Genomic DNA, 144,179 nt, shown 5'->3' with positions numbered 1-144,179 from the left:
TCCACTCCAAGCTGGAGCCGCTTCTTTTCTGTTTGTTTTTTCAAAGAAATGTGTGTTTATTGAGTGCCTACTATGTGCCAGGGACTGCTCTAAGTGCTTATTGCACATCAGTGAGAGGAATAGATGAAACAAATATCCCTTGCTTCATGGAGCTTAAGTTCTAGGGTTCCTATTTTACAAAAAGGTTTGATTTATTTTAAAAATTTGAAACACTGAAAGAAATTGAAAAAATAGTACATTGAGCACTTAACTGTATATTGTTCACCTAGATTCAATTGTTAATATTTTACACGGGTGCTCTCTCTCCCCCCACCTCCATACACACATATGAATATATATACATATATATATATACACATACATACATACATACATATGATGTATTTTTCCATAGTATAGTCTTTGTAAGGCAGAGCCTTTAACAGTCAAAATCCTGTGACTGTGATAAGAATGGCTTAACTGTTTACTACAACTTTAAGAAAATATATGTGTGTGTTTACATACATATTTGTGTAAATCTAAACTCTAGGGTAGAATTTTTGGTTCTGGATGGAAATTAGAATCCGCTGGAAAAGTTTAAGAAATACTGATACCTGGGCCCTAGCACTTCTCTTGATAATAAGTTTGGTCACTTGTGAAGGCAGCGCCTGCTGAGCCTCGCCATTGTAAAGGTGCCTTTGGCCCCCTTTTTATTTAATAAGTAGTCTCTGTGTGATACTTTAGCACAAGGAGAATATCCTGACACCCTGTGATGCTTCATGACACGGTTTTGGTGTTCATAGATGAACTTTGCTTGAATCAGGTATTGCACTAGGGATTGTAAAGTACTGAACTTTCTAATGTTACCCTTTTCTCTACGTTAATGAGCTGGCACTCTTCTGTAAAGAAAAGTGTTTCCTTTTCCCTTTCTTTCTCTATTCACTTATTTATACATTTGTGTTATTCATTTATTATCACTATGGACTCAACAGATTATGTTTCATTCATAAAGTACCCATTATTCTTTCGGACACTCAACGCATCCCAAATTACTCAGCATGAGCCCCATGCCGTTGCTCCTTTCCGCAAGGCCCTGTTAGTCAGCCCATGAGTGCCTGCCTGTTTTCCAGCAGGGGTTGATTCCCAGCTCATCTCATCCTTTCCCTGTCCCAGACCTGGAGTCAGCTATCACTCCAAGGAATGGGAACCTATACATATTTTTTTAAAGTAAAGGAGCTATAAATCTCTGCACAGGAGGAGGGAGACAGGAAACATTTAAAAAATACACAGATAGTGCCCTGGCTAGGTGTAGCTCAGTGGATTGAGCGTGGGCCTGCGAACCAGAGGATTGCAGTTCGATTCCTACTCAGGGCACATGCCTGGGTTGCAGGCCAGTTCCCAGCAGGGGACACATGAGAGGCAACCATACATTGATATTTCTCCCCCTCTCTCCTTTCCTTCCCCTCTAAAGATAAATAAATTAATTAATTAAAAAAATACAGATATAGGGGTGTTTACTTGGAAGGGAATTGAGCAGTAGCTATCAGCTATCATATCTTTGTGAGGAAAAGTACTGAGGTCCTTTTCATCTGGGCCGGATGTGGGAGACCTAGATTTGCAGCCTGACTGCGTGTGACTCGGGACAAGCCACTTAACGTCTTCAGGCGTTGCTTGTTCCAGTGTGTTGAGTTGGAAGATGAACAAGACATATGGAAGCCCGATCCAAATTTGAGGTTCTGAAGAGCTTAATAATACTCGGTTATAAGAATGGTTTTGAGCTGATGGGAGCAGGTAGTTCTTGTAAGACTTCAATGACAGAAACTTCATCTTTTTGGCTTTTCTCCCTTGATCTGGCAAGACTCATTGTAAAAAGGGGTCTCCATGAAAACCTTGATGGGGATGGTCTTTTCTGAAGCTAGGATGAGACAAACATGGTAAGCTGCCAAGCTTACCCATAAGAAACTATGAGACAGCGAGATTTTAAGCTTTGGGAATGTTTACAAAAGAAGGTTTCAGTCTTTAGAGTAAGAGGGTCCTGCCTGCCTGAGCCGGGCCCTTCCTGCTGACTCAATAGCCAGTGGTGTTTTTGCTGGCCCGAAATTTCTCTGCTTCCCAAAATACCCATATTTAAGGTTTCTTGCAGTGTTTTCTTTTATTAGGAAACTCCAAACTACATGAAGACATTTTTTCCCACTATTCCTTACTTGAAGTCAGAAATTGCATTTTAAAAATAATTCTCTTCTGCTTTCAACACTGGCTAAAAAGGGTAAATGGATTTTCTATCTATTTTTGAGGTAACGAGCACTTGTCTCGCACCCCGAGTAGATGTCCTGTGTAAATGGATGTGGAGTAATTCCAAAGTTATGTCAAAACCTTTTTAGAGCGTTACTATGACAATCAGATTACCTTTAAAAAAAACTGCTTCAGTGCAAACACTCCATCATCCTGCTCTCCTCCATTCAGTGAAATTTCATCTCACGAAGCAAGTGCAGCTTTTCTGAAAGTTTAGGGGCAGAAGCGGGGGTCGTTCCACAGTCACGTGAGCTGATTCTCCCCCACACCCATTCTTCTCCAAGGTGTACCAGACAGTGCGCCCATCCTCCTCCCGGTCTCGGAAAGTTGGCCGGGAAAGGCTCTGACTTTATAAGACTAAGAATTAGTGTAGGGGCCTCAAAAAGAACCCATTGTTTGGAGATATAAGAATTTTAATATAAAGTTGCTGACAGCCCTTCCCGACCCTTTATTGCTACCTTTTTGGTACAGACTCCAGCCAAGTTTGGAAACTCGTATTCAAAATTACCGTTACTTTCATTTGGCTTGGGCCCCAAGTTGACCTTGACATTTCTGTTCACGGTAACAGAAGGTGTGAGGTTTTCACTTTTGTCAGATGGGTGCATGTTTTGAAATTGGTTGAAATACACCGGGCTGGTGAAGGCTTTATGGACCATTCACTCCCTAGCAGAGCCTTCGGAGAATCACCTTTGTGCCAGCATGAGGTGCCCCCGTCATGAGTGCTTGTTTCTACCTTTTGACTCCGCAGTTTCGAGACCTCAATACACCTTCGGGGCCCTAGGCATCATTTTGTTCAAAGCTGTCCTATGGTAGCCCAAGGACTTGAGGGGACTAAGAGGTGAGGGGACTTGCTCGTCTGGACACAGGGCAGAGCCAGGGTTAAAAGCCAGGTTCTCCAATACCTCGTCTCATGCCCTTCATCCCCCACAACCTCACATGCGCAACTGCTGCCTCCCCTGGCCCTCCTCGGCTTCGAGGCAGAAGTGTGTTCTCCTGGGCGCAGTTTTCCTTTAGTACTTCAGGTGAAAACTCCGCGGGGACAGGGGGCTTGGTCTCCTGGTGTATCTCAGGTCTAGAAAAGTGCCTGGCACATAAGAGAGCCAAATACACATCAAAGGAGTAAATTGTGTCCGTGTGCCCGTGTGTGCGTGTGTGTGTGTTTCCCATAGTCTTGGTAAAGGCAAAGTCTTTAACAATCAAAATTCTGAGATAGGGATCAAGATGGCCTGACTGCCTGCTCCAACTTCAAGAATATACGTATTTACATTTACACACATACTCATTTAAATGTATCCCCTGTGGTGGCATTCTCAATGCTAGGCAGAAATGGGAAGTAACGGGAGGGTTTTTCTAAATGCTAATATCTGGACCTTAGAGCAAAGGGTTCATTTATTCCCCTGAGGCGAGGCCTGGGCGCCAGCGCTTTGTGAAAGCTTCCCAGCTGGTTCTAAGGCACACCCGCCTTGAGAGCGCCGCCCTAGGCCGAGCTAGTGCACCTGTGAGGCGCCCTAAGAGGGGGATTACAGCAGTTGTCCTTGGCCTTTGGAAGATGCTAATGAGCTGCACATGCTCCAGAGGCCAGTTTAAGCCCTTTATCTTGACTTTTAATTAGTAACAGTGGATTGTTGTTACTTAGCATTAGAAACGTTACAAATTATGTCATCGGAAGAAGGGTTTGAGATATGTGGGTGGTTAGAAAAGAATATAAAACTCCTGCTCATCACCAGCTAAATCCTTAGCCCCACTATGTGTCAGGCGCTGTTCTGTGCCCTTTGGGACCCCAGGCCTCTAGCAAGTGCCAGGATTCTGTCAGCTCTGGGGCTGGGCCACGTATGAAGGTCCTGTCGCCTGGAGTCTAGAAAATTAGCTGAAAGCTGCTGCTCGATGGTGGTTTCCTCTGTCTTGAAGTAAACCTTTTATGCTGGACACCATCCGAGGGCCTACGTGAGTTTACAGAGCAGCCGTGTGGTTGTGTGTGCCTGTGGGCTGACAGGGGTTCCTGTGCGTGGCGGGGTTTGAATCAGCGCTCACCAGTTATTGTATCGAGGCCCCTGCTGTAAGGTCTGGGGGCAAGACCTATAGGGCCTTTGCCTACTTCTAATGTGGGAGGCCACGGATGGCCTCAGAAAGAAGCTGTGATTGTGTGGCCCATAGTGTGTGCATGCCTCTCCTTTCCACAGCCCTGGGAAGAAGAGGACTTGGATCTTCACGCCATACTTCAAGAACGGATGAAAGAAGGTGCCACAATCCTGCTCAGAATGGCTCAGTGTTTTTGGCTTTTTAACTATAGGTGATGCCATTCCTGGTTGATGGGGGCAGGGAGATGAACTTGAACCTTGTTAGACTCACTTTTATGACCTCCCTTTGGCATTCTCCAGCGTGTAATTGGATCGGGGCTTGGCTGTAAGAATACTTGCATTCCTTGTCAGGCAAAGTCAGCCGCTTCTCTGAGCCAGGGAAGGTGAGTAGCAGCTGGACCTGGGACGGCTATTAAGAGGGATGGCAAATGAGCCATCAGAAGTACAACGGCGGAACAACGTGTCTCCGAGTTGCTCCCAATCTGGCTCCAGGCCTTGGAGTCCTTCCTTTGAGTATCGAGGTTGGTTTCCGAGGACAGGGAGTATTCATAACAATAAAATTTTATGTGCCATAAAGTGCCTTTGATTTTAGCACATAAAAGTCACCATTTTGAAATAGAGCCTATATGCCCATAAATACAAAAGTGGTTAAATAGGCAGTGGTATATCCATACATGGAAATAAATCCATGAAGTTGTTTAAAATAATGAGACAGATTTGTTTGTGCTGGTAGAAAACAATCTCTAAGACCTACTGTTGAGTGAAAAGCAAAGTACCAAGTCAACATTCAGTACAATTGCAATTAAACAACCTTCGGATATTTTAATTTTTAACAAAACAAATTTATATATTACCTATATAGTTAAGAAATATGATAAAAAATAAAATGTTTGAGAAGAGGTATCTTGAACTTTGGAAAGATGGAACTGTCCTTGGAGCTGAGCCATTGCACTTGAGTGTGGGGGGCATTGGGGCACGTCCTTTAAACCCCGGTGACGGCAGCAGGGCCTCAGGCCCTGCCTCTCTGCCTCTCAGTTTCTCCAGCTGTAAATAAGGTTATAATTCTGGTTGCTGAAATGCATAAATCCTGCAGGGAGGGGGGAAATTTTATGAGGTAACTCTGGCAAAGTGCAGGGACCAGTCCCCTGCTCATCTGGTCATGGGTTGTTGGCACTGGTTGCTAAATCACTGTAGAACTAATCTGGAGTGCTGTTGTCTTAATTCATCTTTTTTTTAAAGATTTTATTTATTTATTTTTAGAGAGGAAGGGAGGGAGAGAGAGAGAGAGAGAGAGAGAGAGAGACATCAATGTGTGGTTGCCTCTCACATGTTCCCTACTGGGGACCTGGCCCACAACCCAGGCATGTGCCTTGACTGGGAATCGAACTGGTGACCCTTTGGTTTGCGGGCCGTCACTCAATCCAGTGAGCTACACTAGTCGGGGCTTAATTCATCTTGATAAGAAAACATTTTGCCTAGTCTGAGGCTATGATAAAGCCCAATGCACAAGCCTCAGGATTTATGTCACTGGGTGAACTGTTATGGGGAAGAGACTCCTTAAAAACGAGTGGCGGAGAACTCTCTTCTAGTCGAGTTTTGTTTTCAACTTTGAGGAATAAGGATTTGAAAATACAATTTTGTCCTCTGTTGTTAGGGAGCGAAATGTATGTAGACTCTTGTTCTGAAAAGCCAATCCCCTTGTGTTTTATGACAGACTGTATCCACGTGGGAAAAGGAAAAGGCCAGCAGTGATCTCCCTGGCCCTGAGGGTGTCTGAGGGTGTGCACAGCCCGCTCCTTTCTTTAACTTCAGCCCCTTCCATCAACCTTTCCTCAAGAGTCATCCTCTGCAAAGTTTCCAAGACTTCCTTGAGCCTTCTGTACAGAACCAGCCAGGTCTGAGGGGATAATTAAGTGACTAGAGGAAGGAATAGGCATGGTGAGCCACCCCACAAATTTGGCTTGCAGTCTTTCAGCTGATTTGAACGTTGAAGAGATTTTTAACCGGTTTGGGTTGGGCCCTGAGTGGATCTAGGTGTGAACTGCCCAGAAAATCTGCTCGGAGCTCAGTGAGTCTCTGCTTCTGTGGAATGGAATCAAAACTCTTAGACCCGGCATCCCCCCCCCCCCCCCCCCCCTTAGCTGTGTACCTGCAGCAAGTTACTTAATGTCTCTGCACCTTGGCATCCTTTCTGTAAAATGAAAGCATTGGTCATGGTTGAACTTTAAGGGCACTCATAGTTCTAGGATTCCATATTCAAAACTCACAAACAACCCATGACCCTTCCCCCAAGATATCTCTTCACACTCCCCTCAGTTTATGTCTTCCCTGGAACAAAAAGACATGTGAAATGATAGGAAACACTTAAATGGCCTCTTCTTACTTAAAGAGACCAATGAACGTGATCAAAGCGATCCCCACCTTAAAGAAAATACCAGGGAATTTCCTTTAAATAAAATCCATTTCGGGAGAGAACATTAGGAGACCAGAATGGACACAGGAGTTCCTGGGAGGTTCCCTCTTGGCCAGTGTTTGGTTTAGGGAGTCAACCTGTCAGTCGGAAAATCCCAGAGGAACCATCCATGGGTTAATTAGTATAAGGGGGCAAGAGGGAATGGCAGCCATGTTCGTTGAGTGGATGAGTTTGAAGGAGTTAAACACTCCCCTCATTTATACTCCCTTCCCCTATTCTTTCCTTTTACTGAAAAAAAAAAGGTTTTAAATCTCTTTGAAGATAGTAACTCATTTCTCCTTGAACTATGAAGAGACCTAAATATTTTTTACATACTGTAACACCTCAGAGATGAAAAACCTGAAACAGAGGTCTTTTTCATTCTTGCCCAACAGAAAGCTCCTTGCTTCCCTGGCGATGCATTTCAAACCCTGACGCATCAGAATGATCTGAACGCTCTGACAGATGCAGACTTCTAAGACTCAGCACAAGTGCCCCAAAGAGGGACCCAGGGATCTGCATTTCTGACAAGTTCCCGTAGATGTCTTCTAACCACAGCACCTGAGAACTTGGGCTCTATGACCTAATGGAGGTCATACCATTGCTAATAATTGGTCTCATATAATCTGTCTCAGGGACCATTTGGGCCCTTTTTGGATAAAAATTGCTCCAGTAAGTATGCTGTTCTAGAAGACAGTGAGCACATCATATGCTAATTATGGCCAATGATGCCATAAAACAAAAGTGCATTACTGAGTGCTTTCAATTTTTTGTAGTGATGGTGAGATGGCATGTCATGGGGCCCTTTTAGGCCCAGACATCACTCCAGAGAATTCCAAGCAGATATAGACGAGGGCCATGCGGACTGGACTGGGACCCTTTCCTCTCAGGCTATTTGCCCATGGGAATAGGGTGTCCTGAAGCCGCACTTCCCCCAAGTGAAGTGCTGATAAGCCTGGTTATCAGAAAGATATTATTGGGAGTGTGATATGCGGGGTATTTACATTTTCTTGATAGAGTTAGTCATATGAAAGCTGACAAAGAAGGAAAAAGAGCAGCGCTGTGGTGCAATATCAACCGGCAGCTGTCCCCTGGCTTCCCGATAACTAGGATGACTTGCATTGCTGAGCGGTGCGGTCACTGCCAAAGGAATGGCCCTCTCACATTTCTTCTTGATTCACATATTCAGGGGTGTTGCTTGTCATCCCCTCCCTCTTCTGCTTCCCAGACACTGAGTCTGGAATGAAAATTCACCTGCCTCTGAGTTGGCCTCTGGTGGGGGCTGGGGTGTTACTTGGCTTCCCAGGTTGGAAGATTATCTCACCCAGTCCTGGCTATATAAACCGAGCGGTGTGGAGTTCAGCAGGGCCAGCCTCAGGGATTCATCCCGCAGGAAAAAAACCGTCTTCAGGCGAACTGCAGGCCAACATGATGATGCTGAAAGTAGAAGAGCTGGTACGTAAGACACAGTATTTTTACGCTGAAAACTGGCTCGGCCTTGGTTTTAATTTGAAAAATGGAATGTCCTTTTCTTTCAGACATAATGCACAGGTACTCTGAAAATGTCGTCTACGGAAAATGGTTGGTTTATATGATAGAATAAGTGAATTAGAAAAGTGGAGCCGGCAGCAATAAATTCTCTACGTACTTCCTATTTATTACCTTTTCCTTTGTTTTCATTACTGAAGTGTAGCCTCACATGTCATTATAAAAATGCCTTAAAGAAGAAGTTCTCTTGCAAGAACTTATGTCTGGAAACTTTACAACTCAGGTCAAGAGTTATCAAAAGTACCTAAAATGAAAGAATTATAAATAATCAGAGGGGGGTTGTGATTTTCCTGGGAGACCTGTGATTAAGCCAATTAAATGTTTACATGGATTTAAACATATCAGTCTAACCTGAACCTCGATTTAACTAAGACAGCAGGGTCAGCACCTGAAGGTGGTCCTGGGACATTGCAGCAGCGTGTCACAGCCCGAGATCAGGATGGACCAGGGGTGCCCCGCGGCATCCTCTGCAGAGAACAACTCCGGACAGGCCCTGCTGCTTCTGACCCTCCCATCTTCTCTCCTTGTAGGTCACAGGGAAGAAGAGTGGCAGTGGGGACACTGGGGAGTTCCTTCCTGAGGATTTCACAGATGGAGAGTATGAAGCTGCTGTTACTTTGGAGAAGCAAGAAGACCTGAAAACCCTTCCGGCCCACTCCCTCAGCCGCGGGGAGCAACAATGGCAGGTTGAGAAACAACGAGAGGCAGAGGTAAGGATCTTCAGTGGAATCCACTTGCGGGGGGTTGGGGATGGAGTAGGGAAAGAAGGTGCCGGGCAGGAAGAAGCAGAGAGAGACACGAAATAAATGTCACCATTCTGAAGATGTTTCTTCATCAAATTTAAACCCATAAAGAGGCAACCTCTATGGGACAGGTTGTGGGAAAGAATTTTTTGGCAAGACTATGACCTCTAGATTCTGAATCAATGATTGGATGTTCTTTGACCATGTTTTGATTGAAAGACTTGGAAAGAGAAATGTGTCCAGTGAATTTCTGATGTCATATGGCATCTAGTTCATTCTGAGTGAGGCAGACCTCTTTTTCTCAATACTGTGGTTTGTGGTCCACAGATAATTAATTGTGTCCATTATCTGTATTGATAAGATCTATGCTGCTGGGTGAATTTTCATTCCTTACTAACTGCAGATAAAACATGTATTAGTTAGTTGTCGTCCCAGGAGAGTCTGTTTCATGGGCCCTGCTTAGTAGAATGCCTGAAAGAGACTGCATTGCTATTCCAAAGTTTAACACTTAATATTGGATTCTTTTGGGTTAAAAAATAGTATTGAATATGACCAAAAAAAGAATTCTACAGAAATCTTGGGTTTGTTTATGGCAGTCATTTCAAAACTCATCACTAAATCCTATCTCCAATTAGTCCAAAGCTGATGATAACATGTAAGAGAAATGAAGATGAAGGCAATTAGTTGAAAATTAGGCCCCCAAATACTTGAATAAAAAATCACTGAATTGAAATCAAATATTTTTTTATGTTTTGCTCAAACTGTTCACATCCTCATCTCAGACCTTGCAGATTTTGTTTAGCTATAGCCAGAATGCTTGTCAGTAGAACTCAACATATTTTGAAATACAGATTTTTTTTTTAGCTCAAGAAGAAAAAACTAGAACAACGGTCAAAGCTTGAAAATTTAGAAGACCTTGAAGTTATCATTCAACTGAAGAAAAAGAAAAAATACAAGAAAACAAAAGTTCCAGTTGTAAAGGAACCTGAACCGGAAATCATCGTAAGGGCCACTTGGTTTTGTAGTATTGCACTTCCGGTGTGGACGCTACAGGGGAATACATGCCTGTGGAGGGAGTGATTAAACGTTGGGACCCTCAGGGTAACGCTCCCCCTATTTTGGCTTTAGACAGAACCTGTGGATGTGCCTCAGTTTCTGAAAGCGGCCCTGGAGAATAAACTGCCAGTAGTAGAAAAATTCTTGTCAGACAAGAGCAACCCAGATGTCTGTGATGAGGTAAGGCTTAGTACACAAAGCACTGAAAATCCAGCTCATCAGTCTCGTGATTCTTGTGCTTTATTTGCAGCCTTGCTAATATGGTGCCAAAAATCAATCCACCTGAAACAGTTTCTCCAGCTGTTGCCACATATGCCAGCAGCATAGTGGGAGAGTACAGTGGTCAAACAAACAAACACCAATAAGTAAATAAATAAAATCAACCCGACGCAAAACAAAAATAAGGAAAAAAATAAAAAGGCTAGATCAGTGCTATGAATTGAATATTTTTTTGCATTGAATACTTCTGGCTGGTGTTTCACTTCATCTTTAACTTTGCAGATCCTTGGGATAGACCTTTAATAACGAAGCAAGGCCAACAAATCCCCTTTGCAGAAATGTGCAACTAGCGTAACCTCTGATTAGACCTGAACCCATCAGCTCTAGACACGGAATCTAGAGACTGGGCTTCAGCTCGCTCACTACTTTGCTACTTGATTTTCAGCTGCTAATTTGCATTTTCTGGACCTCAGTTTCCTTATCTGTAAATAAAGGGCACTGGAGTGAAATGATGCCTACGGTTGTTCCAGCTTTAATAGGTCTATTCATCTACTTGTATGAAGCCAATTGACCAGAAATCTCTAATCCTTTTTATGTTCTTTCCCCCATGAATCAAAATGGGGAATCATTTCTGAAGTTGAGCTAAAAATGAATCTCTCATTTTCTTAAAATGAATTGAAGACTTTTAGATATTTAACTTAGCAACAGTCCCAGATGGAAGAAAACTGTCTGAGCTGCATGACAAATATGACCCAAACAATGAAGGAGCAACATACGGGAGGGAAAACGAGCGTCCTGGTAATTTTGAGCCTTCAAGTTCATACCATTCGTGTAGACCTCTAGGCACTTAGTAATGTCTGTTGCAGGAAGGTCAAATCCCAGTCACAGGATAATTGTTCTACTTCTGCAATTTTAGTGAATTTGACATTTCTGATTCATAAATAAAAGCACTCAAGTTTCTATCTAGATCACCAGAGTCGCCAGATGCACACCTCCTAGAAAGGATTTATGCACAGTTTTATATATGCATTTCTCTCTCCCTCCCCCCCCCTTTCTTCTGATCTCTATTCTGACAGTATAAACGGACGGCTCTTCATAGAGCATGCCTGGAAGGACATTTGCCAATTGTGGAAAAGCTATTGGAAGCTGGAGCCCAGATTGAATTCCGTGATATGGTAAATATATTTCTTTGCTTCGAAATAAGTCAAAATGAGTGGACTGTATGAAGCTGAAGAATACCTACAACAAAACAATGGGAAACTGGTCTGAGAGAACGAGGCAGAATCTTATTTCTCCATACAAAGGGAAAGTCGGGAGATGAGCTGAGGTCATGTGGAAAGTATTTTCAATACACATTTAAAAGGAGAGGAGTGTTCCAGGGAAAAGAAAAAAGTAAAGGCTGTTGAGCAGAATTCAATCTCCTCATCAGAGAGATGGGTCGTTATCAAGTCAGTAGCATTACTGAGAGGTAATGCAGTCGACACGTGCCTTTCAACATCCCTGTCCTTCCATTATGCACGGCTGCCTGCTCTGACCCCTTGGCTGCCAGCAACAAATCCAAATTCTCTAGCTGCACACCTTATATGATAGATGCCCACTGCCACAGATGCAATTTGGGGCTGGGCCGCACACGAAATGAATCCGATCTATGGAGAGCAGCTGCTATTCAGACCTCAGTAATTCAACCACTGTGATGTCTACAGAGATCAGTACACAGCATATTTTATGAACTGAAATTGAGCTGGGAAATGCTTTATTATTTAAATGTAGCCCAATTGGACTTTATAGCAAAGTGGAAAAGGTATATCAAGAGTTCAAAGGATCTGGGCAAAATTGAACCCAAAAGACACGAAGAAAAACACTTGAAGAAACAAAAAATAAAGTTTGCGTAGAAAGACACTAAAATTCATGAGGGTGGGATTTGACAGGCCAGGGTGCACCGGCGCAGTGAAGAGGGAACCATCTGCGAGTGAGTGCAGTGTGCAGGCCCACGAGTGAGGACAGTCGCGGCACAGCGGCGGCGGCGGCGCTAGCGCAAATGACAGCAGACAGCCGGCAGGGGATGAGGAAAGAACAACAGGGAAACTGGAAGGGGTGTCAGATCCAGATTACAGTCTTCCAGAAGGGACTACTTTTATTCTGCCAGAATTTTTAAGTACTTTGTCTGGAACTTGTGAGGATACCTACTGAGCAAAAGTGGTTCGAAGTTCCAGCAGGTGTGGGTTTGGATGTCTATCCTACCATTGGCTGGCTGTATTTCCTTGGGTAAGAAACTTACGTACTTTGGAGACTTGTTTTTCTCATCTGCAAAATGAACACAGTAACACCTACCTCCTAATGTTGCCAGGAGGATCAGCCCGTTGAGTGGGTGGCACCATGTTGCCATGAGGAGATTCTTAACAAATCGTAGTTTTCTTCTTAGTATGTATTAGGTTAAGAGCCTCCTAACGATGCCCACAACGGGTGCACGTGTGAGTGCATATACTCACATTCACACACATAATGTTCAGCTAAAACATTCAGCCAAGAGTTGGAATTGGGAATCTAGACCCTAGCAAAGCTGGTGTTTCTGGGCCTTGGAAACTAAGTACTAACTCCTCTGACCGGATTCTGCTTTATTTTTAAGTCATGTCCTTTTACCTTCCGGTGTAGCTGGAATCCACAGCCATCCACTGGGCAAGCCGTGGAGGAAACTTGGATGTCTTAAAATTGCTGCTGAACAAAGGAGCAAAAATCAGTGCCCGGGATAAGGTATTCCTCCTCCTGCAGCCACGGGGCCCCTTTCCTCATCTTCCTCCTGTCTTCGCTTCCTCTTCTCCTCTGTTTTACCTGTTCCCCTTCTCCTTTCCATCCTCCTTCCTCTCCCCCCGGGGATCCCTTTCCCGTCTGTCCTTTCCTTCCTCCTGTACCCCGTTTCCCTCCTTCTGCACCCCACTTGCCACGGAGAGCTCATGCCTAGTGGCCACTTTCCGCCCCCACCCCCTACTTTCCTTGGGGCCTGGGACAGCCCGGTTCCTCACGTCAACAGCCTTCTTGTTCTTCAATCTCGCAGCTGCTCAGCACCGCGCTGCACGTGGCAGTGAGGACCGGCCACTACGAGTGCGCAGAGCATCTCATCGCCTGTGAGGCGGACCTCAACGCCAAAGACCGAGTGAGTAGAGTAGCCGGGCAGAATCCCGCCTCCTAAACTTCACTCCCACTGACTCGGAGTCAGTCCTCAAGCCGGGCACCCTCTTGGCACCCACTTCCTGTCTGCAAGGCCCACCTTTAGCCGGTTCCCTCTGCCTCTTTAGGAAGGAGACACCCCCCTGCACGACGCCGTGAGACTGAATCGTTACAAGATGATCAGACTGCTGATTACCTACGGCGCTGATCTCAATGTCAAGAACTGTGTAAGTGCTCCACACAAGGGACCCTGCTTGCAAGATTTTTTGATTTACAAAAGCATATCTGACAACCTTGAAAACAGTCCCGCGATGGCAGTATTCCAGGGGTCTTCTCTAACGGGTTAAGTGCCCGTGTCCATTCCGTCCCTGCTAACCTTGGCAAGGACTCCGGTCACTGGTCAGAGGTGGGGGAAGCTACAGTGAGTAATATGACTTCACTGACAAATGCAGTGTCTAGTAATTCTCTTAAAATTTGGTCTTGAAAGTAAAAGATGGGCAAATTGCTCACCTTCACAGACACAAAGGCAGTTTGCCTTGGCATCCTGGCAGAGCAAGGCCTGGGGTGGACAGGTCACCCACGGCTCCTGCAGCGGTCTAAAATCCCACAGGGGCCAATGCAGCCAAGGGCCAATGAGCTCAAATAATCGGCATCCACGCGCAGTCATTCTGGACAGCCCTCCCCGCGCGCAGCAGCAGGAGGTGCCGCCACTTTCTTCCAGTGGCAGCTGTACTTGTGCCTACATTTTTTGAGATAATTTCCATCTTTTCTCCACTTTGGTTTATCTGCACATCCCTCAGAATAATTTCCTATATTTAGGTCCTGAAAATGCTGTACAAGTCCCTTCTGCAACTATGTATTAATTTAGCTTCATCTGTAAGCAGGGAACGTAACCAACTTCTCATAGTCCCGATTCTCAGACAAACATCATCGAATATAAGCTTTAAAAATATCACCTAGAGGAATGGGTATAAATTACTGAAAAAATAACTTGAAAGCTTTTGGAGAATCACTTTAAAAAAAAAGAAGGAAAAGAAAATCCCAGTGATCATATAAATATGAATAATTTCTTTTCCTTATTGTGTTACTATGAGACTGAGAGGAATATTTTATCATTAAAAAAACTAGCTTGGTGACAGGAACAAAGAATAAATGCATGAAATAGAGCCTGCTGCTTGGGGTGGAAGTGTGTTAGCATCCCTGATACTGGGATTGGTCTTATCTAATAATTTAAATACAGTTTCTGAAAAAGAATAGATTCAATAAAATCTCAAAAGCTGAAGAAAATAAGACTTTTTTTCCAGGCAGTGAGACATTACCAGCAGAGATAAATGGCATACAGATTTGGGGAGACTGTGTAAGCAGGCGGAAAATCAGGAGACAGATTTCAGTAGGGAGGCATGCAAGGAATTTGTAGAGTAGCCAAAAATATACACACAGGGCTCAAAGTTCTGTATACCAGTTAGACCCAGGCCTAAGGATTCTGATCTATGTTCCCCAAAGAGCCCAAAAAGCTATTGGACACTCTCTGGAAAGGGATCAGGAACAACACACAAGGTCATTGTATTGTTGTCCAAAACTCTGTCTTTGTGTCAACTGATGAGTGTTTCTTAAGAAAGATGCTGTAGAGGTGAGAAGTCCCAAAGTGAAGGTCATAGGGCCACTAAGGAAGGTGAAGGGGGCCAGGCAGATCATCTAAATACCCCGTGTGGGTGGCTGCGGGAATCTGCACAGGGAACTTGCAATGGTGCAGGCTCTTCCCCACCCAGCCCTCTGTGCTGCCAGCCCATCTACTTGCTTTTCAGAAACCACACATTCAGTTGGGAAATCGCTTACTTTCCAACTGTTGACAATTAATTCCAGCCTAAAAACAAACAAACAACAACAACAAACCCCTGAGCACTGTTTGGGCCCAAACAAGGCAGGTTTCTACCCTGATCTGCATCTCCAAACTGCCTGTGTGCCCTCTCTGGGTGAAAGAGAGACTTCTGAATGGCTAGAGATGGAAAAGATTGAGGACTTCTCATATTTAAAGACAAAAATTGAGAAATGACAGGGTTTTCATTTCTGTTAATATCTTGAGATATATTCAAAAGAGGAAAAAGTTGAAGTAAAAAATTATTTATTCACACATGTCACTGATGTCACCTCTGAGAAATAAATGTCCCGGGAGAAAGCTCAGGGTGACCGGTGTGAAGAATCTACCCGCTGGTGCGGTCCTAGTCCTGAGCAGCACCCGAGTGTGTAAGTCAGGGTGTTGGAGCAGCTTGGTTGCCACTGGTTTTATCAATCAGGGAATCATTTTCCAAATTGACAGAAACTGGTTTTTCACGAAAAGGTCATCAGGACTACAGAACTGTGCCCATGCTGCAGAATGATGGAGGGGCAGGGGGGCATTTTTTAAAATCTGAAGGTGACTTGTCGTAGTCTTGCCATTTAGTGCCTTGGGACTGGGGATGTCTAGTAATGCTTGAAATAGTCCTATGGTTGCTACAGGTCGGTGGGGAGGTGGGGGGGACATTGCTAATCTAAAATGCCAAACGCATTCCCGTGAGAAGCACTGAGGGACTGCTTTGAATATACGCTGTGAATTACTCATAAAGGAAAGCATAAGACGCTTCAACAACATACACGCATCCATTACCGCCTCAAACTCCCACACAGAGGATGTGAATTTACAGGTGCCTCCCCTCTGGAAGTCAAAATTTCCCCATCTGTTTTGCTTAGGCTGGGAAGACCCCGGTGGAGCTGGTGTTACACTGGCAGAGTGGAACCAAAGCCGTATTTGACAGCCTCAAAGAGAACTCCTACAAAAGCTCTCGCATCGCTGCGTTCTGAGAGAAACGTCAGGCTCTCATCAGCCGCTTTTCACCTGCGTTTGGAAGGCGCCGACCCAACCAAGAGCAACTAGTTCTAAAATCCAACTTCCTCTTATCAACCTGGGGTCAAACTGCACCTTAGAAAAGTTTTGAGAAAGCACAGGGGATATAGGCAGTGAAATTTCCCGTAGTGAGACTCACTCTATTTATTTGTACATATCCCCGTTTGTTTATTTATTTATTTATTTGTTTGTTTTGAAAGGCATTTCACCACCACCGGTGCTCGGATCCTTTCCGGTGGTCTGTTTGGTGAGCAAAGCGGAATTAATACGCAACAAACACCCCAGGGCCTTCCCGTAGATAGTTCTTAGACCACGTTCATGAGCAGTGCTCTCAGTGACTACTGATGTGTCACTTCCCTCACGTAGGACGTTTCAAGGAGTTTTAAAAGACAAAGGTGATTAATGCCACCCTCTTTCCTCCTGAATTTTTATTCCTGAAGTCTGAGGCAGTGGAAGGCACAGAGTGATGGAAGCAGTAGAATGAAGGAGACTCTGTGAGAAGGACAGGAAAGCCAGCCGTTGTACAGCTGGGCCTGGCGCTTCTTAGCGGGCCCCGCGGGTACCGAGGTGCAGCGAATGTCGCGAGTGTGAGCGGAGACGGTGGAGGCAGTGGGCAGCTGGGCCCTGCAGAGCGGGAGCTGATCAAACAAGATGAAAGCGATGGCGAATTGTAAATGTGTAAATGTGTATTATGTCGTACGTATATTTTATATTCATAATAAAAGCACACAAATGCTACACCTCTTTCTAAGTACTTCAGTCCGTGGAAAAGGCCGTTGAGAGGGCGTTGTTTTAGTCCTCCAGGTTTTTCAGATGAGGAATGTCCTGTGGAACAGCACTTCTCGGTATTTAACGTGTACAGTAAGTATACAGATCACCTGAGGATCCTGTCAGAATGCAGACTCTGATTCTGCCAGTCGCAGGAGAGGCCTGAGATTCTCCAGTTCTGACGGGCTCCCAGGATGCAGAGGTGGAGGTGGCCACAACCACACCCTGAGCAGCAAGGCGGTGAAAACATAAAGATACAAAGGACTTGAAGTTCTTTGGGTCCCAATGATGGGGGCAAGAGACCCCTAGTGGGCAGAATGTTTACTGCAGGTTCAACGTGCTCCTTGAGAAGTTCCATCAGGGATTGCTAATTGAGGTGGAACAATTACTGTGGACAGTGGTGGGCAGAGTCAGAGGCCCCCCACAAGAAAACACACCTGGTGAATGACCTCTGGTCCGCAAGGGTTTGGAGGCCAGGTGCAGGAGCAGGTGCTAAGACCTGTGATGAGAAAACCAGATGGTCCCTTCCCTGCCTTCCTGGAATGGATAAATGCTAAAGAAATAATCACAGAAATAAACACAGAGTAAATATCTGTAGTAAGTACAAGTGAAAAGTCCAGAGTGCTGTGAGTCTAAGATATGGAGCCACGTCATTTGATGGGGTGAGAGGATTTTTACAAGGACCGCTTTGAGGTGGTAGCTTTCAGGGGAGTCTGAAGAGTAACCTGGAGTCATTCAAGCACAGAACATTCCAGGCACCAGAGAGAACACAGGGCAGGGCAAGGTCTTGCCCTTTAGGGAATCTGTGAGGCCACTGTGAAACACCAGCACTGGTACCCCTTCCAAAAAACTCACTCCAGGTAGGACCAAGCACACGTCTTGGCTATGCCTCTGATACTTTGAGAGGACTCACAGACATAGTCCATAACGGGGTCTGCACCGGTCATGGACACATACAGAGTTCTGAGGCTGGTTTGAAATATTTTTGAATCTTTTCTATCTAGTCTTCTAACAATCCAGTGTCTACCTCCCTGGGCCACCCTCCCCAGGCCACCGGGAGCTTCCTTCTCTCTCCTTTCCTCCCTCCCAATCCCCTTGACCACCCTCTGCCTTCCCTCTAAGGTTTTGGCTCTAAACCCTTAGATCCTTAAAGCTCAGGGACCTTCCATTGCTTCCAAGTAAAGCACCTACAACACAGGCAACATTCCTCTCGCTGTTACCAATGTCTCCCACAGCAGAACTTTGGTGCGTCATCGTGTGATGGAGTTCTCTCTTTATGATGTCTTCCTCAAGTCTCCTTCCCCACAGGAGGGTGGCGGGTAAAGGGGAGAAGAGAACAAAAGGTTCAAACACTTTCGTGTTGGCACATATAAAGACTTGCACTACTACAGAGGAGGTGACATGGAATATGTCCCACAGAACAACACAACTCAGTTCTGCCAAAGCTAAACAGTTCAGGCCAAAGCCAAAGCTCAGTTCTGCCAAAGCTAAACAGTTCAGGCAAAAATGTCAAGTTTCTGGAAGTCAAGCACAGGAAGTCTACTTTTTAAAAAAAGATTTTATTTATTTTTTTAGAGAGAGGGGAAGGGAGGGAAAGGAACATCAATGTGTAGTTGCTCTTCTTGTGCCCCCACACTGGGGACCTGACCCACATCCCAGGCATGCGCCCTTACTGGGGATAGAACCAACGACCCCCATGGTTCGCAGGCTGGCACTCAATCCACTGAGCCACAACAGCTGGGGCAGGGAGTCAACTTTTATAAGCGCCTTCCTTGTCTTCCCACCTGAGCCAATTCTTTGTCCACAGCCTGTCTGTTGGCTTGTGTTTTCTCAGTGAAGGGAACATCCCTGTGGCCAAGAGACTCCTGAAAGTTCTCAACACTCTTGTCCTCTCATCCTGCTCTTTCAGCCCCACAAAATCTTCTCATCAAGCACACCGCTCTGTAATCTGTCCACTTCCTCTCATCCCAGGGGCCATTCCCTTAGTTCAGATTGCCATAGGTTACCCCCCTGGATAACTCAAATGCTGGGGGTTACCCCCCCTTGCTGGGGCCCCCACGCCCCTGGTTTACTTCTCTCCAGTCTGTTCTTCAAGCTGCAGCCAGAGTGATTTTCTAAAATGCAATTCCGGTCAAGTCATTCTCTTTTTAAAAATTCTTCAATGGGTTCCCAGTCCTCCTGAATAATTTTAGTTTTCTAAAATCCTTAAAATCTGACAGCTGTTAACTCTATTCTTATCTGTTTCTCATTACTTTCCTAGCTAAACTCTAAATTTCAACTCTACTTGGATTTTCAGTGACTTAAAAAAAAAAAACCCCACAAACCGGCACTTGCTTTTCCGTTTTTCCATGCTGTGCCAGGTCCCCGGCAGGGCCTTCCTCGCACCCCGCTTCATCCATGGCGTGATTTCTCCTCACTTTTCGGGTGAGCTGCATTTTGCCCAGAAGCTGCCTTGACCCTTCCCTAGACATCCCTCCTGACAGTGCTCTTACAGTCCTTTTCCCCTAGGCCATACTGTCGATCATACTGCCTTCAGCCCCCAAGGGAAAAAACTTCCTCTCTCCCCTTGAACCCCTAATACATACCCATTAAGTATTAAGCCAGTTATAGAAATGGACAATGGAAAAAGCAAACAGCACCAATAATTCCAACTTCAAGGCACTCTGTGATTTTTCTGTGAACATTACTCATAGGCACTGTACATTTAGTTTTATAAGTTTTCAGTTAAAACAACTTATTCTGCACATCTTTATAAGTGGTATTCTTATGTTTCAATAGACAATGGGTCATTTAATCCTATTATTATTGGGCATTTAGGTTGTTCCATTTTCCCATTATTTTAGACATTGTTGTAATGAATATCCTTTTTCATGCACCCTTTATCCATAACCAGTCGTTGCTGAAAAGACACATGAAAGGGTCTGTAAGATTGGTATCAAATTATACCTTCCACATTATTGCCTTTCCAATCATGAAAAAACTTCTGTTCAATCTGATTAGCAAAATATTTATCTATCTACCTACCTATAAATTTGACAACTTTTGCCTGATTACTGTAAAGTTCAGCATCTTCATGTTTACTAAGCATTTTTCTGGGTCAGCCTTCTTTGTCTAATCTCCTGTTGCCAGGTTCCCCGGAAGCAGCACTGGAAATGAGGGTTCTTGTGGTTTATTGAGAATAAATGAGCATAATAGGATGAGGCGGGAGAAGAGGCAAAGATGTGGTCCCAGAGGAAGTCTCTCTGCAGTCCAGTCCCAGGGAGCTCGGGAGCATGAACTGCACAGCACAGGCCAGAAGGCTGGGCTGTGATGCCCTGCATCAGGCATTGTCTGCGGAGGAACCCCAGGGGTGGAAAGGAAACCTCCCAGGCATCCCTGGGTGAGGTGGTACCCATCATCCGGGATAATCCTTCGGAGGAGGATGGAGATAGACCATTAGTTCCCACCATCTGGAGCAGCTGAGGGCTGGGTACACCAGCCTGGTGAGAGGGGTCTGGGTGAACACAGACAGCATTTGGCATGTTGGGTGAGTTCTAAAAAGTTTAAAAGATAGGGATGCCAACCCTCTCTGGAATGTGCATCATAAATGACTTTCCTAGTCATGCTTTTCTAACATTTTTATAGGGTCAAATCAATCAAGCTTTTTGTTTTCTGGCTCTAGTGACCACTTTGTCTTTTCCAATCCAAACGGTTTCTTTTCTTTAAATTTACCTATTTCTCTAGTTTTTTACAAGTTAAAAAATTGTATCTTTCACTCATCCATATTTACTTTGGGTGTGTGTACTCGGAATGAGATAGGAATTGGATTTCCCCCCCTAAATGATGGAATGATAGCTAATAGTAGGTACATTGTCCACAACTGATCCTGTTCTGAGCCTTCTGCAGATACTAACCTATCTAACCCTTGCAATGCCACAGGGAGAATAGATGAAGTGAGGCAAGAGTGGTTACATAATTTTCCAAGGTCACGGGTGGTAAGTACTAGCAGGCTGGGGTTTGAGCACAGGCAGTCTCTTCAGGCTTTGCACTTACCTGGTGCGTGGTGCTGCCTCCCCCGCACAGCGACCCCTTCTTCCAGCACTGACCTACCGACCTACTGACTGACCCCTAGCTTCCTCTTCTAACTGCCGTGTTTCTGGACTCCCAACTCTTTCGTTAACCTAAAACAACTTCTGTACCAATTACACAGTTTTTGTTTTTAATATAGTTTTAATCACTAGTGTTCTGCTGTGCTCTGAATAATTGTCCAGTACAGGTCCGTCCTATTATTCTTCTACAAAATTTCCTATTCTTACATTTATTCTTTCAAAATGCCAAGTCTACAAACTAAGCATATACACAAACAAAAATATAAACACTTTGTTTGGATTTTGTTAAATTCATTATTTAGGGGAGAATTTGATGTATAACATCTCCTCATCCAAGAAAATAGAATGTCTCCATGTATTCCAGTCTTAATTCCTCTTATGATTTTAATTTGAGTTTTCTGGAAATAAAGAACAAACTGACATGGACCAGAGGGGAGAGGGGGACCATGGGGGAAAGAAGGGGGAGGGTCAAGCCAAGGAACATGTATGAAGGACTCATGGACAAGGACAACTGGGTGGGGTGGGGGGAAGAACTGAAAGTGGGGGTGGGTGGGCAGGCAGGATGGGGAGAGCAATGGGGGGAAAACTATTAATTGAATAAAAAATTTTGTTTCCTTCACAGATATCCTATGTATTTCTTGGTAATTTATGTCTTTATAAATAGGGTCTTTTAAAATGATATTTTATAAAATATTATTAAAACTATTAGCTTTTGTGTACTTTATCACTGTTTTTGCAGAACTTATTTTTTATCTTAATTTTTTCAGAGAAAAAGGGAGGGAAGAGGAAAGAAACACAGATGTGTGAGGGCAAGATCGACTGGCTGCCTCCCACACACCCGCAACAGGGGGCCGGGCCCGCAACTCAGGCATGTACCCCGACCTGGAATCGAACCAGGAACCTTTTGGCTTGGAGGCCAGCACTGGACCCACCGAGCCACACCAGCCAGGGCACGTTTTGCTGAAATTGTATTATAGGTATGGTCCTCTTGTTGCAACTAAATTGGTAGTGGCTCACACTCTAACAAAAGACAGAAGTACACATACAGGGGTGTCCAACTTCTGGTGTCGCTGAGCCACACTGGAAGAAGAGTTGTCCTGGGCCACCCATTATATACACGGTGACACAAAATCACGAAAAAAATGTCATATTTTAAGTAAATTTACGATTTTGTGTTGGGCCACAGGCTGGACACCCCGCACGATTAGAAAGAAACCGCTGACTGCTATTCAGCGGTGACAAGGCGTCAGGCCCTAGCACCTGAAAGAGAGAAGCACACATTCAAAGACAGAAAGCAGGCCTAAGTGCCAATGTGGAACACGTCCGTACACCAAAAGGCACCTGCAGGTCTAATGTTTTCCCAGTTACTTCTTATTTTTCAAAAAGATAGTCACACCTGCAATAACTTTACCTCGTTTCTAACACAACATTAAAGTCCTCAATATTATCTGGTGCAGTTGGGGTTTGTTAATATACATACACACACAACAGCCAAGTTGGCTAAAAAGCAGATTAGGGTGTGGCATCAAAAAGAGCTAAGCCCTGGCTGGTGAGGCTCAGTGGATTAAGCAGCAGCCTGTGAACCAAAAGGTTTGCCAGTTCGATTCCCCGATTCCCAGATGACGTGCCTGGGTTGCACGCCGGGTCCCCAGTAGGGAGCGTGCGGGAGCAATTGCACATGGATGCTTCCTTCTCTCATTTTCCCTGTCTAAAATAAGTTACGTAAAATCTTAAAAAGAATAGTTAAAACATACATCTACTTAAACATCTTATTTTAGTTTAAATTACATGCATACAAATATACTCATGGACCAGTCTTTTAAAGGTCAAAGCCTGTTCTTGGGTGTATGGAAGCATGGGTGGGAGTTCCAGTTGTCTTTCTTCAGTTACAGTCTCTTTAAAGAAAGAACTTAGGACTCTTGGGAAGCAATCCAAGTGCAGAATTTTACTGCATCTCCCCCAAATCTTAGTTATCCTGCTCACAATTTTTTAACACTTTTTTTTTTAGTAACTACTCTTTTTCACAAAACTTTCAAATGCATCAAATCTAGTTTTCCTGGGATTTCTTTTTTTACTTCTCATAGTTCATCAGTGTTCATAATTTTTAACCAACTTATACAACTTTACAATGCTAAATACAATGACACAGACTTATGAATAAACACACACCTAACTTTTGGTGAATCCAAGTTGGGTGAAGGCAGAAGCCAGCTGTCACTCACATGGTGAACTGTCGTCCTGTGGGCTTAGTAGCAGTGGCCATCAGCTTGATGGGGTAGACTAATCCATCAAGCTACACAAGTCGGTCAAAAATGCTTTATTTTTAGAACCATCATGGTTAATATATACAATATATAAATATATATGGAACATCTGTGTGCGTGTGTTTGTGTGAGAAAGTCTTCTACTTGTGTTTTGCCAAAGGTTTTTATTGTTGCTTAATTTTTAAATCTGAAGTAGATTTTAAATTTTATCAAATGTCTTGTTAGCATCTACTACGATGATTCTGACTGTTCTCAATAAAGTATAGAACATTAAAGAGAACTGAAATATTTTTAATTACTAGAGTAAATCTCACCTTGTCACGGTATACTGTTTTAATCGTTTCCCTTTACCAATATCTTATTTAAGCAACTATATTCACAAGTGAGACTTGTATAAAGACTTCCTTTTGAAATGATCTTTTCTCTGACTCTGTCCTTTTACTCAGTTAAAGAATTACTGCTATCAATAGCAAAAAGGCAGGTATTTGCAAAAAGGCTACTTCTACCTAATATAATAATCCCCCTCTTAAAAATTATTTCCAAAGTTGGTTAAATCTAATGCTTTCATATTCTTGATATAACTATTAGCAAAAATCAGTATTAGGTTTTCAGGGGCTTCGCAGTCAAAGGAGAGAGTCCTGTTTTAAGGACATCAGGGAGGTAAGAAGCGCAAAGGAGAGGCTGACTGTGACTTCCTTATCCTTCTACAAATTTCACAGCAAGTCCTTTTAGAAAGAACCTTGACCTATGAGCATAATAAAAGAGGCTCAAACGAACAGATCAGCTAAAAGCCAATCCCTTAATAGAAGTTTTAATAGTCCTGAAAAACAAGCCCATATTGAGTAGTAGTAAGGTTGAAAAAACAGTGTGTATCAAGGAAAGCAGAGAAACATGAGTTTTTAAATGAAAAACACATTTTTTAAAAGTCTTGAAATATCAAAACATCTAATTTATACCTGCTGTTTTATCACTTACACAAAGAATATTAACTATAGACTGCTTTTCTCTCATAATATAGTATCTGAATTCATTATGCTGTGTCTTTTATTTTAATGCTTCACCAGGTTCTGTTTGTGAGTTTAATGGTGTGAACACAAGATCGCTTTGAGAGACCACCGATTTCTAGCTCCATGTGAAAACAGCAACTCATCCAAAGGTTCCATTCCTGTTCTGGCCGAGGACTATGAAAGGGAAGCAAGGAGTGTTTACGGCGACCGGGAGGTTCTTTTCAGTCCTCACACCTGGCTTTTTTGCAAGCTGGAAGAGAATCATCATCTCCTTCTGATGGCCGAGGTTTCTTCACTGTGGAGATGATTCCAAAAGCAGTTTTCCTAGTTTCTATAAAACAAAGGAGGAAACCACAGAGCCTGAGGTTAAGACACGATTTAAAGAGGCAGTTCAACCAGCATCACCACGCCGCTCTGACGGACAGCACTAGCAAATGACACGAGCATCGTGCAATGCGGGTGACATTTTCTGTTGTAGCCTTCCCTTGCCCCAAACACGCAAACGTCTGTATATTAACATCGAACTCACTCCTAAGGACTACTTCGAGAATAAAACTGCAGGGCAGGTTATCTCAAATGCTTCGTCGGCGGTCGCTTCAACAGTCACAGCCCAAGTCTCGGGCCTTGGCACAGTAGCGCTTTGCGTGAGGGAAACACACGGATGGTCACAACAGCAAGGCCGCCGCCGACTGTCTCTCTCCCGTGGCGGTGTGTGCGCCCACTTCGTTCGATAGCACGCACGTGCCGGTCTCCTCGCTAGATCATCAACACACCTCTGAAGAGTCAACCGCATTTACTGTGCTGCCAATGTGCAGCAACGCCTGGTTATGTAACAGGTGTTCGATAAGTACTCGGGTGAATGAAGCTCACATATTCACTTACCTCATATACTGGTGATGATGGAGAAAGAATAGGATTATCAGGTGTTTATTAGGTCAGCATGGTTCAACTGAAACTCAGCCAACTTCTGCAAACGTCTACGCGCAGGCCAGGCACTGTGTCATCCGCAGAGGGTATGCAAGATGCCTAACACAGGCTTCTTCCCTCAACACTGAGCTGAGCACAATAGGGACAAACATGGGAGGAATGGGCGTACCCTCAAGAATGAACTCTGCCTGGATAAATCAAGAAAGGTACCAAAAAAGACGTACTCTAGGAACAGGAAAGGGGAAAAATGGAGAAAAAAGTATTCCTTTGCAAAGGCCGGGGGAGAGAGGTAAGAAGTACCTACGGTTGGTATGGCTGGTATGAAGGAGGAATGAGAAAAACTTAGGAGGAAATGAGGATGGCAGAGTAGCTTCTTGAAAGTGTCAGGCCAGTTCCCAGCCCGCCAGACTGCTCATGACCCAGTGGGGCCAGTTTTCCAACCCGCTGGCTGGCTCCTGACTCAGTTCTCCCAACTCAGATGAGAGCCTGCGGTTTACTCAAAACTGTCTCCTACCTCCCAGACAGGTATCTGGCGCCAGCCACAAAGACCAGTGGTCAGACTGACGCTCCTGGACCTGGGAATAGCCTGCCCTTTATCTAACCCACTGTTCCAGTTCACATCCCGAAACCCTCCACCCCCAGGCAACTGCCCAGAAGAACCACCCCTCCCCCACCCTGCCACAGACCCTGCTTTTTTTCTTTCAAAAACCCCTCTCCTGCCTTCCCCCAGTGCTGGAGCCAACCCCCACTCAGTCTGCCTCTCAGTGCAGCATCAAATAAAGGCACTTGTGTAATGGGGTGCAGCCCCAGATATGGACTTGTAATGGGGTCCAGGAAATAATATAGGATGTCCTCACCCCCACCAGTCTGAACTGGGGATGGGACACATAGTGCAGGGCCATTGAGAGCTGTTTCCCATAGCAACAGTTTTGCAGATAACCCCTGACATGGTCATTTAACATAACTTTTAACTGGTTTCATGGATATGTTAAGCAGCTGCAGCCTTGCTTTGAGCCAGAGAGACCGAAGTGACTTCCACACAGGATGTAACTGGGAGGCAGCTCCCCCTGGTTGCAGGACCTGTGTGAGAGCTTGGACTAAGAGGGGACCCACAGAGCTTTGGCAAGAGAGGGGGAACTATGTAGCTTTGGGGCTCCCTTTGCCATGCAGCTTAGGAAGCTGGAAAGCAAGATGCAGCAGTGATGCGGGGCCCTCTCTTAGTGGTTTGGAACAATGCAGGAGAGATGCTGCCGGAAGGAAAGGGGTGGAAAGACTCTTGCTGGTGGGCCAGGGGAAAGGGCCCTGTGGTTTTGGAATGAGATCTGGAGATCCTGTCCACACAGTTGATGGTGCTGGGAACCAAGGGAGGCCTGCCAGCTGGGCAAAGAACACTCGGAAGAACTGGGGACTACCTGAACCACGGACTAATATTTCTTTTCCTGAGATACGGTACCCCGGACTGGGCAAAGGGGAGAACGAAGGATTGTGTGTGTTTGTGGGTGTTTGAAGGGACTTTGGGATTTCAATGAAGACATTAAGTCATTACTCTAAGTCTGTACAACCTTTGAGTAAATCCTTTCCTTTTCACCGATCTCTGACATTGAGAACCTAGTGCAGGAGCACCACAGGAGAAGGGGGGAGAGTCCACTTGGTAATAGTATCATCCTCCCCGCAACTCCGGGTCTGTTCTGTAACACTTGGATCAGATCACCTGCTTCTTCCCACCTCCATTTCTCGAGCATCTCTAACACGTCTGAAGAGCCACAAAGCCACGAAAAGAGATCTCAACTTAGTCCTCCAAACTGGGAGGGAGAGATTCATTGGCTGTGAGGAAGTAGAATTAAAAGAACTGAACAAACATAAATTTAGTTAAGAATTATTTCTTATTTCAAATAATAAAAGTAAAGTCAATTTTACAGAGTTAAGCATTACCTTTTCATTTGTCAGGATTAACTTAACAAATGTACTATGTCTTTGCCAATTGTTTAAAAGCATTTTAATATATAAAAAGCACAAAACTGCTCTCAAGGGTCATTAAAATGTCAGCACAATCAGAGCGCCTCAAAATAAATAGAAATCGCTCATTATTCCCATTTCTCCAAAAGAAATATGTTGCATTAGAGATGCTTATTTGTGTCACTATGATTCTGAGTAAAAATCTAAAAATCAGATGAATAAAAAGTATAATAATTAAATTGTGAAAACCAACAGTTTGTAACAAAACAAAATGCATTTGTTTCAAAATTCTTTTAGCTCCATCTCAGAAATGTTCTATTTTTCTTATCCCATGAATATTTACTTCTTAAGTTAAGCTGGGAACTACAAGGAATACCTTTATAGTTTTCAGATAAAGATGCTCTTTCAGCATAAGTCTTTTGGAAATAACATTTGTATAGGGCTTTAGTTTAGCACATGTTTTCACATGTAGTATTTCCTTCACTCATCCCTGTCAAGGAAAATCTACAACTACCCCTAGAGTACTTACTGATGAGTGCACTGTTGCATTCACGAGGAATTAGGGCAGGTCTGCCCACAAGGTCCATCTTGGTCCAATGGTCCAAGGACACCAACCTTGTCAACCACCAGCTGAGGCCTCAGGCCCTGCACCACTTTCTCTGTTCCTTCCCCACAGTTGCTATTCCCTGGTCTCTGGAAGCCCCTAGGATGCAGCTAATTCTGATTCCCTGTTGCAAAACTTACAATGTTGAAAGGCAGCTACTATGTGTCCCATGTTTTGTGTCCCTGGTCTCTGTTCTTGCACTGCTTTCAACAATTCCTCTCATGAGTGGGTTTCCAGACCCTCTAAGAACCTGTGAACTGTCTTCTGGTGGTGCTCTGATGCTTCGCTCTCCTTCTCAAATGTGGCCCCAAGGGTGATACAGATGCCAGCTGGGACTTCATCAGTGCAGAGGACGAGAATGAGACTGTAAATCCCCTTGTGTCAGAATTCTTTCTTTCTTCTAATTTAACCTAAGGCAAATCAGCAACCTTAGGAATACACTGCACTAACTATTTCCTATTGATCTCCACGTCAACTAAACAGGGCAGCTATAATTTATCCTCTAGATGTGTGGTTAATTCTTCAGGGACAGCAAGCATAAACTAGGACGTCCTGGGCACACTAGGGTGAATGGTAATGCCACCTAAAGTCCACAAGTCTTTTAGTTTAACTTCTATAAAAGCCCAGCTTTACACATATTCTATGTTAAATAAATGCTTTTCTAAAGTCAAATGCAGAACTTTGTATTTTTCCCTGTTACATTTTTAAAAAACATTTTATTTATTTATTTTTTGAGAGGCAGGGAGGGAGAAAGGGAGAGAAACATTAATGTGTGGTTGCCTCTCGCACACCCCCTACTGGGGACTTGGCTCTGCAACCCAGTCATGTGCCCTAGACTGGGAATTGAACTGACGACCTTTTGATTCCCAGCCCAGCACTCAACCACTGAGCCACACCAGGCAGGGCCCTCTTACATTTTTTTCAGAGTATCCCTTTATTGAAGGGCAAAGACCATTGTCCCATTTCTGAACTCACCCCACATAGAGCCACAGATCTGGCAGATGGGTGACATTTCTGTGGCGCCATCAACCTGGCTAACACTGTCCCTCCCAGGAGATCCCGAGATTCCCTCCCACCCAGCGTTTGGGGACACCCAACTGTAAACTGTAACTTTCCTATATGAATGGCTGGTCTTGGCTCCTGGTTCAAAACTTCCTAAATCCTCTCAAATAAGCAACAGCCAGCCTCAGTGAGTCCCCAGCCTGCATAACTCTTGCTAAGTGGCCCAGCCCATATTCATAGCTTGGCTTCATCTGGGAATGTCCAAACCCAGAATAAGTAGCAGCCATCTCAGAGTGCTTTACAGCTCAGGCAGGGTGGTCCAAAGTAGAAGACAGGTAGGGCTAACCTTGGCCTGCACCACCCAGCAAACCCCAGGGCCAGCACACCCAGTAGACAGCTACAGACCACGTCAGAGCACCACCACTCTGCCCCCAGACAGCTGATTCTCCAAAGAGGGAAGAGTTGGTGATCAGTGGCCACAGCCAGTCCTTGCAGCTCACTGGCCTGGGTAAATCCCTCCCACTGACCTGCCAACAGCAATCAAGCCTCAACTACAAGTGGAGGGTGTACGCAGCCCACACAAAGGGTGCAGCACCTTGGGCACCCAGCTTGGGTGACAGGGGAGGCTGTGCCACTGGTCCTACAGGACACCTAATGCATCAGGCCACACTATCAATACAGGGAGTCACAACAGCTCTAAATAATACACAGAAACAAACACAGGGAGGCTGTCAAAATGAGGAGATAAATAAATATGGCCCAAATGAAAGAACAGATCAAAATACCAGAAAAAGAACTAAATGAAACGGAGATAAGCAATCTATCAGATGCAGAGTTCAGAATGCTGGTTATAAGAATGCTCAAGGAACTTAGTGAGGACCTCAACAGAATGAAAAAGACCCAGTCAGAAATGACAGATAAACTAATTGAAATAAAGAAAAATTTACAGGGAAACAACAGTAGAATAAATGAAGCTGAGAATCAAATCAATGACCTGGAACATAAGGAAGCAAAAAACAACCAATCAGAACAACAACAAGAAAAAAAGAATCCAAAAAGTGAGGACAGTGTAAGCAGTCTCTGAGACAACAGCAAGTGCTTCAACATTTTCATCGTTGGCGTACTAAAGGAGAAGAAAAAGCGCAAGAAATTGGAAATCTATTTGAAAAAATAATGAAAGAAAACTTCCCTAATTTGGTAAAGGAAATAGACATGCAAGTTCAGGAAGCACAAAGAATCCCAAATAAGATGGATGCAAAGAGGCCCACTCCAAAGACACATCCTAATTAAAATGCCAAAGATTAAAGATAAAGAGGGGATCTTAAAAGCAGCAAGAGAAAAGCAGTTTGTTACCTACAGCAGAGTTCCCATAAGACCATCAGCTGATTTCTCAGAAGAAACCTTGCAAGCTAGAAGGGATTGGCAATAAATATTCAGTCATGAAAAGCAGGGACCTACAGCCAAGATTGCTCTACCCAGAAAAGATATCATTTAGGATTGAAGTGCAGACAAAGAGCTTCCCAGATAAGAAATAAACTAAGGAGTTCATCATCACCAAACTGTTATTACATAAAATGTTAAAGGGAACTATACAAAAAAAGATGATAAAAACTATGAACAATAAAATGGCAATCAATAGATATCGATAACTGAATCTAAAAACAAACCAAGCAGACAAGAACAGAGACAGAATCATGGAAACAAAGAGTGTTTTAATGGTTGCCAGATGGCGAGGGTTGTGTGGAAATGGGTGAAGAGGTGAGAAGATTAAGATCTACAAATAGGTGGTTACAGAATAGCCACGGGGTGTTAAGTACAATAAAGGAAATGGAGCAGCCAAAGAACTTACACACATGACCCGAGGACATGAGCAATGGTGTGGGGATGGCCTGAGGGAGTGGGGGGTGCTGGGTACAGGGGAGGCAAAGGGGATAAATCAGGACACCTGTAATAGCATAATCCATTAAATATAACAAAAAGTTTCTTGTTCTTATTTTAGTCTACATGGAACATGACTTGTTATCCAGACTCTTGATGATTCCTTACGTTCATTTAAAAAAGACAAAATAATGGCAACACTACCAAAGTGTGACCAAATTATTTTCTAACTTCAGGAAAATTTCTATAAAATCCTATTGATTTGGTCATTCTCAGAGCTTACATGATGGGGTCTAGGCTATGTGCTACAACAATCTCTAACAAAATCTTTTGAAACCAAAAGCAAAATCATTTACTTCACAGCAAGTCAATGCAGTAAACAGTTCTCACTGGTGGCAATCAGATCGCTGAGACCCAGGCACAGCACACAGGGCTGCAGTGACTCTGCTAGGATTTGTGTGCAAGGTAATTCCGTCCACTCATCGTTAACTCTGCTAGGATTTGTGTGCCAAGTAATTTCATCCACTTGTAGCGACCTATTCGGAAGCTTGAAATTTCTCTGATGTCAAGTAAATTGCTTCTTGACCAACTACCACTAGAGGTAAAAATTTCAAAGAGAATGAAGATAAAACAGAAAAGTGTAAATTAAAAAATATAAACCTCGTTTTCATCCTCCATAGTACGGGCATACCCTACACTTCAATTCAAGTTTTATCATTGGGGAAATAAGACATTCAAAGGCCTCAGGTGGTGGAATTAATGTGAAGAGGAAGATATATTTAAATAAAATGTGAGTAAAAAATGCATAGCCTGCACAAACTTGAACATGTGAACAAAAAATGTGAAAAGAATCATAAGTTGTAATAATTGCAAGAAGTTACAATTTGAGTTTGTTAGTTGGGTTTTTACAATACATTTGCCGTTTTTGTGTTCTTAATAAATGGCACAACATATACTGTTAACATTTCAATTCTGTAAACAGTGATTTTTAGAAGAGCAAGCATGGTGCTATGAAGAGGAGGAAGGAGACAGGCACAGTGGAAGCACATCAAAACACAGGCAGGGACACGCAGGCAGAGCTTGAAAGAATGTACTCAGCACTCACTTCTGTAACACAATCTATATCCATTCCACAGACTACAGAAAGTAAAGCCTGAAGTGAAGGGTGAGAAAGCACCGATGGATACGGCTAAAACAGGGTGCGGCAAGATGACCCTAAAGGAACTCTACAGGGAAGGATAATAAGAGTCGATATGGCTCAACTGTCTGATAAAAACGACTGGCCCCTACCACGACCGTCTGGTGTTTTTATTGGAAGAACTCGCTCACCTCCATGGAGAAGCGCAGCCCGGCAGTTGGTGGACACCGCAGCCTTGGCCTCCCTCTCCGAGAGTCCAAACAGCAACCCTCTGCGGGGCCGTTAAGGATTTCAACCTAGAGTCAGCCAAGGACACGAGACTAACACAAATACAATTGACAATGCCAGCTCACCGGTCAGACTCAGAGACGTATTCTAACCCCACAGCAGTCCCTGGCCCAAACGCAACATGCACTGGAGAAGAGGCTCAGTCAGCTCGGAGCCTTTGAAATAGAGTCCCCCATCCTTGTCCTCCTTTTCTACCTGTGAAGCTCTCTGTGACCTGCTGTAATTTCTTTTTGAAATTATTAATCGGTGAACTTACAGTAAAATATTAAGAAAACTATCTTGTTAAGGTGTATCATTTCAAACCCCAAATTTCCCAAAAGAAAATTTCAATAATATCTCACTCTGAGAAGGATACAAGTTTGCAATGTCATATGGTCCTCTTATTTCTAAAGGCTAAAGTAAAAGGAACAAAAAATAGGCATGAGAGAAGTTATTGATAACATTTCAAGACTTCACCTGCAGTAAATTAATAGGATGATTAGGTCTCCAAATATAAAAAAAATCAATGGCGTAAATTTCATTCCTTGTAATTTTGATTGTTTTCTTTAGTTTTTGAAAATACAAAAGAAGCTTAAAAAGCTTCTCTAACAATATAAAAAAACCCTTAAAGCCTCAAAGAAATGGGGTAAATATTACTCTTCAATAATTATAATGAGCAAATACAGTTAAAAATGAAAATATGCAATAAATGTTCATTATATCACTATTTTAATTTCTCCCTTAGAAACTTTACTACAAATGTGCAATAAATGTTCATTATATCACTATTTTAACTTCTCCCCTCGAAACTCAAAGTTTTATAGCTTGAAAACAACGACAAAGTACTCAGCGGCAGACTTACCCTTTCGGCAGCACTAGATATAATCACATTCTACAAGACAGAAAGTGATCAATATTAATCATAGGTAAATGTTTAAAAAAATGAGTCTATAATACAAATAACCCGTAATCACATTTTAACATTTAAGGCTCTATGAATACTGACTTCTCTTTAAGACCAGGTAAATAATTAAAGTGAAAGAATGAAAAGCCCTCATGTCAAACAAAAGGCAGCTTGTAAGAAGCAGAACAGGTCTTCCCCACAAATCTTAGCAAAGATGGATTAGTTTTAAAAACTAGTTGAGATCTGGCTGCTGTGGTTCAGCGGACTGTGTGCAGGCCTGTGAACTGAAAGGTTGCTTGTTCAATTCCCAGTCAGGGCACAGGCCTGGGTTGCAGGCCAGGTCCCCAGCTGTGGGTGTGCAAGAGGCAACCGATGGATGTATCTCTCGCTCATTGATGTTTCTCTCCCTCTCTTTCTCCCTGCCTTCCCCTCTAAAAATAAGTAAGTACAATCTTAAAAAACACACACACACACACACAAAAAAACCCTAGTTGAACAGGTCATGCAATCTAAATGCAACTCACTGATGACAATTATTATCTAGACCAGTCTTCCCATAGTGGATAAATCGCAAATTCCTTATTAGAAGAAAGGCTTTCACACATCTTGCCCCCCTCACATTACTCTTTTCTCAATATTTTTCTTCCCTTTAAAACTTGCAGAGCTCACTGAAATGGGAGAATTTGTTCCAGTGCCTTGAGAACTTCCTGCTCTGAGGAAAAGAAATCATTCGGAGAATCTAGTGGATTAATAATAACAAACTGCTAGATTTCAAGAGCACCCTGAAATTATGAAAGCGTACCTTTCCTTTGCAGACCTGCATCAAACTGAGGGCGTTGGAAATTGTGTACCTTCTCATTGTGGAGTCTTTGATGGCAGGACTATAGACCAGTTCAAAGCATACGCCTCGGTCAATTGCCTTCACAGGAAATAAAGAACACAAACTGTCAAGAACACGCACACACTGTGCTACCCTATTTTCGTTAAAGTCCCATCTCACCCCCCTCTTCACCCCCCACTGCCCACCTCCTGCACGTCGAAGCCCAGCCCTAAACAAAGGTGGACTCAGCCCAAATAGCACCATCCACAGGAGGAAACAGATCTGTGGCTCTATCTGATTAGCAGAGTTTATCTTAGCGATGGGGAGGCTGACAGGAATCATGAAGAGGCTATGGAGAGCACAGTCCAGGCCGCAGGGTGGCGGAACAGCCAAAGGGCTGTTATTACATGAACTATCAAAAGAAAAACAGAGATGTGCTCCCTATACTTAGGGTAAACTGTCTGCAAACACAGTAAACTAAGTAATTTGACCCAAAAATGAAGAAAAAAAGAAGGAAGAGCTGAACAATTTCCAAAAAACAGGGTGGGAAGGCCCCTTGGACGCATCATTTGTTGCATGCATGCTGGGTGGCGGAACACAAAGAGCCATGGTTGAGTGTTACTGTGCTAAGAGTCTTATATATGTATTTAACCCTTACAATACCTTTATAAGGCATTATGGCAGAGATTGCTAATTGCCTCTGGGACTGTTCTCCCCCTTTTTCTTTACTAATAGAGCCTAATTGTAAACTGGGCTCATGGATAGCCAGCAAAAAAGAGAGAAGAAAGCTGGGCCCTGACAATTTTGCCTAGCTCACCATATGCTTGGCCTTCTACATAAGAAAAAAAGGAACTTCTTTCTTATTTACGGCACTGTGAATAGGTAGGCATCCACAGGTACAAAAGTATCCTGGAGGTGGTGAAAATACGACTGAAATCCCCCACTACCCACTCCGGCTTTCCCCTTCATCCATTCACAACACACGTGTTTCCAGCCAACTGTGCACGGGGACGCTGAGGAAAAGCTGACATGGTTCCTCTCTTCTAAGACACAAAACACAAACTTCAACTGTGATAAGTGCTACCACGGAGAAGTCTGGGCAAGGGTGAGGAAGGAATTAAGCAGTTAAATAGTAAAGGGAGGAGCATTTGCAGAGGGAGGGAGGAGTACGAGGAAAGGGTCTAGGGCTGAAGAGAGTCTGGTAACACGTAGAGGTCATAGGCCGGGGAAGAGAGAATGTGGGGGAGCCTTGTGGCGAAAGTGGAGTCTCAAGGGAGAATAAGCGGGGGTGGCTTGCGGTGGAGGTGGAGACTAGAGATGGAAAGGGTCAACTGTGCAGGTCTCTAGAACTGGTGGCAGGATTATTCTAGAAGCAATGGGAAGGAGAAGGACTTCAGCATGAAGGTGATAATCAGACTTGCCATGGCAGTAACTTGATTACAGCGGGTGAGCTTTTGAATGAACCAAGGAAGGAAACAGGCGCAGACCAGGTAGTATGGTCCAAGTCTGCCAGGCAAATGACTTTCTATTACCCGGAGGACAGGCCGGCACTGGTCCACCTGGAAGCCCTGGAGGTCTGTCCCTGAGTGTGTACAGGAAACGGAAAATCCTGTCTTCTTCCTGAGCTGGCAGCCCACTTTGATCCGACACAGGTGTAGCTGGCAGTCTCCTACTCACTCTTCCTGAACGCTGGTTTTCTTTTTTCCACTCCACAACCTGCCTTTTCCTTATTTTTTCCTACTATCTTGAGGCTCCCAGATGTTATTTTGGATTTTCCTACATATCTGGTATTAGTTTAATTAGAATTTACATGCTGTTTTAGACGCTGTAGCCTTCCCCTCTCCTCTTTTCTGAGAACTTTTCCCCAAGTCTAATTCTTTAGCTTGTGTTGATTATTTCTGGGAATGATACAGGTTTTAATACTCTTTGTCCCACTGTTAAATGTATACTTCATTCTTCCTAGCTTTACACTTCTTGAGAGCTGGTATAATACTTCTTGGCAACACACAACTCATTTATACAAATGCTTAATATATTTACTTATATTCTAAGCAAATAGGTCGTAGCTTATGGGAAAAGGGTCATGTGATAATGCTGTTCACTATGGATCATAAAAGAAATCAGGGTAAACTTAACAAACTGAAATTCACTGACAAACCAAAATACCTCCTTTAGCCATATTCTCAATGATCTCCCCAGCTATTTTTCTTACCAAAAGTACTAATTAGCCAAAGAGGCTGCCACCTTCCTTTTCCTCATCCTTCCAGTCGCTGAACTAAAACCCAAGGCGGTGGGTTGGAGACGAGGGCGAACACAAGTGTAGGGACGCACCACACAGGATGACGGGGCCCTAAGTTCTTAACTGATTGAAAGCTTTAGCCCCTCCCACAGCCCACGGAGACCAGATACAATAAAACTCCTTTTCTTTGGAGGGAGAGGAGGAGAGAGAAAGGAAATTAATTATCAGCTTAATTATTTTTTAAGGAAAAGAGTTCTGATTTTGATCACACAGCACATTCATCAAGTCTGCCTTGAAACTGCTAACGGATGGAGAGAGATGAGAGACCGGGCACGACCGAAGGCTGTGAGCAATCCTTTATCACACCTTTGTCTACGTTTTTAGGTAAAACACAGACTCATTACCTGTGCTCCTGCTTCTCAGACCATTTTAATGAAAATTGCCCTAACTCATCCAATGATTGTTCCTAGCAGCCTTTTCGTGAAGAATGACAGTGCCTGCCTGATTGGCTTTTGTTCGCTTCTCTGACCAAAGGTTGTGAAATAGGGAGATTTCTTTACTAATGAAAAATAACAGCCATAACGATGCTACAAACCGGGGGCAGGTGTGTGATACTTGAATCAAGGGATATTGGTGGTAAAATTCCAAGAACTAACCAAAGCTCAACAGAATGAAAAGAGAAAGAAAATAGGGGGTTGATTACTGGGGTGATACATGAATTCCCTGTTAATTTCATAAAAACTAGTTCTTTATTGAATCCAAGGAATGACACCCTTGGTGCATAATCCTTTAGATAGGTAATTTGTTACATGATTCACAAATCGAGTAACATAAGAAAGCAATTAAAAGTCTTACTTGTATCTCTGCTCCTACGGCCCTATCACCACTTCCTATAATCACTTTTGTTCATTTCTTGGGTCTTCTTCCAGTTTCTTCAAATATAACCAAATATGAATATATATTTTATCTTTTTTTTACCCAAAAGGTAGCCTGCTACATCCCTGCTCCGATCTGAAGGCTTTTCTGGGTCAGATCATAACTTACGCACAGCGTTCCACTGGCCAGCTACAGCACCCATTCAACCAAGCCTCAACCAACAGACTTTGGGTTGTTACACATATTGGTAGAATAAACATTAAAGTGGGATTTCTGGGCATTACGTGTTGAATTGTGTCTCCCCATAAAAGGTATGCTGAAGTGCTGGCCCTCAGTACCTCTGTATGTGACTCTACTTGGAATAGGGTCGTGGTAGACCGTAATTAGTTAAGATGGGGTTATATGGGCTAGGTTAGGCCCCTCCTCCAATATGACTGAGTTCTCAAAAGATGGAGGTGATGTGAAGACACAGAGGGAGGGAGACCACACTGTGAAGACAAAGGCAGAGATCCAATTAGGCAGCTGCAAGCCAGGGACCACCAAAAAGATTGCCAGCAAACCAACAAGAGCGAGGCAGAGAGCTCCTCTACAGGTTTCAGAGAGAGAAGGGCCCTGCTAACATCTTTTTAAAAATTGTTTTCTGGTTTCCAAAATTTATTAAAAATCAAAGCATGGAAAAACTTTACCATATGTCAGTATGATTAGAATATGTCAATCTTAGCTTCCACACTGTTGTCCACACACACAAATTAAAATATGGTGGGTTTTTTTTTGAGATTTGGTATTTTGTTTCTTAAAAAAATTGTTATTTATTTTAGAGAGAGGGGAAGGGAAGGAGAAAGGGAGGGAAACACTGATGTGTGATGTGTGAGAAAAATTGAACAGCTGCCTCTCGCATCCCCCAACCCCCAACTGAGGGCCTGGCCTGCAACTCAGGCATGTGCCCCGAGAGGGAATCAAACCAGTGACCTTTTGGTTTGCGGGACAACGCCCAACCCACGGAGCTACACCATTTGGGGCAAAACATGCTATCTTTTTTTGAACTTGTGGTGCGTGTGGCAGAAGCCAGGCCAATTCATTCAATTTACCCTGCTAACATCCTGATTTCAGACTTCCAGCTTCAGAACTGTGAGGTGGTAAATTTCTGTTTAATGAAGCCACTCAGTCTGTGATGCTTTACTATTTACACACTAGGCCAGAGGGTCAAGCATCTGCAACTGTGAGAGCCGTTACCACGTTATGCACTCCCCGCGAGGACAGTCCCAACTCGCACGTGCGCCAAGTGTGCGAGAAAGCCTGCTTTCCACAGGCTCACCGTCCTGTCTGGGCTCACACCACTCAGGCAGGTGATTTTAATGTGAAATTTTCTATTATAATGCATTTTAAGCATCTTTTTGTGTTCAAGGGCCATTTGTATTTCCTGTGAAATGTCTTTTTCATATACTTAATCCATTTTTTCTTTTTCATCTTTTTAAAAATAATTTAACTTCTTAATTTCTAGGAGCTCTTTATCTGTTAAAAAGATTAGCCTTTTTGTCTATGATAGATGTAAAAACATTTCCACCAGTCTGTCATTAATCTTTTAACTTTGTTTCTGGAGATTTCCTCTCTCCCTTCCTTCCTTCACAAATGTTTAATGCTGGCAAGCTTGCTGGCATTGGTCCAAGCACTTGATCAATACCTAACACATTTTGGTTCACAACGTGTGTGATAACAAATGAAGTTTATAGAGCATGAAAGCCCAATCAAGTACATGTGGCATGATTCCTGGAACAACCGCTCTGCTTCAGACACTATTTACTGGACATCACTTGGTGAGGAACTAGACCATGAAGACAGAAATGGATCAGGACTGAAGAAGAGCTGGGGAAACCACCCAGAAGAGAGCAGAAAACATACAATCAGTGAGAGTAACTCAGCATACTTGAAGTCATTGTTGAGTGGCAATAACACTGAAAAAAATCAAAGGACAAGTAAAGGTATGTACTACTTAAAAATTCTCAAAACCTGAATTCATAAAGATTGTATTTTAAAATGTGAAATTACTGTGTGCTTAATAAAGAGCTCTGCTGTAACTTTAAATGGAATTGCCCTGTGGCAGGGAGTGTACCTGTGGGCTCACAAACTCCCGAGCCTCAGTTCCGTGACCTGCTCAGAGGAGACCGTCCACATCTACTCTGTCCCGAACTGCTGGGCTGCCGAGGGTGTCAAAGGGCTTAAACTATATGAGCTAAATAAGTAGAAGTCGCTTGATTATCCAAGAAGAGGAGTTAAATTCAATTTTTTAGAAATCTAACTATCACATGATAAAGTTGTGATTCCCATACTCTATTCCAGGAGACGTTTGGAGGAAACTTCAGAAGGAGTTGCATCATTGAAAGGAGGGTGCCCCAAGCATGTGAAGATTACAGAAGGAACAAGAGCTCTAAACTACACAGATGGAATGCTTTAGCATGACCTAGCCCTCCTTCATGGTCCCGGCCTTCAGAGCTGACAGTTCTCACATAGCTTCTAACCTCCAGGTAAAAGACGAATGAATTCCTTATCTTAACTCTCCTGCTTTTTAACACCAGAGAAGAAAAGAGCACACGTGCCAGTCAGATTAAGATCTGTGCTGTTGTCTCACGTGTCCAATAAAGGGATCCTTATAAAGCCAACCTATCAACTTTTCATGGCCAAAGACAGTTTATCCTTCAGGTAAAAGGAACAGACAAGGACCAAGACTGAATCGTTAACCACATTCACTCTATGTTCTGTGCTGTCCTGGTGAACAGACGCCCATGCATTAATTCGGCTCTGTAAACAGACCAGACGACAAATAATACATACTTAGCTCTACAGGGTAAACTATTTATTCACCCTGAACAAGCAGCTGGACACCTTTATTGAATGTTTCCAGCTTCCTCTTTCTTAGACAAGAACTAGGTGAATAAATTATAAGGACCCTTCTTTCTGACTAACTCACACAGCAGCCTCCTTCTACATTAGACGAAGACTAAAAATAACCCCGTGCAGCCTTTCCCCCCACTCCATCATCTAGTTTTTATTAAACAACATATGCAAAATGTTCACACCAGATTTTTAAAAAAGAGGACACTGTGTTAAATACTTCGTACCCCTCTCACTTGTCAAATTTTTACTTTTCAGAATTCTTAAATTGAAAAATGTGGAAATGAAGCCAAAAATACCAGCAAACAGCAGCAGCCTTCCTGAGCTTACAGATGGAATCGGGTGGTGGGATGTCTTAGGTGCTGCTGTCTCCTTATGCCACCTCAGTGCCCTGCTTCCCTTGCCGGCCCAGCACTGACAACCAGCCAGCGACTCAGGACCAGAGGATTTGCCAGGCTCCCCAAGCTGTACATGCGTACTCGAGGCTAGACATATACTCACGCAACAAAAGGAGATATTTTGGGGAGGACCCAATATAAGTAAGATAGCGGGATAATTAAAAGAGGACCATGACATCGTTGGCACTCTCTAGCAGCTCACCATCTGGGTTGAACAGGAGGGCACGTTCATAAGAAAGCAATTGGAAGCCTTCGTGAGAACAGCTACTGGGAGGCTTACCGTTGCTGTGGGACATAGGAATTATGTTTGCTGCTGTCCATTCTATGGACGTGGCCTTAGCGTCACAGGCTACTACATCCTCCTAACCAAGGGCACAGTAATGTAGGTGGGCTGACTCAGGCAAAGCCATCTAGAAAATACCCTTCTTTCTTCATTAAACTGAAGAGAAAGGTAAAAAAGTTTTCAGTTTAACAGCCATTGACAGAGCTGCTGCACCCGCCACCTCCAGAGGTGCCACTTAGAAATGGGATTGACAGTGTGGGGCTGGTAAGGCCTTGGCAAACTATGGCGTCAGAGACTGCTACTTCTGGAGAGACACTGTGAGGCCAACGAGACTGTCACGACCTTGGGTACTGTGTTAAGCTTGTGCCTTTTATTACGGGTAGCTGGGCACAGCAGAGAGCCCGGAATCAGCAGCACTGTCCCGACTCTGTGACTGAAGAGCTCGGTGACTTCCCCTCGCTAGTCTCCGTTTTACCACATTTGATTGGGGCTGTTAAACAACACAGAGTCCCAATTCTAAAATGGGATGACTCAGATTTTTTTCCTCTTTAGTGTTTACTTATTTGTTTATAAGTTCTGGCAAGAATGTGGGGAAATGATGAGCTGAGCTTAAGCGATATTGTTATATGTTGCTTATTTATCGGAAAAGAGCTATTTTATAGTATTCACTTTAAATACATGACTTTAATATTTTGGAGACTTTTCAAGTACAGTCTTGGTAGCATATTTTTAGAGGTAGAACATAAGCCAACTAAAAATTTTCCACACTGAATTCAATTTTTCCACACCATATAGATCAATTTTCTCCTCATTGTCTCCCCCTATCCTTGGCAAGGAGCCCATCCCTCAGCCGCAGACGGGGAAGCAACTGGAGGAGGCTGGGTTCTACAGAGACAAGAACAGGGGGTTCTGTATCTCGAAAAAAAAAAGTATTTTTTAATTTCCCAGTTCCAACAGGATGAGGTATATAATCTGGACTGTTTATGAGTCTCTGTCTCCTTCTGTAATAGTTTCTGAGAATGGGAGACCGAGCCCTGGAAAGCAGCCTTCTGAAACAGCACCCTGCCCCTTCCAAGGGTCTGGCTGCTCATGCAAACAGTTGGCAGCTGGGCTGACCTTACTGCTGGTGAAGTGAAACATCACCTTTATGACAGAGTATGGCTTACAAGGCATGACAGATGAAGGAGGAAGGGTAGAGAAAACAAGAGACAGTAGGTAGAAAGGCAACGAGAAAATGCTACGGCAGAAGGAGGAACAAAAAGTCCCCTGAATGCGTGGCTTCCCTCTCAGACTGCTGTGGAAGTAGCCGGGGCGCCTGTACACAGCAGCTTCAGCGCAGATTTTTGCTCTGCACGGACCCTGCCTGCTCTGCTCCCCACGCCCCGCCCTCTGGTGCCTCAAGATACGTTGTTTTCCTTCCCCTTCTCTCTTAACTGGTCTGTCCCCTTAATATTAGCTCAACACTCAGCCTGTAAGGGTCCAACAATGTTAGCTTTCCTTCCAAGAAATAGTCTTCATAAATTTTGATTTGTAAGGTCTTTCAAAAACATCTCCATAATTTACTGATTTTTTTGAAATTTTAAGCTCTCCTTCCCCTTTTAGTCAGTTTACCAAAATAAAATCCTCTTTTTAAAAATGCTTATTTACTACCTAGCCTTTGTTTTTGTTTGTCTGTCTGTTTTGGTCTAAGAATGCTGGTTTCTTCTGTGTCTCGTCCAGTTTGTTAATCTGAGTTTCTACAGATTCAAGCATCGAAAGGAAAGAGTAACAGTAACACTTACCACATTAATAGGTGGTCTTCTGAAGTAAAATGGCAGTTTTTCTGTTACAGTTATACAGACTAAATCCACATCTAAGTGTGTACAAGCAACCTGTGAAAAAGGAAAAAAAAGTAAGCTTTTCCACGGCAGCTCGGAGGTGGCTGGCTGCCTCAGGACGCAGCTGGACATCTCCTCCCAGACACTGGCCGCCAGAGACTCATCGAGGTGGACCATGAATGCAAATTTCCAGCTTTCGTGAGAAGTGTACGGCCACAGAAGCTGCTGCTGATGCTCTGGGTGAAAAATGGGAGGGGCATGTGGTTTGAGGCAGTGGAGGAAACGACCAAGAAGGTTTCCCCATGAAGCAGGTGTCCTGACCCGCGGCTGTGTCCACCTGCTCCTGAGTAAGGGACCTTCCTGCTACAGACTAAAAAGTGCAAATCTGGTCGGGGTGCAGTGTGGGTGCCACGCTTAGCATTCCCAACTTGGTTATTGTAAGAAACGGGGAGAAAGACATCCCTGGTCTCACTGATACTACTGTGCCTTGCCACCAGGGCCCAAAAGAGCTGGCAGAATCCGCAAACGTTTCAATCTCCCAAAAGAATACGATGCTCACCAACATGTTGCGAGAAAGCCCCTAAATAAAGAAGGTAGGAAAACGTGGCCCAAAGCACCCAAGATCCAGTGACTTGTTAGCCACGCGTCCCGAATACAAACCTTGGTGTAGTACTTGGAAGAAACAACGTGCTAAGAAAAATAAGAAAGAGGCTGCAAAATAGGCTACGCTTTAGGCTAAGAGAATGAAGGAGGCCAAGGAAAATCGCCAGGAACACACCGCTAAGGGACGTAGCTCTCCTCACTGAGAGCTTCTACCTCTGAGTCTGAGTCCAGTCAAAAATGAGATTTAAGAGTGATGAATAAATAAGTTCAGACATTAAAGAAAAGGTGGGGCAAGGGGGGAAGCCAAAAGGAAAATTGCCACATGTTAGCAATGGGAACTAATGTCAATCCTGATATAAAAAATATAAATAGATGTTGTTCACTCCAAAGGTGTCAATGATGATTCTGTGCTGAAATACTCCTGTTGAAATACGACGTCAGCGGTCACCCATTCCCTCAGGTCTGGTTGGAGTGGTTTGACTATCACTGGGCTGAAGCAGTGTTATGCATCCGCCGGCCTTCTCCACAGACAGGGCCCAGGGATCTCCTACTCAGTTTGCTACAGAAGGATGATTGCTAAGACGGGCCGCTTGGTTTGTGGAAGGTTAGACTGTTCTAGAAAGGGGAAGCTGACTCTCTGAAATCCCAGAAAAAGACAAGCCAAATACCCCACTTTCCCCACAAACCATTCATTTCTGTGCTGAGCTGTCCCAGGCCTGTGGTTCCTCCCAGGCTACTCCAGCGGCTGGAGAAACATTAACAGGACCCGACGAATGTGCTGCTGTTCAAACACTAACAAAAACAGCCCACATAAATGGTCAAAACAGAGCTGTTAAAAATCAGATGATACCAAATGCATTCTCCAGCTTTTCATTTCCCTTTCCTTTGCTCTAATTTTTGCTCTCACTTGTTTATTAATACTCTGCATTTACATCCAAAAGAGATTTGAAACTGCTTACAAAAACTGCATGCAAGATAAAACAAATAGATAAGGCAATCAGGATAAAAGAAAAACCAAGGAAGGAAAACAAATTTGGGGGAAAGTTACTAGCTTAAGGGAACAGGCCAAAGACCCTGCTAGAGGATGCATATCTGGCTTGGATTTTGCCATTATTTGATTTACAGCGATAAAAAGAATTGGCTGTTTTGTACTGTTTTAAAAATAAGACGTCCTGGCAACGCTGGGACATAGAGAATCGGTGAACAAATTCAAACTGCCGGGTGGCTATGCCAACAAACCAACATCAGTGGCACGGACCAGGGTACAGGACGGAGCGAGGCGGAGAAGCAGAGTGGGTAACACAGGGATTTCTTCAGGACCCCCACTTTGCTCACCCCTACCCCACCCCAGGTTCCCTGGCTTAAGAGAGTCCGAGTAACCTGGTAAGTCTGGGAAGTAACACTGTTTTAGCAAAAACACTTGGTTCATAAGGAATCTGCCCCATCCCAACTGCTACAGCTGTCCAACTCATAAAAGTCATTGAAAATTTAATAAGAATGGATGGAGAAAAGCTCTGAACAGTAGATAATACAAGTTCAGCTTCTGTTCACCACTTTGTAACTTTCAGAATGGCAAAGATCGAGAAGTTCAGGAAGGCACTGCTGCCCTAAGAATGAACAAACAGGCACTCAGGGGATCCTTAAATCAGCAGTCTTAAGAAGTACTTTATCAAGAGGCACCAACATTTTAAGTGCATACACCATCAACTTCACCTACAGGAATGCATCCTGCAGACTCCAGAAATATATTCTGTAGCTATATACTCCACAAATGCTCTAGGGCATTAGTACAATGAGTCACTGCAAACCCCAATCACAATAGACTAGATGCAATTAAACATGCCAATTTTACTTAAATTACAGTCTCTTCACATAGTGGAGTATGCTGACTCCTAAAAGGCAATGAGGTACACCTCTGACATCAGGGAGCCATCTCCAACATACACCCTTAAGTGAAAAAGCATGGTGTTCCATGAGAAGGAAGGAGGGAGGGTGGGGGTGAGAATCAAGGAAGAAATGACGAGGTAAAAAATATTTCTGAAAAGATACACAGATCTGTCAGCAGTGGTGCCTCTGGAGAAAAGGGAGAGGAGTTTTAGGTGGAAGGAAAGTGTGCTTTTCAATGCTTGCCTAATTTATACTGTTTGAAGTTATTATCATAAACAGAAACTGTTTTTCATTTAAAAAGCTGATTTTTTTTAAAAGCCTGTGAAACATTCTTCCCCAAATGAAAAAATTAGGCTACTTTTTACTAATGTATTGGTCCTCTTTTCCCCTGTCCCATAGAACTGTCTCACTAAAAAATATCCCCTGTGTTGGGTTAAGTGCATGCATCGTAATAAACTCAGTAACAAAGGGCAGATCCACTTGGCTCCCTCTAACACCTTGAACTTAAAATGTCTCAGTCTGAATTCTTTTGCTATTTAGCTTTCTATTAATCCAAATGTTCACCTGATTTACACTTAGGAAACTATGACATAAGGGTAATAGTCACAATATAATGGTACACTTTCTAAATCACTAAAAAGACTAAATATGCCCAAATATATTTATGGTTAAGAATCTTATTATTGTGGTTTTGGCAGGTTGTATATGAATTCATATCAATTGTTTCTAAACTTTTTTGTTTGGCTAAGGTTCCCTATGAGTATTTAAGAAAAGCGAATTCTCAAAAATGCACACATATGCTCATACATTTACTTTGACTTTATAAAACAAGGGGAAGAGGAAGACAGGGGTTCACAGTCCGCCCCAATTCCCTTTATGGATGTCAGGTTAACGCACCTTGGTATACTATGATAGATAAACACCATGCGAGGGAGAGTGAGACTCACCCTGGGCAAAGAGAGACACCCATAGACAGCACCTCTCAACCTAATGTGTGTGGTTGAAACTCCCCTAAAATTGTATTAAAAACGGGGATTACCAGGCCTCACTCCCAGTGATAAGCGCAAAGGCAGGGCCTGATCATCTGCATTTTAACAAACACCCCCGGCAATTCTGAAGGTGGGGGAGCCAAACGCACCTTCCCGAAAAACACGCCCTTCCCTCCAGTCTCTGGTATTGGCAGCACACTCCGCAGCCCTACTCTTTAAAAGGTCGTAAGCATGGATTTGGGAATCAGGAAGCAAACCGAACTTTTATTTCCATTTATTTTTTTAATTCATTCTCTTACAACTCGTTGGGTGTACTTGTATACTTAAAGCACACTGATATAATAAAATATGTAAATAACTTATAAGAAAATAAACATACATATATTGGGGCTATGGCTTCAATATATTTCTTGAATGGATAGGGTACACGATGTAAGTCATTTGGAGACCACTGGACTAAATAACCTGAATTCGCCTCACCCTGTCCAGTCACTTTATTTTTTTTTTTACAAATTTCATTTATTGGTTTTTTAGAGAGAGAGAAGCAGCAGGGTGGAGGTGGGGAGGGTGGAGAGAGAATCACCGATTTGTTGTTTCACTTGCACACTCACTGGCTGCTTTTTCTATGCGCCCTGACCAGAGACTGAACCCACAACCTCGTCATAGCAGGACGATGCTCCAACCAACTTTAGACCCTAAATGGGAACAACTAAGGCAGGAGCTCCTGGGGCTTCTCTGTAACTCTCTGCCACACCCCCCTCCCCTCCTCCACCATCCCAAGAGGCTGTGCCCAATGGACTCCCCTCATAATCTTTCATCTTTGCCTTACCCCTGGGGTGGCTATGCAGAGGCAGGGTTTATCTAAGACATCTCCCAGAGACTCCTAGCGAAAAAGAGTATGTTATTTCCCATGGAAACAATGCTATTTAAGGTGGTTAGATTTTATCCCATTAATTGATAACATATGTGCATGTGTGCTTTTATGACTCATCTTAGAGACCTAACCTGGTTCTAGAATATGGTATCTACAGGGATACCTGCTAAATTAATCAACTTTCAAACCAAGCAAATGGAATCAATTACAGAATACAACCTCTTAAACAATCAACTGCTTGCATTTGACCTGATTCTAGGCCATGATACACTTTAAAAGGCTTTATTTAAATTGATTTTCTATAGACAACAGTGACAGCGAGAACTTTAACTGTGTTTTAGAGAACAGGTAAGATCTGGACAGATAAGAGGAAGTTGTTCCGATTTTAAAAGCTGTTTCATGTAACTTTTTGAGACTATCTGTATAATCAATTTTAAACAAATACTACATGAATTATTTATAGCTTTCTTCCCTCTCCCAGAATACTTGTTTCACTTGCCATCATCAAGCATATGTTCACCCTTTTAAACTCATTTTTAATAGTCTGAGGAAAATAAGATAAGTAACTAAGACGCAATCACTGTATGGAATCACAATGTGTTCTAAAACCCAGAGTCCTAGCTCTACAACATACTGCCTGAGATTTAGAGCAGATTACTTAGCCTGAGCCTCAGTTTTCTCTCCTACAAAATGGGGAGAATAACAAATATGTGTCCCAATGATCCCCCAGGGTTGTTGTATTAAAGGTAAAAAACATGTGAAAGTCTTTGGAAGATGATGTAAATGTGTGCCTTCCAGCCATAATGCCATGTTTTAAAGGTTGTTTGTTCTCTAATCACCAGTAAATGGTATGAAAGTGTAAGTTAAATCTTCTAAATCAATTTTGAAAAAACGTAGTACAACAATCACTGGGTATGTTACCAATGTTTAGCGTATAACAAAACTGAGTCACCAGTTAATAACGAAGCTAAGTTTCTATCTAACAAATTTGGAGACTACCCACAGTCCTCCTACTGTACACCATGGTGCCATCAATGAACAGAATCTCCGGTGGAATCGGAAACAGATAACTAACCAGACTCAATTCCAAACCTCCTGCATCAGAATCTCCAGTGGTGGGGGCCAAACACCCCTGGTTTTAAAACCTTCCACAGGGGTCTCTGATGACTAAGAACCACTCCCTTCTACTGACCCCTTTTTCTGAAACAAAACTGGAAATCGCTATCATTGAACATTTCATGCAAGGAGTCACCAAAAGAAAAGTCATTCATAGACAAGTTGTGTTGTTTCCCTGCAATAATATAAACAACTAAGAATTGATTTCCAGACATGAGGGGAAGGAGGGGGGAGGGGGAGAAACACCAATTTGTTGTTTCACTTAGGCATTCATTTGGTTGCCTAGAAAACTAGATGTACCAAACATCAGTCTCCTTTGTCCGCAGCGCCATCTACTGGATAAACTTAGGCAAGTATCTTCCTATAATTTTAGAATAGATTTTAAGTGAACTGTGCTGTAAAATTTAAACTTTCAAAGACCAGTCCTTTTTTCCTCACAATATCCCTTTGTTGGATATAATTTTGCAGATAGATACTTTTTTGAACCTAAAGACAGCATTCAGAACTTTCTAAAAGTATCTCTATCTCATTTTATAATATAAACCACATTCCTGAAAGACTGTATTACTACTGATTTTTCCCCTTTTCTCTGATCATTTAAAATTGTCCTGTGTGTTCTGTCCCAAGTTGATAAAACTGAGCATACTTGTTATACAACTCTCCCTCCTGAAAAAAAAAATCACAGAAATGGCAGTTTTAAAAGTGCAAAAGAAAATATATTCATAAAAGCTCTCAGTTGAGGAAGGGGGATAGTATCAGCTGATGGTTGGCTTTGGAGAATTTCTGGAAGACTGACGGCTGACATGATCAAGCTAACACATGGGCCGCGCTGCAGAGCACGCAAAGGAGAAAGGTCAGAGGTGGCCTTTATGCCACGCAGAACCTTACACCTTTCTTCCCCAACACGCAGCAGCATGTAGCAGAAATAGAAGTGATTTTAGAACGACAAAGAGAAAGACCAACATTGACTACCAAAAGCTTCCAATGGATGAATAAACGGCTGAATAAAAGAATGAATGACGCAGAGACAAAGAAACAGAAGAAAATCTGATGGGCTGGCCAAATGTGAGCCCATCAAATGCCTAGCAGGGTGAACAGAACAAAACAACCCGTGCCAACTAAATAGACCCCTGTGAAGTGCCAGAATCGTGTATGAAAAACCCTAGAAGTCTTCACATAGGGTAAGAGAAATCACCTACGAAGGCATAATAACCAGACTTCTTTAATAAAATAATAAACACTATTTTCTTTTACTTAAGCTGTTACTTACATGAAAAAGTTTTTCTGTCTTTGGAAAAACTGCAACAATATCGTATAGCCGGACCCGCGAAGAAGTTGCTCTCTAATAATACAAAAAGAATGTTATCATACAGTAAAAAAATAATACACGTGGAACTCTGCCTTGTGGCCTCGCTGCACACCTAATATGCCACTGACAATTTTGCTTTGACTTGTATGTTGGTAGAGACCTTCTAATACCAACCTCCACCCCACCAATCTTCTACCTTCCTTCCTAGTTACACTTTAACTGTATGTATTGGGTTGGCCAAAAAGTCTGTTCAAAGTTTTCTGTAAAATAAAAGACACATTTTTCATTTTCACAAATAACTTTATTGATTTGGATATTTTGTGTATGTCGGCTATCTCCCCTATTGGCTTCTAGTGGGGAGAGGCCAGGGATGCTGCTGAACATCTTCCAATGCATACGACAGCCCCACAGCAAAGAATTATTTGGCCAAAATGTCAACAGTACCAAGGAACTTCACAAAGCACTTCTAACATATCCAAAGAGTCACAGCACTTTCTCCATATACTGCACAAATCCTTTTTTTTATGTTTCAGTTGTTTTTACCTTTCTTGAAATAATAAAGCATAACATGCTGACAATGTTGCATATCTTCTTCCATCCTTAACATTTAAATGGTTGCACTTAAAAAAAAAGTTTCGTCCACTCCCATGTTATTCTCTATAGTGCGACCACTTCCAAGTCACGGTCTTTGGTTAGGATTGCCCAAGGCCATGCCTTTTTTCCCCATTGCCGTTTGGTAGGCTCTGCTGGAACTTTTACAATAACCTATCATGTCCCAAATGCCATGCCCTCAAATCTGCTTCTGTTTGCATGTCCCATCTCAGGAAGCAGGACCACCCTCTATCTACCTGGACACTCAGGCCACACCAGGGAGTCGCCCTCTGATATCTAATCATCCCTCAAACCCTGTCGGCCCTCCCACCCGGAGGCCTCTCAATCCCCTCCTTAACCCTCTGATCCATTCTCCAGGATGCAACCTCCCTTGATTAAGGCGTTTAAGGGCTGCCGACTGCCTACCTAGACCCACCTCCCTAACTCCATCCCAGGTTACAAAGCTCAGGAGGCTCATCCCTGGTGGTGGTGTTTCGTTTCCCAGAACACACAATGATTTCCTCGGCTTCAGGACCTCTGCATAATCCATTCCCTCTACTGGAATGACCAGCCCCCCACTCGGCACCTGTGTAACACTGACTGATTCTTCTGGCCCCAACCTGAACATCAGCCTCCTCAGACTGGCCACCAGAGCACCCTTTATTTACTACCTCCATCTTTTTAGATATTCCTCACATATTTAAAAGGACCGTGTCTGTATTATTCACAGCAATATCCCCAGCACCTGCCTTAGGTCTGGTCATGTGAGTTCAATGACTAATAGTTGCCAAAGGACTCGTATCTTGTGGCATTCCTGTACATGTGTCAGGAGTAGGAGAGATTCTGTTATGTTATGTGAATTCTGAGGACAAGGAGAATGGGCAGGTATCACGTATTGGGGGTGGGGGTGTAAGAATAGGGTAAGTTGAAAAACAACACTTTCAACATCAACCAATGCAATTCGTAAGTCCAAAAAGAGAGAAGAAAGATAATTAACTTACCAAAACGTTGCAGTGAGATGGATCCGAAACAATAATTGTCAGCCTCGTTAAAATTTTTATTGGTTTTGATTTTCCCTATAATCAAAAACATGCCATCAAAAAAAGCACGAAATACAAATGACTGATTCTCCTCTTTACCCGTGGAAGTATTCATTAAAAGACACCAGCAACAGGGGTAGTAAAGATCAATAAAACCTAGCCTCCATTCTCAAGGAATTTGTAATACAGGTAGAGAGAAAAGATGTATGTTAAACTACATCATAATTTACAGGTTGTAGGACTGCAGGAAAGAAGATCAGCAAAGAAGGGTGGAATCAACAGTAACAGAAGGTTTCTCAGAAGAGCTGAGTCTTGATGAAAAGGCAAGACTAGATGGGCGGAGGAAGGGGCACAGCTGGGGAGAGGACCACACGTATCTTTGGGTGTGTCTGCACTGAATGAATTGATATTATGCTTCTCAAACAACAAAACACCTACCTGTACAACTGGCAAAGTTGTAAAGAGTTCTGAAATGGCTACTGGTTTTTCAATTTCCTACAACAAACAATAAACAGTTACTCTAGATTGTACATATTAATGGGGGAAGGAATAATGGAAAACTTACTAGGGGGTTGCGGGAAAGATAATTTTTTCTTTAAAAGAAAGGAGGCTAATTTCTTGTATTCAGAGACACTAAATTAGCTTTTTTTTCCCCTTAAAAAAATATAGGAAGAAAGCTGAAAAGCAGGGAAGCAGCTGTGAGCATGAATGGATAGGAGGGACAAAAAGCAGTTTTTAGACTGAAATAATCTCTAAGGTCCAAATCTGCACGGCCCAAAGAGAAATACATACTTACTAGTATGTTTACCAGGGAAGTCAATTAGTTAGTAAGCCCACGACAATAAAAAAATCTAAATGTTGGGATCACAGTCAGTCACTAACAATGCACTTTTTAAAAAAAGTGACTTTACTGAAAGTGACTTAATTAACATCAAATCAACTTTAAGAATCCTCACAGCATGCCCTAGTACTTCACAAAAAACTATCATTTATACAAATATGCATCACCTCTTATAAAAAATGCACAGAGTACATTTAAAAATTGCAAGGAAATAAGCTTATCTGCAGGTTCCATATTACTAACATGAACAAGTAACTGTAAAAACTGGTTATTATTAACTTCAGAAATTATACTTTACCTGTTTCTTTTCTTTAAATTCAACAATGTGATTGATGGCAACAACTGAATAGCCAACTGAAAAGAAAAATTGAGCATTCTTAAACGTTACAACCTCTATTTCCCATCCCGATACACATGGGCCCATCCCAATTCTAGGTGTCATGACAAGGAGAACATTTGCAGAGCAGTATGGGTATGAACTCTGGTGTCAGGATGCCTGCTTTCAAACTAAGCATCACCACTTACAAATTTCAGATTCCTCATCTGTCAAAATGATAACAGAACTCATCATACACCTTCATGAGAATTAAATAATAATAATACACACTGTTTTAAAACAGTGCCTGGCACATATTTAAGCCTTTGCTTGATCTCTGTGAAATAATATCAGCATGATACTAAACACTCTTAACTTCGTGTGCCTCCTTTCCAACTACCATTCTCTTTCATGTTCCTTTTCTCATTTTCATCCCATCAGCTTTATACTTTTCAGCATCACCTTTATTCTCATTTCTTTTGCTTTTTACCCTTTCTACTTCCTTGAGAGGTTTCCTCAGGAGAAATGGAGTAATGACTGCCTCACACCACTGTCCACTCTTTTTGAGCTCCCCACCATCAAGGACGAAAACCCTCTGAGGCCAAGGATTTGCTCTATCAGCCCCAACACAGTGCACCGTTCTGGGCACGTGGACTAGCAAAAATATGTCTAAATCATGACTCATGTCTCAAGTTATGTAAGCACCATACAGGGAGGGGGAATGTTTAATATATTAAACATTATGCATACTAATGCCAAAATAGGGGTCTTCACTGTCATCAGTTTGTCCACCTTCCTTCTTTTTTTCCTCACTCAAATATTTATTGAGTATCCATTACGTGACAGACTGAGTACTAAGTGTTGAGAATATAGAAAAACCAGAAGATAAAAGAGAAATTTGCCCATACAGTACTTTGTGCTTCACCTTTCACTCAGTCAAACTTACCAACCCCCACTGCAGCCTCCCCCACCAGCATTCTTTACTGTACTCCCAAGTCTGCTCTAGGCTTTTTTGTTACATGTACTTGGGATATCCTTTTGACCACTGAACAATGTCTCTACTGTCCTTGAGAAACATCAACTAGATTCAAGTTCTCCACACACTTTTCCTAAACTACTCATCTGGCATCTTAAGGTTACTTCTCCAATCAGTCTCTGGTGTAACTTTATTTACACAGCATAGCTCTGAAGCTCATCATTGGTGTCTTACATCATCTCGCAACCTAAGAACCAGGGCTCTGTCTTCTGTGCTCTTCCACTCACCAAACAGCAGACCTTTACCTCTGACTCATATTGGAGTGACTTTCTGTCATGTTATGACTTTTCATTTCATTTTAATTCTATGAAAATACTTTATATACTTATATACTTCAGGTAACAATGTATATATACTTTATTTTACCATATCACCTTCAAGCATATTTTAAATTGGGACAATTTTCAAACAAATCATTATAACTTTCCTGTATTTTTTAAAAGGTGTACAATTTAGTTACTCCATCAGCATTAACTGAGCAACCACCATGGGCCAGGGCTGCTGAGTGACTGTACTGAGCACACAAAATAAAGAAAAGAATAACAGAAAGACATGGCCCTTCTCAAAAGAAAATCATGATTCATTCAGTAAGGGAATGGCACCAGGAAAAGGTTCACTGAGAAAGTAATACAAGACACATTACACCCAAAAAACTGATTTTTAAGAAACCATCAAATGGTGGTGCTCAGATCAAATGGCCCAGATCACCTTCTCTACCTCCCTCTTTCCACTGGTGAGGAAGGTGTACTCAAAAAGAATGCTAATTAGTGGCTGCAATGGAAAGAGAAAGTCAGTTCTCCACAGACACTTCATAAAGGGGATGGGAAGAAATGGTGCAATCCACTTTGCTAAGGAGCGGCTTCGTCTAGCACCACCTCTTTAAAGTATTACCAGCTCTCCCAGAGCTGGGACTGAAGAACGGATCTCCCTGCAGAAACCTCTTTATTGTAAAATGTTTCTAGCCCCACATCTAAGGAAGAAAACAGCAGTCTTGATTAATTCCAATGAAACCAGGTTCTTATCTCTTCAGGGTTTTCGCTTCCCTTGGATTCAATGTGAGTGCTATTCCAGCGTTTCGCCCACGTTGCTCCCCGTACCCCATCCCCCGCCAATATATGCTCTCCTACCTATCCTTCCTGTAAATATGATTCCAACACTCGCAGCCCCATGTCCCGCCCCCTTCCCCGAGCCCCACAGGACTCCCGCGCTGCACACCTGCTTTGCTTTGACACTGTCGTGAAAGGAACACGGGTGACATTAAAAGCACTAGTGTAGATTACACTCGGAAGCCCTGACTTCTACCATCCATCAGCTGCGGGGCCCTATACAGATCCCCCACCTTCTCACAGCCTCAGTTTCCTTCAGTTTGCAGGAGAGAATGAGCTGGACTAGGTAACAGCTCCCCAGTGCCTTCGGATTTCCCGCGTTCGGGAGCCGGGCAACATCTGGGTGGGCATCAGTTTCCAGGGACATCCCAGAGACCGGAACGCGGCACCACTTTGTCCGATCCCGGCCGCACGTGGCCCCACCGCCTGGCGGACGGCGAGGCTGGACAGGCCCAGAGGCCAGGACGACTCACGGTGAGCGGCGTTCTCCACGAGTCCGCGCAGTGCCTTCAGATCCGTGCCCACTCGCAGGTCCAAATCCGCAAACACCGCCATGCTGCAGTCACGTGGTCGTCGGCGCCTGCGGGGCACAGCCGCTGGGCCCGCCCCCTGAGGCATGCTGGGAATTGTAGTTTCCCTAAGCAGTCTCTACCTCCCTTCTGTTGATTATTTAGCTGAAGGTCTGCAGGCACTTCGCTCTACCTTGAAGTACCAGCAAAAATTAGTGTGTTTAAACCAACGGCCTCACTTCACCCCTTCTTTGTGTTCTTCTAAATGAGAATGTTTGGTTTCCCCTGGAGGGGTTCAAATCTCCCACTATTACTCCTATTATTGTAGAAAGTGATTCTTTCGATTGTCTAACATAAACCAGAAACTCTCTAGGGGTTGAAAGGCTTTTTTTAAAAGACATAAACAATCCATTTGTCTTTCCTTCCTGTAAAGTCCATGCCGTGTTTAAAATGGGCCTATCTGGAAGAGGGGGAATCTGACCTAAAAACCTCAGAAGAGGTCTGCCTGAGAAAAGCAAGGGCATTTTTTTTTTTCCCAATCAGAACCGGCTGCGAAACGGCACCGTTGCTTTCTATCACGCTTAACATCTTCACACGATGGTCAGCTCTTCCTATGCTGAGGGGTGAGCTCCAACACAGGTTTGGCAAAAGGCAGGTTTGACAAGGGAGTTGCAATATTGAAATATTTAATTTTCCAGTACAGAAATGTACAAGGTGGTGTCAGCAAAAGTCTGCTGCCACCAATCCAATGTCAACAGTAGTACCAACTTGAGGTGTTGTAAAGGGCAGACTTTACTCAGGTAAACAGTTTGCAGAGGGAATGGAAAGCGGGCTCCCTGAGACAAAGGGGACGCCCACATCTACAGAGAAAGTACCTCCGTGGTCCCTGATTAGTCCATTTTTATGCAAATTAGGAACCCAAGTTTACACAGTTTGATCGGTTCAAATAGTATGGCTCCCATTGGTTGGAATCGCACGTTCTGGTTGTAGAGCAGCTCTGATTGGTCATTACAGATGCAAATAAGGATTGGGTGCACAGCTCCCATTGAACAGGGCAATTTTCAGCCCATTGGTTGAAATACAATACCAGCAACTCCTTTATTAGGGTTGATTCAAATGTCAGGAAAACAGTGCAGGAGACTTGACAAGCCAATATATGGCTTTTCCCAAAAAACACAATGTGCATGAGAAGCCTCTGTAAAGAATAGCTGCAAGACTGAATATGAATTTGGGTCCAGTTAACCACAAGCAGTCCTTTTTGAAAGATATTTCTTTCTAGTCTCAACAATGGTGTTATATCCCACATATTTGATGTATCCACATTCTAAGACTTAGAATAAATGAATTCTTGATAATTGATAAGTCAATTCCCCAACAGCGTAAAATTGTGGAACGACATCAGTGCTTCTCAAATTATGTGTGACAGAGGCCCAGTTCTCCCCACCCCAGCTATTCGCGAACCAATACACGATCCCTGTGTACTTTCCGCTAGGCGGCACTGACCTCATAAATCCAATTTAACAACATTTGAGCTCTACACTGGGCCACGTGAGAAGAGTCCGCCTCAGTACTGTAACATTCCCCGGACATTTTCAGTTTCTGTATTGGCTTATCACAAACAGTATAGATAGTCTCTGGTCTGTGGACCACATCTTAATTAGTGTCCCTTTACATCATTTTTTGTTGTTGTTGATGGGGGAGATCTGAGAAAGGAATTTTAAGAGGTATCTGCATGCTATTCTCCTCTTGGTTAAATTTTGTAAAGAAATATTTTGCTTTTTCCAATGTTTGGTATTCCCTAAGTTAAAAAGGAAGAAATGTTTACTTCTGCAAATAGAACAAGGTCATATAAAGCAAATCCTCTACCTTTCATCAGAAAACCTAGTGTTAGTTTTGTAGGATCATACAAGCATTTCATCTATGACCACAAAACCTAGATTGGTCAGAAATACGATCAATGCGTGGTGAAGGTGAGTAAGATGACAATTTACGTATTTGATGCCAGCATTAGACTAAAGAAGTCTTCTTTCTTTGAAAGTCATGGTGCTGTTGCTGTCAACCGTACCCTTTAGACTTATTTTCTCATCTTCACCCTGGGCCTAGGTGAAGAGAAAGGGTGAGAAACCAGAAACCAGTCACGGAGCCCTTTAACAGGGGGCCAGCCAATTTGCTAAGTACTTACCTGCATATCTTGTTTAATTTCCAAAGCCACTGTGAGTTAAGTACTTGTGGGGTTTTGTTTTTAAATAAATGCATTTTACATCTGACAGATCTAAGGCTTAGATGATAATGGTAGAAGTACAGGTGGGCTCAGGCAGTTGGTTCAGTTCTCATCTTGTGGATGAACAATGGGCAAAACAATCAGCAAGGAGAGTTGGAGGTAGGAAAGGAGGGAGGGAAGAGGAGGGAAAGGAAGGAGAGAATGGAGGGCTGGAGAGAGAGGAAAGAGGAGTAGGGCGGGACAGGAAAGGAAGGAGTAGGAAAGCAGACAGATAAGGGGGAAGAGGGAAAAGATAGGACACAATAAGGAACAGGGAAGAGGGGCAGATGTTGGCCTGCAGGGGAAGCTGAGTCAGCAAGGCTCTGGGGTTTGAAGGAGACCCTGGCATTACTGACTGGAAAATAGTAACATTCTATAATTCTCTAAGTACTCTGTATCCATATCTGATTTAATCCATACAACCAGGCAATGAGAGAGCTATCATTACTTCTTATATCAAGGAGGAATCCTGGGCTCAGGGACGATCATTCTTGCATCACTGCTTCTTTCTGAGGGAGCTTAGAGAGAGAGGATGGGTTTGGGTTTCAAAAGCAAACTTTGAACCCATCTCAGTCTCCCTGAAGACCTCTTTCTCGCATTGTCCCATAAAAGTCAGTGTATACTGGGTTAGTGTTTACCCTTATCCTGTTCTCATTTGCTTCACCTTTCCTGGCTGGGCTGAGAGACACTCCACTGGGTCCCTGTCCTCTGGCAGCTGAGATGGGGGAAGGCAAGAAGCAGTATTATAACGTGATTTGCACAAGTGTGCCAAGAGCAGCTGACAGGGTCTTCCCGCCCAGAATGAGGGGGAAGTGTAAGAGATTTGTGGAGGATAAAGGATGATTTCCTGGAAGAGATGATGCTTGAATTAAATGTTGATGTATGAACTTGAGGAGCGATAAGACACAGAGGTCTGGGGTGTATCCAGATCTGGCACAAAGTAGGTGGTATCTGTCAAAAGTTGCAGATTTAAACATTTGAAAGCATGAGCCTTTATACCCATGTTGACATAATTGCAGCACAGTTAAATATATTCAATTATCTAAACACGTGGCCAAAAACTCGCTGAACTGTACATGTGGTGCACTAGCATGATAGATTAGCAAGTCCAACAGCAGTCCCTCCTGTTCCAGGAGAGACTGCACAGATCCAGGCAGACTGGTACCTGCCCCTCTCCATCATGTGCCTGGCACGTTTATGCAGTAAGCTACTATTCATTCCCCCCTCCCCCCACCCCGAGGCCCTGGTAGAACATTCTGGAGGAGTTCATTGCTAAATCTACAACTCTAACGGAATTCCGTAGGACATCACCAACCCAGGAAGCCTCTCTCCATAACTCCTCCCTCATCTTGCCTTCCCTTGAAACTCCCATCACTGACCTGATATCATGAGAATCTGTCCATCCTCTGAGCTGGGGAGTGTGTCCCTGCTTGTAATGTTAGTTTTTTTAAAGTGCACTTAATATGAAAGTCAAGTATATATAAAGTGCACTTAATATGAAAGTCAAGTATATATATTGAAAGTTTTAAAGTGAAAGATGGAGAAGGCTTGTCTATTATAAGAATCAGCATGGTGAAAATAAAGAGTATTCCTACCTCTTTAAAGATGCAATGTATGTCTTTGACAAAAAATGCAGCTAAGAAGTCATCATGAAAGAAATCAAAGGAATGACCATGACTGGTATATGGAAAAGATGCTCGATGATGCGCTCAATGAATGGAAAGAAGAAGACTGAGATTTTAATTGTTTTTTTTAAAATGCAAGTAAGATAAGTGTATTAGTCAGGGTTCTCCAGACATACATATCTGTATATTTGTATCTATTTATATACATGAGAGAGAGAAATTGATTTTTGAAAAGGGATTGGGTCAGGTGCCTACGGAGGCTGACAAGTTCCAAGATCTGCAGCTGGCAAGCTGTAGACCCAGGACCACCACTGGTGCGGGTCCAGGCTGAAGACAGGCAGGCTCCAGACCCAGGAAAAGCTGCTGTCTCAGTTTGATATACAGGTTGGTTTCATCCAATGTCAGAGATAAACCACTGTCCCAGCTTGACAGCAGTCAGGCAGGAGAAAGGTCAGCTCTTTTGTGTTACTCAGGCCTTCAACTGATTGGATGAAACCAACCTATACTTTGGAGGTTGACCTGTTCTATTTATTCTACTGATGCAGATGCTAATCTCATTCAGAAGAAACCTCATACACACACCCAGAATGTTTGACCAAATATCTGGCCACCCCATGGACCAGTCAAGTGGACAGGTATATTTAACCATCTCAGGCATGTGACCTTGAACTTGTTGCATATTAAGTGAAAAAAAATTGCTCAGTAACTAAAACTTTTTACTGAAGTAAAGTTTACAAGGAGTATATACTGAAGGCAAGAGAAAGAACAGGTCCTAAACAGAAGCAAGCATTTGCAAACATAATAACTATAAGTTCTATTGCTCAGTACATTGCAAATAGAGTTTAGAACTTGCAGGGTAAATTATGCAAAAAACCTAAATTCTCTTTGGTATTTTCTATTGCAGATGGTAAATAAGAACATATATAAAAGTTATCTGTATTGATGAGAACGTTGACTTAACTAAATCCGTTGGAAATGATGTCTTCAAATGGCGCATCATTTGGAAGTGACTTATTTTTGTGTTTGGAAAAGAATGTTGAGAATTGTCAAGTAGTCCTGTCAGAACTGGTAACTGTGACTACCATAGACTCCTGCAGGGGTCACTGTTGACATCAGCCTTATGCAGCAGAAACACAATGAGACAAGATTTTTGCCAAGGCAGAATTTTAGGCAATTTATTGAACTACTGACCAGAACTGACTCTGAGCTCTAACTGTAAAAACTATATATAGTAAGCATGGTAGCCATGCCTCACACACAGTTCATGCTCCAAATTCCGGTAGTGGAAATTTTGAACTGCTTGAAAGCTACTCATTTATTAAGCTTTCCATGGAAATTCTCTGTGTGTAGTTGTATTGAGGAATAAAGTGCCCACTAGGGGGTGTGCATGTACCACTTATATTCTAAAAAGGGTGGTACAAAAAAATTGAGTTGGAAAAAGAAACAAGTGTTTTTGGATCTATCTGTCCTCTGGTTTTCTGTTCATATTTTTTAAAGAAAAAATTTTAAGGTGACATTATTTTGTAAAGAGAATTAAAAATTTCTAAATGTAAGGAAGCAAAGAAAAAATGTACATTTGTATAGTTAGGGATAATGAAATGAAAGTAGTATAATTAAAGGGCAAACATATTGAAGTTAAAACAAAAGTCACAACTCACTTCAAGCTGAGTCATTATTTTAAACCACTAATGACTCTTGGTTATAGGCATTATTCTACACACTTTTTTGATAAATGTTTATTGAACACCTAGTTTATGGCAGGAATAAGAAAATATCCTTGACTCCATGATATGCTAATGGAGAAAACAGTCATGTAAATACAAAACATAATGCAACACTAAGTGCTATAATACAGACTTGAAAAATACGTTTTAACAAAATAGAGACAGACCCAGAGACAGCAGGCTGACAGCTGTTCAGGAGGGTGCTGGGGAGCTGGGTGGGAGGGCAGAGGGGCTGAGAAAATAAAGAAAAAGAGGAAAAAACTCATGAAAAATGCTTTAAGAGCCTAGAAAGGACAATGTTAGCTATGGTGAAGGAATGGTCATGGAAAGGGGACATTCCTGTTCTCTAGGCTGACTGCTTTTACCCCAACTGGGCCTCCCCAGGACATCTGTTGACAGGCTTCAGTCCTCAGTCCTAAGACGTGTGTTGTTTCTATGCCGCTGCTCCACAGCTCGGCCGGCAGCCACAGGGGGGGTGTTCGGATGTTTATACACAATAATCTCAGCACTACACCTAAGCATTGTGGTTTTCCTAGTCTTTTCTCATCTAATCCTGGGGCCAAGGGACACTCAGACAATTAATTTAGTTGAGTGAGCCAATGAGGTGTAAAAGCGAGCACCTACAATTTTTGAGAAGCCAAAAAAACCCCCAAAAACCAGCCCTGTAGGAAGTCAGCTGTGTCATCATTGGAAATTGCCTGGAACCCCAGGCAGCACGACATTGGCGTGCTTAACTACCTAGTGACTTGCTAATGATTCCAATGGCACAGGAAGCTTTATTTTCCTTGTGTTTCTGAAATCAATCTAGATGGTCAAAGCATGCCGTTTAATGGGAAAATAAAATAAACTTTCCTGTGCTTGTGTCTCACAGAAGGGGATGTTGGTTCTCTATAGACATGATTAAACTTACGCATTTGGATGAACTAGCTAGGTGAGTACCCAGGGGAACGCAGAGCTTAGAAAATGCCAGTTCCTGTTAAGGGACCCCCAGCTCTTCTGCATTCCCCCAGAGCAGTTTTGAGTTGGGGGGGGGGACTGCCAGTTGGGAGATTACATCGCAAAGCTGTAATTCTCAGGTGCCCTCATTGACAATCTAATGGGAATGCTGTTGTAGGCAATGAAAGGGCAGACAAGGTTTGGTACTTTTCAAGAAGCAGTTATTCTTTTAAATGAAACACACAAAAGGGATAAAGTCTGAAGACAGGGTTTGATTTCAACGCCAACACTTCTCTATTTCTCTCCAGTATATGTGCCAAAGAGTGGGCACGTGGGTGGAGGGAGCAGATGGGTGGCGGCAGCGAAGGAAGCGACACCTTGATATGGATTTTAAAACATCATGAAACCAAGGGCAAAAAAATTTAACAAATTTAGATGAATGTGTAGGTATTTTATGAGAATTTTATGAAGCTGCATCTTTAGTTTTGCTTGGAGAAAATGGTGGAAAGGCATACACAATATTTTAGCATTTTTATGAAGACAGAATTATTTGTTAGTCAAGGACAAACTGAAAGAATTCCAGATCGTTCTGTCAGGATTTTGGAATAATACAATGATAGATGAAACTTAAACTTCACATAAGCAAGGTAATGGTGTAGGAGCTGAGATTTTCAATAACTGTGTTTATACATTGTGGCAGCTTATAAATTAAATCCTAGAACTCTTAGGAAATGCACTCGGCCATCACCAGGGATAATATAATAGAGGAGACTGCTCTATAAAAGGGGGGGTTTGGATCTGATACTGTACTGAAATAGAGAAGGAAGTAAATTTGAAAGTAGCATTTTACTGAATATTTGGTGAGTTTGTAAGTCCTACAATTAGAAAACAAAAGCAAAAAAAAATCAGAAGTTGCTACGAAACAAATGGGTTGGGTGAAGGGTGGTAAGAGTGGAGGTGCAAATTATATTGACTCTAGATTTCATTAAAATAGGACTATAATGTTTCAAATTCTTTGTATAATAAAGGTGGAATATTATTTAAAGGAGACATGAGAAGCTGACCTGATTAGAGTACTCAAGGGAAAAAATTAGAAGAGTCAGAAGTATTTTGTAAAATTTATTAGCTTAAGGAATTTTTAAGAGGCCCTGAGAGAACTCGGAAACCTCAAGACCAAAAAACTGAGACACTTCACTGCAGTGCCCCACGATGCTGGGCACGTCATCAAACTTCCGCAGGTCTCTGTTTGAAGAGTCAACAAATGACTTCTTAAACAGCTTCGGACTACAGACTAGTTTTCTTTGTCTGAAATTGTTTAATATTAACATAAGTAAGGTTGAAGAAATGTCCTCATCCATCTTAACTATTAAATAGTACTGCTTCGGGGCCTGTTCATTATCTTCGACTCAGTGTATATTGATCTGCTTATTCCAGAAGACTCCTTGACATTTTCATAGTATCGAGACAGCTGTGAACATTGGTCCACCACTGAGGGATTATTTTCCCTACTTCAAAGTTTTTTCTTTTGAATGTGCAGAGGGAAAAATATGGACATAGTAATGATAAAAACCCGGTTTGTAAACTACTTACTAGATGATGGCAATAGCAACTGAGTTTGTTTCCTCACCTTGAATGAGAATATTATTCAGCATTCAGATCAGTTCATTTTGAGGTTTCTGTTCCTTTTTATTTATCATCTGCTAGGGCCTAACTAGTAAAGAACATATATTTATTTTAGTCTTAGACTAAAGAAATCACTGCTGGCTTCTAATAAAACCTTTAATAAAAATCAGCCTCTCTGACAAGGTTTGAAGACCAAAGGGATTTTAGGCAATAGAAATTAAATCAACATCCACCTCCAGGATTCTTCTGCAAAACATTATAACCGGTCATTTCTTCGTTTATATGCAAGATTTCCGGAATACCCTGGGAGAATTAATCCTCCTTTCAACATATTAGGATTTGATACTGAAATATAAAAGCAGCAGGGTCTAGTTTCGCAGCAAAGAGGCCTGTTTCTAGATGCTCACAGGAAGCAAGGACCTAAAGACATCTTTCCTTCTTCCGTTTTTTTTTTTCTTCTTTTTCTGAGGTTCCACCCTTATCCCATTCGGGTCCCTCTCCTTTAACATCTCCACCTTCTCCCATAAGTGGTCAAAATAGGAAACGGAAGTTGTTGCTTGGTATAGTGCTCGAAAAGGCTATTTTAATTAAGGGGGGAAAATTCCTCCCCAGGTTCCTCATTTGGCAGCGAGTCCGAACGCCCACTGGCTCCCCAGTCCTCCCCGACCCAAGGGTCGTTCACTAGGGAGCTCCTCTCTGTGGGCGTGCGGGTCTGCAGGAGGGGGCGTGAGACCCTTCAGCCGCGCAGAAAGACCCGCCAGCGATCCCGCTCGGGATCCCGGGAGGCGCGTGGAGCACCGCCCCCACCCGGTGCGGACGCGCGGGGGAAGCCTGTTCCGCGGCCCGGGGGGCAAAGGCACCGCCGAGGCGGCGGCGGCGGCGGCGGCTGTGGCAGTGGCGGTGGGGACGCGGCGGCGCGGCTGCCGCAGGGGAGCGGCGGCGGGCGCGAGGGGCGGGGCGCCCTCCGCAACTTCTGCTTCTGCCTCGCCGGCGCTCTCGGCGTACTCGCGCAGCGGCTGCGGGTTGCGGGCTCCGGGCTGCGGCGCCGCCAGCCGAACCCGACCTGCTCGCACGAGAACCCGCGCGTCCGGGGCATCCGTCGGGTGCCCCAGGCGCCTCCTGCAGGGAGTCCCCGCGCGGCCGCGCTCACGCGCCGTCCGCAGCGACTGGGGGCCCGGGACGTGCGGGGCCGCGAGGCCGAGCCGGGCGCCCCCCAGCGGCCGGCGCGGGCCTCATGGCTGGGCCGGGCGGAGCGGAACCGGCGAGGTGAAGCCCCTGGGCCCGCAGCCGGAGCGTGTGGCGGGGGCGCCGGCTCCATGGGCAGCAGCGCACGGCGGCACGATGATGGACGTTAACAGCAGCGGCCGCCCGGACCTCTACGGACACCTGCGCTCTGTCCTCCTGCCAGAGGTAGGGCTGCCGGACCTGAGCCCCGACGGCGCCGGGCCGGACGCGGGCTCCTGGGCGCCGCACCTGCTGCGCGGGGTCCCGGAGGTCACCGCCAGCCCTGCGCCCACCTGGGACGCGCCCCCGGACAATGCCTCCGGCTGCGGGGAACAGATCAACTACGGCAGAGTCGAGAAAGTTGTGATCGGTTCCATTCTGACGCTCATCACGCTGCTGACGATCGCCGGCAACTGCCTGGTGGTGATTTCGGTGTGCTTCGTCAAGAAGCTTCGCCAGCCCTCCAACTACCTGATAGTGTCCCTGGCGCTGGCCGACCTCTCGGTGGCTGTGGCGGTCATGCCTTTTGTCAGCGTCACAGACCTTATCGGGGGCAAGTGGATCTTTGGCCACTTCTTCTGCAACGTATTCATCGCCATGGACGTCATGTGCTGCACCGCCTCAATCATGACCCTGTGCGTGATCAGCATCGACAGGTAAGGCCCGGGCCACCCCGTCCCGGGGTCTGGCTCCGGGTATGTGCTTGCTGGTGGTAGAGCCCCGCGCGCTCGCCCTTTCTGGGAGGGTAAGCCGGACTTCACGGCGGGACGGAGGGCTGCGCTTTAACACATCAACCCCCACACATCAGCCCTACACCAACCAACTTCAGTTACAGCAAAGCCTTTGAAAGAAGAGCCCGAAATGTTCTGGTTTCCTCTAGTGAGGACTTGACGACCAAAGTTAAGAGTATTTCAAGCATTAGCAGCTCCACCAGGGGGTCCCTTCGTCTTGGTTTTCGGGCGGAAAGAATTTGGTCCTTGCTGAGCTTGACAGACCCTTGCTGTCAGCCCCGAAGAGTCGATTCTTACTTTAAGAAATCAGTGGGAGAAAAGTCACCTTGCTTCCCTGATTGTAGGAGCTACTCCTCAGGCCAATGAAAAGACCTAGGATGGTCTCAGAATTGGGGGTCTGCATGTCTGAACGTTGCACCCCTATGATTGTTGATTCTGATTCTCCTTTTGAAAAGTCTGGTTTTAGTGTTTGGCAAGGCTGTTTGCATCCTGTGGACTTACAGACTGGAGCCTTACTCCCTGTCTGAATGGTTGGTTCTAGCCTTTCATCATATCCCTTGGGAATCTTCTCTTGCGAACTCCCCCACTGGAGTAATTGAAACAGACGCTGATTATCTGTCAGGGATGCTGGGGGAAAAAATTCCTGCCGTGGGTGGGTATGGGATTGGACTAGGAGATCCCCAGAGTTCCTCCAGGCTCTAGGATTACAGGATTCTGCAGTGGAGCCAATCTTTGGCCCTAGAAATACTGTGCAATTGGCAACTTGAAGTATGGTCCCAGTGTTTTTTGGCCACAGAGCAACTCTGCTTCTTTTGAAACTGAAATAGTAAACCTTCATATTCACACTCAGAATTCTGCTGGTCCTTTAAAACCCGCACAGGACTGGTACTGTGTTTAATAATACAGAGAAATGATTGCTTATTTTCTTGGGGGACCTACAGAACCTTGAAATGTGTAGCCCTTTTTAGCATAGGAGAAATAACTGGTGCCTCCACACGTAAAATGACGGTGCCTCAATAGACCGTCTAGCACAAAACGGAAAATTTCCTCCTTTCCCTCCCTGTAAACACTGCTATTTGTGGTTTGTTGATATTGAACATGTCCTGCTATTTTACTGCTTGGCCAAGGTTTATGATAACATGAATAAAGAGAATGTTAGGAAAGGGGGTATTTTCATAGAAAAAAATACATTGTAGCAGTATTTAGTTAAAGAGCTACATTATTTTTTAAAAAATTGGATCCTGCCATTTTATATATTATGTTAGGAGCTTCTGACAGAAAACAAGGAATTATTTTTAACAGGAGAACATGAACTGCATATATGAGAATATTAGCTCCAAACTTGACAGCTGAAGTTCTGAATTACTGTAGTTAAGAATGTCAAAAACATATGCATTTACAGTCTGGTTGTGGTGACAGAAACTAGGAAAGCATGCTCAATATACATAGTAAGTATAAACATGAACTATAAGCGCAAAAATTCTGCTGCTTAGCCAACCAAAACAGTGCTCCCTGCATGAATGGAGTCCTTTAAATAGCACTCAGTGTGGTTAAATGAATAACAATTTATGTTGCTAGTAATGCATTTATGACCTTTTTCATTTGATAATTGATAAATGATAAATAACAAAGCATGCTAACTTGTTTCCTAAGACACCCAGTGCTTCTGTTCTTACGGGCACATTTAGGTTTGGCTGGGACCACCCTGAGATTCCCGTGCATAAGCTGAAGGTTTTCTTCACTCAGGGTGCATGTGTGACTTACCAGCAGCAGGAACATCTTGAATAGATGGTAATTCTTAAGGTTAATTCTTCTTGTCAAGAGCTTCTAATTTGTTCATCAACTACATCCTTATGATATCACAAATTATGATAATACAGGGATGTAGATTCTGTCTCTTCATACCCTATAAGAATTATGCTATTGGTGATTTCTGCTTAAAATTATTTTAGAAGATAAACATGCCATTTCTTTACGTAACATGAAGAATTACTAATGGTGGAAGACACAGATTGCTTTGCTTCCAAGAACGCAGAGAACTAAACATGAGAAAAAGGGAAATGCATTTGACATCTAAGGTGAATTATTTTTGAAAAGACTGTTTTCTTCTGTTCCATTGTAGAATGTGACCGATGGTATGAAAATGTGCTGAGAAAATATGAAAACATTTACTCTTCATTCACTTATTTGTTCCCTGTTGATTACCTAATATAGGTTATACTGTGCTTTGTGCGGGGTAATCAAAGATGAATAATAATGTTCCTGCTTTTGAGTTTATACTACATTTTGAGAATTTGGATTTCTGTTGGGCAGTTAACATTTGGTTAATGGAACCTTGATAATTCTTAACTGGGGTGCTTTTCCAACCTTTTCCAATGCAATTACATGCCATTTTCTTTACAGGTTTCAACACTCCCATATCTACCCTTTTCAGATAATGACTCATGATGATTGAAGAAGTAGAAGCCATTCGGTGGGAACCCCCTTATCCTTCCACTGCCAGACCACCTTTCCCACATTGGTACTCGTTTTATTTCCTTCTAGTTAAACAGCAAGAAGACATTGGGTCCCAGCAAAGACCAAACCACCTGCCCGTCACATCCCATCCCCTCTCACCTTCTCAAGGACCCTGTTTCTTCCTTGACTCCTCTTATCTTCTTTGTCCTCATTTTCCCCTCTTCACTAGGCAAAGGTTGATCTTCTAGTTTTAGGAACTCCTTTGGCCTTTCTTCTCCCTCCAGTTACTCGTCCACATCACAGTTAAGCTGTGCCTACAGCCTCTCTTTATTTCCTTACTCCTCAGATAGGTGAGTTTTACAGTCAGTAGTTCTACAGTTCAACAGTTCCCCTTTTAGGATGCTCATTTAAAAATAGGAATTAAATTACTCCCATGCACAGGGTGAAAACATACAAAACCAGTTAGTTCTGTATGTTGTTTAAGTGCAGTGATATAGCAGTAAAAGTACATAACAGCGCAGAGGAACGGTGAGCACCAAATTCAGGAGAGTGGTTTATCTCCGGTGGAGTGGGTGGGTGGAAGTGCAGTCCGGGAGTAGCACCTGGAACTAGATTGGTAATATTTCATTTCTTAGTCTTGGTGTTTTATGTACACTGTTATTCTTTGTATAACATTTTGTATGTTGGAAATATATTTTAAAACTTTCTTGAAATATGCCCATGGAATCTGCAACTAGATCAAGAAATTGAAAATTATTAATCTCCCAGAAGTCCTCTCCTGCCCCTACCCAGTTTCTGATACTCCCAGAAATAACCATTGTCTTGGCTTTTTGCATCATAAATTAGTTCTGCCTGGTCAGAACCTCATATACACGGAATGGTTGAGTATAAACTCATAAATCTGTTTGTTTTTTTGCTGACTATAATGGTTGTGTGATTCTTTCATAGGTTTTACTGTCAGTATTTTGTTCATGTGTTTTTTATTTTTTTTCTGAGTAGTATTCCATTTGTCTATCAGGTTACTTGTACATAGACTTTGAATTGTTTCCAGTTTCAGGATATTACTAACAGTGACTTTATAAACATTTATTTGTGGACAAGTAATTTTGTGGACATGTTTTTATTTCTTTTGGCCGTATATAACACTGGATAATAGGTAGTATATTGCATTTGAATTATATGTAACCCCCTTACACGTGTTATCCTTATCATGCATTTTAATTTACATATTTAAAAAACCTATTAGAGGATATTTTTATTGTTACTTTAAACAATCAGTATTCATCCTTATTTACCTACATGTTTATCTTTCCCATTACTCTTGATTTTTTTCCTTACATTACCATACTTTCACCTGGGATTATTTTCTTTTGCCCAGTTAGACTTTAATTAGCATTTTTTAAAAAGTGAGTGCCGGTGATAAATCTTCTGTGTTTACTTGTCTGAAAGTGTCTTAATTTTACAATCATTTTTTGAATGACACTTTATCTGAGCATAGGATTCTGTATTTGAGAATTTTTCAACACTTTTAAACATTGTTCCACTGTCTTTAGGTTTCCATAATTTCTGTTGAAAAATCAGCTATTAACCAACACTATCATCACTCCTTTAAAAAGAATGTGTCTTTTTTCCTCTGGCTGCTTTTAGGATTTTCTCTTTATCTTTAGTTTTTATCACTTATTCTGTGATGTCCCTAATTCTGGCATTATTATTATTTGTTGTTGTTGTTTTGCCCTCAGCCCTACAGGGTTTCTTAGTAATTTTTGTATTTGTTCATTGATATCTCTGAGTTTGCTATTGTTATTTTAATTACTTTTACTATCCCATTCTTTCTTATTCTGTCTTCAAATTTACATGATTTAAATCTTTTTACTTGATTATGCATTTCTTACACTCTTATTTTCCATTTTTCTCTGTGCTTCAGTTTTGAAAATTTTTGACCTGTCTTCCAATTTATTAATCATCTTTTTGCTACGTCTAATCTGTTTTTCAGTGTTATCTATCGAGTTCTTTATTTTAGTCCTAGAGATTTCATTTGATCCTTTTTTTGGCATTTGACCCTTTTTATTGACTCTAATTATTTGGTGAAATCCTCTGCCTTTTTATCTAATTTCTCCATCTTGTTATCATATTTTTGAATATATTAATCATGGCTAAACTTTTTCTGCTAACTTCATTGTCTGAATCACTTGTGAGTTCTTTGTGTGTGGTCTGCTTTCCCCTGCTCTGGGGTTTGGGTCTGTGCCTTGGCATGCCTAATAAATTTTGTTTGTGTCCTCCACATGTGGTATGAAAAATTGTAGATGTTGTAGATAATGTTATTTTCTTGCAGAGAAAATAGCTGCTAGGCAGGCATATTGGGGGACTGATGATTGGAATCCAGTTAGAGACAGAGCTCACTATAGGCTAGCTTTTAGTTTTGATAAAGGTCCGTCTGCCACTAGCTGATACCTCTTCCTGGGGTGTAGCCTTCTTGGGATTTTAGCTAAGAGCATGGGTGTTCTCGATGACTTCTCTCCCTGGTTAGTCAAAACTTGAATTCCTCTGCTCTCAGCACCGTGAGATTGTCGAAATTCCCACTCAAAGCTTTTTGGGAGCTTTTTCCTTGGCTTCTTAGCCTCCTGTCAGCCTCAGAATTCAGCAAATGTGTTTAAGGACCAGCCAAATGCTGGGCTTAGTTTTCTGCTTCTTGTTGGGATTTTGGCTATTCATGTCTCTCATTTTTGTCTTTCTATCTTCAAGAGACTACCAAATTTTCTTCTGGTATTTTTGCCTTTTAATAGCAATTCTGCTGAGGCTCTTTGCCTGGATCTTCAGTCCCATAACCCCTCACCTGGTTTTGGAAAATGTCCCAAGGAAAAGAATGGCTGTAGAATTTTGGGTTGCCTCTCTGTGGTTCTCTGTTTTCCAGGATTTCCCCCTTCAACTTCTGGTTATCTCAGCTTAACTTATGCCTTTAAGCAGGTTTGCGTATGTGTGTGTGTGTGTGTGTGTGTGTGTGTGTGTATTTGTGCTTTACCCAGCTTTTATAGTTATTTTCATGGGAAGCATTGGTCTGAAGCATCAGACAACCTCATCAAAGCTGGAAGTTAATGTGTGCCTGAAATATTTTGAATATGCACAAACATGGAAATATAATCAGGTACATTTCCTGCTTGAAATCATTCATTGGCTTTTTATTTCCCTTGGAATAAAATCCCAACTCTTGAGCACATCTACAAGTTCCCTGACCACATTCCCTCATGCTTTCCACAGGAGAGTCGTGCTGACCTTTTTTAGTGTTTCCATCATGCCAAATTCTTTCCTACTTCAGGCCTATTCCATGCAAACCCACCAACTGATATATTTGCAAAACTCTAGTTTTATATTTGGAGTTCTATTTCCTAATATATGTTTTCGATCCCAAGTTGGAAAACTTAAAAGTGTTTAACCGTCTACAATGGCAACAATTAAAATGTCTGAAAAATACCAACTATTGACAAGAGTGGACAGCAAATGAAACTTTCATACTTTGGTAGTGGAATTGTGAATTGGTGAACAACTGTGAAAATACTTTGCATTATCATGCCGTGTTGAAGATACATACACACTATGATTCTGTTATTTCTTGATATATGTCAGAGAGACTCCACTCACCAAAAGTCTTATACAAGAATATTTATAATACCCAGAAATTGAAGACCCCCCAAACTTGAGAAAAAAAACATGTGTGTCAACAGTAGAATGGATAAATATATTGTGGTACATTCACACAATAGAGTACTATTCGGTAGTGGTTATGAAACTTGAGCTTGCATTAGAACTATGCAGAGGCTATTAAAACAGATTACTGGGTCCCACCACAAGAGTTTCCGATTTAGTAAGTTTGGGGTGGAGACTAATAGTTTGCCTTTCAGACAAATTCTTGATTAATTCTGATGCTCCTCTTTTGGGGACCTTACTTAGCTGCTACTATAAAGCAATAAAAACGAACCAATGATAGCTAAAATGAATCTCACAAAGTAATTGAAACAATATTTCTACTGTCCAATTTTTGAAACATTTTAAAGTCAAGAGTATAGTCTAAAGAGCCTACTGTATCCACAACCTACCTTTAACAGTGATTAATTTATGGCCAGCCTGTTTAATGAATACTTTGCAACTCCTCCACCTTTGCAATATTTTAAATCAAATTTCAGACATCATGTCATTTCACCCATAAATACTCCCAGGTTGTAAACATAATGCTGAGCAGAAGCAAATTTTTTGTGCAAAAGAATACATAACGTGCTTCTATTCATGTGAAAATTTGAAACAGACATTGTTCAGAGACATGCATAACTGAAACACATTGTTTAACTGAAAATACAAAGAAAAGGAAGGAAGACAAAGAAGACGAGGTAGAGGGCACCCACCAATTGTCTTGAGAAGGAAATTTCCAAGAAGTCAGAAATCACTAGTGCTGTCCTCATTCTCATGATGCATCTATATGTCCATATATCATGAGAGTGAGGGTACTGACTACTTCCAGGTGGGAAGGGGAGGGTTGTGAATGCAGGGGTACTTCTGAGTTGTGCAAGGTTTTGTCTTTTGACTGTAGTGGTCAAAAGGGTTAACTTTTTAAATTATTGTTGAAGTATCCAAACATATTTTAAGCCGGAATACATGTACTGTATTCTGGTTTTATAATGAAAGGGACAAGAGTGTTCATTTATTTGATGACATCTTGTGAAGGTGTATTTGGATGTACATCAGATGTGTGATTAATCTGAGCAGATGCAGTTGCTGTTATCATGGCTCTTAGCTCCGCGTGTGAGGACAGAGGTCCTCTTTGGGTTCTGCCTGGTTACAGGAACTCATCTGGCTTGCTTGTGAGAGTCATAATCTTCAGCTCTGACTGGTGTCTGGCGGATGCCTTGCTTCCCCGCCAGGTGCTATGACTCATTTGCTTCGATGATCTGAGTTCTGCTCTTGGCCTTCATTCTGCTGTGATCAGCAGAGCAGGGACATTCTGGCTTCCCTGGGTCGCCTTTTGCTTTGAAAGAAGTCATCCTTGCTCATCTCTAAAATTAAATTTCAGCTTGTAGGTACACTTTAAGAGTTGAAAGAACCCTAAACTAGTTTTGCGATGGCAAGGTGGGAGGGAGAGGAAACAGGTCTCAGCACTGTCCTCTGGTGAGGAAACGTTTCCCTTAAACTACTTTTGTTTCTCAGGATCACTCCCAGGAAGTAACACCTAAGGGTAGAAATGCTAGCAGCTAGTAGACTTTAAGGGCTTTATTGTTCACCAGCCACTTTCCACGTGTAGAAACCTCCTCTGATCCTCCCTACCATCTCCCGAGGTGGCATTATTATCCTCAGTTGGTGAGGGAGGGACTGGAGCAGGAAATGGCTTTTATCTATGGACACAGTTTCTATGTGTGGAACCCGTGTTCAAAGCCTATTCAATTGCCATGTATTTATGTATGTGTTTAAGAAGAAGAGTAAAAGTTTGGATGTCACATGGTGAAGGAGATAATCCTGAGGCCTTAAAAGAAATGCCGAATTAGACAGGTGATGAAAAGGCAAGAGATATTCCAGGTGAGGGGAACAGCAGTTGCTGAGATTGTAAAGGCAGTAAGTCCATCTGCAGGTGAACTTACATACGGGGAGCAGGAAGGCATTCCAGGTGAGGTAATAGCATAGGAAGAGCCCGAGTCTGTAAGACTTCACCCCTGGTGGCAGATGCTGCTGGTTGCCTATCCCACCCCCCCCCTCCCCTTCCTCCTTAGTTACAGGAATTCCTCTTTGTACCTGGGAATAGGGCTGCCCAGAATAGACACTGTTCTAGTCTCCCCTGCAGCGAGGTGTGGCCGTGTTCATACATTTTGACCCAGGAGATCTTAGTGGAAGTATTGTGTTTTGGCTTCTCAGAAGTTCTTTTTTATCAAGGCAATTGGTGTGTGTCCTCTTCCTCCTCTTTTTTGTCTCCATCTCGTTGCCCGGAATGTGAGTGTGCGGCTCCCAGCGTCATCTTGGTCAGGATGGACAACCTGGGCCACACTTGGGAAGGATGACCAGGGTGCCAGAAGGGTGGGCTTGTTCCTGGGGATTGTGGGTGCCAAAAGGATTGCTGGTACCCTGACTTCTACTAATTGATGAACATATACCATTACGTTATCTGTCACATGCAGCTGAACTCAATCCCAACTGCCGATCCTTGGGGCCAGTTTCTTGTCCCACTTGATCATCTTTCCCACTGATGTCCGCATCTACTTCCTAAAACATCAACGTGGGGGGGGGGGTCATCGTGCCATTCTCCTTTGGAAACCCTTCAGGAATAGCAACTATCATTTTTAAAAATTTTTTATAAATAATTAACAAATTAATTAATAAATTAATTTTTAGAGAGGAAGGAAGGGAAGAAGAGAGGGAGAGAAACATCAATGTGTGGTTGCCTCTCACATGCCCCCTTGCTGGGGACATGGCTCACAACCCAGGCATTCAATTCCCACAGCTGGGAATTGAACCAGCAACCCTTTGATTAGCAGGTGGGGACTCAACCACTGAGCCGCACCAGCCAGGGTGCAACTATCATTTTTAAGGGCTTTTTGTGCTATTTAAATTCCTAAAGACTTTGTGCATGATATTTCCTTTAATCTTTGTAACGCCCTTGTAAGGCTGTTTACTGCGTGGCTGTCATTGAGTCTTGCTGGACAAAGGTGAACAAGACAGAGTATGACTGTTTTTAATCCCTTTCTCCAGATAAGAAAGTTGAGGAAATGCACACATTGTATATGACAGGAACAGTGTCTGAATCAAAAGCCCATGTATATCTCCCTATGTCATCATAGCCATTGCCTGCTACATGAGGAGAGGAGTGTTAGGGTATAGCATTCAAGGCCCTTTATAATTTGACTCCACCCTCCCCGTAGCCCTAATCTGACTAACTCTGTCATAGACACTGCTTGTTAACAGTATGTCAGTACAAAGCTAATGCACTTACCTCCCCAACTGGTTCCTCCCCCCAGGTTCCCTTCCCAATAAATGACATCAGTCTCCACACAGTTGCTTTGCTAACCATTTGGGTATCATCTTTGAAACTTTCCACCCAGCCCCGCACTCTCACTAGCCTGTCACCCAGTCCTGCCGATTGTCCCTGCACTTTCTTTTTCCCCCTCTCCCAGCACCAGCAGCTCAACCTAAACCCCTATCATCTTTCCTTTGGAGTATTCAGAGGAGCTTCCCAGGGGTCTCCCTGTATCTGCCCTTACCCTGAGTTAATGCAGAGTATGTGATCCTAGCTGCATATTAGAATTCCCCGGATAACTAAAAAAAATACCAGTGCTTGGAGTCCACCTCTGGAAGCCCTGATATAATTGGTTTGGGTCCACCCGGGCCTCAGTGTGCTTGAAAATCTCCCCCACGTGATTCTAATGTGTAGCCAAAGGAAGAAGCCCTGAGTTAGGGGGACCTTTTACAAATGCAAATGTGATCTTATCCCTGGCTCCCAAACTTGCCTGCACATTAGAATCACCTAGGGATCTTCAAGGGTATGGTGCCCACCTAGGCCGTATGCAAGCCTTACTAATGCAGCAGGGGTGGGACTCAAGCACCCGTGTTTTGGAAGCTCTCTCGGTCAGTCCAGTGGGCAGACAGGTTGGGGCACTACTGGATTACGGTTCTCCTGCTTCAGACTCTTTAAGGGGTTAATAAATTCCTCTGTTCTTTGGATGAGATCCTTGATTTCTGATTGAACGAAAAGATTATATCCGATTTTGCTAATTTCATTAGAATTGGGGGTTGGCAAACTGTTTTCTGTAACTGACTAGATTGCAAATATTTTAGGCTTGTGTGATCTCTGTTCTCTGTTGCAACTGCTCAACTCTCAATATGTGGATATATGGACATGGCTGTGTTCTAATGAAACTTTATTTGTGAATACTGAAATTCGAATTTCATAACGTTTTCACATCATTAATTATTATTATTATTATTGACTTTCTAAAACCATTTATTTACTTATTTATTTTAACCCTCAGCAGAGGATGCTTAGAGAGGGCAAGGGAGGAGGAGAGAGAGGGAGAGAAACACTGATTTGAGAGAGAGACGTCTATTGGTTGCCTCTCCTACATGCTCGGATGGGGGCCCAAGCCCACACATAGGCATGTCCCCTGACCAGAAATTGAACCCATGACCTTTCAGTTGCTGTGACAACTCTCCAACCAACTGAATCACACTGGCCAGGGCCATATTTTGAACTATTTTAAAATGTAAAATCCATTTTTAGCTGGGAGGCTATATTAAAACAGGCAAGGGCCAGATCTGACCTGCTGGAGTTTGCCGACTTCTACCCAGGATTTGATTCAGTTCAATGACCTGTCTCTATCTGCCCTTAAATGACATACTCTAATGACATACTTAAAACAAGAGTTCTATTTTGGATGGTAAGTTTGATATCAATACGTTTGACGAGAGTCTAAAGTTACAGAGAGGAGTCAAGATGAGAGATACAAATTTGGAGGTCACTGTAGATGATACTTAAACGACATACTCTAATCCATCTATAATCAGTCTGGTTCAGCTGCCTGAATATTTCAGAATTTTATTTTAGGGAAATGTATATTCTATATGTGTGGTTTGAAAAGGTCTCTGATAATTTCAATAAACATCTTTGACAATTCTTCCCTTTTGGTAAATAGATTGCCTTGAAATTTTATACTCGATAGTTTTCTGTATACTTTAAGTACCTACCACTCTGGCTTCCATTCTGGGTCACAAAGGTGATAGTCTTTTATTAGCGACCTCTTAATGTATTAGAATTGCCTTTTCCTATTATGGGAGTTATAGGGGATTCATCTATTCACTTTTCAACATTTATTGATTATGTAATCTTCATAGGTTACTCTTCACATCCAAAACAAGGTAAATAAGGTCTTTTCTCTCTTGAATCTTACATTCTAGTAGGAAGAAAGAGAAATTAAAAAACACATATACAGACACAAACACACACAAATTCATTAGTAATAAGTGCCACAAGGATAATTAACTTTGAATTAACATACTAGAGTGGGAGATCATGGAGGGTCTTTTTGAGGAGGTGACATATACATCACGACAAATGAAATGATGGGAGACTTCCGCCAAGATGGAGGCATAGGTGGAAACACTGTGCCTTCTCCCACAACCAAGTTTGAATACAACAAAGGTTTGGAGAACTAGGACACACCCAAAGACCAGAAAACGGAATTATACGGAAGTCCGACAACTACGAACCGTTCAACGGGACGGTAAGAGAGGTGGAGCCAGCGGCGGAGCCAGCAGCGGAGCAGGGTCGGGCAGGACAGATCCCCCAACCTAGGCACTCAGGCAGCCCGGAACCAGTTGGGGTGTAGGGCAGACTGACCTCGGTTGCACATTTGCGCACAGTGAGACGGACCACGCAGGCCCCAGGGGGTGAACCCGGTGGTGGAGGGCTGATGGCGGTGGCACACTCGCATGCAGTGGAACGAAATGCGTGGGCCTGGTGACGGTGGTGGCTGCGGTGCCAGTGGGGGACGTGGCAGCAGGCGGCAGAGGGAAGCCATTGTCCCTCTTTGACCCCGCCCCCACATACAACGTCACAACCCAGTGACTTAGTTGCCCTGCTCTGTTGAAAACCTAGGGCTCTGATCCTGCTACTTAACAGGCATGAACAGCCCAAAAGATGGTGCAAGAAGAACTCAAAGTCCCAGAGCCTATAACTCTAAGCGACCGAGAAATAGCCAGCCTCTCAGATGCACAGTTCAAAACACTGGTCATCAGGATGCTCACAGAACTGGTTGATTGTAGTCACAAATTAGAGGAACATATGAAGGCTAAACTAATTGAAATGAAGGGAAATGCACAGGAAACTAATAGTGGTGGAAAGGAAACTGGGACTCAAATCAATGGAATGGACCAGAAGGAAGAACGAAACATCCAACCAGAAAGGAATGAAGAAATGAGAATTCAAAACAGTGAGGAGAGGCTTAGGAACCTCCAGGACATCTTTAAACGTTCTAACATCGAGATTATAGGGGTACCAGAAGGGGGAAAGAAACAGCCACGAGTGGAGCACTTATTTGAAAAATAATTAAGGATAACTTCCCCAGTCTGGCAAAGGAAATAGACTTCCAGGAAATCCAGGAAGCTCAGAGAGTCCCAAAGAAGTTGGACCCAAGAAGGAACACACCAAGGCACATCATAATTACATTAGCCAAGACTAAAATGAAGGAGAGAATCCTAGAAGCATCAAGGGATAAGGGGACAGTCACCTACAAAGGAGTACCCATCAGACTGTCAGCGGATTTCTCAAAAGAGACCTTACAGGCAAGAAGGGGCTGGAAAGAAGTATTCCAAGTCATGAAATCCAAAGACCTACATCCAAGATTCCTTTATCCAGCAAAACTTTCATTTATAATGGAAGGACAGATAAAGTGCCTCTCAGATAAGGTCAAGTTCAAGGAGTTCATCATCACCAAGCCCTTATTATATGAAATGCTAAAGAGACTTATATAAGAAGGAGATGATGAAAATATTAACAGTGAAAGGACAGCAAACACACAGTTATTAACAACCACACCTAAAACAAAAGCAAACCAAGAGGACAGCTAGATGAGGAGTGGAACCATAGAAATGAAGAACACATGGAGGGTTAGAAACAGGGGGGTGGGAGGGGGAGAAGGGGGGAGAAGGCACAGAAAATAGCATAGATGGTAGGCAGAAAATGGATAGGGGGGAGGGTGAGAATAGTGGGGGAAATATAGAATCTAAAGAACTTGAGACACGTTATAAACTAAGGAAGGGAGAATGGTGGGGGAGGGAGTGTGTGGGTGGAGGGGAATGAAGGGGGGAATAGAACAACTGTAATGGTATAATCAATAAAATATATTTAAAAATAAATAAATAAATAAATAAATAAATAAAAAGAAATGATGGGGCTGGCTATGTGAATATTGGGGGGGAGAATGTCCTGGGAAAGGCAGCAGCTGATGTAGAGGCCTTGGGCCAATGTGGTTGGAGTAGAGGGGGTCAAAAGATAGCCTAGAAAGAGATGGGAGTGGAGCACTGGTCAGAAATCATACTGGGATTCAGGCCAGGTAAAGAGTTTGGATTTATTCTAAGTGCAAGGAAACCAGTGGAGAGTTTGAAGTTTAGGGCAGCACAGTCTGATTTATGTTTTTAATAAATCATTGAGGTTACTTTGGGAAATGAAATGGAGATGAGTGAGAGTGAAAGCTGGGAGACCAATTGGAAAGCTCCTGAAGTTGTCAAGATAAAAGGTAATGAGGAGTAGGGAAGAGAGAGAAAAGCGGAGGATTCCAGAGAGGTCTTGAAGGTGCATTGGCAGGGCTGGCTGATGGATTGGGTGTGGGGAGTAGTGGGCAGAGAAGGACAAAGAATGACTTTCGTGCTTTTGGCTCAGGCAACTCAGTTGATCGTGATGCTGCTAACTGAGTGGAGGAGCAGTAGGACTTGTGGTAAAAACAAGAGTTCTATTTTGGATGTTAAGTTTGATATCAATATGTTTGACGAGAGTCTAAAGTTACAGAGAGGAGTCAAGATGAGAAATACAAATTTGGAGGTCACTGTAGATGATATTTAAAGCCACAGGGTGGAAGATAACACATTGGAAACTGAGTGTGGACACCAAGCCTTAGGGAGATAAAGTATTTAGAGGTCAAGAGGAGGAAATAACACAGTTTCAAAGGGGTGGACAGTGAGATATGAGGGAAACCAGGAGGGTGTTGTATCATGGAAATTAAGGGGAATGTGTTTTGACGAAGATAAAATCAACTGTGTCAAATGCTGTTGTAAGATACAACTAGAAAATAACCAGTCAATTTGGCAATCTTGAAGTTGCTGGTGATCTTGAAGAAACAATGCAATGGGAACCCAGGTAGAGTGTGGTGAAGAGAGAAAGAGAAGGAAAAGTAGCGACAGGGACTAGCGACAGCTCTTTCAAGAACTTTTGCCGACAGCTACTCCCCTAGGAGTCGGGAACGATGGATTCTAGCCCCGTATCTGCTGCACTGAACCCTAACAATGATTATTTAAATATATGTCTTAAATTCCATTAGAATGGGTAAGAACTTTGCTTTCGTTTTTCATTTCTATTTCCTAGCACTTACAAAGTTCCTGGCATATAGTAAGTACTTAACCATATTAGTGGAATGAATGGATGAATGAATTAGTGAATATTTTACTAGAGTAAGAATCACTTTAGGCTTGAGACTGTATCTGATTAACCTTCAACAGGATCCCATAGACTAGTCAGGATGAAAAACATTCCCAAATGAATAAATAAATCTGGTAAACATGGGAAGGGTAGGATCTCCCTTTGATATTCTTCCCTGAACTTGTCATTGGCTGAACCCAACCAGAAGTGAGAGGAAATATCAGTTTCCCAGGAGAGAAAACAGAGCAGAGAAGGGTGGAGAGTAGAGCTGAGGTGTGACCTAGTGCAGGTGCCTTGCATTTTTAACGTTCTCTGCTTCTGTTTGTCTGGTAATTTGAGGGAACAGCTTGACCTTACTTGACCTCTGCCATGCCAGATGAAGAACTTGTGAGCAATTAGGAACGGGTATGGATCAATCTACACACCAAGGTCAGCCCCTATCCTATTACTGGACAGAATATTTCAAGGTGCTAATATCATGCTTCTAGGTGTTCCTCTAAGGGCTAGATAGGTCTAGATTTGATTTTCATATTTAGGAAAAGATGCATGGTCTTCCAGGAATTGACCATATCCATCCCCTTCTCTGTGAAGCATAGGAGTTTAGACCCTGGCTCTGAAATCACACGCATCCACGTTTGATTCCAGGTTCTGATCCTAGGTCACCTGATCAAACTTTCAAGCCTTTCCTCATTTGTAGAATGGAAATAGCAGGACCTATTGCATGGGACTATTGGGAGGATTCAGTGAGATGGTCAGCTACATGTAGCACAGGGTCTGGCTGATACAAGGCAACATTTAGTCTTTTGCTGGGCACTTATTTATCAAAAATTTCTCGGGGAGTTGTAACAACTTTTACCCGAGTTACCTTCCTTGTCCTTCATTCTGACTCTGAAGGTCTTCTTCACATGACTTTCTAGGGTTCCCAAAATGCCAACCATCAATCAGGGGTTTTTACCGAAGCTACAGAATAAATTAACTTGTTTCAAGAGTTATCACCTTAGACAAGATGAAATTAATAGCTTTCAATGGAAAAATTGTTCATTTTGAAAATAAGATTTCTACATGTTAAAAAATCAAATCAAATCTAAATAAAATAAAAATCAATCATCACATAATGCCATTTGAAAAATATAATTTAGAAAAAGCAAACTTGGATTCTTCTCAAAAGGCTTTATTTTGGCTGCACCTTTTTATGACTACATAATCCTATTTTTAAAAATCTGGGGGGACTTTGCTATTATTTACAGATACACTTCCTGTAGGGTCACCTTGCCCTGACTGTGTCCCTTCACTGGAAGTCACTGCTCCTCTCAAGGTGGCCCTCGCTATTTACATGATTCCTTCCTTTGGGGTCCTGTACCTTCCCTCTCTTCCTCTATTCATGTAATTATTCCCCTTCCCTTTCTCATAAATAGCCTCTGCTTTTACCTCCTAATTGGAACATGATTTGAGTCTCTGCTTGAATCAGTGCTTCATGAAGAACTATTCTTTTGGATCTCAAATAAATGCTGCTTGCCTCTCACGTCAGCCATCTGTTTTTAGGTTAATGTCTGAGAGTCACCATTTTACTGTCTTGGAGCCTCAATTTCCACATTGTAAGGTTGGATTGATAATCCCTTTCTCATAGGCTATTTTGGAGGCTAAATAAAAAATAAAAATATATGCACAAGCACTTTTTTGTGAGTTTTAGAGACTAATTCCTTTACTGTAGTGTTTTAAAACTGTCTGTTCAATGAACAGACTTTCCTGGGAGGCCCGTGCTAATATCTCATCATGTGCTGTACTAGTTCAAGTGCTTGGGATCTTCTCCCAGTGTCTGTAAAACTCACTTGTACTTCTTGTGATTCTAAAGCTATGACTCAAGAAAATTCTCAGGAGTCCCATTTACTTTATGGGATATTCCCATCTGTGGTCTGGGAGTGCTGGCAGGACCTAGGACCACATGGTCCCCTAGGACCACGCTCCCAGCAGTCACGGTGGTCTGAATTTACGTTCAACTTTTCTTCTCATCAAAACTCCCGCTAGCCCCTCTTTCAATGTGTTTGGGCCCTTCCTCCCTGCTTTGCCCATCCCACTCCCCCACACAACAGACACAAAATCTATCATTCTTTTAAGCTGCCCTGGAACAACTTAAAAATCTTTATTATCTTATTTTTCAGGACAACTTACTTCCCCACAGCCTCTGCCTCTCTCATCAGATTACCTAGTGCCTTCTCTTTCAGACCCATGTCATTCTGAGCAAATGAATGACTTTTTCCACCCTGAGGTGAATTCTGCACTTTCCCAGAATGCAGAAGAAGCTGAAATATTTCTCCTTTAAAAAAATAGAATATTTTCCCTCCTGATAACTGTTGATGTGGTTATGATTAATAAAATGCAAATACACTTAAGAGCATTTAAGCTATCAGAGTAGCTTTTTGTCACTCTGTATTTTTTCAATCAACTAATACTAAAAGTACAATTACTGCTAAGTGTGGGTTTAAAAAATGTTTTGACATTTAAAAGGGGTCCTTAGGTTTGAAGAAGGATGAGAATTCCTTTTAGCTTGGGGAATACTACCTGAACTCCACCCCTCCCCCCAAACTAATGGGAAGCTAGCTGGTGCCAGTCTGAAGGTGGTTCTTGGCCTGGGGTCTGGGATGGTATTTGGGGGTTTTGGTTTCAGGCATATCCATTGAGGAATAAGGCTAAACGAAAGCTGTTGTCCAGGGTGAAAGTGAGCATGGGAATTCACTCCAGAGGATAGTTGTGTGGTGGTAGATTCTGGAAGTACAAACTGGATAGGTTAAGCCTTCCTGGGGTAATTTGGCATTGTAATTAGAAATTTTCCACAAATCAGTAGATTTGTGGGAAGAGGTTAAGGGAAATGGCGTATGCTGTTCAAACACAAGGTCCCAAACCTAGAAGACTCCTATTGAGTTTGGGTCCCAGCTTCTCTGCTTGCCATAGTGGGTAACGAGCCAGTGTTGGTGATGAGGGAGTAGGAGAGATTTTCCGGGGAGGGGTGCCGATGAACACATGGTTCATTTCCTCATGGTTCCACAATACAATGGTTGTGAAAACGTATTTTCATGAAGGTTTTTGTTTTGTCTTTTTATTGTTTCATAGCTTCAGTGAAGTATAATTTGTACGCCCTAACATTCACTCACAGTAAGTATGCAGATCAGTGATTTTGAGTGAATTTATAGATGTATCTATCACCGCAGTTCAATGCAGTTCAATTCTGAACCATTTCTAATATTCCCCATGCCCTTTAGTTTGTAGCCATTCTCACCCTTAAGTCCCAAGCAGCCACTCACCTGCTTTTTGTCCCTATAGATTTGCCTTTTTGTTAAATTGAATATAAGTAGAACCATACAATATATGGCCATTGTATCTTGCTTCTTTCACTTAGCATATTTTTTAAAAGATTTTATTTATTTACCTTTAGAGGGGAAAGGAAGGAGAGAAGGAGAGAAATATCAATGTATGGTTGCTTCTCATGAGTCCCCTGCTGGGAACTGACCTGCAACCCAGGCATGTGCCCTGACTGGGAATCGAACTGAGATCGTGTGGTTCACAGGCCCACGCTCAATCCACTGAGCTACACCAGCCAGGGCTCACTTGGCATATTTTTGAGGTTCATTCATATTGTAGTATATATCAGTACATCACTTTTTAAATTTTTTTACTGCATAGTATTCTGTTGTATGAACAGACCAGTTTTTCTCTTTTCTTTACTAATTGAAGGACGTTTGGAATGTTTCCACATTTTTGGCTGTTCTGTTATGAACATATGTACAAGTATACAGATGTTTGTGTTTTTATTTCGCTTGCGTAGAAACTATAAGTACACATTTAATTTTCCACCGCACTGCCGGTTTCTGAAGCAGTTGTGTACTCCCAAAAGCAGTGCATGGGAGTTCCAGTTTCCTCGCGGTCACGTCAGCACTTGGTTTTGACAGTCTTTTGATTGTAGTTACTCTAGTTGGTGTGTAATGGCATCTTGCTGACTTTTAAATTTGTGTTTTCATACTAATGAATGATGTTGAGCACCTTATTAGCCACTCATGTATCTTCTTTAGTGAGATTTCTATTTAAAAATCCTCTCCACCCCCACTTTATAATTTGATATTATTTTTGAATTATAGGAGTTCTTTATATATTCTAGATACAAGTCCTTATCAGGTATGTCATTTGCATGTATTTTCTCCCAACCATAATTTTTTCTAATAGTATGTGATTATTCTATCATTTGTTATTGGCAAACATCTATGAGCACTTACTGTGGAATGGATACCGTCCAACACACTGGGACTAGAGAGCTAACAAAGCAAACCAAATCCTCACTCTCATAGGACCATGGATCTAGTGGAGGGAGTCAAACAACATGCAGATTTTAAAAAAGTAATAGGAGGTAATTCGTGCTGTGCAGCAAAATAAAACTTGGTGAGGTGAGGCAGAAAAATGCGGTTTTAGATAGAGTGGTCTGAAGCATTCTCTCTGGTATGAGGACATTTTAACAAAGATCTGAATACAGTTAGGATGCAAACTGTGTTACTGTGTATGCGAAGGGTCTCATCTGTAATCTTTAAAAATCATTACCTAAGGTGTTCCCACCCTCTAAATGTCAATGCTCTGGGACAAAGCCCTAGGTCTTGAACATTAGGGACGATAATAAAAATATTTAATGACGACTACTGACCACAGTGGATGTGGATATCTTAGGGCTGGATGACGGAGGGGTGGGGGCCACTCAGGGTGCTTGGGGAAGCAGCTTTTTGCGAGCTAGCGTGGAAGTATTATAATATTTGAACAACTAGTAAAGTCACATCAGAGTATATATATACTCGGTATGAGATCAGACTTACACCAGCTATTGTCAAGAAATTTGAGGGAAATAGGAATTGAGTTCAGGGAGAATTCCAGAGGTGTCAGTGTGGAAACACTAAGAAGAAACTCACCTAGTGTCAAACCAGTGATTAGTGGGGCTATTAGGGATGCTGATCCGATGAACACAGGTGGGGAGGCTCAGCAAGCCCCTAGGTATTTCACTAGAGCATTAGCTGGCAACCTTGGCTCCTATGAGAATAACTTGGGGATCTTTCAAAAAGTACATAATGTTTACTTGGCCACAGTCCAGGTCAATTAAATCAGAATATCTGCAGGTGGGGCTTAGGCAGCTAGAGTTTTGAAAGCCCTCAGGTGATTCTAACGACATCCATATCTGAGAACCCAGTATTGCTTTGGGCAGGATTGTACCCAGTGTGGAAGGAGCTCCCTAAAATGAAGATACTATGTTAGATTTTATAAACGCGCCCCTTGTGCTGCTTGAGGAAGGGTGGTGAGAAACAGCAGTGTCAACTCCTATTTTGAGAATTCTTTCAAGCATGTGACCTTATTTAATTCCTCATTTATTGTCTCAGGTAGACTTCATTTTCTTTTTACAACTGAGAAAACTGAGGCTAAGAATGATTACAGTGGTGGGGAAGAAAGAAAGTTTCCTTCAACTCCTCACTGTTCTTTAGGCTGATCTAATAATTAAGTCTACATGAGACAGAATAACAAGGAAATGAAATTTAATGACATATGTATGTATGGGCAACCCACATACAGGTGCAAGTCAGGGACTCCATGAACATGAGAGGTTCAGATAGAAAGTTAAAATGAGCCGTATGTGGCATTTCGAGCTAAAGATTAGGTCAGATGCCTTGGGTTTCAGAGGGCAGAAAGGTCATTCCCAGGATGATAAGAGCTGATGTTTGGTAATTAGGAGATTGCCCTGCCCTACAGCTAGGTCATAAATGAGTTATTTCTGGTAGTAATTCTTATTATGGACAAGACTTTAAATTTAAATTATTTAAGGGAAAGGTAGAAGTTTCTCTTGATCCAACGGGGTCTTGATTTCCTTAGGTCTAAACAATTCCCATGCCAAACTGACACATCTTGGGGAGACATGTCTTGAACCCTTTCAGTTCTGCCTTTGCAGGAAATGTCACGTTCCAGAAGTTGCATTGACAACTTGTTCCATATCTCATTAAACCAATTTCAGTCTTGAACATGGGTCAGTTCAATTAAACAATTGTGTCTCATTCCAGGAGGTGATAATGTGAGTGGGCTCCTAAAGTTAGTCCCATGATGCAAGCAATCAGGTATTTAGGAAGAGGCTTCTCGTTTAGGTCCTGGAAGCCCCAAAGAAGCTGAGAATACACCATCCCTTCTTCCCAATGTCCTGAGTCCAGACCATTCCTTGATGTGTGATTCATGTCACACACGTAGGTAGCTGTATTTTAACCGATAATCCTAGGGTAGAGAGAAGAAATGATGGGGCCTTTCATTTTACAATTGGGGTTGAGAGACCAAGAAAGGGAAGATGAATGTATATCCAAGTCATTCAGGAACTTCTATGCAGGTGCAAAAAACCCATGTCAAAGTAGCCACATGCTTATTTAATAAGAGCTGGATGAATGTAACTCATGTTTGCTGCTAGAAACCAAAGCTTTGTGTGAAATTTTGAATTTATGGGGCAGGAGGGAGGGAGGGTAGGAAAGCATGTACCCGCCTGTCCTTTCCCTGATTCTTTCTCAGTTCTGCGCTACAGGAAACGGCACCCCTTTCGCTTTTGGTGGCGTTCATTACTGGGGACTGTTTATTGGATGGTTGATTTTGCTGTGCTGGGTACTTCCACTTGCTATCCATCATTTTGTAACACACACACTGACTTTTTCCTTCTCCTCTTTTCTCTGGGAAAATAAAATGAAAGAATAAAGGCTTATTCATATTGGGGGAAAGAAGAAACAGAAGGGGCTTCTCTATAGGAACAATAGATGAGAAAACAACATGATTAGACCACTTATGAACATTTTCTTAGACATTAAAGCAGTCAGTCATCACCTCAGGTTACTGTTTCTTGGTGACGTGAACTTATTCAACCAGTAAATACAGGTAGAATTAAAATATCATACTGAATTCTGATAACTCGGAAGACATGTTTATTTAGCCGAACCAAACTTAATCCAGCTGAACTATAAAATATTTTCCAGGTCGCATGATCCTGAAAAGCATTGGGGTTAGCTTTTGTATAAGCGCATGTTTGTTTAAGCCAATAGATCTCTTTTACAAATTGGCAATGCCTTGCAGGGGTAGAAAATCCCACGCAACACACACGAACACACAGACGTGGGCAAACAGAGAACTCCTTCTGGTCTTCGTTTTCAAATTATTTCCATGAGATGGGTTATAATTTAAGTTTATGCACTCAGATGGTTAAAGCTTTCCCTTATCAATATTTGTGGAGAAGACAATCTTAAGGAAGGAAATGCACTTTTATAGCCATCTGTATTTTTAAAAAATCTTCTCTTTTTTTTCAGTCTTAGGAATTGGGAATGGTAAAGACAGGTGGGCTTTAAACTGCTTCTGGGGCTTTGCAAAAATTGGTAAGAGGAGGACAATTACTCTTAATAACCAAATAATTGGGTTGTAATTTAAGTGACATCATAGGTTGATCTACCCATCCAACTACATGATCCCTAATTTGCTCCTTTCTCTTTGGGCACATGCTTTTATTTTAACCTAGGGGAGGAGACTTTAAAAAATTCCAGTCAGGCTCTGAGTCTCAGGTTCCAGTTGGACTCAATTTCTGATCATGGTTATTAAATCCTTTCCAATGTCTTTCCAAGTTTCAGCCATGATAAGTAGTAAATATTCCTGGCAGTATTAAATAATTCCATGGGCTCAAGTGGGTGCATAAGTATTCACTTCCAGAGTCATTCCCTCTGATAGCCAAAAAAAAAAAAAAAGAAGAAGAAGAAGAACTGACAGCTTGCAGAAAGCCAAGCCAAACCCTTATGACATAGGAAATAGCTATTCCTGGGAGAAAAAGGATCAATAACCAATTGGCCTGGATTTGGGAAGGAAGGGACAGTGTGAGATTTTATTTCCCTCTCTCAACGGGCTCAGGAGGTAATCCATTTACAAAAACTTTTGAAGATCCTGTCTGGGTTTGAGAAATTCTCAAATTATGGCCCTTAGAGTGGTCTTAGACCAAGGAGTGAAAGATATCTGAGGAGGATTGCCTGTAAGAGGTCATGTCAGTCTTATTATCTCTGATTTTAGGTACCTGTTATCCCTTTAATTCTTTATTAACCTTTAACATTTTTTGGAAAAGATTTTATTTACTTATTTTTAGAGAGAGGGAAAGGGAGGTAGAAAGAGAGGGAGAGAAACATCAATGTGAGAAACACACATTGGTTACCTTAGGTACCCGGTCTGGAGACCAAACCCCCAACCCAAGCATGTGCCCTCACCAGGGTCAAGCCAGTGACCTTTCACTTTGTGGGCCGATGCCCAACCAGCTGGGCCACACTGGTCAGGGCTCATCAGCCTTTTGCAACAAACCTTTCAGTTAAGCGATTTTAGAGTTGTTGAAGCCTAATGGAGGCTCTTGCATACTAATTAAAAATAGGTATCTCATTCTGTTAATTTGATTCAGAAGCCATTGCCTTTAAGTACATTTTTAAATGATCTGATTAATGAAGTGTTCCTTGTAATTGCCATTGTAATTTTGGTTATAATTTCATTAAGGACTGGCAGCAGTTTGGTGGGCCCCTACTTAGCCATCAACAGAGCTCAGCCCACGTTTCTGGCCATCTTTTGGAGCTTCCATCCAGACACTTGACAAGCCGAGGTCTGAGGACATACAATTTTAGGCTGTGTTTTAGTAAGATTTTTCCATTTTTTCTTTTGTTTTTTCTTTTTAAGTTAAGGACAGTAGTACTTCCAGTGTCCTGATGTTCTTCTTTATTTTTTTTTTTTTTACAGTATCTGCAAATGTCTGAAGACAAATAGGTGGGAGTCTGAGTGGACTTGGGTTGTTATTCTAATTTCTGTCCTTCCATTGTATTAAGGGACTCTAAATGGCTAGCCATTATAACAATATGCGCTCTCTCTGAAATGTTTTTTCTTTCCTTTCAATTTAGGGCTTTTTCTAATTGAAAGGCTCCATCATCTGACTTTGATGAATACGATCTTAATAGCGACTTAAACCAATAAGCCTTTTTATGGCTTAACTGTGGACCTAAGAGGCATCCCTAAAGGAGAATGCAAAAAAAGATGCAACCCTCACAAAATGAAGTTAAAACTCCTTGAGAACTTGGCATAGTCAGACAAAAAGACAAAGAGATGATAGTTGCAAGTTCCAGGTAAAATCCTGTGCGTCTAACCTACTGGCAACAGCTGACCCAGTTGTAAGCCCCAAGTAAATTCCTGTGCTTCTGCCCTACTGGGTACCGTGGCCCAGAATCCCCAGCCTATTAGACTGACTACCAAGGTGCACCCTGGCGAGTGTGCCTTCTGTAGGGTGGATGCCAGAGAGAAAACTGTCTCCTGGTCACAGTGGCCAAGCTCTCAGGACATATAGCAAGAAGAAAGGAGAGGCACCACACAGGGGTAGAGAAAAACAGAAAGAACAAAACCTGTGCGTACTCATACTAAATAACCAAGAGTTACTTAGCCGAAGACGAGCCTTCCACAGATACGCTCTCTTGCTAATGTGAATTTAGGAAGGGTTGGGGGAAGGACTCTCACCGCTCTGCTTCCACCCACCTCTGCAGGTGTCTGACTGGGCAAGAATTTTTACCCCTTCTGGCTCGTGTTAAAGGTCCCAGGATCTTTGTATTGCAGCAGCTTAAAGGTGGGCAGTGACCAAATGGTTCGGTGTCTTGCTCACAGCAACAGCTGGGGGAGGAATGAATTTCCTAGGTTTTTTTTTTTGGCTGATCTAATAATCAAGTCAACATTGGACAGATTAACAAGAGAAAATAACCAGACTTAGTTGCATATGTACATATGGGAACCCCACATGTATGAGAGGCAGAGACTCAGCATCCATGAGAGGTTCAGAGACAGAAGATTAAAATGAGGCACATGTACCATTCCGAGCTAAGATGAAGTCAGATGCCTCGGGGCCTCAGAGGACAGAAAGGTCATTTGCACGATGATAAGAGATGTTCAGTAATTAGAAATCTGCCCGGCCCGATAGATAGATCATAAAAAGTTATTTCTGGTGATAATATTTATTATGGGCAAGGCCCCTAATGTAAATTCTTTAAGGGAGCGGTAGAAGTTTCTTGTGAGCCTGCACAGTCTCCATTGTCTTCAGCTCACAATAATTATATGTCAAAGTTGTGCATCTTGGGCAGGCCTGTTCTGAACCCCTTCAGAGTTTACGCCAAGTCACAGTTCATAATGGGAAGAGTTCCTTCTTCTGAGAGGATTAGTGTTCTTTATGTGACCATCCTGGAAACATTTAGGATTATGCTGTAAACACATTCCCCAAACCTGAAGAATGACAAAGAGACCTCCAAGTTACCACAATGTGTGGCCCACGGGAACCGCATTGAAATTCGTACCTGGTGTTCTCAGAATAGTTTTTCATTTAGATTATGGCTACTTTTGGTGCAACTCTAACGAGGTTGCTTATCTGGTTTCCCAGTTGTCAGATTAGAGGCAGAAAATTAGAACAGGGAGAAGAGGTGCCTACCGTAGGCACAGTAAAATGGCAAAATGGTGGAGCCAGAGCCTCACAGTGGCGGAAGGAAGTAGATTTCTTCTTGTGAGATGAGTGAGTTGAACTGGTTAACCTCTGAGGGCCCCCTCAGTTCTAAAATTCCATGTGTTTGAGATAAAAACATAAAAAGCTCCAGGAAAATGCACAAGATTGAAAGACCTAGAAATTTGGACCTAGTGTTAGGGAAATAATCCTGGAGAATTCAGTAGGTCACAGAGCAATACTTAATGCTTTTGACAATGACATTGAGTCATCAGGAAAACATTAAATTTTGCTTCAGAATGTAAAAAGCGTATCAATTACTTTTGAAAGATTTCATTCAAAAATGCTTATCAAAATGCACTGTCTGGAAAATTTACTTAGTGGCACCTTTTCCCTGATATATTGATAGTTTTTATGGGATTTTTGTTCCTTGATAGAATGATTCTGATAATTGTGACAGTATCTTGCGTCTATCTTTCGCTTTATACTAATTCAAAGCATTTCTCCATTCCAGTTTCCAGTTAGTACTCTGACAAGATTTCTAGTTCTTCTTACAGTGTATCTTTAGTTTGTAACCTTCTTGTAGTGCTTCTCACATGGTTTTTTGGTGAATTGTTGATGAGTCTGTTAGACTGATGGCTTTTTGAGGGCCCAGACCGAGTCTTCTTCATTCTGGTATTTTTTTTCAGTCTCAATACATGTGTGTTATATCAATGAATCAGAGAATGAATGACCTGCAAAAGAGGAAGTCCCTCAGTGGTCCTGCTTCTAAAATCTGTAGATTTGTCTTTGACAAGGCGGTGCGCCTCTTGGTTACCTTTCTTTTCATTCCTATCACCACTACTGTGTTTTTTCACTGGACTCTAAAACTGATAATAAATTGTCACATGCTGGTGGTAAAAAAATGTAGAAAATACATAAGTGAATACACATAAAAATGTTCAAAAAGATCACCAGGAGTCCCACTATCCAGAAATAGCCACCATTGACATTTTAGGGCATATCCTTCTAGTCTTTTTTATTAGACATTTTTTTATAAAACCTAGATCTCAGCTGCCACCCATCCTCCTCTCTGAGCTTTCCCAGAAGAACCTACTTATAGAAAAGTATGTGTGAGCCATTTATACAATATCATACATTTTATTTGGCAACGGATTTGGGGGGGTTTCTCCTTCAGTCCCCTTCCTTTGATGGACTTCCGTCTTGTTAGCTTGTTTTCTTCCTCTGAGTTGTTCCCTAGACTTCCGATGTCTTAGGGCTTTTATTCTTTATTGTTCAGAAAACCTTAGTACCTTGGAGGTCATGTCATTTTTCTCTTTAGAAGATAGAGGTAGTGGAGGTAGTAATAGAAGAAGATGATCATTTTTTTCGCTTATATATGGATGTCTTTCAAAGTGGTTTATACTTAGCTTTTTTTTTATTTAAAAATTGTGATGCAATCTACATAACATAATATTTACAATCTTAACAGTTTTCAGGTACAATTTAGCAGTGTTAAGTACATTCACATTGTTGTGCAACCAATCTCCAGAACTCTTTTTATCTTGCAAAACTGAAACTCTATACCTATGAAACAACAACTTTCCAGTCTTCTCTCCCCTCAGCACCTCGTTACTACCCTTCTGTTTTCTGTCTCTATGAATTAGACTACTCTAGATACCTAATGTAAGTGGAGATTTTACATAGTTTTTTGTCTTTTCCCACTTAGCATAATATCCTCAGGGTTCATACATGTGTCAGAATATCCTTCCTTTTCCAGGGTGGCTGGTATTCTGTTGTAGAAATACACCACATCTTGCTTAGCCACTCATCATTCAGTGGATCCTTGGTCCCTGCCATCTTTTGGCTGTTGTGAATAATACTGCAGTGAGCATGGGTGAGTAAATCTCTCTTTGAGATCTTGCTTTCTGTTCTTTTGTGTGTGTATCCAGAGTGGAATTGCTGGGTCATATGCTAATTCTATTTTGAATTTTTTGAAAGACCACCACACTGTGTTCCATGGCAGCTGTACAGTTTTACATTCCTGCTGTAGACAGACTTTATACCTTTCTGCTTTTCACTTAAAACTATGTTGGGAGCAACTGCCAGACCATTACGTAGTTTTTCAAAATTATGACTTTTGGTGACTTTTGGCATAATTGTCTACCTTAATTGATTTAGTAGTTTCCCTAGATTTTGATATTTGGGTTGTTTCTAGTTTTTTTACTATTATTAAGAGTATGATGAAAACACTTATTTGCTGATCAGATTATTTTATCAGGATAATTTCTTGTATGTGGAAATTATAAGTTTATGTATTTTTTAAGGATTTTGTTTATTTATTTTTAGAGAGGGGAAGGGAGGGAGAAATAGAGGGAGAGAAACATCAATGTGTGCTTGCCTCTTGCGTGTGCCCTACTGGGGATCTGGCCTGCAACCCAGCCATATGCCCCGACTGCGAATCCCCCCGGTGACCTTTGGTTTGCAGGCTGGCCCTCAATCCACTGAGATATACCAGCCAGGGTAGTTTATGTATTTTCAATATTTATGGCACATATTGCTACTTTCTTCAGAAAGATTATACAAATTTATGTTCCTACACCAAGTATGTGTGTGAGAGTATCTGTTTCATTGCATTCTTGCCAACATTGAGTAATATCATTAAATTTTTGTTTAAACTTTGACGATTTAAGAAACAAAAATAGCATCCCATTCTGGTTTGTAATTTTGATTAGTGATGTCCAAGTTCTCATTGACTGGTTTTATATTCTTTTGTGAATTGTCTTTTGTGATCATCTTCATTTTACTAGTTTAGAAGTAACTTTTATTTCTGATTATAAGAATACTATGCTCAATTTGGGATGTATAAAAAAGTATTAAAATTAAAATTCTTAATTTTACCATGTAGAGATAAGCACAGTTAAAATAGTGAATATTCAAATCATCTTTTCTTTGTATTGCAATATCTATATTAATTAAATTTAACGTATAAGAGCTATTTATATTTGAAGGATTATCTTTTATAGATGTTGTGGATATATTTTTGGTTTATCATTTGCTTTTTAATTTTTAATGATATTTCAAATGTTTAATCTATCTTCCTCTACTTCTTAGATTGCTTTTGTGCTTAAAATGTCTTTGTTTATACTTTGACAGTTTAACTATTTGTAATTCATTTTAGATATTTCCTGGATTTTTTTTCCACATATAGCTCTTTAGTCATTTTCATTGTAGTCAGTAGTAAGCTTGGAGCACCCCCTGAGGCTCTGCCACATTTTTGAGTAGTTGCCTGCTCTTACCATTTTGGGCTGGGGTTCCTCATTCAATCTGATCCAGTCTACCTTCTGTATTTAAGGGGTTCCATATGATTTTGGGGTCACTGAAGGCACCCCCTTTTTTCCCCCAATACTCTTACGGATTTTGAAAAAACTCTTTACGCATCAAGGAATCAATGTATGAGGATCAAGGCTGCCGATTACACAGGTCTTGGAATTTTGAGCTGGCCTTATTTTCTAAAAATTGGTTTTGAACAAAATTCAATTGTTTTCAACATTTATGTATTTTGAATATATTTTAGATAGCTTGATGTACTACTATATTATATGAGTAGATTTCCTAACATTAAACTGTGCTCCCATTCCTGGGTTTAACCTTCTCTGTGTTCATGGGTGATTCTTTTAGTTTATTTTAAAATTCTCTTTGTCAGTGTTTTGTTGTCATTTTCATATATCACATATCTTGCCCATCACACCTATAACTACTTGTTTAAGGAAGGTAGAGACTGTATTTTTCCCTTGTGTTTTAGAGAAGTGCCTGGTAGACAAGAGGTCCTATATAATACCTATTAGAAGTAAAGGCATGGGGCTGGTGTATAGTTAATTTCAACCGTTTATTCTTATCTGGAGCTTGTTTCTTCAGATATTAGAATTCTGTTAACTGCATGAAATGAATTGGGTGGATTTGCATCTTTTGGTTTATATTAGGGTGTTCTACACGTTCAGAGAAACTTCTCTAGTAACGAACTATAGAAATGATCCCTGAAAGTATAGTCTTTCTTTTGGTTTATATTAGAACATCTTGTTCTGGAATATTTTTTTCCCTTTATCTTTCAGTTTCCTTCTTTATCATTGGTCTGTTTACCTTGACCCCTTTTGGGGTCAGTTTGGGAAATTTATATTTTTCCCATAGACATTTCAAGGCAGCTGAATTATACATTCTGCTTTACTTGAAATTAATATGGCCATCTGTACTTTTAAAAAAAAATTAGTTTTTGCCCAGTGAATCTGCTTATCCTTTAAGTATCTGTGATTTTAATAAATGTGTTAATTCTAAGCTATAGCTTATTGAATAGTTTTAAAGATAATCTGGAGGTCCTTGTGAATAGTTATATTGTTCACTTAAGTGACATTATAAATTTTTTGTCTTTCTTTTTCATGAGCAGCGGGTATTTTTTGTGGGAAGCAGGAAGTGGCTGTTACTGCAGTGTTGGCCGGCTGTCATTTTCAGTGACATTTTCTTGTACAGCTCGGAACTGAGCTTTATGGTTTGGGTTTTCTTCCCTTCAGTCCGTTTTGCCTATTTACATCCTGTTGATTTCCCCCAAACACTACCTTGGTTACTCATTTCCCTGTTAAAGTCTCCATATTGTTTTCAGAATAAACTTAAGACCCATTTGGTGGCATTTAAGAGTCCTCTACCCAGAGTTGTGACTTCTGTTTTCTTTTATTGAGCTTTTACACAAATTATTATTCCCACATTATAATCCTCCTACTCCCTCCCCACATCTGCTTTATACTTTTTTCATCGTTTCTATTTTTCAATTACAGCTTACATGCAGTATTATTTTGTATTAGTTTAAGGTATATGGCATGGTGGTTATACGATCATATACTTTACAAAGTGGTCCCCCGACATTTCAAGTGCCTGCCATGTAGTTTTCTGTTGGAACTTTGTTCAAGCTTATGTTCACATGTAGGTGTTCTTTTCCATCCACTCAAATGCTACTGATTATCCTTGGCTCAAATCGGACCAACCCCTGTGAGTCTTCCCGTATTATCACAGGCCTGGGGTTTTCTCTCTGTGTGAAGGAAGGCAGAGAAAAGGGGTAAGGAAGGCACCCATGGGTAGATGTGATTATCTGCCTTTTGGTTCTTGGGATGGATGGCGCATTTATGGTACTTACTGTACTACTATTAAAGGTACATAAAATAAATAAAGAGGGTCATGTATGGAGCAATGTTGATGATGTGTCATAAGCCAAGAATTATCATTATTTCCATCTGGTATAGCTATAAGAACAACACCAAAAAGAAATCTCCTTCTGTTTTCAGATTTTATCTTTTATGTACTCCATTCGACATTAAAGTCTCAGAACCAGGAACTTGGTGTTGTCTTATTATTAATCTCCCTTGTACCCTGCATGAAAGTAAGATTGGATTGGAAGTCAAGACATTTAAGTTTGAATCATGATATCATGGTCATGGTCCTAGACCTTGTGTGATGAACTTGTGGTTTTTGATGAACTTTGTGGTTTTTGAGTTAAATCTGTTTTTATTTCTTCCTTTCAACAGAGTCACCAATGACTTTATGGGTCATAGATGCCTCAGAAAATGAAGAGTTTGAGTTACAGGATTTTTCAGGTTCCTTCCCTCTTTCAAGTTCTTTAATTCCATGATGTCTGTTTGTAAACTATGTCAAAAATGAATTTGGAGATGTCCCAGGTAAATACCAAAGAAGTAGAGAGAGCAGCTGTGGCCAGATATTTCAAATTTGAAGAACCCCAAACTCCTGCCAAATACTGGAAAAATTTTCACATGTGTGAGAAATTGTTAGGAAAGACCAAGAACTGGGAGGATTATCAAGCTTCCGTTTATGGAAAATATGAACACAATGGTATCTTGAATGAAAGAAAAATTGGACAGGAATATCGACAGATTTAACTTTAAATGTTTTTCTCGTTGAGCTCATTAGACAGAGAGTAAATATAAAATGCACATCTTTATTCCAGGTACAATTTTAGGGGCTATGACATTTATTTTAGGCTGGCTTTATCTATCTCATGTTGTACCCCTCTTTCCTCTTCCCCTTTCAGTACATGTGGACAAAAACGTGTGCACATACATGTGGGAACTCATCTTTCTTGAGCATTTGCTGCCTCTCTTACATCTGAATCTTTCCTTGGTATTTTTAATTTAATCCTACTGTGTAATTCTATTGAGTATCCAGTATGTGACTTAAACACTTATTATTTGTGTGGCCTGCCTTTAACTTCCCTGTTGGAATTCATGATACCCCAGTCTGACTCCTCACTCCTTTAGATATTATGTATATATTGCACGCACACACACTCACACACATTGAGTCACTTTCTGTCTATTGCCATATTCTAAATATGCATGCACCTGTCTTCTCTAGACGTAAACCTTCTTGTGGGCAGGTACCTGGTGATATTCTTTTTTTGTGTTGTACCTAAGAACCATAATAGTTTCTGGTGTATGATAATTGCTCACTAAGGAGAATGGGTTCAAAAAAAGTGTTCCCCAATCCACCAAATGAAGTATCATGTAGGATTCAAATATACAGACTAGATTAAGGGGGGTATTTTATTAATATAAATGTGCTACCTCAAATTTGTGACATTTGATTACCACAGGTTATTCAAAAGAAATGAGGCTGATTTGCTGCTTTAATAAACTTCTTTTTTTTCTTTTTTATTTATTTATCTTCAGAGGGGAAGGGAAGGAGAGAGAGAGAGAAACATCAATGTATGGTTGCCTCTCGTGGGTCCCCTGCTGGGAACTGGCCTGCAACCCAGACATGTGCCCGGACTAGGAATCGAACCGCGATCATCTGGTTCACAGGCCCGGGCTCAATCCACTAAGCTACACCAGCCAGGCTGCTTTGATAAACTTCTAATGAATTTTTTTTTTTTATGGAAGATGGTTCCAGTCACATCAGTCTAAGCATCAAATTTAACTTTCTCTTTCATTCTGTATCTCTCTCATGCACACACTCTCTCTCTCTTTACATGGTGTGGGGAGAATCTGGACTGACATGGATCAGTAGTTGCAAATGAAAGTGTTTTTAAACAGCTTCCTCTCCAATTTAACTGATACAGTTGCTCAACAGAGTAGGATATACCTGTGTCAGATTAACATCACAGCAAGTAACAAGTGTGTGCAGTTAATAATTGTTCAGTTTAAAGAGTCATCGAATAGGTTCCTCAGCCATTTTAATTTGACACTGTTTGGCAGAAAATGCCATGTGAATGTATCTTGTCATTTAATTGCCTGGAAAACAAACAGATGTTGTAGCATTGTACTTGCTTGTACAATTTTATGTGAATAGACTTGTGCAGGTCTGAATTTAAATCAAAACAAAGCAAAAGAAGCCTGTGATCTTTATGATCAGTGTTACATTCCCTAGAAGTTCACGTGTATCCTCCAACAAGCTTTATTGGGAGGGCTCCAGAAAGGAGCAGAGTCAGCCAGGCAGCACAGATTGATTTTGGGGGGTCTCCTTTGTGTTAAATTTGAAAGAGAAGGCAAATGAGTTTGGGAGTTTGACAGTACAGCTTTAAAAATGATTAATATATTTTAACAATGGAATTTGAATCAAATGTTTGCAGAACTGTGGAAGCACAGCTTGACTACCATATGACCAGGATACAAATACAATCAGTGGGTATAATCAGTGGATTGAGTGCCTGCCTGTGAACTGAAGGGTCGCTGGTTCCATTCCCAGTCAGAGCACATGCCTGGGTTGTGGGCCAAGTCCCTGGTGGGGGGCACATGAGAGGTGACCACGCATTGATGTTTCTCCCCCTCTCTTTCTCCCTCCCTTCTCCTCTCTCTAAAAATAAATAAAATCTAAAAAGAAATGTTCACTGGACCCTTTTTATTTTTCTGGATACAAACTGTGAGGACTTGTGTGAAAGTCTCCAGCATAGTATGTAGTGTGTGTGCTAAATATTTATTTTCTTGAAGTAATCAGTAAATAAATGAGAAAAGGGAAAGAATGGTAACTGTTAATATTATTGAATGTTTGCTAATGCTAGGCAGTTTGCTAAGTGCTTGTAACAAACCCAGGATTCTACACTTATGATTCCCATTTTACAGACAAGAAAACGGAGGCATAACGAGACTAAATTACAGGTTCTGGGTTGCCCAGTTTTACATGGCAGAGCATGGATTTGAATTCTGGCTCTGTGGCCGTGACACCACCCCACCAGATGCATTTAGCAAGTGCAGTGCTTTCCCTAGTGGTTTATTTTTCTTGTTAAGTGTAGCTGATCTTATGCAACCACGCAAGGCTGATTTTTCTGTCTTATTTATCATTTTCACAGAACTACAGTGACTCTTAATTGTCTATTAACCTTTAGCATTACATTTGCCAAGAACATTTAAAGAAATGAATCCTGTCTGGGCACTTGGATTTATAAAGTGGGTTTGATGTTCCACGTGTTCTTTTTTTTTCAGTTCAGGCAGGTGTACATGAGGTGTCCCTCATGACACAGTTTTATCGTGGTCAGAACAGGTGAAAATAGTATCAAAAACGAATGTCATTGGTTTTTTTTTTCTACTTTATATTTCAATGATTCTTGACTTTGTAGCTTGGGAGCACTAGTTTTGGAAGACCAAACAGGAAAAAAAAAATCACAAAATGAAGAGTCAAAGCATTGGCCTTAAGAACTGCTTGGTCTTCCCCTGGCTAGTGTGGCTCGGTTGGTTGGAGCATTGTCCTGTAATCCAAAGGTTGCGGGTTTGATTCCTGGTTAGGGTACATACCTAGGTTGCCAGCTTGATCCCTGTTCTGGGTGTGTCTGGTCGATCCTTCGTCTGGGCATGGGAAGCAGCCAATTGCTGCTTCTCTCTTGCACTGATGTTTCTCTCTCTCCCTTCCTTTCTCCCATCCCCTCTCTCTCTCTAACCACAATTTTTTTAAAAAAAGTCCTCTGGTGAGGATTAAACTAAAAAAGAATTGCTTGGTCTTTATGCTACCTTTGTAGTGCTTTTGGCTGTATAACAATACAAAGTACAGCTTAGGAAGAAGAAAATGGTATTTGTTTCAAATGACAATTACTTACTTCTGGTTTCAGTAGCCATTTAGCTGACAGATGTGTTTAGAAACTTAGTAGAAAGGCCGCCATCTGTGGAGGAGAAGACAAGTCAGTGCATAATTATAATATATTATATTATAGAGTTACCTAACAGGTGTTATAGGCTTTCAGTAATGGGAGTTAGTAGCTGGGGCACAGAGATGAAGAACTTCACAGTTGAGGGAACACCTGAGTGAGGCCTTGAGGGATGAATAGGAGTTTGCCAGGTTAGGATGTAGGGACTAGAAGTGCGGACTCTTTGACTTTTCCAGTTTGGCCTGAAACTGAGTTTCCTTGTATTTTTCATCTACCTCTTCTCTCTTTATTTTCACTTAAAGTCAAAGGAAAAAAAAAGAAATAAACTACTCTCCTATTTTTCCTATTATTTTTTGGCAAGGTCTTTTTAAAAGAGGCTAACTCAGTTTGGTTTGTTTTGCTTTGCTTTAAACAGTTATAGATAAAGGCTTTTTACTTATTTCATACTAATACACTGATTTCACAGTCTAATACTCTGAAAGAGAATGTGCGAAGAGAGTTGAGTTCCTGTAGAAATGTAGATCGGAGGCAATCATTCGCTTTCAGGCTTTATGTCTGGACCCAGTCTGATTCTTGGTCTCCAGGTGACCTGCTTTCCCAAGACTGGTGCAGTTATTTGTAGATACATATGTGTAAGTCTTCCCTGTAAGAGCCTGAGACCTTCTCTATTGTACTGTGGCCATGACCATGGATTTACCTGGAGAGCTCTGCTTAAAATGTTCTGCTTTGTTGATCCCTTAACAATACCAAGGAGCTTGATCTGTTTTGGGTTTGTGATGCTGATGACTTTACATACTAGGTGACTAGCTTTGGTTATCGGATCGAGTGTCAGAGGTCCGTAGTGTAGAATGGTGGCAAAACACGCCTGTCCACCCGAGGTGTCCCGTTCATTGCTGTAACCTCTGGCTGCCTTTGTACTGCTCATTCCTGTAACCTCAGCCACCCACCAATGGTAGTCTTTCCTGCGCCAGACCTCTATCCACTAGATGGTGCTAATATTTGCTGTTACAGCTCCAGCCCAGGGTAATTGAGTAATAAAAGGTGAATTACTTATTTAGTAACTATTAGAAGTACCCATAAGCCAAACTCTATGAGGGTTGTGGGTGGTGGGTTCCAGAGATAAGCAGGGCGTGGCTCTGTGCTGGGCAGGACACCTCATTGCTGTACTCAGATGGCAAGACAGCAAGTGGAAGAGGCAACTCAGTGAAGTGACTGCCCGTGCCGAAGCTGGAGCCAGGGTGCCTGGGTTCACATCCCAGCTCATCCACTGCTAATTCAGCAGTTAAATTACTTAAGCTGGCTGTGCCTCTGTTTTCTCATCTGTAGAATGTGAATAATAATAGTACCTCTCTCATAAGGGATTACATGAGCTACATATGTAAAGCACTTAGCTCTGCAGCTGATAGGATCTGTACGTTGGCTTTTCATCCCCCACTCCCAGCTGCTGATGTGTATACATACCCAGGAAAGGTGGTGAAGGCAGGGTACATCATCTGCATTATTTACTAATGGATCCTAAGTGTGCTAGGCACAGAGTATGCACTACTCCTGAATAAATACGTTGGATCATAAGGGCAGGATTGAGGATGGGCTTTGTGAATCCAGCTGAGTGTGTAAAGTGTGGGACTATTAACAGGAACTCATAAGCTTTCTAATTTAATCAGCTTCTTTTAGATTTCTGCCCTGCTTCTTCTAAAGAGGTGTCTTTATGATAAAAGAATGCCATTTTCCATAAGAGGTTCTTCCTGAGATAATGCAATAAGACAGAAGCTGGGTTTCCCCAGGAATTCTGCTGAGGGGAAGGAGAGCCTCCAGGGGGACCTTTTACCCCCAGGGCGTCTGATGAGGGAGGGCCTCCTGGGGTTTGCTGTAGCCCCTCATCTTGCCTGCTTCTCCCTTGCTCCTCTGTCTACACCGAACAAACATCTTGAAGGCAAATGTCAAGACTAGGAATAAGAAGAGCTTAATTTGTCACATCTGAGTACAGCTGTGTGCGGAACTGCAATTTGCATTTTAATGTCCTGCTTATTCCAGAAAAGTGGCATTTTAGAGATTTCCTGTATTATTCATGAGTTTCAAGGCTTTGTAGTTTAAAAAATAAAAGTTCAGGTAATGACCAAGAATAAGGGCAGGGAAACTGTGTCAGGGGTTCTCACTCTTTTCTTGTCTCATCACTTTCCATCCGTGGAAGCGTTTCCTAGCCTGTTTCTGTGTTATGCACCCCGACGTCAGGAACAGACCCCCGTGTGAATGTTAACCCAGGCACCACTTCTGGCTGCCTCATTAACTTTAAAGTCCCCAGGAGAAAGCACGTGGTAAAAGAATCACTGACCTGCAGAGACGAACAGGAACAGGTATGTAGCAGCAGGCAAGTATCACGAGTGTTTTCCTGGCTGATGGAGTGGGTGAGGCCTGCCCTTGGCCAGGTGGCATTTTGTTAAGGCCTCCACAGAGGTTATCCTGCCTGTGGGCTATGCGGGTGAATGCCGAGCAAAGATCAGGTGTTGATCCATCTGGTCTTCTAAATTAAGTGCTTTAAATGAAAACATAGGTGGATTCAGGTCAGAGACAAACCTGGGCATAACGTGCTGGGGAAGTTTCCTCCCCCAGGAAGGTCTGAAATGAGCAGTATTTACGATGGAAGCCAGGTGGTGTGAAAGCACCTTGCAGAAAGGCCCCATTTCTGTGGGCAGGGGAACTGCGGTGAGCAAGCACGCTCCCAGGGCAGATGCGTCCCGGGTTGCCGAGCAGGCAGCACTGCCTGCTCTGGGGCTGTGCCAGGCGTGGTGCCACGGGCTGGGGGACTTGGGGGAGGGGCATTGCCGCGTTCCATGCTCAGTCCTCATCACCAGGTGTCATGGTGCAGTTTGAGGTCAGAAATGTTGCGGGAAAAATCAACACAATTGAGGAGTAAGTGAAGAAGAAGGGTGAATCATAGTATTATTTAGAATATATCACAAAATGGAGGTTGGTAGTGGATTGTTGGAAGTCCAATGCTGGTTCTTGGCTGAAGTGGCTGTTGCCACTGGCAAAATGTTAGGATTGATGGGGGGTGGGGTGGGGATTCAGTTCAGATAGTATTTATGTAGTGGCTGTGTACCAGATACTAAATCATGTACCACATGGAGGTGTGTGTGTGTGTGTGTGCGAGAGAGAGAGAGAGAGAGAGGGCGGTGGTTGGGGGAAGAACAGAAAGGCAGTTGGGGATGTTACATAGGTAACAAATTTTTATTTGCATCTAGGATTTAAAAATCCTCTAGACTATTTGGCTTTTTCACTAAGAAGACAATGTTCCGAGTGTATGTCTGCAACTTTTTTGATTCGATTATCTCAATTAGATATTTAGGTCTGTCCGAATGATCAAATACCTTTGCTATTTCTAATGCCTCTAAGTGATATCTATGGGACAAATAAGTCTGTTGCTACATTTTCTGTGTGTTTCATTATTAATTCATTCATTCATTCATCCAACCAATATTTATTTAAGACCTCCCATAACAGCTATTGTACCAGGATTTGGGTTTAGTGCAGGACAAGGAAAAACATGGTTCCTGCCCTAATGCGTCTTATGTTGCTGAGGATCCAGACAACTGAGCAGGTGACCGTAATCCAGGGCAGTTGATGCTATGGTGGGGAGATGCCCCCTAGGAACTCAGAGTAGGGCACTCAGGGAGACTGGGGAGTCTAGAAGAACTGTCATCCAAGCTGATATGTAGTGAATGAATAGGAATCTTAGCTCCCAAAAGACTGTGGAATGTTCCAGGCAGAAAATGAGCCTGTACAATGTCCAAGAGCTTGAGTCTGTCGCAGAGTGGTCAAGAGCACGAATGGCTGAAGAATGAACTGGGCACTGATATAGGACTCTGTGTACTGGTGCTGATGGTGCTGAGTCACGTGGCCAGCTATTGCACATTCTGAATCAGGGCAAGAACCATCAGGCTGGATTCTGACTCACCGTCTTAGAGAATGGATTGGTTCCACAGAGGCCCGTAGAGGAAGTGGTAAGGTCAGGACACAGTAATCCCCATTCTTAAAGCAAACTGGTTGGTTTCTTTTCATTTGTCTGATGTTGTTTCAGTTGTGGTTACTACTCCATTTATAATAATGATAGGTGATTTTTTAAAAAAACAAGGTATTAATAGAATTTGTTCTTATAGTTGCCATTGATGGAAGACAACCTATGTGCCAGACACTGTACCGAGGTTTTTTACAAGCTTTCTTGTTTAAACCTTGACTAGGTCCTATAGGGGAGGTTCTGTTGTCTGGTTCTGCAGATGGGGCCCAGAGGCTCCAGGAGATGAAGAGACCTGCTCTCAGGCCTTTCACCTACTGAGGGTTAGAACAGGGTCAGATCCAGGCTGTTTCTCCCAGAGGCTGTGCCCAGAACCCTAGTGAGTGAGCTTCAGAGAAAGAACAACATGGAGATTTTTAGTATGTGGTACAAGGGGCTATTAATAGATCTTTTCAGAGTCTTTTGTGATGAATTTTAAGATAATAAAAGAATTTTAAGGGTGAGATGGTTATATTTCCTGAGATGGTTGGCAACATGATTAGATAGTTTTGCATATGGGGTATTTTATGACTGATAGTATATAAAATGTTATACTACTTCATGTCATCTGTGTAATAGGGCTTGTCTTAGTGAGAATGTAACTAATCTCCATCTTTCTTTGTGGAATTATATTGCACCTGTCAGGAACTAAATTTTCTAAAATCTTGCTTGAAGTTACAGAATTAAAATAGTTATTGCGCAGTGACCTTTCTTCTAAGGGCAGACCTGTTTGGAAAAATTCATGATGAAGCACCATAGCTTAATGGAAAATGAGAGGGGAAAATAAGAGAAAACTCAGGCAGAGGTGAATTGGTGGGGGGCTCCAAAGTCATGATTATTGAAGCAGATGACAAGGAAAGACAGACATGAACCATTCAAATAACGGGGTAAACAAAATATGAGTAAATTTTGACGTCAAATTAAAATCCAGGCTATTTCCAGTATTATTATGGAGGGAGTACGTATTCTAAAAGCCCATCTCATGTAAAACAATATATATCATTTTAATTGCATGACTGATCTGGTGAGTAAGTAAGAAGAATCACACTGGAGAGAAAGCAGGCAGTCAAAGGCTGCTAATTTCTGGTGACCTAGAACCTTGACTCTGAAGGCTGCATTCCAGAGGCACTAAACAAACCCAGGGGTTTTACAATTGCAGAATGAAATGAAAACTGTCACCCAAACCCAGCACCCTTGAAAAGGGTGGGGGGACATGCAAAGGAGTTAGCAGGGAAGTTTGCCTTTCTGACGTTGGGGAGTGCGAAGTCTCCCTTGAGAATATGTAGCCATAAGCAGGCACTCGTGGGGTCTGGGGTTCAACTCGTGAGGCCCAGGGAAAGCAGATAACCTCCTCCCCCTCCTCCTGAATTACAGTTTGTTTTAGAGTGGCCCTAGATTGACAATGCTGCCCAGCCCGGCAAACCGATACAAGCGGTCAGAGGAGAAACATGCCCTTGATACAGGCCTGAGAGAATTCCCACAGTTGAAGTTCTAGTAAGCACGAATTCACAATCTCCAAATCACAAAACTGTGCAGGAAACTGGGCACTACTAGCAAAAACTACACACAGCCCAGTTGGATCTACAGCTTTAGATATAATTATGAAATACTGACCATAAGATACCTATGTTCACTGTGTTTAAAGAAATAAAAGATGGACTCAAAAGTAGGAGCAAGGAACAAAAGCATTAAAAAATGACGAGGCAGATTTGTGGGAGGGATTGGAAAGGGTTCTAAGATAGGTGTTAGACATTCGTATAAGCCTCATATAAAGTATTAGGGAGCCTTAGGAATATGGCCTGGGGCAGGGGGTTAGCTTATTTTGGAGGGTCCTTGTTGAGTCTAGTTGTTTGTTTAAGAACATCATCATAGCTTTTTCATAGAGCCTTTCTTCTAGAAGGATCCAGGCCATCTCATATCTTGAGATACAGGAAAGTGATGGGGTGTGACTCAAGAGAGCTAATTGCTCGAGGAAGTCAGGAATTCCAAAGACTTTTAGAGAGTTGTCGCTTTATCACTGCCATCATCACCATCCTCCCCATTGTCTCCGTTAGCACACACTCTTGCTTCGTGCGTTTCCCTGAACATGTAATGTGGACTATTTAACCTGATTAAATAAGATTTTACTGGGACTTCTGGTCAAGATGGAGGTGTAGGCAGACATGGCTTGCCTCCTCCCACAACCATGTCAAAAAAAACCCAACTAAAATATTAACCAACCATCACTCTGAACTGGCAGATATTGAGTTGAATGGAAGTCCAACAACTGCAACACTAAAGAGACCACATCCATCCAGGTTTGTAGGAGAGGCACGGATGCAGAATGGGCTGGTCTCACATCCACGAGTAGTGGATAAAAATTCAGGAGGGATATCTTGGGAGCGAGGAGTCTCAGCCCCACACCAGGCCCCCCAGCCCAGGGTTTCAGTGCCCTGATGATAGGTCCCTCAAACTTATGGCTGCAAAAAGCAGTGGGGGTTGAGTTGGTGAAAGAAACTTCTGGAGCCCCAAGCAGCTCCTCTTTAACAACCTGTACATAGACTCACCTACATAGACTCAGTCCCTCTGAATTCTCACACCACTGGGGTAGCATCTTGAAAGGTACCAATGACAAACAGGGAGAAACTGAAGTGTCTGGCATCAGGGTGAGCAGAGGCCATTGTCCCATTTCTGAACCCTCTCTCTACAAAGTCTCAGAGCCAATAAGCTTCTGCCATATCTGAGACTCCATCAATATGGCTAACACTGCTTACTCCAGGCTGGAGATCCCCTGAGACTGCCCCACCCAACTTACGTGCCCACCCAAGCTGCTTCTCCATATTAATCGCTGGTCTTGGTTCCTGTTTCACAACTTCCTAAATCCTCTCAAATAAGCAACAGCTGGCCTCAGTGAGTCCCAGACCCAGCACTAGCAACAGCCAGCCTAGATTCACAGCTGGGCTTTCCCTGGGAAGCTCCAAGCCCAGCACAAGTAGCAGCCATCTCAGATTGCTTCACAGCTTAAGCATGGTGGCCCCATATTAAACACAAGTGGGGCTGGCCTTGGCCTGTACCACCCAGGAAACCCAAGGGCCAGCGCACGCAGTGGGCAGCTACAAACTACCTCAGAGCACCACCACCCTGCCCCTGCACAGCTGATCCCCCATGGAAGGCAGAGGGTGGTGGTTAGTGGTCACAGCCAGTCCTTGTAGCTGGCTGGCCTGCATAAATCCTTCCCATTGACCTGTCAATAGCAATGAAGCTCAACTACAAGAGGAGGGTGTACTCAGCCCACACAAAGGATGCACCTCAAGTACCCAGCTTGGGTGATAGGGGAGGCTGTGCCACTGGACCCAAAAGGACACCTATTTAATTAGGCCACACTACCAAGACACAGTGTCAAAGCAGCTCTATCTAATACATAGAAGTGGGGGGCAAAAGAACTAAACAAAATAGACATAAGCAATCTATCAGATGTAGAGTTCAAAACACTGGTTATAAGGATGCTCAAGGAACTTAGGACTTTAACAGCATAAAAAAGATCTAGTCAGAAACAAAGAATTCACTAATTGAAATAAAGAACAATTTACAGTGAAACAACAGTAAAGTGGATGAAGCCGAGAAATAAATCAATTATTTGGAACATAGGCAGCAAACAATAACCAATCAGAACAACAAGAAGAGAAAAGAACCCCCCCCTCCCAAATGAGGATAGTGTAAGCAGCCTCTGGGACAACTTCAAGGGTCCAACATTCACATCATAGGGGTGCAAGAAGGATAAGAGGAGAGAGAAATTGGAAATTCATTTGAAAAAATAATGAAAGAAAACTTCTCTAATTTGGTGAAGGAAATAGACATGTAAGTCCAGGAAGCACAGAGAATCCCAAACAAGATGGACGCAAAGAGGCTCACTCCAAAGACACATCATAATTAAAATGCCAAAGATTAAAGATAAAGAGAGAATCTTAAAAGCAGCAAAAGAAAAAAGAAAAAAAGCTAGTTACCCACAGAAGAATTCCCTTAAGACTGTCAGCTGATTTCTCGAAAGAAACTTTGCAGGCTAGAAGGGACTGGCAAGAAATATTGAAAGTCATGAAAAACAGGGACCTACGGCCAAGATTGCTCTACCCTGGAAAGATATCATTTAGAATTGAAGGGCAGATAAAGAACTTCCCAGAGAAGAAAAAAAACTAAAGGAGTTCACCAAACCATTATTATATGAAATGTTAAAGGGACTTAGTTAAGAAAAAGAAGATCAAAGCATGAACAATAAAATGGCAGTAAATACATACCTATCAACAACTGAATGAGAAAACATGACAAATGAAGCAAATAAGAAGAACAGGGATCGTGGACACAGAGCATTTTGATGGTTGCCAGATGGGAAGGGGTGTAGGGCAACGGGTGAAGAGGTGAGGGGATTAAAAAGTACAAATGGGTAGTTACAGAATAGCCCGGGGGATGTAAAGTCCAGTCCAGGGAATGGAGCAGCCAAGGGATTTTTACACCTGACCCATGGACATGAACAATGGGGTGGGGATGGCCTGAGGGAGTGGGGGGGGGCTGGTGAGGGCAGCAAAGGGGGAAAATCAGGACAGCTGTAATAGTATAATCAATAAAATTAAAAAATGAAAATTCAAAAAAAGATTTATTTCATTTAACCTTTTTGTACATGTGCTGTCGTTAATCCTGTGTGACAAATGAGGTAATAAAGTCTTAGGGAGGTTACATGGTTTATTCAGGCTTGCAAATTAGAAGTTGAGTGTGCATGCAGTCAGCCTGACCTGTGAGCTCACATACCTGAACTTTGGTGGCCCTGGAAGCTGCTCCGTGCTCTCTCGGAGAAATATAGTAGCCAGTGCGGTATCCTGAGGAGTCTGGGGCATTGGATGCATTGTTCCTTGTCCATGGCCATGGGATTAGAGGTGCTGTGGACCCAGGTAGGACAGGAGCCTCTCCAGGGTGAGGGATGGAACATCCCTCCCAATGTCTGTGATGTCTCACTAATGACAGGAATCAGCCTCCCTAGGGGGAACCAGAGTATAGGCAGGAGTCTCTGCCCAGCCTAGAGTACGGCCTCATCCAACCCAAGCAGAAGGTGAGAAAGCCAAGGTCTGGAGCCAAGGGGAGGGTACCCAGCACCAGGAGCTGGGCTGTAATTTTTGAGTTGGGTACAGGTTATGGCTTGATGCTGCCTGCCCTCACTGTGGCCGCGGGCGAGTGGACACCGGAACAGTATCGTGATCAAAGAATAGCACAGGCAGTGCTTTTCCCACCTAAATCCTATTTTTGATGCAGAAAATCGTATATATGAATATTTCTTTAAGTTGATGGGGAGGGACCATCATTCTGATTCTCTGCCTATGAGATAATAAGAGGTTCGTTATATAACAAGACACGACATTTGAAATAAGATTTTTTGTCTGGCAGAAGCACGCATAGTATATTCCAGGGAAAGTAAGTAACTTACTTGATGAATTCTTATCTTGAGTGAAAAGATTAATAGTTGCACTGTGTTGACCATACATTATTCTTCTGGTGTCTTCTTTAATTGTCTGTGGTGTGTGAATTCAGTTTTCTCATTGTTTCGAGAGGAGAATGTTTAGGGACTGTTTTCCTTTAGAAAAACACATTTAAAAGTGACATTCCAAAAAGTTGTGGTTCATCACATTTTTGCTGTGGGTCATATATTGCTTTTTAATATATATAAAAATAAAAACTTTCAAAATTTTAAATTTTAAACTACATATGTCGTAGATGCAAACACTTATCCGTTGTAAGGGAGCTTTGTTTGTCTGTATTTTCTTCCTCAAACCAAAACAGCTTTTGGGAGGGGTAGAAAATTAAGACACATTGAATCCTGTGATGGTCTAGGCACTGGGCTGTGTCTGTCTCTTGCTGGGACAAAACAAAACACCACTTCCCATAGTCCAGTTGAATTTTTCATCTTAGCTGATGTACGAATGTAGGCAGTTTGATTTCTGTTGTTTTTGACTGTGGACCTGGGCACCGAACGGGGGTCTGTTCCATTTCCCTGTGGTGTGGAGTCTCTCACTGGTCTTTGGTGCTCCCTGGGCTGCTATGTGTTTATTCATGTAATCATGTATCACACATATTTATGAGTTCCAGACCATGTCCTGCAGGCTGAACTCCATTCTTAAGTTTTAAAAAGACAACTACTACGCCTTCAGAACTGTAATTTTGTGAGACAGGCAAATAATAACCTGATCATGACAAGTGTAATGGTATCAACAGAGTGACTTAGCTTGGATATAGAGCCAGAGGGTGAGGAATAGCTGATTGGAATAGAATATAACCCGGATAATCCTAAGGAGAGAGGCCACGCAGAGGAGCTAACATGTGGAGGTGAAAGCTGACGTGGAACGGATGGCAGGTATTTGTGTCGTTCACCAATATTTCCATCTGGACGGGTGGTGGGCCGGTTAACTTCCCTGTCCCACTGTGGTTAGTCAAAACTACGTAATACACTCGAGTCGGTGGAACGTGAGTGAAAGGGACAGTATTCTCTCTGGGGAGGAACATTCCTCTGTGGCGTGGGGACTCCAGAGCCGTCTTCCCTCGCGATGGGGATGGTGGAAGCGTGCCTTGACACACAGATACACTGCTTAGCCATCACTAAGGGCGAGAGCCGGCCTGAAGCCTTTCCTGGGCTCATACAAGTTGTAATGAGTGAAACATAGACATGTGTTGTGATCTTGGAGTTGTTTTGGATCAGCATATACCCCAGCTTTTAAAAAACCAATACAGTATGTGGGGAACAAAGGGCAGGTAGAGGGAGGGAGTGGCCTGCAGTGAAGTGGGGGCAAAAGGCAGGTGTAGGTCCTGGGGGCCTGTCTGTCTCTTGTTGTTTCCTAACTGGGATAAAACTCCAATTGCTTCCCACCACCACAGCAGATTTTGTTTCTTAGCAGGTTTAGAAACGTAGAGAGTTTTGTTTAGTCACTTCTGGTGTTGTCCTTCTTCCTCTCTCTGTCCTGATGCTTCTCTTTTCTAGCACTCTCTGCTCCAAAGGTGAAAAAGGAGGGAGAGAGCATACCCGTGCTGCGACTCTTTTTTTTTAATTTATTGATTTTAGAGAGAGGGGAGGAGGAGAGAGAGAGAGAGAAACATTGTTGTTCTACTTATTCATGCATTCACTGGTTGATTTTTGTATGTGCCCTAACTGGGGATGGAACCTGCAGCCTTGGCATACCTGGACAATGCTCCAACCAGCTGAGCTACCTGACCAGGGCCAGTGCTGGAATTCTTTCTTAAAATCTTCAAGAGGCACACACAATTCCTCAGGGACTACACTTGGAGGCCATGCAAGAAAACAGCACCAGGAGGTGCATTTCTAAAATCCTCCCTTGCACAGGCCCTTTGCCAGTGTTCACAGCCAGAATCAGGGCAGCGACTGTCTTGCTTCCAGGTGGCTGACTCCCCTGGTCAGCACACTGTGTGGAAGGTTAGGGGTACCTGATCTCCTCTCTGATAGGGGGGCTAACATCAGCTCAGGGGTCACCCAGGAACAAGGCATAAGGTAAAGGCCAGGGTGCTCAAGGCTAGAGGGGGAATGTTTGGAAGTCTGGAGGGATATTGGAGTCAAAACTTGAACTTGAAAATCAAGTTCAGAATTGAGTTAGGAGAGGCAGGTAGAAGATGACCACATGGACAATGTCTGTCCTGGTGTGAAGCCACAGTGGAAGCAACAGGAAAGCCCAGTGCAGGAGGCAGTGGGTGTGGACAAGTGGGAAGTGGTCTGGGTTAATGCAGAGGTGGAGAGAGAGGGTCAGTATCAGGGTAGTTTTTGTGAGGGGCCCCAGCTCAGTTAAAGGAGCCATGTTTGAGCAGCCATACAGTGAAACTTTTCCCCAGTTTATTACAGTCCCTGTTTTAGGATTATCCAGAGCCTCAGCATGTCCAGTGGTCTACCCTGCTAACTGAAATGGATAGTGTGGGGAGAGTCATCGTCGTTGTCCTTTGGGATCCATGTTTCAGCTAGTTAGAGTCAAGTTTAGAGGAAAAGACAATAGGAAATTGTACCCTTGAGAATTTTTCTTTTTTTTAAAATATAGTTTATTGATTATACCATTACAGTTGTTCTATTCCCCCCTTCATTCCCCTCCACCCGCACACTCCCTCCCCCACCCTTCTCCCCCCTTAGTTTATAACCACGTGTCTCAACTTCTTTAGATTCTATATTTCCCCCACTATTCTCGCCCTCCCCCATAGGGTAGGGAATGACAGATAAATCAACTATATTGATTTATTTTTTTGATGTTTTTATTTTATTTTTTTATAAATATAGTTTATTTTATAAAAACACCAAAAAAATAAATCAATATAGTTTATTGATTATACCATTACAGTTGTTCTATTCCCCCCTTCATTCCCCTCCACCCGCACACTCCCTCCCCCACCCTTCTCCCCCCTTAGTTTATAACCATGTGTCTCAACTTCTTTAGATTCTATATTTCCCCCACTATTCTCGCCCTCCCCCCTATCTATTTTCTACCTACCATCTATGCTATTTTCTGTGCCTTCTCCCCCCTTCTCCCCCTCCCACCCCCCTGTTTCTAACCCTCCATGTGTTCTTCATTTCTATGGTTCCACTCCTGATCTAGCTGTCCTCTTGGTTTGCTTTTGTTTTAGGTGTGGTTGTTAATAACTGTGTGTTTGCTGTCCTTTCACTGTTGATATTTTTCTCATCTCTTTCTTATATAAGTCCCTTTAGCATTTCATATAATAAGGGCTTGGTGATGATGAACTCCTTGAACTTGACCTTATCTGAGAAGCACTTTATCTGTCCTTCCATTCTAAATGAAAGTTTTGCTGGATAAAGCAATCTTGGCTGTAGGTCTTTGGATTTCATGACTTGGAATACTTCTTTCCAGCCCCTTCTTGCCTGTAAGGTCTCTTTTGAGAAATCCGCTGACAGTCTGATGGGTACTCCTTTGTAGGTGACTGTCCCCTTATCCCTTGCTGCTTCTAGGATTCTCTCCTTCATTTTAGTCTTGGCTAATGTAATTATGATGTGCCTTGGTGTGTTCCTTCTTGGGTCCAACTTCTTTGGCACTCTCTGAGCTTCCTGGATTTCCTGGAAGTCTATTTCCTTTGCCAGACTGGGGAAGTTCTCCTTTATTATTTGTTCAAATACGTTTTCCACTCGTGGCTGTTTCTTTCCCCCTTCTGGTACCCCTATAATCCGGATGTTGGAACATTTAAAGATGTCCTGGAGGTTCCTAAGCCTCTCCTCATTTTTTTGAATTCTTGTTTCTTTACTATTTTCTGGTTGGATGTTTCGTTCTTCCTTCTGGTCCACTCCCTTGATTTGAGTCCCATTTTCCTTTCCATCACTATTGGTTTCCTGGACATCTCCCTTCATTTCAATTAGTTTAGCCTTCATATGTTCCTCTAATTTGTGACTAAGTTCCTCTAATTTGTGACTGTACTCTACCAATTCTGTGAGCATCCTGATAAATAGTGTTTTAAATTGGGCTTCTGAGAGCCTGGCAATCTGTTGGTCGCTTAGAGTTATTGGCTCTGGGACTTTGAGTTCCTCTTGCGCCATCTTTTGGGCTGTTCGTGCCTGTTAAGTAGCAGGAACAGAGCCCTAGGTTTTCACCAGAGCAGGGCAACTCAGTTGCTGGGTTGTGATGTTGTATGTGGGGGCGGGGTCAAAGAGGGACAGTGGCTTCCCTCCGGCGCCCGCCTCCGCGGCCCCCACCAACACCGCATCCACCACCGTCACCTGGGCCACACGCCCCGCTCCACTGCACGAGAGTGTGCCACTGCTGTCAGCCCTCCACCACTGGGTTCGCCCCCTGAGGCCTGTGTGGTCCGTCTCACTGCGCGCGAATGTGCGACCTTGGTCAGTCTGCCCCGCACCCCGACTAGGTCTGGGCTGCCTGCGCTCCTAGGTCTGTCCTTCCCGACCCTGCTCCGCTGCTGGCTCTGCCTCTCTTACCGTCCCCGTTGAACGGTTCGTAGCTGTCGGTCTTCCGTATAATTCGGTTTTCTGGTCTCTGGGTGTGTCTTAGTTCTCCAAAACTTTTGTTGTAACCAAACTTGGTTGTGGGAGAAGGCACAGTGTTTCCACCTATGCCTCCATCTTGGCGGAAGTCGAGAATTTTTCAATGTTGACTGAGGAGCAAGAGATGGAGAGGCATGTGTGATTTGGGGGTGGTGGGTGGGGAGGTGGCGTTGTCATTGTTGACACCAGTTGTGTGCTCTTGTACTGATCCTATCTACATCTCACCTCCCATAGGACAGGGAGTTCAGGAGCCAACTCCCTCTCTCCCTTAATTGTGCTAGAACTCCCTCTGCACAGCTGCTGGTTGCCTCTTCCATGCTTCCACTGTTCTTTGTTCACGGGCTCTGAGTTTGTTTAGGTTGGCACTGCTTCTCCAGTTGAAATTCGTGCCTCCCAGCCTCTCTGGGCACAGTGGCGGTCGAATTACACGGTCCTGGTCAATGAGATTCAGATGAAAGTTCTTGGGGGCAGCTCCTGGACAGTCCTTAAAAGTAGACAGATTTGCTTGGCTTTATTTTTGGCCTTTTGACCTTGTTTCCTGTCCCCTTGCGTGGAACATGGATGGGGCACCTTTTTTGGTAGGAACCGTATTAAGGCCACTTCAGGTCTGTTTAGAATGGTAATTTAGAAGGCAAGGGTTCCCTGAGGTGGTGGAGTCACACCGTACCTGTTTGGAACTCCTGACCTCCAGAGGAAAACAAATTCATATTTGGTGAGGTCACTTTGGTGAGGCCATTATATTCAGCCGGAAGCATTCCTAATGGGTACACCCTCACTTACTCTGTAAAATAATCATTGTTCACATTTGGCAGGCCATCGTGGTTTCTGGCCAGACCTCAGCTAAACTAAGACCTTACATAATTGGATTTTCTTTCTTTATATCTCTATACATGGATGGCTATTATTCAGAATAAGAACACCGAGGCTGTACAACTTCTGGAATCATCAAAGGAAATTCTGTTGTAGTCAGTAGACTTTTCTCATGCAGGTGAAAATCTGCCGTATGTATTTTAAACTGATAAGAACAGACACTACACTTGACCTTGGCCAAAAGGCTGAGAAGTGGTGCCTTATATATTCTAGAAAGGATTTTCACGAAAAGAACACCCAATGACTTTAGAATTCAGTTTTTAGAAAGTCTTATTTCCTAAGTATTCTGGTTCATCAGCATTCTTAGATCTTAAAATTTAATTTTAACCTAAGTGTTGATTTTAAATTAAAAAACAAAGTTATTTTCTTTGAACCAATGTGAAGTGTGAGGTGTGAGGTTTATGAAATTACTTAAATGACTAAATCAAATTTAGATGATAAACTTAAGAGAAAGAAAATAGTTGTGCTTCACATCTTTTCTAAGGTTGGTAGAATCTATCCAGTTAATTAAAGAATGTAGAGATTTCCAACTGTCTGCTTTTTCAAGTAAGTATCCTGAACTAGAGCTGACCAGTGTACACATGTGTGTGTTTTTAAATTAAAACATTTGAAAATAGATGTTAATATAAAGAGAAAATAGAACCCTGGCTATTGTGGCTCAGTGGGTAGAGTGCCAGAACTAAAGGGTCACGGGTTTGATTCCTAGTCAGGGCACATACCTGGGTTGTGGACCAGGTCTGGCGTGGCCACGCCTGAGAGGCAAACACACATCAATGCTTCTCTCCCTGTCTTTCTCCCTCCCTTCCCCGTTCTCTAAAAATAAATAAATAAAATCTTCAAAAAGAAAAGTAGTGTGAGACAGTGGCCACCAACAGATCTGAATGACGCTGAATATTAAAGTTAGTCAACCTTTTATAATTAAAATATCCATGAATTTAAGTCTTCAAATACTTTAAAAGCATGAAATAACGAAAGGGACACTTTGAAAGGAGTAACAAACAGGTGGAAACAGGGGTCCCAAACTTTCAGGTCCAGTAGGGTAGCCAGCGGCCACGCGTGGCTATTGTGCACTTGCATGTGGTCAGGGAAGGTTGTGCTGCGAGTCTGGAATGTACGTTAGATTTCAAAGGCTTCGTACGGGGAAAAGATTGTAGACTACCTCATTAAGGTTTTATATTGTTACATGTGGAAATGATAATATTGAGGATATACGGGTTAATATATTATTAAAATTAAGTTTATCTCTCTATTTTACCTTTTTTTTACTATAAACTTTAAGTTACACATGTGGCTCACATTATATTTCTTATGGACAGCTGGTCTAAAACAAGCAAGGTAAACAGACTTGAAATAAAGAAAGCTAGTGAATAGAAACTATTGTTCATGTAAATGAGGCAAAAATGAAACTGAAGAGCTGTCAGAGATTCTTTAAAAACCTGCTTCCTGGCATCAGGCCTCCAGTAGGGCAGCCCCAGTGAGCATTACAAAGTACAAGTCAGGCCCCGCCTCTCTCCGCTCAGCCCTCCAGGCTTCGCATCTCACCTAGAGTGAAGTCCAAGACCCCCCCCCCCCCCCCCCCCATGGCCTGCCNGCCCCCCCCCCCCCCGCCCCCCATGGCCTGCCAGGCCCCCTAAGGTTTGGATCCTGACCACTGGCAAATCTCTCACTTACATCTTCCTTCTCACTCAGTCCCATGCTAGCCACTCTGGCCCTTGTGCTGGTTTTTGAACTTGGCCATGTGCTCTCAGGGCCTTTCGTGGAGGACTCGCTTTCTTTGGATCCTCGTGTGGCTCACTGCCTCGGTTCCCCTGGGCACTGCTCAGGTCAGCCTCCTCTCAACTTACTGTCTCATCTCGCCCTGCTGGGCCCTCCGCACTCTCTGTCCCTGTACCCGTTTTAACTCGTCTACACAGTACCTTACACTGCCTGAAAAACCCTGTATGTTGCCTTGCCTTCATCATCACTGCGTCTTCATTGCCTGGAACAGGAGCGGGACACAGGGGACCCTCAATAAATATTTGTCAAACAAATACATGAATGAAATAATTTTATTGAACTTACTTGTTTCTTTGTGAAATTGATATTTACTTTTTTCCATCACTGTTTGTCCTCCTTATACCCTCTTCCACATCTACCGGTTCCCTCTCCCCAGAAATAATTTTAAGTGAAGCTAGCAAAAAGGGGGGGGGGGAAAGAGTCTGGAAAGAAAAACACCAAAGTATTAATAAGCTCTATCTCTGAGTGATGAGACTAGGAATGATTTTCATTTTTTCCTGCTACCCCCCAGCACACCCCCTTTCCTTCCTTGTGCGAAGAGCCACATCGCTGCGTCGGGCACTCCCTGTGCTGCACACAGTCATGTTCCAGCCACCTACTCATGGTTGCCTCCTGCTTCTGCCTGCCGTTGGTTTAGGAATAGGTGTGTGATGTATTTCTTGCTGGTGAGCTGTGAACAGAGGGCTGCTGAGAGAGGCAGCTGGGAAAGGTTTCATTGCTTAAAAGAGACGCTTATAAAAAAAACAGTTTGTCAGCGTTCTGCTGGATATGGTTTATGTGAGATGCTTGGAACATCCATGGAGCTGCTGGGTTTGAACACTGAGGCTTGCAGAGTGAAAAAAAAGGGGGAGGGGGAAACTCAGTCCCTGATGGTGTTGTTGGGCTACCAAATCAACTATCTCAGAGCTGTCCTACTTTGCAACTTCCTGTTTCGGGAGATAAGAAATCATTCTCATTGCTAAGGCCATTTCGAGCTGTGTTTTCTGAAAATTTTTCTAGCTTAATGTATCTAACTGATACTATGTTATAACAAAATTCAGGTGAGGCAGCCACCAAATTATAAACCTGTCAGACAGAAGTACAGAAATCATAGAAATGCCATTACAGAATGATATTTCCCAAAGGAATGGGCTAGGGACACAATTGGCACAAAATGAGTGCTTGGTGCTTGAGGGAAGAACAACTCCAATAAAAAAGAAATACCTTGAATGATCAATGTAATTATATAAACTTGAATTTTCAATGTACACAGAAAAGTAGAAAAATGACTCCCCTTTTCATGTACTCTATGCCAATTCAGACATATTTGTAGTCCTGAATCTAATTCTGTAGTCACGTTATAAGATTACCCACAGATTCTACTGAAAACAAGGAAGATTCCTGGAACAATTATTATTAATTTTTTGCCCATAATTGTCTGGTGACCTGATTTTCATCTAGGGAACTGTCTCAACCCCTATTGTTTCTCCATCTATCTTGGGTGGGGAGGATGCCAGTCTAGTCTCGGGTGTCTCGGGTGAAAAGGCCATTTCTTCCTGGTCTGCATAATTGTTTCAGGGATGGGTGTGTGAACCAATTAGCGCAAATAAAATGCATTAAGACCTTTATCTGAGTTTGCTGAGAGAGAGCAAACACTTTTGAATCAGGTTGAACCTTGTGAAATGTAACTCTGGAGTTGTTGGCAGTCTTATTGCCATACATTGAGCTTGAGAATGAAGCCGTGTTGATGAGTATAGAGATGAGTGTTGAAGGGAACCTAGATTCTGATGATATCATTTGAACCCCTGGATCAAGACATTCCTGAAGCATAACCTCAACTTTTTTTATTCACAAGATATTACATTTGCCTTTTTGCTTGCTCTTGTTTGAGCTCAGGGTTGTGTCATCTCCAATGGAAATAACCTAATTGAATAGAAGATGTGAAAGGGTTATAAATGTCGACTTAAATAGTTGTCACATGTCAATATCTCTGAAGTATGACACCCATGGAAGGAAATCCATTAAAATGCACATTGGTATTCAACATGATGTAGAACTTTTAAACACTTGGTGTTGGAGGAGATCATCGAGAAGATGTGACCACCACTTGACCCAGTCGAGGGCTGGACCCCAACAATCAGACACTCCCACCCCACCCTTGTCTTTGGAATGTGTGCTCTGCTGGTCTTCCCCACTCCCAGAAGCTTCCCCAAGGACACAGTCAAGAGACAGTAATGTGGTAATGAAGCTATCCGGACAGGTGCATGACTAAACCCAGTAAAGGCCCCCTGTGCCTGGAACTGAAAACCCAGTTAAGGCCTCTACATAAACTTTTAAGATTCTGCCAGGTGGGTGTAGAAATCTACTTATCTTCCATCCACCCAAGATGAGTTCGTAACTAAATTTCCTTGCTTATTAATCTCGTCACCTACCTGTGTTTAGTGGTCTGCCTTTTCTACAGTCTCTCCCTGTCTCCTGAGCGTGGGGGTGATCTCAGATTATGCCCCGGAAGCTCCCGAGGGGGTTGTGAACCAACATGGGACTGTCAGCAATGTGGCTGCCTGCTTGAAGCCTCTGTGACTTCCCTGTTAATGTGCGAGTTTAACCAAAAGTGGGAGGTGCTTTAAATGGGGATTTCTGTATTGAGTCAGAGTCAAGGCTTCTAAACTTTTTCAACTACTCTTTCTTTTTAAAACAATAATTAGTTCACTCTTTACAGCATAGTGGTTAGACATTTATATAATTTATGAAGTAATCCCCTCCATTAAGTCTAGTACCAACTCATACCTAGTTATTTCAATATTATTGACTGCATTTCCCATGCTGTTTTTACATTCCTGTGACTATTCTATAATTATCTATTTGTATTTTTTAATTCCTTCACCTTTTTTACCCAGTGCCTCCCACCCCCTTCTGGCAACCATCAGTTCTTTGTATCTGTGAGTTTGTTTCTTTGTTTTGTTTGTTATTGCACACATAAGTAAAATTATATAGCATTTGTTCTTTTCTGTCTGACTTATTTCACTTACCCTCTAGGCCCCTGCAGCAAATGGGAAAGTATATGCATCCATGCGTTCACTGCAGCGTTATTTACAACAGCCAATATATGGAATCAACTACACTTCCAATAGTTCTCCAACATAAATGGAAAACAGGGGTTAGACAAGAGCTTGTGTATGGACGTGTTTTGTAAGATTAAGTAGAAGAGCGTGTACAGGTTAAGAGGAGACTCTGGAGTCAGGAAAACCCGTGTTTGAGCCCAGTTTTGGACTGTATTAGCTAGGTGACATCAAGAGAATAGGTTAACCTCTCTGATCTTCAGTTTCCTCATTTGTAAAGTGGGCGTGGTACCTACTGTATAGGGTTGTAAAGACTGAATGCAATGCTGCATGTAAGTATTTATCACAGAGCCTGGCATGCTGTATGCTCAGTAAATGTTAGCTAGTGTTATTCAAATGCTGTATGAAAATGTGAGGCAGAATTCTTTTTGCTCATCCTGTTCTTTTAGCACAGTTATTCCAGAGCAAAAGGAAAAATATATTTGCCGTATTTCATTATACCTGTGGGTAGACATGTGTATAAAAGAAATACAACTTCCTCCCATACAAGTAGAAAGTAAATTTTGTCAGCTACAATTTTAATTCTAGAAGATTTTTGACTTAGTAAAAGATATGTAAAAGGGGGCTAGGGGAAAAGGCGAAGGATAGAAACAGCCTCTGGACTCCAGCTGTGATGGATTTTTAATGGCCAAAGGGGAGGCAAAGAAGAATAATCTCCATCTCCTATGGATACAGTTTGTGTTTCCCGGAAGAAGGGAAGACGTCTAAGTCATGGGACTCTACGATTAATGGCTTATGTAGGCGACTACTACTGAATATTGTTTTAAACTAGTAGAATAGTGGCATTTTCAAAGAAAAACTTTAAAAGAATATGAGAATAAAGGATTAGAATGAAAGAACAGGATAAATAACCAGCAAAATACCTGATGCCTAATTGCTTGTTAAAGTATTAAAAAGATAAGAATAAAAATTATGCTGTTGCGATGTTGGGTTTTGTTTTTAGGAATTTGTTTTAATGCTGTCTGAATTGAGGAGATTATTTAGTTATTTTATGGTAATTCTGTTGTCAGTTTTCAATTGGGATGTCTTCCAAAATATTGATTTTTTTATGTGATGACTTCTAATTCTACCAAAAAGCTTTTGAAAAAATTCTTTGTTTTATGTTTTAATTTACTTTGAAAGTTTTCTCTTTACATATTTTCTTTTTCTTTTCATTTCTTTCCTCTTTTAATCTTTTTCATTTCACTCGATAAAGGAGATTTTAATTTCATTTAAAGAACTAACTCTTGGTATTTGTTATATTTTGCCAACTGTTTCTGCTGGTAATGTTTTACTTTTGCTTTGGCTTTTGGAGTCTAATTTTTAAAATTCCTTTTCTAATTTGGAACATATTTTATCATCTGTTTTCTAAACGTAAAAGTCCTCTTGTTCATTTGTTCTCATAGTTATTTTAAAATATATATTTGGTCTTTTCCATGCTGTCCAGAGAGGGGCCCATTTGGCTCCCATGTAACTTAAAGGGAATTTTCACAGTGGCTGGAGTCCTTGAGCCGCTGCAGACGAGCAGGGAGTGTCCTCAGATTCCTTGCCTCAGAAACCCACTTAGCTGGCACCAGCCGAGACTCTGAAAAGGAACAGCACCTCTAAAAAGGAAACCGGATGACATCTACATCATGAATCTGAAGAGAACCTGGGAGGAGCTTCTGCTGGCAGCTCGGGTCATTGAAAGCCTGGCTGATGTCAGGGTCATATTGTCCAGGAATCCTGGCCAGCAAGCCGTGCTGAAGTTTGCTGTCACTGCTATTGCTGGTCACTTCACTCCTGGAACCTTCACTGACCAGATCCAGGCAGCCCGAGACATCTGGTGGTTACCGATCCCAGGGTTGACCAGCCTCTCTCAGAGGTGTCTTATGTTAGCAACTTGCCCACCACTGCTCTGTGTAACACAAACTGCCCTCTGTACTATACTGACATTGCTATCTCTTGCAACAAAGGGGCTCCCTCAGTGGGTCTGCCATAGTGGATGCTGGCCCTGGAAGTTCTGCGCATGTGCGGCACCATCTCCTATGAGCACCTGTGGGAGTTGATACCCGATCTCTACTCCTACAGAGATCCCAAAGAGATTGCTGAAATGTCGGTGACCAAGGAGGCATTTCAGGGTAAATGGACCACTCCAGCTCCTGAGTTCACTGCTGCTCAGCCTGAGGCCGCAGACTGGTCTGTAGGTGCAGGTGTCGTCTATGCCTGTCCAGTAGCATCCTCGTGAACGCTGGCCTGAAGCCTGCACTGTGCAGGCCACGGAATGGGCAGGAACAGCCACTGAGTGGCCTTAAGCTGTTCTTCTGCAAACTCTTAAACAGAATGGAAATATGGTTGATAAAAAAACAATTTCTAAAAAATAAATTAAAAAGTATATAGTTAGTTATAGTTAGCTATAAAGTCTAAAGCTTATGTTTAAAACTTTAAACCAGAAAATGTGTTTTGGTAGGTATATACCAAATGATTTATATCTGACTCTGTTTCAGTGGAAATATATGAACATTTGTGGCAGTACTAGATCAGACAAGCAATTTAGTTCAGAGAGAAAACACATTGAAATTGTGCATATATATGCATATATAATATGCATTTCAAGATTAAATATGTTTTCTAGTTGATTGCTTTGGAAGAAGAATAATAGAAATGGGAACATTAATGAACAATTATCAACAGTAATGAATAACAAAGAGAAGATAATTTTAATTCATAACTTTCCATACAATTCACCAGAGAAAAGGAAACAGTGTTATCAAAGTATTAAATATGGAGGCAAATGTCTTACCCAAGCTAGAGGTGCCCTATTTGAATGTACTTTTCAAAACCTTGAATACTGATGGGTTTAGACTGCTATGCATAATATTCTTAAAGTAGAAGTAAAGCTATCTTACTTTACATTTTAAACAGATTAAATCCAAATAGTGTAGCAACTTGAGGTGCATTGAGGAAACTTGTTTTCTTGTCTCTTCTGCAAGGATGGCTCAGGGACCATTTCCCCTACCCTAGCAAGTGCGTGATTTTTGTGAACTAGGCCCTGGGCTCCAGTTAATGGGAGTATTCTCAGCTAACGGGATGAAGCATCAGTTCTGTGCTCTGTGTCAGTGGGACCTTCAGTGGCTGAGCACCAGCCTTGGCCAACAACATCCTTCCTTTTCCTCAAATGGCAGCCAAGGGCCGGGTAGACCCTCAGTCTCAGAGCTCATATCACTAAGGAAGGTGGTGGGGTTGTTTCATTCTTTACCCGCCTGATCACCTCGGAAGTGTGGATTTCTTTTTGTCCTTGATTGGCAGATAGGAGGATAAGAATGTTGTAGATGTTGTTTGAATGTATTTATGCTATTATTTATTTATTACTGTATAAATAAATGATGACAAAGCTCTACAATGGAATGCTTTTTTTAAATGCAGCTTTTAAAAAGCATGAGGGAGCTCTCGGTGCTAGTGTGAAAGTACTTCAGGATATATTGTTAAGTGAAAGAAGTGATGTGCAAAGTAGTGTGTGTAATATGCCATCTTATGTGTGAGAAAATGGGAGATAGAAGATCTGGTCTCATTTGCTTGCATTTGTACAAAGAAAAACTGGAAGAGTAGGCACAATTCTAATAGAAGTCACACATATGAGAGGTGGGGATGGGGAGGATGGAAGGGATTCGAAGATTTGTCAGTATACACCTTATTATATTTTAAATTTTGAAGTATGTAAAAACATTACTTATTCAGAGAATTAAGTTCACTGTACCGAATAAAAAAGAGAAATGCTCACCCTTGATACATAAAGAGAGTGGATTAGGAAGGTGAGGAGATGTGGAGGGCCAAGGTAGAGGCCGTTTCAGTAATTCACAGAGAGATAATGATTGTAGACTGGAGCCATGGAGACAGATAGATAGGATTTAGAGACATCGATGAGGTGAAATAGTTGGTACTGGGTTAATAAGTGGGAGGGCAGTGACGAATGAGAAGGAGGAGTCACAGATGACTCCTGGGTTTCCGGACCATGCCCTTGGATGAATTTACTGCGTTGGGGAAATAGGAAGAGGCTCAGTTCATGAAGATGATAATACGTTTGGACATGTAGAGGAGGTGTCAGACCCATAGAAGGTGTTTAATAAAGTCTGTTGAACAAAGAGATAAATAACATGCTGTAGAGATATCAAACTAGAGATGTGAAGAAGGCACATCTCTATTTTGGATTTTGGGGTCTGGAGCTCAATGGGGATGTCTTGGCTGGGGATTCAGATTTTGGGACCATCAACCACTAGAGGTTTTTGAAGCACTGGTAGTAGATGAGAACAATCAGGAACTAGAGGGTTATAAGAAAAGTGGCTTGGGACCCAGCTTTGAGAAATTCCAAAACCTAAAGTCATCCCAATGGAGGAGAAGGCAGCAGAGAAGACCCGGGAAGAGTGGACAGAGGGGTAGGAAACCTGGGAGGGTGTGGCGATACTGAACCGAGGAAAGAGTTTCAAAAAGGAGGCAGTGAATGCAGATGGTGGGCTGCAGAGCTATCAAGTCTGAGAGTGGAGAAACATCTACTGAATCTAGAGAGGTCATCTGTGATCCCAGCACAAGCCGTCTAGGAGGCCATTTGGGGTGGACGGTGCATTGCAATGGACTGAGGACCTCTTCCAGGGAATGGCCTCATCATCCTCTCAGTCATCCTGGCTTGAAAACTGATGAGCTTCTTCAACTCCTTCTTCATCTTTGTCTCTTTCTCTCATCCTTGCTAAACTATTTCCAAGTTATCTGTTCTTTTCCAACACTATCTTTTGCTTCTGCCTTCTTTTCTCCATTCATACTGCCACTGCACTAGCTAAGGTCCAGCCAGCTATCATGCCAATAATTCCACAAACACCTACTTCATGCTATGCTCTGTTATGTTTAGAGCATGACCACTCTAACCACTTTCTTCAGATGCTTTGCATTACGCCCCTCTTTCTCTCCTATTGAAGCAACTCAGGTTGCAGCCTTATTTGCTGGTTCCCTTCTGTAAAATGGGAAGGGAAGGAAGGAAGTCAGCTATGTCTCTTGAGTATCAAGTTAGGTAGTGGGTTGAGTGAAAGCCTACATACATGTTCTCATGCTGTAGGTGTTCTTTTCCCCTTCCTTACATGTATGGCAGTGAAAACCTGGGAAGGCTGAGTCTATTTTTCAGAGTACTTTAGCTAGTACAAAGAATAGAGCTGGAATTCAAACCTAATCTGACTGATGCAAGGTTTAGGTTGTTTTCATTTTGTCTTGATGTTGAGTATCACTGAGCCATGATGTGGAGATGGTACTTCTCCATACAGCCCGAGATAAGGAAGTGTGGAGAACCACACTACAGAGGTTGAGAGCGGAGAGTGTTTAAAAAAAGGTTAGGCAGTCTTTTTCAGAGAGAAGAGAAATCAAGAATGATCAGAAATGAGAAAAAAGAAACAATTTGAATTAGCAAAAATGAAGGTGGTCTTTTAAACTGCTTTAGAGTGATGGAGGTGGAAGCCCGGTTGTTGGGAGAATCAGAAGGCAGTAGGTGGGCAGTAAAAAGCAGCTGAGGTAGATGATGTGTTCAGTAAATTTGGGGTAAAAGGGATGATCACCATGCAGGACTGAGTGGAATACAGTTGTCCCCCGATATCTGAGAGGCATTGGTTTTAGGACCCCCACAGATACGAAAATGCGTGGATGCTCAATCCTTATATAAAATGGCGTAGTATTTGCGCATAACCTATGCAGTTCTCCTACACTTTAAGTCATCTTCCAATTGTAATACCGAATACAATGTAAATGCTGAGTAAATTGTTATTATAGTGTATTGTTTAGGGAATAATGACAAGAACAAAAAGGCTGCACTTGTTCAGTACAGACACAGCCATCACAGGCCTAACTACAAAGTACACACCAGCAGCAAAGTCACATTTTTTAAGAATATTTTTGATCTTCGGTCGAATCCGAGGTTGTAGAACCGGCAGATCTGGAGGGCTAACAGTTGATACATAAACCCAGGCACCCATGCTTACATCTGCAACACATTTATCTCTAGGTAGAACAGAATAAAAAGAGAGAGAGAGAATGAGTTTAGAAGTGAGGCCGTAGGGGAGGGAAGAAGCGTAGGCCCAAAGCCAGTGCTCTTGGTGCCCCTGCAGTTTCTAAACTGCAGGGGAGGTTTGGGTACTACTGAATAAAGGAAACTTCTGTTTGTGACAGTGGCATCTTCAACCTAAAGACGAGGAGTGTCAAGTTCTAAGGAGAAGCTGAGGTCCAACCACCACTACTCTGGAAGGTCGAGATGAAAGGGCTTTGAGGTCACAGTCACAGTGTAGATCTAAACTGCAGCTGGCTCCCAGCGCATCTACTCTCATTTCCTCTCCCCTGCTTTATTTTCCTCCATTGCACTTATAATTATCTGACCTCTTTTCAGACTTTGGGTCATGATCTGTTTGTTATTGGGTCATGAAATCAATTCAGTGCATTAAAATCAGCATTTTAAGAATCTGAAGTAGAATAGCATACAATGGAAGAGAGTGCAGTGCAAGTTATGGTGCCAAATAGGGTATTGTAAAACTTTTATTTCAATCTCATAAATAAATATGCATATCTATATTCATATACTTACGTATTTGAGGTCTGTCCAGAAAAGTCCAAGCATTGTTAACATAATGAGAACAGCTTGTGTGACATTGATCTAACCTGGCAGCCAAGTAGAGTAGACTGGAATGTGTATGCATGAACAATGATGACTTCACTATACTAATCAGTGGGGGTGATAGATGCTGTTGAGTGAGAAGGTGTACTGTGTGGCCGTGGCGTTCAAAATGACTGAGCTAGTAGAGCAACGAATTTGCATCAAATTTTGTGCTAAGCTTGAACATTCCTCCACAGAAACTATTTAGATGATTTAGAGGGCCACAGCTATGGGAAGCTGGTGATTGGCAGCTTCCTCACAAATACTCCCACTCACGCATCACATCTTGTGCAGAGTTTTTTTGCAAAACATGAAATCATCCAGGTGACTTAGCTCTTCTACAGCCCAGATTTGGTGTCCTAAGACTTTTGGCTTTTCCCAAAACTAAAGTCACTTTGAAAGAGAAGAGATTTCAGACTGTTGATGAGATTCAGGAAAATATGACGGGGCAGCTGATGGCAGTTGGAAGAACTGTGTGAGGTCACAAGGTACCAACTTTGAAGGGGACGGAGGCATCATTGTCCTGTGTGCAGTGTTTCTTGTATCTCGTATCTTCTTCAATAAATGGGTCTACATGGCTGGATACTTTCTGGACAGGCCTAGTATATTATACATTTAAAAAAATGTACAACTTAATTAAGGCATAAAAACCATGCTTATTTCACTTGTGGTTAGCAAGTACTGGGAGATAGAACTAATAACTGAGAGAATATAAACATGATTTCATAATGACCCTTTAGACTAAACTGGAAGCAGATTATTAAAATGAAATACATGAAGTAGAAGTCAAGTTCTTAAAGGTAAAGTTCTTAAGTGTAAAGTCTCTGTACTTGAATGAAGGAAGGTGTGGTGCATGTGATGGTGGTACATGGGGTGAAGAACCAGAGCAGTCAGTCCCAAACCAAAAGCCCTGGGCCTCTACACCTTGTCAAAAGAAAATCTGTGGGTGGTGGTGGCCCAGGACTCTGTACGTTTCAAAACTTCTTGCTAATTCTGACAATCCAACAAGTTTGGGAACCACTGACTCAGACTGAAGTTTTGCTTCCCATGAAGGAGGAGGTCTTATGGGGGAGGTATTCTAATGTACAAGCCCGTTTTTAGCTTCATATTCGAAAAACCACTGTATTTCAGAACAGTTCTACTCAGTTTCTCTTACCCCCTACATTATTATTCTGTAGCAACAAAACTCAGGAGAAATCATTTAATTATAGAACCATTCTCTATAATTTCTATACAGTTAGAACAGAAGACAGGCAGCAGAGTTAATTTGCCCTCTAATCCCTCTCTATGTAGATTATAACTCCCTAATACTCTTTTTCTCCACACCCCTACTTTAATGCAACTCCTAATGTGAGCTGCATACATTTCTCAATTATATAATACTTTGGGGCCTTTGTTACATTTACTGTATTTTAATACTTCTATGCATTTTAAAGTCTTAGAGCTTGATAAGCACCCCACATTCTAATTAACAGTGAGCATAAGATGTTAGTGTGACAAATATTAGCCGTGCATAGTAGGGAATATTCAGAATCCATCTAGGTTGCCTCCCCCCTCCCCACCCCACAAAGGTAAGATTTCTGCTGTACAAGATTTGGGAGAATGAATGTATAATTTAGACAAACACTTCCCTGAATACCAGTATTACTTTATGCAGTAATTATGGGATTTAAAAAATACCAGTGAGTTCTGTTTCCTTTGTGTGAATTTATGAGTGTAATAAAACATTTTAGAAAAGCTAATCAAATAAAAACAATCTAAGATTTAATTATCAGCTTTTTACAGATTTTATGAAGCAGATCATCTTTGTTGCCAAAATTACTTAAGTGACTTAGGAATCACAGAATCCTCTTAAATCTTTTATTTTGTTCATAGAATTAAAGTGATGGGTTTTTATTTTCTTTCTTTTTTTTTTTAGTATATAATCTTTATTATATTTTTCCTTTACCATTTAGTCCCCTTAAACCCCCCTCCACTCAGCAATCACCACCCTGTTGACCATGTCCGTGAGTCCTTTTTTCCTTTTCTTTTCTTTGTTTTTTTTTTACATTTTACATGTACACATGTAAAAATGTGTAAAAAAAAACATAAAGAAAAACCTTAAAACTACTCAAATCTCTACAATTCTGATAAAATTGCTGTGAATACCTTGGTAAATATTCTTCTCCACATGTCAGTGCACCCTCTGCCACCCTTTCCCCTCACACATGCATGCAAAGACCTAATTTTGCATAAAAGATTAATACGTGGCACTATTATTTGTATGTTCATGCTAGTGAATAGGAATTGTTTCCTATTCACTTTTTTGTTGTTTTCATATCAGTAAGTAGATATGCACATCATAGGTGACATGCCATCTATACATATGTAAGCGTTAGTTAATATCTGTATGTGCTTTAACTAATTTCCTGTTAATAGATGTTCTATTGTATATTTCCCCCTCTATTATGTGTTTAGTTAACATTCCTGCACATGAATCATTTTGCAACTGTGTAATTACATTCTTAAGGCAAATTACTGGAAGTCCGATTGCTTAGCTGAGTGGTAAATGTCGGTATACACCAATGACCAAGCTGCACTCCAGACTGTTACTGCAGTTGAATCTCTCACGGGGAAAATGATGGAGTGCTTGTTTTTTCACACTTTCTGAACAGTGGCTTTCTTAAACACTGATAGTGACCAAAAATTCTGTCACCATTTAAAACTTTTATCTCACCCTGACTGGTGTAGCTCAGTGGTTTGAGTGCAGACTGTGAACCAAAGGGTCACTGGTTCAATTCCCAGTCAGGGCATGTGCCTGGGCTGCAGGCCAGGTCCCCAGCTGGGGGTGCATGTGAGGCAACCACACATTGATATTTCTCTCCCTCTCTTTCTACCTCCCTTCCCTTCTTTCTAAAAATAAATAAATAAATAAATAGAATCATTTAAAAAATAAAAGTTTCATTTCTATGATTATTAGTGAAGTTGTACATATTTCCAAGTGCTTATTGATATTCTTATTTCTTCTTTGTTTATTTGCTGCAGTATTTTTACTGGGATATTCTTTTTTACTAACCTGAAAGAAAGCTTTTTCTAAAATTATATTTTATGGATTATGATATTACAACTGTATTAATTTGCCCCCCTCCACCCAGCATCCATCACTCTCTCAGGCAATCCCCTCAACATCTTTCATGTTTATGGGTCATGCATATAAGTTCTTTGGCTACTCCATTTCCTATATTGTACTTTACATCTCCGTGGCTATTCTGTACCTATCTATTTGTACTTCTTAATTCCCTCACCCTCTCACCTATGCCTCCAACATCCCCTCCAAAAAGATGAATATAGTGTAAGGAGCCTCTGGGACAACTTCAGGTATGCCAACATTCTCATCATAGGTGTACCAGAAGGGTAAGAGAAAGAGAAAGAAATTGGAAATCTATTTAAAAAATAATGGAAGAAAACTTCCCTAATTTGGTGAAGGAAATAGACATGTAAATCCAGGAAGTACAGAGGTCCCAAACAAGATGGATGCAAAGAGGCCCACTCTAAAAAGCATCATAATTAAAATGCCAAAGGTTAAAGATAAAGAGAGAATCTTAAAAGCAGAAGAAAAAAGAAGCTGGTTATCTATAAGGGAGTTCCCATAACACTGTCAGCTAATTTCTCAAAAAGAACTTCGAAGGCTAGAAGGGATTAGCAAGATATATTCAAAGTCATGAAAAGCAGGGACCTATAGCCAAGATTGCTCTACCCAGCAAAGCTATAATTTAGAATCAAAGGGCAGATAAAGAGCTTCCTAAACAAGAAAAAAACTAAAGGAGTTCATCATCACCAAGCCTTTATATGAAATGTTAAAGGGACTTATTTCAGAAAAAGAAGAAGTTCAAAACTATGAAAAATAAAATGATGGTAAACACATAACTATCAACAATTGAATTAAAAAAGAAACACAACAAACTAAGCAGACAGGAACAGAGACCGAATCATGAATATGGATAGCTTTGAATGTTAAAATATTTGGACTCCAACTTTGTGATTTGACTTTTAATTCTGTACGTAGTGATTTTTAAATTAAATGAAATATTTATTTTTGTTTTGTTTCTGTGTGTGAAATTTTCATCAAAAGTTTATTAATATGTCATTTTCTAGTTTCTAGCTTTTGTGTCATGGTTAAGAATAACCTTTTTCCTCTCAGGGTTGCAGAAATACTCATCATATTTCCTTACAGGAAATATGGTTTAATATGGTCTTAGGGTTTAATTTCTTCTATGTGATAATCTTTGATTCACTTGGGGTTTATTATTTTTTTTCACACTAAATATTTTATTTCAGGTTCTAACCCCATCGTAGGGCCTTTGCACAAAATCTTTGGAGTTCTTAGCATGTTTTTCTTTTCTTTAAAAAAATATATTTTTAATTGTAGTTGGCATATAGTATTATATTAACTTTGGGTGTACAACATAGTGATTTAATATTTACATACCTTATGAAGTGATCACCATAATAAGTCTAGTAACCATCTGTCACCATACATAGTTATTACGTTATTATTGACTATACCCTCCATGGGATGCGTTATATCTCTGTGACATTTTTCATAGCTGGTAGTTTGTGCTTCTTAATTCCCTTCCCCTTTTGTGTCCATTACCTTACCTTCTTGCCCTCTGGCAAACATCAGTTTGTTCTCTGTATTTATTGTGTTCATTTCTGTTTCATTTTTTATTCATTTTTTTAGATTCCATATGGAAGTGAAACCATGAAGTATTTGTCTTTCTCTGTCTGACTTGTTTTACTTACCTAAATACTCTCTGGGTTCACCCACATTATCACAAATGGCAAAGTTTCATTCTTTTTATGGCTGAGTAATATCCCATTTTGTGCGTGTACACCAGGTCTTTTTTATCTAGGTACCCATCAGTGGATACCGAGGTTGCTTCTGTATCTTGGCTGTTGTAAGCAACACTGAGATGCACATAGGGGTGCATATCTTTTCAAATAATTGTTTTGTTTTCTTCAGATAAATACCCAGAAGTGAAATTCTGGGTTGTACAGTAGTTCTGGTTTTAATTTTTTGAGGAAATACACTGTTTCCCATAGTGGCTACACTAGTTTACAATCCCACCAGCAGTCCACGGGGTTCCCTTTTCTTCATGTCCGGGCCAGTGCTTGTTGTTTGTTGTCTTTTCCATGATGGCCATTCTGACTGTTGTGAGGTGATGTCTCATTGTGGTTTTGATTTGCATCACCCTGATGATTAGTGGTGTTGAGCATCTTTCTGTGTGTTTTTGGCCATCTGTATGTCTTTTTTAGAGAAATGTCTGTTCAGGCTCTCTGTCCATTTTTTAATTGGATTTTTTAATGTTGAGATGTATGAGTTCTTTATATAGCATGGATATTAACCTCTGATTGGATATTTCATTTGCAAATATCTTCCGCTTTCAGTTGTCATTTTGTCTTGTTGATGGTTTCCTTCTCTGTGCAAAAACTTGTTAGTGTGATGTGGTCCCATTTGTTTATTTTTGCTGGTTTTGCCTTTGCCTGAGGAAACGTAGCCAATAAATACTGCTAAGACTGATGTCAAAGAGTTTACTGCTTGTGTTTTATTCTAGGAGTTTTATGATTTCAGGTCTCACATTTAAGTCTTTAATCCATTTTGAGTTTATTTTTGTATATGTGGTAAGAAAGTAGTTTTATTTGTTTTTTCACATGTATCTGTTTAGTTTTCCCAACACCATTTATTGAAGAGACTGTCTTCTCCTTTGTGTGTTCTTACCTCCTCTTCTTAATAAAGGTTTATTTTTTATTTTTAGACAGAGGAAAAAGGAGGTAGAGAAACATTAATGTTTGGTTGCCACTTGCGTGCCCCCTACTGGGAACCTGGCCCTGCAACCCAAGCATGTGCTCCAGACTGGGAATCGAACCAGAGACCCTTTGGTTTGCAGGCTGGCGCTCAGTCCACTGAGCCACACAAGCGAGGGTGCTTGCCTCCTTATGTAGATTAATTGACAATATAAGTAAGTGTGAGTTTATTTCCGGGCTCTTCTGTATGTCTGTACCCTACTGTTTTGATTACTATAGCTTTGTACAAGAGTTTGAAATCAGGGAGTGTGATTTCTCCAAATCTTTTTCAAGATTTCTTTGGCTATTCAGAGTCTTCTATAGTTCTTCATAAATTTTAGGATTATATCCTCTAGTTCTGAAAAAATGCCATTGACATTTTAATAAGGAATTTCACTGAATTTGTAAATTGCTTTGGGTAGTACGGCATTTTAATGATACTAATTCTTCCAGTCCTTGAGTATATTATATACTTTCATTTATTTGTGTTTTCTTCAATTTGTTTTATCAATGTATTATACTGTTCAGAGTATAGGTCTTTTACTTCCTTCATTAAGTTTATCCGTTGGTATTTTGTTCTGTTTGATGCAACTGTAAATGGGATTATTTTCTTAATTTTTATGATAGTTTGGGATTCATTTTTGAATAAGGAGAAAGGTAAGCCAGTTTTATTTTTACCTAAATTGCTAGCTAGTTGTCAGGTTCATGAATACCCAGTCTTTTACTACCAATTTAAAATGACTCATCTTACATTAAACTTCCTTATGTATTTGAATCTATTTCTGAGATCTTTTCTGTTGATCTGTTTACTTTTTTTAAAATTTTTTTTAAAATTTATTTACCTTTAGAGGGGAAGGGAAAGTGAGAGGGAGAGAAATATCAATGTATGGTTGCCTCTGGTGCATCCCCTGACAGGAACTGGCCTGCCACCCAAGTATGTGCCCTGACTGGGAATCGAACCGCGATCCTGTGGTTTGCAGGCCTGCGCTCAATCCACTGAGCTACACCAGCCAGGTGATCTGTTTACTTTTGAATAATTGTTATTGAAATTTTATTTCTGTGGCTTTATACTATTTATACGATAAGTGTTCCTTCATTTTTATTTTATTTATTTTTTAAATTATTTATAATTAGATTTTATTTTTAAATTTCAGTTGACATACTATATTATATTAGTTTCAGGTGTTCACCCCCATAATTAGACATTACCCACCTTGCTAAGTGATCATTCTGCTAAATCTTGTACCCATCTGATGCTACATGCAGTTATTAGAATATTATTGGCTATATGCCCTATATTGTACTTTACATGCCCATGACTATTGAGTATTTCCACATTTTAGTTCATTTTCAGGTTTCCTGTCTATTTTTGCATATTTACTTAATGCACATAAAAATCATTTGGTCAAAGTAACAAAAGCCTTGCTAGGTTTTTCAACTGGAGTTGTGCAATATTTTTTAGATTAATTGAGGGAAAATTGGTACTTCTTTAATGTAGATTTCCTTATTTAAAAATATATATCCTCCCAGCTCATGGATTCAAGCATTCTGTTAGTTCTCTTGGTAGCATTTAATGTTTGTTTATTTAGGCCTTGGCCATTTTGGTAGATTTTTGTAGATATTTTAATTTTTAACTTTATTTTTCTGAATGAAATTATTTCCTTCTATAATATTTTCCAACCATTATCTTATTTTAGAAACTACTAACTTTTGTTTATTTATTTTATTTCCAGACACTTGAATGCACTTACTTTTTTTCCTGATCATTTTTGGTTGATTTTAGCTTTCAAAAGTCTAAGTCGGACCCAGGAAACAAATGGAGTGAATGTAATCTCCTCACTGTGGGACAAAATTTGAGAACATTAGAGGTGGGGGGTGTGCAATAGGAGAGTTTGCGGAATGTAATTTGTTCATTCAGGAAGGGCCAAATATGGGTCAATGTCACCACATCCCCGACACATAGTATGTCAGGCTAAGTATGTTAGGATGAATAAGCATGCTGCTCATATGAGATTATTTGATATTCTTAGATGTCCTTGGTACTCAGTTAAACTCTCAGGATTCATCGCTGCGGATTCTGTATCGTTTATGCGCGCTGCAAAAAGGCTTGATTTAATTAAGTCCCATGATACTGGTTCCTGTTTGGGTAACGAAAATGTGAAGGATGGAAGGGAAAACTGAAATGTCTTCTTCAAGAATAGGAGTTTATCAGGTTGTGAATTATAGGCTTGCTAGTTTTTTAATATAATCTCGCAAATGAAATGTGACTTCTTGTCCTGTTGTGAGTAATCCTACTTCCTCCTCCCAACAAGTACCTGTTGCTATAACTACCCACCATCCCAACCCCCTAGGTGTTAGATGGTCTCGGCTGACAGTGCCATCTGGTGGCTACCTGGGGAACTGTGTGAACTAATCACTCTTCCTGTTGAACCTGCAGTCTGGGTTGGTATCCTGGAAGCCAGATCCAGACTTGGAAACAAGCAGTTTGTGCCTGAAGCAACAGGCAAAGAGAAAAGGTAAAGTCAAAGTCCCAGCAAAGGTTGCCTGTGGGAGCTGGGAACAAGGAAGGAGCCAGAAGGGCTATATCCACAGGAATTGATAGGCAGCGAGAACTAGGCCCAACGAGAGAGATCTGCAAAGGCATTCCAACTGGAGAGAGAACTTCTGAACTTCAGCAAAAAAAGGGGAACTCAGGAAACCTTTTTTTCCTCCCTTAATAGACTTGCATTCAGTCTTGGGGCAGGGATCAGTTTAATTGTGGGTTTCCAGTCAGTTTGCACACCTTTCTCCAGGGGTTTCCTTGATTATGTAAAAAAAAAATCTTAATTTTTCCCCATTGCTTGAAAGTTTGATAATTTCAGGTAATTCCCATAAGGCAAAGTTTACTTCACATTTCCCTTCTCTCACTCTCTTTTTCCTTTCCCCTCTTCCTCCCTCCTTTTCTCATCTTTTCCAGCTCTTATTCTTGCACGCCTGGAGAATCTCCCTCTGTCCCATCATTCTATTTGGGAGTCAAACATAGTCCTAGTTACAGCTGATAAACCCAGGGATAATGCAGTGGGCCAGCTTTCTCCAACAAAAGGGCAGGCAGATGTTGTGAAATGAAGAATGGGTGCTGCTCACACTGAGTCCTTGGAAGGGGTCTGGGATGCCAGCAACGTCCCCACCTGGCCCAGTCCTCCCGTTCGACCCCTGCACGAGTTCCCCTGTGCCGTGTATATCTTTGTGTGGTGTGTTCTCGGCCGTGTCCCCAGCATTTAAAAGTGCACCTGGCGTATAGAAGGAGCTCTGTTAGTATTTGTTGACGAAATAGATGAATATTCTCCATGAATAAGCACATCTATTTCTTTTTCCCGTATTTTTCTTTTGCCTTGTAAGTATTGCAGTGATGCTCATTTTCATTGTGAAGGAATGACTTTTGACTTTTGTTGGATAATTTAAGCTTATGTAACATGAGAGAATATTTCTAGCACAAAAATAATTATTTAAAAAATTTCAACCTTCCAACTGTGACAGACTTTCTGAAACTAAACTGTTGGTAAGTTGGGGACTCTCCGTACCTTTCCTTTTCATGCTTAAAGAGTGTATATTTTACACACAAATGAAGTAGGAAAAAAACCGTGACAAAATGACCAGCTTTTACCTGTCTTGGCTTCTCAAGTGCTCTTTGCATCCTCCCCAAAATAGAAGCCAAGACTGTTAAATATAGAGGAGAAAACAAATTCAGAAAGCTGACCATGATTAAGCATTTGGCAAATGTCTTACTGTCTGTGTTTTCTGTTTGCTGTGTCTCTTTTGCATTTGTAAATCCTTGATAACAGAGACAGAGCAATACTTATTCTCTGTGTAGAAGTAATCACAGAAGAAATGTTGGGTTTACCTAATAGTTTCAGAATTGTGCCCATGCCTGTGAGCCTTCTCAAGCCAGGAGAGATGGGGAGGCAGGCTGTCTTTATTTTACAGATTGTTCCTCTGGCATTACTCCGATGCGAGAATTTTCTGGGGGCAAAGAATGATCACTTGGTACTTTCCATTCCAAAACCTTAGGACTTTATAAATGTCTCAGAAATCTCTGTAATCTTAAGGAAGTTCTTCCGCTACAGCACAAAGGAGCAGTTAAAATGAATTTAAAGCTAGATTGTAATAAGGCAGCTGAGCAGTGGGTGCACAGTGCCAGGGTGTGCTAGACCTTGGTTCATTCGTGAGGATGTGTCACAACATCCTGCCTCAGGCTTGACTTTTGTTCCTGGCTGATTTTACTGACAGTGGTCATAGTGGCAGGGTGGATGTTTGGTCTTTAGTTCATTGACTACTTGGAATACAAGAAGCTACACGGTGTGAAAAGAGCGTGGAGTAGCGTCACAGGCACAGGGCTCTCAGACTGAATCTTGGCAGCGCCTCCAGCTAATTGTGTGACCTGGAATAAAATAGGTAACATCCCAGAGCCCTACCTTTCTTGAAAATGGGAATGACAGTGCCTACCTAGAAGGGCTGTTGTGCTACTAGGTATAAAGCCTAGCACCTGGCTAGTGGTGCTTCCTCGTTAGTGAGTCGTGATCACTGCAGTCACATGTTCTCTTTCCATTTCTTTGCTAGGTACCTGGGGATCACGAGGCCACTAACGTACCCCGTCCGGCAGAATGGGAAATGCATGGCGAAGATGATTCTGTCCGTCTGGCTTCTTTCTGCTTCCATCACTTTACCCCCCCTCTTTGGGTGGGCCCAGAATGTAAACGATGACAAGGTGTGCCTGATCAGCCAGGATTTTGGCTACACGATCTACTCCACCGCAGTGGCGTTTTACATCCCCATGTCCGTCATGCTTTTCATGTACTATCAGATTTACAAGGCCGCCAGGAAGAGCGCGGCCAAACACAAGTTCCCCGGCTTCCCGCGCCTGCACCAGCCAGACAGCATCGTCTCCCTGAATGGCATGGTGAAGCTCCAGAAGGAGGTCGAGGAGTGTGCCAACCTTTCGAGACTCCTCAAACACGAGAGGAAAAACATCTCCATCTTTAAGAGGGAACAGAAAGCAGCCACCACCCTGGGGATCATCGTTGGGGCCTTCACTGTGTGCTGGCTGCCCTTCTTCCTCCTCTCGACAGCCAGACCCTTCATCTGCGGCACAGCCTGCAGCTGCATCCCGCTGTGGGTGGAGAGGACATTTCTGTGGCTGGGCTATGCAAACTCTCTCATTAACCCTTTTATATATGCCTTCTTCAACCGGGACCTGAGGACCACCTATCGCAGCCTGCTGCAGTGCCAATACCGGAATATCAACCGGAAGCTCTCGGCGGCAGGCATGCATGAGGCCCTGAAGCTCGCGGAGAGGCCTGAGAGGTCCGAGTTTGTGCTGTAAGGTCATTTATCACTATTTTCCTTTCAATCCCCTCCACCCTGCAACCCCTTTATGGAGCTTCTTAAAGTGTATCTCAGAAAGTGTATCTCTGAATCGGTAGCTGGCTTGTTTTCTCCTAAGCACAGCAGACCTGAATTCACAATTCCATGAATTCCAGTCCTCTACCCAACAGAATTCTGAAAGCCAAAGTTAGGTACTTGGTTGGAGGACAAGGCTGATTTGCTGCTGAACTGCCTTTGGTATGCTTGATGGCGAGCAAGGTGATGTTTCTCTTCCTTTCTCCACGAATAATGGCCAAACTGTGTCCTTATATCTTCAAGAATTATAACGTTATCAGTTTCATTACTCTTACTCTTAGACCCAGCAAGACTTCTTTCAAAGACCTTATTATCCTTTACTGATAAATAAAGGAAGCAGAGCCACACAGACGAACAGCTAGGGAGTGTCTAGGCAGTGCTGCCGTCTCCTTAGGACTTGAGAACTGATGGAGGATTGGTGAGTTTGTCTAGGAGGCATTATGACTTTCCAGGAGGCGATTGCATAGGGTGTTGAGGTCTGAAAAAGGATTGCAAAGGGCCAGTGGTGATAAGGAAATGGACCTTTCCCGTGTAACCCGCATGTTAATGAGTCTGTCATTGTAAAGAAGGCGGGAGGCAGTACTGTAATTAGAATCATCAGCAGGTCAGATGGAGATTTGGCTTTAAATCTGAGGTGGACGAGACATCTTCATGTTTGCAAGTTGAGAGGAGAGACACTGGAATCAGAAGATTAACAGTGTTGGTGAGGGAGAGAGAGAGGGAGAGAGAGGGGTTTAGTGTGGATCCTGAGAAGGAGGAGGCGCTCCTTCTCCTCACTGTGCTTGGCAGGAAGGAATAGACCAGAGAACTGTGGACCACTGAGAGGGTCCTTCCCAGTCGTCTTGGCCACGCCCTTCATTTGACGGAAGTGGCTTACATCTGGGGAGTGAGATGTGGCTAAAATAACCCGCACATTCCACACTCTGCACATTTGCATTCAAGTAAACACCAGGTGGACAACCCCAAACAACTAATCACTCTACTGGAGTCTCCAGAAGAATGATGTGTCCAATGCACAGCTCACACCAAACCTTGTTAGAAGCCTTTGTCTCCTCCCCCTTCTCTCTATGGCTCAGACTCATTGGACCAGCTGGGGACTCAGGGCTCCTCCCACTAATCTCTTCAGCCCCTTTCTCCACCTCCGCCTGGGCTGCTTGGATTCTAGTCTCTTTTACTCCCCCACCCCCCGCCAGCTCCACCTTCTTGACTCCATTTCTTTCTCCTATGTCATTCTTCCTTTCCTGTGTAAGCAATCTATATTGCTACTTTCAACACTAAGTATTAGTATTGCTACTTTCAATACTAAACAAGCTATGTATTCCCCCTTTATTTGCATTTTCTTGATCAGCATAACAAGAGGCTTGGGAGTCTGGCACTCTAGTATTTTAATGTGCTATTCTGTAATTTTGTGCCCTTTTCACAAGTATTCAAATAATGATAACATAAAACCAAATGTGATATAAGGAGCCCTTTTTTTCCCTGCAATTTGTCAACTTTATGGATTTTTCTGCATTGCTTTAACTTGCTTTTTAAGCATCACGCTTTGATGGCTTTTGTTCTTTGGCATCATTATTGTGAAAATATGGAAACGCAGTTTCTAAAGTACTTCCATATAAAAGAATTTCATGAGATTGTTTTCCAGTAGCTCTTCTTTCCCCTCTCCCCTCCTCTGCTTGGTAATGGCCTTTCTCTTCAGACTCAGGCTTCCTGTCCACTGTAGTGGTTAGTCACGGAGGAGTAGCCTTTGGTTCCTGTGGTGAATTGTCCGTGTGCTTCTTCAGGGTCTGTGCTACAACTTTGGAGTCCAGGGTGATTCTGCCTTTTCTTTATGGAAACGGGTGATTAGAGAAGGCAACCAACGTGCATCCCGGTAGGAACTGGGAAGAAGCGTTGAGTGCCCCGAAGCCCTGGATATCTGTGGAGGGACGCTGCTTCACTGACAGAAAAAACAAAAAGTTTGCTATTTCCTGGATTTTTTTTGCCATTGTAGTATTTTCCTCACTACTAACCAGCTGGAATTCAGCACTTTATTTTTATGCAGTCATTGATTAGTAATAATAATAGCTTATTTGCTTCATGCTTTGCTTCATCTCTTTAAAGTCAGAAACGCAGTAGGAAAGACTCTCTCTTGCTTTTCCTAAGAAATCTTTTTTTAGATAGTAAATACACATAGCACAAAGTAAAGCCAGGCAGTCAGATGTGTATAGAAGAAGTATAAGCCTTGGGGGGATGTTTAGTGAGAAAATGCCCATGGTGACATTTATGAAGGTGATGATGACCTGGGTGGGCTTTGAATAGAGAGTAGCATTTTAACAAGAAAGGATGGCGGGGTGGAGGTGGGGTTGGGGCTGCCTGAGGCAGAGAAGAGTTTGGACAGAAGCAAGCGCACAGATGTAGATGGGACATGTCTTTAGCAGTACCTGGAGCTGGATAGATTGGGGTCAGCAAGGAGGGCCAGGTGGGCAGGACGGGTAGGGACTGTGGGTCCGAGCTGAAGTGTGGCCCCAGTCTTGTCCTTAGATGCTGTTGTGTGTAGTGGGGGGCAAAGTGAGAGATGGTGTCCTGCGGAGAAATTGATCCTATCACTGGGAAAAACCCATTTGTGTGGAGTCTTGGCAGTCAGGTGAGAGGGGCACTTCCAGTGGAGTGGAGATGCAGAGGCTGGGGGTGTGGTGCCCGACGTTGGACCTCATAGACCTAGCTCTCAAGAACAGGGGTATAGCCTGGTAGGTCAAGTTTTATGAAGGTACAGAGTCAGGGGAGTGTGGATCTAAAGGGACAGTGGCTCTATACCAAGGAGAAAGACTTTTCTTCCACCATTGGCCAGGACTTGTCCATGACTCATGCTGCCTCTGTGAACCTGGGAGGAAGGAAATGAGGGAGGTGGGGTCTCCTTGTCTCTCTACACATGGCTTACTGTAATGCACCCTTTGAGGTCTGAAGGGGAGAACACATCTCATTAGTGGTGATCATTATTCTTTTCAAGTGGGGTGGGTGCAGCAGTATTTTGCAAGGATTTTTGGGAGTAGCACCATTTTTGGCTGTGGCTGTATTATAAAAGTGAATTTCTAAATGGGTTACCTGGGGCTGATTTGCAAATAAATGAAGGCCCCGACAACTTACAACAGTTATGAAGTGTATTTAAAGAGCCACAACACTTTTTCTTTTCCTTCAGAGATGCTCATAACCCCTTAGAAGCCACAAATGCTTCAAATTACTGAATGCTGTAAAAATTAAATCCACCCGCCACAAAAGAGAAACATTTATGGTTCTGCTAAATTATTTTCACGTCTTCTCTCTCTCTCTCTCTTTATAGACAAAACTCTGACTACCGTAGGAAAAAAAGTCATGATTCATGATCAAAAGTGGAATCATGGAGACGAGAAAAACGAGGCAAGACAGAGGTGGAAACAGAACAAAATCATTTACTGAGACTGTGGAATGCAGCTTCTGTTTTTTCTTGGGATGGTTCGGAGTGACGAGCAGGGTGATCTGTTGTACAAGTGTATTATGAGGGAGACAGTGACCTCCCCTTCTTTTCCTGCTGTGGGTCAGCGCTACTGTGTGCAAATCAAGATAGTGCTCAGTTTAAGATAGCCAGACCCACTCAGCAGTAAGCTTGCGAACAGAGCCGAGTTCCAGAACGGTTTCTGATGCTTTGCGTTTGTCCAAGCCCACACAAGTGGAAGCAAGTTCCAATGTGCACTTTCCATGCTTCCGAGTCTAGGCATTGTAGTGAATGTTCAGGAATCCTTCATGAGACAGAATTAATCGTGGAGTAGGACAGAAGGGTGTTTTCCCAAGCCAACTGTGGTAAGCATAGTGTTGACTATGTTGCATGTCCTGTGTTAGAAAACAGAATCCCGTCATCAGCTCACACAAATGATTTCCCAGAGCAGTGTCTGTTCTAAGCTACTGTCAAACAGTTTGGCTTTGTGCAGGGTCCCTGTGGCCTCCCCACCAACGTACTTTCTTTGTTAACTCAGTCCTTGTTATGGTATAACTCAGGAACAGCTCTCAGGATGGAGAGAATCCTAAAACCTGAATAAAGCCTTTTCTTGTTCTCACACTTCTTTCGAGGGGTCCTGAGAGGTGAGCGGGGTTCCTTCCATGAGGACTTTTTCACCTAACCACACTGTTCGTTAACATGGGGGTTGGCACTGAACTTTTGACTCTCATTACACATGGGTGCACTGGGCCCACAGGCTGGTCCCTGGCTGTGGTTTTGGGAGGAAGTAGGGGAATAACAGGGTTTCCATGAAAGGTTGTGATACTTCTGGAAATGGAGCATCAATATGTGAATTCCCGTTGAGCGTCGCTGTGTTAAACTGAATCATATGAATTGAAGGCCACCTGGGATACTCACCGTCGGTAAACGCTCGAGAATACCATTCTGTTCCTTCTAGAGGATTTGTTTTTGTGTTCTCTGTATCTTAGGTCAAATGTGTGCTTGGCCAGTTCTGTTCTCCTGTGCTCTCCCTCCCTAAAGTGATAGGCATTAAGGGCGGACAAGGAAATAGAAAAGGTCCCTTTGCGGATAATATTTTTTAATGGAATTATGAAATATTGTGAGCTAAGGAGACAGAAAGATGGTATAATGGAAGAATACCTCTAAGGGGATAAAGTGAATGCAGACTTTCCTTTGATAAAAGAGACCTGCAAGAGAATATTATTTTCCTACCATAAATGTAGCTGTTTCCTCGGAGGATAATGTGGAATTCCAAAGTGGATTATGGATTTCTCCCAACTTCCATTGACGTTGCTTCTTACCAGACACGGGGCAGGATCTGCCTTTCCCGGAGGGGGAGGTGGGGCCCTGCCCTTTCAGACCCAGGCTGTACAAATTCCTGAACCGCAGATTTGCTAAAGTGACTGTAAATACTTATATTCATAATTTAAATGATTAATTCTGGTCAGATAAATGTTCAATTTGAAAATGTTTTATTACATTCCATCAAATAAAGTTTATTTGTAGCTGTAACAAAACAACTCACGTCATGATTTTTAATCGAAGGTCTGATGTCATGAATGTTGTTCTCCGTTGAGTAGCGGGTGGACAAGCTGACTGTGTTTGCTTAATCCAAACAGGTAGTTAGGGCAATTCTGTAATTAATTGCATTTCACTGTGAGGATTCATCCATTTGGTAAGTTGGTTTTTTTTTAAATGAATGTTCCTTTTTTTTATTCGACTAATGAGTGTTTATTGGGCTTTGGAACCTTCAGCACTGTGGACATGAAGGGCCAGAGGTGAGCAAAGCAGTTTCTTAGTCTGAAGGAGTTCACCTGCAGGTAGCGGGCAGGCCTTGCTCAGATTTGTCACCTGTAAGTGCCATCGCTGTTTGCAGAGAGTGACATGTTTGTTCTTCCTGTCCATAAGACAACGTTGTGGATAACTGGATGGGTTTAGGTTTTCAAATGTGTTTGCCTAACATTTTTATTAGGACCTGAATTATAAAAAAAATGGGTCTTTATCTGCCGGACTCGAACCCCAGATCACTGAGCTCCCTCCCTCCTGGTGAGGGCCTGGGCACTGTGCACTGCACTCACACGGGCGGCAGCCAAGAGGAAGGAGGGGTGGGACTGAGACAATGAGAACATACCGAACAGTTTATACTGTTCCACATGCAGCATAGTGTCTGTTTTAACTAAGAATTGGGGAAAGTCACTGGCATAAACATTTTACCTGTAGTTTGTGACTGTTTCGGGAGCCTAACTGCTAACTCACTGCTAGGACTAATCTCTCTCAGTCCGGGGTGTCAGCTGACTGACCGTCTCTGCAAAGGCTGAGCTTGGGAACCTGCACAGTAGGACGTGTGCAGTGCTTGTGAGAGAAGTTAACAACCGCTGCCTGACCGCTGTTTTATTTCACAGGTATTAAACGGGAGGCGCTTACAGAATTCCTAGGTTTTCCAGAAACTTTCATCATTCCTAAAGAATTTACAAGGGTGTCATGTGCTTGAGTGGCTTGTAGATGTCTCTGGTGGTCATATTTTCATGAAATTTTATTACATTCATTCATGGCAGGCGTGAGATCAACAGTGAGAGTAGAGAATCCAGTCCATTTTTCAAATAGTTTATGCTAATATAATTGTCTGAATTGCCGTCTGTAGATGGGAGAATGAATTTTCATTTCAGCGCTTTGACTGTCAAGAGACTTCTCAATTTAACACGTATAAGTGTGTACAAATCTTGCATTTTTAATCAGTCCATGCTGTTTCTTGTCTCAGGCCCTTCACACATGCTTCATATTTCTGTCTGGAATATTCTTTCCAGTGTAAGTTATTTATTTAGTGTTTGCTTTCATCACTGTGCAGTCATTCTTCAGAGGCAGGGACCACATCTGCTTTCCTTGCTTTCCAAGCACCTAGCACCAAGCTTGGAACGTACAAAGTAGGAACATAATAAATATTTTTTAGTAGCAGGGGAGGAAGACAAAAAGTCAGGGAAAGAAGGAGAAAGGCCAGAGTTGACTCGGCACCCTTTTAAATTTTCAGATGAGGAAAGGGAGGAGGCTTCGGACACTCCAGGGCGTGCAGGGAGTGGGCGAGGAGGAGCTGGGATTAAGCTCTCTGGCACGCACCCTGGGGCAGGCCCTGCGCTCCACGGTGCTGCTTCTTTTGCGTGAGTTTCTCGTATCAAGAGAGCACCCTTTTCTTAATTTTCTGCACTGGTGGAGCAGAGCTGTGTATGTATGTGTTACGGCCCATATGTTGAGACTTGTTTATCTACAGCTAGCCAGATGGTCCCTAGCGGCAGACCAAAAGAAAGCCATTTGGAAACTTCCAGAGGGTCAGCACCTTTTGAAAGCCCTGGGAGTAATCCTTGTTGTGATGTCATTCCTTACTCACGGTAAGCAGTGTCAGTCAGAAAAGGGAGACCTCGTGACACACTACCTGTGCAACATGTGGACCTCGGGCGCCGACTCGGAGTTCCCCCAGACAGAAGCTTATTTAATTGGATCTTTTTTAAAACTTGCTTGTGTACACTTTCTCTGGAGAAGGAAAGTAATTCCTTAACTTAAACTACTTTGCTTTTCAAGCTCCTGCTGGCTAACTTAAAATGAAAAAAGAACCCTGCTTAGGCAGTGCAGGCAACAGCGGTCCATATGATCACCCACGGAAATGGAGAAGCCAAACTTACTGTGTCTCTCTGCAGCAGGACATGAGAGAGGTTGACCGCATCAGACACAGACTTACAGATGAAAGTTACGTTGGGCAGTTGGCTTTTTTTTAAAAACTGAGTTGAAGGAATTAAGACATCTTGTAACTGTGGTGCTCTGGACAGACACATATGAAGTCCTAGATTCTATTCAAACTGTAGAACTTATGCTCAGAGATTATGGAC

General features: G+C 42.2%; 3 protein-coding genes and 3 pseudogenes across 4 annotated transcripts; 3 read left to right on the top strand and 3 right to left on the bottom strand.

Annotated features, from left to right (window-relative positions):
• The first annotated feature begins 8,113 nt into the window (after positions 1 to 8,113).
• Positions 8,114 to 17,151, top strand: ANKRD1 (ankyrin repeat domain 1). Its single transcript, XM_037047325.1, has 9 exons — positions 8,114 to 8,256; positions 8,880 to 9,059; positions 9,957 to 10,094; positions 10,221 to 10,328; positions 11,444 to 11,542; positions 13,020 to 13,118; positions 13,420 to 13,518; positions 13,661 to 13,759; positions 16,260 to 17,151. Exons 1-9 carry the CDS (start codon positions 8,230 to 8,232, stop codon positions 16,368 to 16,370), a joined length of 960 nt encoding a protein of 319 aa, XP_036903220.1. The 5' UTR covers positions 8,114 to 8,229; the 3' UTR covers positions 16,371 to 17,151.
• A 5,508-nt stretch (positions 17,152 to 22,659) lies between these two features.
• On the bottom strand, positions 22,660 to 54,820 carry RPP30 (ribonuclease P/MRP subunit p30). The gene is made up of 11 exons (XM_037047324.1): positions 54,720 to 54,820; positions 52,087 to 52,142; positions 51,386 to 51,442; positions 50,909 to 50,983; positions 49,278 to 49,349; positions 42,503 to 42,592; positions 34,019 to 34,135; positions 33,175 to 33,204; positions 32,689 to 32,726; positions 32,237 to 32,316; positions 22,660 to 24,871 (listed from the first exon to the last, which is right to left on the bottom strand). Exons 1-11 carry the CDS (start codon positions 54,799 to 54,801, stop codon positions 24,762 to 24,764), a joined length of 807 nt encoding a protein of 268 aa, XP_036903219.1. The 5' UTR covers positions 54,802 to 54,820; the 3' UTR covers positions 22,660 to 24,761.
• A 9,036-nt stretch (positions 54,821 to 63,856) lies between these two features.
• HTR7 (5-hydroxytryptamine receptor 7) lies at positions 63,857 to 141,803 on the top strand. Of its 2 annotated transcripts, none has more exons than XM_037047323.1 (3): positions 63,857 to 64,803; positions 135,996 to 136,759; positions 140,152 to 141,803. In XM_037047323.1, exons 1-2 carry the CDS (start codon positions 64,265 to 64,267, stop codon positions 136,756 to 136,758), a joined length of 1,302 nt encoding a protein of 433 aa, XP_036903218.1. In that variant the 5' UTR covers positions 63,857 to 64,264; the 3' UTR covers position 136,759; positions 140,152 to 141,803. The 2 variants fall into 2 exon arrangements, with proteins under 2 accessions (XP_036903218.1, XP_036903217.1); XM_037047322.1 differs by having other exon boundaries at positions 135,996 to 136,754; positions 140,152 to 141,802.
• Positions 93,975 to 94,052, bottom strand: LOC118988033 (uncharacterized; annotated as a pseudogene).
• LOC118988007 (40S ribosomal protein SA-like) lies at positions 109,747 to 121,134 on the top strand (annotated as a pseudogene).
• LOC118988031 (uncharacterized) lies at positions 114,118 to 114,262 on the bottom strand (annotated as a pseudogene).
• Positions 141,804 to 144,179: the final 2,376 nt, after the last annotated feature.

Source organism: Sturnira hondurensis, unplaced genomic scaffold (genome assembly GCF_014824575.4).
Source record: "Sturnira hondurensis isolate 20B ecotype Veracruz unplaced genomic scaffold, ASM1482457v3 Scaffold0005563, whole genome shotgun sequence".
Taxonomy (NCBI): Eukaryota; Metazoa; Chordata; class Mammalia; order Chiroptera; family Phyllostomidae; genus Sturnira; species Sturnira hondurensis.
This window is presented reverse-complemented; position numbering and strand designations above follow the sequence as displayed.

Bases quoted from the DNA above. Each gene is read 5' to 3' on its own strand.
- ANKRD1 (XM_037047325.1), top strand. From the start codon at position 8,230: ATGATGATGCTGAAAGTAGAAGAGCTG. The intron at 8,257-8,879 runs GTACGTAAGACA...CTCTCCTTGTAG, and splicing joins TGCTGAAAGTAGAAGAGCTG to GTCACAGGGAAGAAGAGTGG. The intron at 13,760-16,259 runs GTAAGTGCTCCA...TGTTTTGCTTAG, and splicing joins ATCTCAATGTCAAGAACTGT to GCTGGGAAGACCCCGGTGGA.
- RPP30 (XM_037047324.1), bottom strand. From the start codon at position 54,801: ATGGCGGTGTTTGCGGATTTGGACCTGCGAGTGGGCACGGATCTGAAG. The intron at 51,443-52,086 runs GTAAAGTATAAT...TGTTTGTTGTAG, and splicing joins AATTTAAAGAAAAGAAACAG to GAAATTGAAAAACCAGTAGC. The intron at 34,136-42,502 runs GTAAGTGTTACT...TTTCCTGTGAAG, and splicing joins GAAGACCACCTATTAATGTG to GCAATTGACCGAGGCGTATG.
- HTR7 (XM_037047322.1), top strand. From the start codon at position 64,265: ATGATGGACGTTAACAGCAGCGGCCGCCCGGACCTCTACGGACACCTG. The intron at 64,804-135,995 runs GTAAGGCCCGGG...TTTCTTTGCTAG, and splicing joins TGCGTGATCAGCATCGACAG to GTACCTGGGGATCACGAGGC. The intron at 136,755-140,151 runs GTAAGGTCATTT...CTCTCTTTATAG, and splicing joins GAGAGGTCCGAGTTTGTGCT to ACAAAACTCTGACTACCGTA.